This window comes from Aphelocoma coerulescens, chromosome 20, assembly GCF_041296385.1.
Source record: "Aphelocoma coerulescens isolate FSJ_1873_10779 chromosome 20, UR_Acoe_1.0, whole genome shotgun sequence".
NCBI lineage: Eukaryota > Metazoa > Chordata > Aves > Passeriformes > Corvidae > Aphelocoma > Aphelocoma coerulescens.
This window is the reverse complement of record NC_091033.1, coordinates 7,558,299-7,667,763: the sequence shown is the minus strand read 5'-3', so window position 1 is coordinate 7,667,763 and position 109,465 is coordinate 7,558,299. Positions and strand designations below refer to the sequence as shown.

Genomic DNA, 109,465 nt, shown 5'->3' with positions numbered 1-109,465 from the left:
GGAGCCGGCTGCTGGCACCGGGCGGGCAGGGCGCGAGGCGGGGCGCGGGCGGCGGGTGCGCGGCGGGGGCTGCATGTGCGGCGAGAGCCGCCTTCCTCCCCCTCGCTCCCTTCGCTCCCTGCCTGCCTCCCCTCCTTCCCCGCCAGCCCAGCCCAGCCCAGCCCAGCCCTGCCCAGCCCGGCCCGACCCGGCCCAGCCCAGCCCAGCCCAGCCCAGCCCAGCCCAGCCTCTGCTGGAGACTCTGAGAATGCAGCGCCGTGTCCGCGCCCCGGACCGGCCCCGGGGCCTCCCCTAGAGACCCGCCCTGGGGATCCCGCCTGGCTCCGGCCCGGGGCAGCGGCCCCGCAACCCCGCGGGCTGGCGCGGCCCCCGGCGGGGCGGCGAGGCTCTGCCCGCAGCTCGGGTCCGCTCCTCATCCTGCGGTGCCCCCGCCCCGGGCGCCCGCGTCGTCTCCGCCACCCCAGTGCCGTGCCGGCCGCCCCGGAGGCGGGAGCGGGGCGCGGACAGGGGCAGGGGCGCACCTGGCCACCCCCAGGTCAGGGCCAACTCTCCTGTGCCCGGTGCTGAGGACTAACTCAGTGCATGGAGCACAGGACTGAGCCGGGGTGCCAGGACATCAGACAGGTCAGGGACAGAGACCCCAGCCCATGCTTCCACTGCCTTTGAATGGTGCCAGACATGGATGGCCCAGTGGCATCATGGCAGGAGCTCTCTCAGGGGCTCTGGGCACTGCTGAGGCTGAGGCTGGGGCTGTCAGACCCCCTCCTGCTGTGCACCAGGGTGGCCATGACAGCTGGCATCCTCAGCACCCACCTCAGGTCTTCGGTGCCTTCTCCAGAGTCTTGCTCGAAGCATGGTGGGCACTGTCCTGGCCCAGCAGCATTTTAAGGGTGCAGGGGCAGAAGTGTCAACACAGCTTGTTGCCTGTAGTAGAGTCACACACCAGCAGCAGGATGTTGGGTGTACAGACCATTCCGGGCATGATCAGGACCAGTGGAAGGTAGAAGCAGGGAAGAAGCTCAAGGCTGGTGAGACTGCAATACTACTTGGGGACAGATAAATCTGCTTTTGCAAGTCAGGTTTTAGTCACAGCTCAGGCAAACAGACTCCAGTGGGACATTTTCCACTGCCCAGAGACTCACATCTTACCTGGAGATGTCCACAGCATTCTCTTTTGTTTGGCTTTGGAGTTTGGCCCTGAAAGGAACACAAGAGAACAGCAGAGGAGGGAATGCTGTTTTGCTCCTTTTGTACAGCACCTTGCGTACAAGGCAAACAAATCCTCTGCTTGGCCAGTTTAGGTCAAGAAACAGTAGTAACCTGGTAGCAGGTTATCCACAAACTACCCGGATTTGGTGCTTCCTGCACAGGCAGGTGGCCTGCAGGTGAGGGAGAGGTGGGTGGAAAGCAAAAGAGAGGTTGATAACCACAGCATGGATCCAGGAGGAGTGGCTCTTCCTTTCCAGGACCAAAAGACGAGCAGGACACAGATCCAGCAGCAGGCTCCAGCAGCTGTATTTCCCACCTTTGCACTGGCTGCCACAAGGCTTCCCACCATCCTACTACTATGTGACTCCCACCCTAAAAGGCAAGGGGGCCCTGAAGACATCCCAGGAAATGCTCCCTATCAGCCCCTTCAGACACAGAAGCATCTAGAAATGTCCTCAATCCCAGTGTGAGACTGAGAGACCTCCCAGCTGCAAGCACTGCTGCCAAAGTAGATCCCACTTGAGCCTGATGCTCTTGTAGGGAAAGGAGCAAAGCCTGGAGCACAGCTGCTCTACTGCTAACACAGTCTGCAAACAGAGACCGTGTGCTCAGTGCCAATCTAGCCCTAGGACAGCTGCGAGGCTCCTGAGCCGACAATGACACTGGCACTGGGAACACCAGATCCTTTCTCTGGGACAGCTAAGAGGCCACCTCTTACAGTGCAGGTGGAGTTGAGCCCACCTGGCTGAAAGCATCCTATAAGGTGGTGTGATACTGGGAGGAGATGGTCCCAGAACTTGTCTGCAGTCATGGTACCTTTTTCCAGCCTGTTTTTGCTAAGACCCTCTTATTCTGGAGACACAGATTTGTCTCTCCTACCATTGCCCTCTCCCCTGTGGCACAGCAGCTCCACGCCTGATCCAGTTGAAGAAGTCCCTGCTTATCACACATGGGTTGGATTAGATGACCTCTAAAGGTCCCTTCCAACCCAAACCATTCCATGAATCAATGATTCCATGCCCTCTTGGTGCTGCCATGCAGGTGCTGATAAGGCCAGGCCGCCTGTCCCAACCCAACCCCCGGACAAGCCCTGGAGGACACCGTAACACGGTGCTTTATGACAGTCCTTCCACGAGACCTGAAATCAGCAGTGCTCCAGAGTATGCCCAGGTCACACAGCAGCACGAGCCAGGAACCACCGCGGGGAAGGAATGGTGGAGGATGCAAAGCAGGAGAACTAAGGACCACCTGTGACATGATCACTCCTGTTGTGAGTGTGGCTCCCATGAGCAGCCTCCACAGCTGTGTCTCACAGCCTCTCACAGAAGCTGACATGTCATTTTCATGTCATGTCATGTCTTCTATTTGCAGTGACAGAAGGATAGATGGGTTTTCCTCTGACTTTGCTGCCATCCCCTTTATCTCCATGGGAATTTCGTCCTCATCTGGCTTCTCTTTTACTCTTATTCCCATCATTGCTTTACCCCAGCATTTAAATAGCTCTTTTGTATTTTTTAGCTCTCCTCTACCTGCAGCACTGTTCCCTTACTCTGATATACTCTCCCCATCTCACTGAGCTCCAGGCCCCTTTGCTTTGTTCTCTCCCTATCTCTCCCTTCCTTTCTGCTGGTGCCTTGTTCCTTTTCTTGTTGTGATTTGTCTTCTCTGCTCTGTCCCTTTCACTCATCTATTCTCCTTATCTCTTTTTGCTTCTTCCTCTTCCTTTTCCCAGTCTTTGCACTCCCCCCCTTCCTCTGTGTGCCTTTGTCTGTAAGGAGTTGAAAGTTAAAAGCTTTTCCAACTTGATCCTGAGCAGCTTTCCCTGGTGCTTTCATCTCCAAAACACATTTGTAAAACTGCTCAGACTGAAGAGCCATGACATGAACAACTGAAGAAATATCAGAAAGAAACAGGACTCCCAACATGGAATAGAAATCTTCCTTTTCCAAAAAAATATCTCTGTTTCACTAGTGCTGAGGTTTTCTCTCCACAGCTCCTTAAAACACAACATAAAACCCATTTACCAAAACATAAAACCCATTTACCAAGATTTCGTTTTCCTGGCCTCATCCTCCTTCCTGGAGATTTCAGGTCTGGCGGGGGGGGGGGGGGGTGGTAGACACAGCAGTGCCTGAGAGTTCCCCATCATCTGCCAAAAAGTAGCTGTGGCCAACCTGTTCTCCCTCCCCCATCTCTAGCAGGTCCTGCCAGGTGTGTCAGTGCTGTATCACAAACTGCTATCCAGAGGGAAGTGCTGGTCACACCAGGAAAGGTGCTCTGGCTCTTGTCCAGCCCTGCTCCTACTCTTCCTTCATGCAAAGATGTCAGGGACCTGGCAAACTCTCCCAGCTGATGTGTCACCAGCTCCTCTCAGCTGCCAAAAGGTGTCCTTTCCTAGCTCCTTCTTGTGTTCTGTGCAAGGTCCAGCAACGCTTGTTTTGGGTACAGCAGCTGCAGACCACTTCAGGGAAATTCAGGGAATTTATGCTTTTAAGCCACTTTGCTTGGTGCTTCTGATGCCATGATGATTTTTTGCCTTTTTCTTTTATACCCCTCTTATACCTTTTTACAACTTCTGTATTCTTAGTGCTTTTTGCCTACATTCTTGGGCTTGTTTGTCAGGCTAGGAGATATTACTGTATCCAGCAGCCATAGAGAGGAGAGGAGACGAGAGAGATCCAGCAGGCAGGAATTGTGCAGCAAGATTGATTTATTTAATTATTTTAAAAACTCTTTTATAGACTTTTTTCTTCACAGTCTAATTGGACAAAGGATCAGCCACCCCCTGGGGTAATTGGCTAGAATCCTAAAACATCCATTGTCAAAATATTTTTCTACTGTACCATAAACATAGTTCTACAAGGTCGCAGGTGTTCATAGTTTACAGAACTCTGCTACTATCTTTGTGAGAAAGAAAAGTATCTCACAGGCCTAGAAAGAAGCAGGAAAATTTCTTGCTAACAGCATTTTTGTATCCACAAGGAGACTCAACATTTTAGAAGCTTCGTAGGGAGGGGTGTGCCTCAGACCCCAAGGTCCTCTCCAGAACACATTTTGTAAACTGAGATAGAATCATCCAGGGGAAGGTTCCTTGGGGAGGGGGGCTCACTTGAGCCTCTCACTGGGGAATCTTTGATAGATCTGCTAATTAGTAAAACTTATAATAATATACCAGATCTTTTGGGGGGTGCATTGTGGTGTGCATGGAGGTGCATTCGACCTGGACGTGGTGCACCTAAGGATCCTTAAAATAAATACCAAGGTAAAATCCCTTTTTCCCTTCTAACCGTGTTTGACTCTTGATTTTAAGATCAGGAAAAGGCATCACTTCTGTGCAGCCTGTGCTTTGCAGGGCTCATGTGTGAGGGCAGGAGTATGGCCAATCTTACCTGTGACCAGTGGCAGGAAACTCCAGAGTTACCAGTACAGATCTGTGCTGTGTCACATGGAGCAAGCCCAAGTGCTGTCTGCTTACTTGGAAATTTGTTGCTGAGAAGCCCATGAATCTTGGCTATTCTCACAACTCTATGAGAGATTAATCTTGCTAAATCCTCCTACTCCTTCCCTATTGGAGAAACAGATTCAGCACAGGACAAGCTTTGTGACTCACCTCTCTGTTGGCAGAGCCATCTCCCATTAATCTAACTCCCTGTCTAATGTCCACATTTGGCAGGCAGGCAATCCATCTCCAGTCCAGCTCTGTCCAGGATCCAGCTCCCCTGTCAGTCAGAGCTTTCCTAATACTGGGTGCCCTGCAGGGCTTCTCCCTGGCAGGACAAGGGCAGTCTGCAGCCCACTGCCCAGGATGACAGCAGGGGACAGAATATGGGATGGATGGGCACTTGTTAGGCAAAGCACTCCCTGGCTGCAGTGGCTGCTGGGCTCAGCCCTTGTCCAGCAGAACTGTGTTCATTCCCTGACCACAACCCACCTCATCTCAGCAGAATCAAGAGAGATGCACACAGCTCAGTCCCAATAGCCTCGCTCTTCCTGGGGGTAGGATTCAGTCTGCTGCCCTCCAAAATTCACCCTGAAAGGGACTGAACACTGGATGTCAGGACTGGCAGAGAGGGTTTTGCTCACAGAGCTGCAGCTCAGGATGCCATGAAGCTGCATGGAAGCAATTCCCCCTGCCACACTCCCTGCAGAGGGTCCCTGGGAGGTCACATTTGCTCCCACTGTGCTTTTCAGCCACTGCTTGCCAGCTGCTTGTCCTTGTCTCACACTGCCTGTCTCCTGAGGGCTGCAACGTGGGATGCCCCGTTATGTGCCCAGATTGCCTCCTGCCTTTACCTGGATGCTGCTCTGGCACAGGTTTAGGATGGACCCCACAGGCAGGTTGTACCACATGACTTTTTTCATAGCCTATGGCTATGGGAGAGGTTCTGCACCCCTTAAAAGGTCCAGCACCATGATTCCTGCTTGAAATAGGGGCATTAGCTGAAGGCAGCAGTCCTGTGCTCACACAGGTCCTGCAGAGCTGGGGACGCTCTGTAGCCATACCATAGTGTGTCCACATGAAGATGGAGGTGACACAACATGGCCATGAGGGACACAGCCCAGCACTGCCCTGTTTGCTGGGCACACCTGAGCCAAACACCCCAAACTCTTGCCCAGAGCCATTTCTCACATGCCACCCTACTTAGTCAGCCAAATGACCCTGCCTTGCTGAGGATCTTCTGTGCTGCTGTGGGTCTTTTTCTGGGAACGTTCCCACTGCCCCACAGATTCAGGCATTGCCTGTCACCACAGCCTGGCAGCTCCCCCCCATCTTTATTCTCTCCAAGTACTGTGTCATTTGCAGACTCCACGGTGTCAGCCTTGTGATTAGATTCCAATGCCTTTATGAATAATTTGTTGCGCAATTATAAAGCAAATATTTAATTGAACTTTATGTAAAATTGCTTCTGCCTCTGAGCACTGAACCCCAGTTTTGGGATAGGGTGTTTCATGACCCCATCAGGCTCTGGGTGCCCTGTGATGAGGCAAGCAGAAAACTGCCAGGCCCCCTCCCCAGCAGCCTGTGCCTGCTTGCAACCTGCTGGGCCTGGCCCCTCAGCTGAGCCTGTGAGGGGACCACGAGGGGGTGGCTCCACAGCGGCCCCAGAGACTGCTGCAGATGCACCAGCTGCAGGATTGCGGTGAGCCTCCCTTCCCTTGGGAGCGTGCCCTCAGGCACAGGCAGGAGATGTGTCTCCCTCAGCTGAGCAGCAGAATGAACCAGCTGGAGCATTCCCACAGTGTGACCAGTGCAGTGCTGGAAGAGCTTAGCATGAAGGATGTCACTGTGAAAAATGTCTTTGTGACATGTGGATGGCAGTGAGGTTTCAGCACAAAGATAAGGACAGATGCAAAGACACTGGATTATCTTCTTTCCCGTCCTTTCCCTTCCAGGACAAGACTGGAGTACTCAGGTGGAAACCTGTACTTCAGCTGAGGAATTCCTCACTGGCCATGTCTCAACAGCATGGGGCACCAGTCTGAACTGATAACAGGAGCTTTAAGACCCGAGTGCCCATCCCAGGAGAGGCTGCTCAGCACATGCAAGGGCCAGCGGTCTGTGCAGGAACACTCTGTACCGTGACATCACCCACAGGCTCAGCTGGAAGTGGCTAAATAGGAAGGGTCTGGACACACCTCGGATTGGCCATGCCATTGCCTCTGCACAGGAAAACATCTATATCAGCAAAACCAACAGAACTGGACGAAATCCCAATTTACCATGGTCTGTAAAAGAGGCTGAAGTGCCTATTTCCAGTGAGGTGAATTTGAAATTGAAAGAGGAAAACGAGTGCATTGAAGAGATCAGAAGCTCCTTTCCAAGCGTGTATCTGGTGCAGGTAATTGCTAACTGACCTGGAGGGGCTCTTGAAATTGACCTAATGCAGCAGAATCTGCTGCTCAGAGTGGCTCCAGGGCTGGGGACAGCATGTGCTGGCACTGTCCCTGCCGTGCGCTGGCATGGGAGGACAGCTGGGCAGCGGAGGGGCTACAGCATGGGAAAGGGAAGGCCTAAGGCTCCCCCCACAAGTACCTCAGCCTGGCCAGAGCATGTCCAGCTGGAAGGGCCTGGTCAGCTGCTGGAAGCTGGACACTTGTCCTTGCACAGGGCAGGGCCGTTTGCAGTGATGGGGGACCCAAGGCTTGGAACCAGCCTGGAGTAGCTGTGCTGGCACACTGGGAAAGCAGGGATGGATGGGGAGTCTGGTCAGAACTTGGCAGCTGAGGCACTGGATCTGGACAAGGTGGGAACTGGAGTCCCCGGGAGGGTGCAGAATGCAGTGTGCCCTGCTGACACGAGGGTGTGGTTATTGGTTTCTCCTCAGAAGCCACAGTAGAGGATGTCAGTCCCGTGTGGGAGCCTGGGAGTGTTCCCTTCCCCAGCAGCACTCTCTTGCCTCTCATCTCAGCTTGGGCAGCCCTTTTGCTCAGCTCTTGCTTTTATGGCTACAGATGAAGCAGCACAGCTTACCTTTTGGCTCCCAGCCACATGTCCCTTGCTGACAGCACACCCCAGGACCAGGTCCATTAGCTTTTGCCCCTGGCAGCTTCCCTTGCTTCCCAGCCCTTGTTCCTTTTCACTCATAGGCGTTAAAGGTTCCTTTCAAGGTACACCTTTCTGCTTCCTCTGCAATCCAGACATTTCTTTAATAAATCACATCTGTACGCTCTGTGATGTCTATTTGGCTTTGAGCTTTCATCTCCACTGCTTGTTGTGCCCAGCGTGAAGTGCTGCCACTCTGCCTATAAAAATTGGTGGTTGGGGCAGTTATTTGTAGCAGTCATTCAAACATTTGCTTTACTGGTCCAGGCCCAGACTGAAGAAAGGCCAATGACAAGTGTTTGGCTCTGCTACTGGGCAGGCAGACAAATTGCCCCTGCTGTGGGACATGTTCACAAAGTGCCCTCCCTTCAGTGGCACAGGGACTTATTCCAAGCTGTTTGCTCCCAAGACTTACATCTAGACGCACAGCTCACCACCTAGGCATTGCAAGAGAGTGGATAACTGAAGCTATGTCCTAGATATGCAGAATTAAAAAGACAGGGCAAAGAAAATGAGGAAAGGCAGAGGCTGGGGCCATCAGGTCTGGGCTGCACCCAAGGATCTGAGCTAGATGGAAAGCTTAGGACCAGGGCTAACTGGCAGGAGGATCATCATACAGCCTCCCTTTGTCCTTCTCTCACTAGCCCACACACAGGCAGGCACACTCTCACACACACTCTTCTGCAGCCCTGAGGTCACCCAAGGGCAGAGAAAAATGGGGTTCAAAGCAATTACAATCTTCCTATAACAATGACAGGAGAACTGTGGTGCACTGAAAGTCACAGTCTGGCAGGAAAAAGCAGTGGAGAGGCTGTAAACTGGAAAACAGTTGTTTATTTCTGTTACTAGGGTGGTCTTTGAACTCACATCCCAGAAAGGAAGAGCAATGTGAGCACTTCTGGAGTACCAGCACGCTGAAGGATGTGCACTCTGGGCTGGGAAGACCTCCATAATGTGGCTGGGAGGGACAAGCAAAGCCCTCCTGCACCCAAGGGAGTTGGTTCAGTGCCTATGTCTAGGAGGTGCAGCATCAGCCCCAGCTCTGTTTATCTTTCATCACACCCTGTTCCCTCTGACTCAAATCCTGCTTGGCCACCACCCCTATTAGATTAACTGGCAATATACGTGCATATGCAGCCAGTTCCCTGGCTTCCTTCACCCATGGCAGTCCCACTGCACCGAGTTTAAAGTTACACTTCCCTTGTGCTATTTATTGTCCTGCTGTTGTGACTAGCAGGATTCTGTGAGTATATGACAGGGTTCTGCAGCTTTTCCAAAGTGCAACTGCAGGAATCTGAACCTCCCAAAGAGATGTTGTAAGTGCATCATGTGGAGCTCCTGTGCTCACTCAGTTACCAGGATCCAAAGAATGATCCTAACTTTCTAAAAATATTACTATTTCCAAACTGCAGACTTGTGTCTTCCCTACTATATTTCCAATGGTCCAGTACAGCTATTTTTAGAATAAATTCAAATACAGTCCATCACATCCCTTGAGCACATAACTAAGTAGTCACCTGTTTAGCTGCTGTATGCCTGCTTTTCATTTTGCCAGGCATAGTGTCCTACTAACCCACCTTGGAATTGTTGTTTTCCTGGACTTAGCTATGGCACAGTCATGGAATGGCATCTCTCAGCTGTTTTTACCACTTCAGAGTGTAAAGGCTATGAGATGCTCTTACTGGCCCAAAATCCTCCAGAGCCATGGCTATGGCTGCAGCTTTTATGAATACACATTCCGAATCACATTTTTGCAGGCTCTTACAAGGATATGGCTTAGGGCCACGTTTCTTGTAACTGTGAGTTTTCTGGGAAATACTCCTGCTTTCTGTAGCTGCTGCATATACGTTGCCAGTGATGATTTCTCCTCTGCAGTGGGTGTTCCTCTGGGTGGGCAGAGGAGCCTTCTTGCCCAGCAGACTTGTACTGTTGCAGCTTCTGGCTCTTGTGCATATGCTGGTCTTTCCTGGTGTGCTATAGCCATATGCAGAATTTCACAGATCAGTCTGTGTTCACAATTCTCACAGATCCTCAGCTCCAAGGTTTTACTGCAGGTCTTTAATTCTGTCACATATTGATCGACTGTTCCTGCTTGCTTGAAAAGGATTGGAAATGTTAAAATGATTCATTGTTTTGTGGGATACACAGTCGCATTTTGTTATGTTTCTCTTACACGTTCCTTTCCTCCTCCCACCAGCAGCACAGAGACCAGGGCTTTCGTGTTAGTGCTTCTTTCATCTGCACTAATTGCTAAGTGGATCTCAAACTGCCTGACAGTTTCCGTTCTCTACTGCATCCCAGCAGGGAAGGATTTAATGCTGGACCCTGTGATACGCTTGTTAGTTCTTCCAAGAGCTCCTAGAAACCACTAAAGTTCATATTTAAATTTTGTCAGAGCCACCTTGCAGAGAGAAGTGTATGTATGAGGAAAGATTGCCTTCATTGGGGCTGAACCAGCACTGATAAAAGTGACTTAGCTCTGAAGAGTGAATCGCAGGGAGTTAAAAATAATTTCTTAGAGTATCTTCCTGTGGCCCTTGTCCTGAGAATTAGCAACGAGCTTGGCATTCTGAAAGCTAGCCCAGAGCCCATCACTGGCAGCACAGCCCCTGGGTGTGGGAGGGAGTTCTCTGCTCCAGACCCTGTGCAGGTCAGTCAAGCAGAGGCGTGTGCTGTGCTCAGCAGAGCTGAAGGAGCCGGTCTGTCCTTCCTCTGCCAGCACCTGCAGACAATCGGCTGGTGACCCTCGAGGCACCCCCAGCAGCAGCCAGCCGAGCACCCAGCTCTCCAGCAGGGCACGTTTGCCCCTTGCCTTCCTCGCTGTGCTGCAGGGCTGCCAGGACACTCGTCCTGCTTTGGCAGTGACCCCTCCTGGCACTGCGTCCCTCCCACGGGCAGGGAGGTCAGTCCATGGCACACACAGTGACCCTCGTGCTGGTGCTGGGAGCTGCCTCGGGGCACAGCAGAAGCCTGGAAGGGCAGCTGGGTGAAAATGGGCCCTTTTCCCCTGTGGTGCCCTGGGACCCCCCATGCTCCAGGCTGCCAGGATCCGGATGGCCATGCCCAAGCAGGGCCATGCCATGTGCAGAATATGGCTCCTTAGGGAATCCTTGGAATTGCCTTTGGAGAAACAGCAGCAGACTGCACCTGGGGCAGGGATGAGGAGCAGGCTACACTTGCCATTTCCTTTTCTTAAACTTCAAACGTGCCATCAGACGTAAATTATTCACTTGTAATCCCTGGAGCTGGCAGCAGCTCAGAGAGGATCCAGCTCAGGTGATAAGGAGGAGGAAAGAAAAAAGAGGAACCCATTAAATTTAAAAACCTCTGAGAGTCACAAAATGAAAAAATATATTCAGGACAGGAGCCAGGCCAGGACAGGGAAGCTGGGGGCCTGACACTTACAGCTCTCTCAGTAGTGGGGTACCATGAAAGACAGGGCTTGGTGGTTCTGAGTGCTCAGCTCTGTTATCTCTTCTAACTCTTCATGGTCCTTTTTCCTGTGTCTGTGGTGAAGATGGAAAGAGAAAAGAGCAAGGAAACACATGCAAAGGGAGTAGAGCCATGCTGGAACGTCCAGCCCAGACTGAGAGCAGAACCCTGCTCTCCAAGGATACAGTCGGGGGATTCCCTCTCCACAGCCAGACCCCTAGCTCAATCTCCCCAGAGAAGGTGTTGAGGATCCCCAAAGTCAAGGTGTGGGAGCAGCTGTGTTACAGCGTCAGCAACACTCAGCAGCACTGTCCCCAGGGACATGACCAAAATGCCCAGAGCTGCCTTGGCTCCTGCAGCATACTTGGAAAGCTTGTTTACTTGCTCCTGATGCAGTTACCACGTTAACTGAAAACACAGAGCAGCTTCTGGCAAGGCATGGGCTGCAGAGAGCTGGAATGAAAAGCGTTTAAAATGTTTCGCTTCACCAGCCTGGCTGCCCCTGTGCCCACCAGCTTTGGTCTGCTCCTGCAGCAAGTGCTCCATCACCTCTGAAACAAACTGCATCCATCAGGGAGAAACACTCCCATCTCAGGCTTGGAAACGCGTCCTGGCACAGCTCCCCAGGAGCCAGCACCCCTCCCCATCTGCCAGGGACTGAGCAAGCTGCAGGCACTGGAGTGATTGCTGCTTTCCCTGTGCCGCTCCTGTTCCCAGGAGCGTCTGCAGGCGGTGGCACGGCTGCAGCCCAGCTCAGCCTCCCCAGTGCAGCCAGTCCAAGCCCCACACTTCTGCAAGAGGGTTTGTCTATGGGGTAGTGGACACCCACTTAGCTCAGCCCTTCCCAGAAGTTCAGGGGATAGCTTTGGGAGACACAGGGGACATGACAATGTCCTGGCTCAGCCTCAGTGGCTCTGCAGACACAGAGCTTGGCAACACCACAGGGGAGGTGTTCATTCTGAGCTCTATCCAGGCTGGTGGGCAGCTCTCCCTTCACCTCCACGTGCTGCCAGCGGCACATTGCAAATGGCTGTAGGGAGGACAAAGAGCATCAATGCTGACACAGACCATGTGTGCCAGCAGATCCCTGCCCCTGTGTTCAGTGCCCTGGCAGACCTCAGCAAGGCTGGGGGGACGACTCAGAGAGGACTGCCCCTCACAGCAGTCGAGTGAAATGGTGGCTTTAGAGTCTCAAGGATCTTGTGCATCCTCTTGTCGCTGCACACCAACTCTCCATCCTCAGTGCTCTGGACTCAGACCCAGACCCAGATCCAGACCCAGACTAAGCTTTGTGTCTCCAGCCTTTTGCAACACAGCTCAAGCTGCCCGAGCCGACTCAAACCTCAGGACTCCCTGTCAGCTCCCACCTGCGTGACTGAGGTGAGAGAAGGGGCTGCAGATGCTGCAGGGGCTGCACCAACCCGGACTGGAGGAGGCAGCCTGAGACCCTGCAAGGAGATCAGCTGCACCTCCTGCCTTGGCTGCACCTCCCGTGATGGCGATGGCTGCCGGCACCTGCAGGGAGCGTGGATCACTCCTCAGAAGAGCAGCCAGATGGGAAAGGTCTGTGTGAGTCTGATAACGGCTCCTGCTTGGCTCCCCTCCCTGGCAGGCCTGCACGGGGCACACAAGTGCCTGTGTCTGGCACTCCAGGAAAGGGGGGGCCACGTGCCCCAAGGCCAGGCTGGCATCTCTGCCCTTGAGAGCCCCCAGCACAGCTCCTCCCGCTGGAACATCCCCAGGGAGTTCAGAGCAAATGCTCACCCCCACGGTGAAGGGTAGGTGGGAAGTGCATCCCCTCGGTGTGCTCAGACGCTTGGCAGGCGCTGAGCCAAGGGTCCTCGTGCCTGCAGCAAGCACAGAGCTGGGGGCTGGGGCTCAGAGTGCAAAGCCAGCACCTCTTCCCTAACAGGGCTCAGGGAATTTGTCCCTGTCCCAAGATTCACTGAAGGGCACGCCCTTGCTGGCTCTGGACCGCCCAGGGCAGGGCAGGAGCCAAAGGCCAGGCAGGTGCTTTCCTGCACTTGGATGCCAACAGAGAAGCTGCGGATGTGAGGGGTAAAGCCAGGTAAGAGAAAAGAACAAGGCAGTGCTTGCGGCAGGAGTGCTGAAATCCACTATTAAACTACGCTCTAAACTTATTTTTAAAATTCTCTTTCCTCTGCAGATGGTGCAAACAAAGTGCCAAGTAATCTGCCCCCACTTTTCTGCACAGCAAACAAGAAGCCATCACTGCAGCAAACCAGGTGGAAGTGGGCACCTTCAGCAGCAGGCACCAGCCCCAGTTCATTCACCCTCTACCGAAGGCATCTCATCAAGCAAAGCAGCTCTACCCTGCTTCACCCATGGAACCAGCACAGCACCAGAGCAAGGCTGGGGTGCCAAGCAGGCTGGGGAAAGTAGGCGAGGATGGAGGATGTTTCCTGTGTGCAGAAGGGAGAGAAAGGCTTGGGAAGTCTCCTGATTCTCGGGGACCATGGAAACCACTGGCAACAGGACAAACAGCAGGGTCACTTCTAGTTCAGCAAAAGTTCACGCATGCTTCTGCATCACAGCTTGCTGCCTCAGTGCTGGCAATTCTTGGAATTTAGGTGGAGGATGAATGTGATGGCAATGATAAAACCTGGGCTTTTCAACCCATTTTCACACTCAGGGCCTGTGAGATGGGCTTGACTTGTTAGGTAGATGAAGAGACCACAATGATGGTACCAGGGAAGGAGGCAGAAATCAAGGCAGAGAGTGATGGCTGTGATCAGTCACATGACAATTAAAACAGAACTTGGCTTTTGCTCCTGCAAATCTCTCTGCACCCTTGTTTGTTATCAGCAAATCCAGAATCAGCCTCCATCCCCTGCAGGTGGGGAAGGAGGTGAGAGGGATCAGCAAAGCATTGCAAAATTGGTTCTATTTTTGCATGCACAGAAGGAACAAAGAACTGCCCATCACCTCTGTTTCCCCTTTACAGCAGGACTAGCACTGCCTGGGCCAGCAGTACCCAAACCCTTGGGTTGTACTGTCCTTGGCTGCAGAGGCAATACAGACCTTTCCTTGGGCATCCTGGCACTGTAGGGCCATGAATATCCCAGGGACATTCTGGAACCACTGGTTCCTTCCTGCTGGAACCGCCCATGTCTTCCTGGCTTTTCTGGGCCACAAGGCTGCAGCTCCTGGTCTGACTCCACAGCCATGGCTGCGCTCAGCTCCTGCTCTGCAGCACCTTGGAGGGCAAGAACAGCAGTTCCCTTCCCCAAGGATGGGTGCAGGGGTTACTTCTGCACCAGCCAGAGAGGCTGATGTTCCTGCCCAGGGCTGATGTCTCGGTGCTGCAGCAGCCCTGTGCTGACATCCAGACCCCAGCAGAGATGTGAAGAGCAGCTCCCCACAGACACTGCACCCCATGGGCCCCACTCTTCCCCAGTTCTTCATGGCCTGGGGCTGCACAGATCCCAGCAGCCCATCCTGCCCTGGCTGCTCGTCAGGAACAAAGCCCTCTCCCGAGCGGGCTGGGCTGCCTTGCCTGTGACTAAATATTCAGAGGCACTGTGCACTAGCCCTTTGATCAGCAATTTATCTCTCCATGCCACAAGTTTCCTGGAGCCTGGCGTTTCCGGCCCGTGCTCAGCTTAGGTCCCAGGAGCCTCAGAGACAGGTGTGAGGAATTAGCTACAGGGACTAATGCTCTGACAGGAACCAGCACCAAAAGCAGGGGACAGAGTGTAATGTTTATTACATTTGAAGCAAAGCAAACATGTGGCCTACTTATGTATCTAGAAAGAATTAATTGGGGAGCTCCACAAAGCAGCAGATTATAAATTAGAATAATTTTCACCAACTTCAGCCCATTCATCTTGTTTCACACCAGGCCTGTCAGCTCAGCCTGCTGCGGCCGAGTGCAGCCCCGGGCCCAGCTGCTGTCTGCTGGCACGGGAGGACTGTCAGCAGCCAGCCCCATGGGCACAGCCTGCCAAAACCCGTGGGAAGCGTGTGGGCTTGAGCCAAGGCACACACCTTGACTGAAAACAAGCTCAGAGCCTTAAGAATAGCTCCAGGGGTGCTGAGTGCCACCAGCTGCCATCTGCAGGGGTATTCAGAGTGCTCTGCTCCAGGGAGTGGCCCAGGGACAGCAGAGGTGCTGGGCACCCACCTTTTGCTCCTCCATCCCCCTTCACTTGCTGGCAGCTTGCAGAGTGGTGAGGGCCTGGCAGGGCTGTGCACACATCTCCTTACAGGTCCCACCCTGTTAGGATTCCAGGTTAGGAGTCAGGCTTTCCTGATGTGACATAAGGGACAAGCTCAGGCCAAGGTCAGGTGGAGAACCCTTTGCACAGCTTAGAGGTCACTCCCAGGGACATCACCCATGATGTGCAGGTGCCTACCAGAGCTGCTGGGAATGGAATGCTCTGCATGCCCAAGACACTGGGGGCCTTGGACTGGCACCTGAGGAGAGGTAACAACCCCTTTGCAGACAGATTCCTGTGCAAGGAGCAGCAGGAATCACAAACTGGCAAAGCAGCTCATGTCTGAGGTCCTCCAGCTCCCCAAAAACCAGGCCCCAGGAAGGGCCCCAAGGGGCCACGTCAAAAAATGACTCTGAGGCATTTCAGGGATTCTGTCCTGGAGAAAAAAATCACCCAGACTGTATCCCAGATGGCAAAATCTCACTGGCACCTCTGAAAGCAGTGGATGAGAATAACACTGATTTGGCCTATCCTTACAGATTCCATGGGGACAGCATGCAAAATACCATATGGATGCTGGGATCATTTTGCTCTAAAAGGTCACCTGCTGCCTTGCTGGAAGAAGTGTTAAAAGAGCCAGTGGAAGTGGCTGGGCAATGCCTGTAAAGGAGGATCCATCCCTGGAGATGCAGTTCAGGTCAGACCACTGCCACCATGATGTCAACTCTCCAGCCCTTCACAGTGACCAGAGGTGAACAGAACCAGAGGTGGGATCAGAGCCTCAGCACCCACTGGTGCAAATGAGAGCATTCCCAGCAATGTGTCTGCAGGACTCCAAGGCACAGACAGTCAAAATGTTTTCCACAGGGAGCAGCAATATCTGTCCCAAGAGTTCTCCTAGCCTGTGCTGTGTCTCCAGGGGGGCCAGGAATAACTGCCTTGAGCATGCAGGTGTAATGCTCCTCCTAACACTCTTCCAGACTCCAACAATTTTCAATTCAAAGAGACATGTGCTAGTTTGTACTTGGTCTTTTCCACAAAACTACCCAGAAGCAGGAGCTAGCATGCTGGCAAGGGCTTCAGAGATGTTTATAACAGTCTTGTCTCAGTTGACAGGACTTGAAAAGCTTCATCCCATGGCAGGGACTTTCATCAATCTGTTTTTAGCAGCTGAAACAACCTGCATTGCCACGGGAGCTGTCAGGCTCAGGAAGCCCACCAGAGTCCACTCTGGCAAGTGGGTGTGATCAGGGTGGGCAGAGCCCTGCAGGCACCCCAGCCCAGAGGCTGCATGACCCCCACACCAGGTCCCATCCAGCTGCCGTGTCCCTCCTGGCTCTGGCTGTGTGGAGAAGCCCAGGGCTTCCAGACAGGTTCCAGGTGAGCAGCACCTACCCCTTCACTGCTGCTCTGTCTCCTGCAATCCTCACTCCACACCCAGCCAGCTAATAATTGGTGTTAGAGTTTGTTCAAATGTCATTAATAATTAGAATAGAAACACTATTAGCAATGTTAATGTATTCCAAACCGTTCTGCACGTTGGCACCATGTGAAAGCAGCACTGGGGCTGAGACCAAGGCAGCAAAGCCAGGCCTGGGCATGGGCTGAGCCAAGCAGTGAACCAGCATTGTCCCTCCCTCAGCACTGCTCTCCCTGGTATGGCTGTCAGGAAAAGTTGGACTGAGAGAGATTTGTGTCTGTGTGTGTTTGGGAATCATGACCACAGAAAGGACCCAGCATGGGAATTCTAGGACAAGAGAGGGAAACAGAGAAAGGAGCTGAGGCAGAGGCATGGGGTAGCAACAAAACCAAGTGTAAAGTGGATGAATTATTTACTGCAATAAACAACTGTGAAGTCACTTACTCTGGCTCTGTGCATCCTAAATGGGGGCTGCAGCGTTTCTCACATCTCCCTAGTGTGCTGAGTGATTTTTTTGCAATTGGATGCATGAGGCTGGGGTAATCTTATAAGAGACTCCAGAAGATCAGTTTAGTATTGATCATGTGCTGAATTTAAAGGCTTTCCACATCCATCTGCTGCTGCTCCTCAGGTGACAGCCCAGCAGAGATCTGGGTGCTCACTGGGCCCCTGCACCCCAGAGCAGCCTCATTTGGCTGCAGCCTGTGGCTGGGCTGATGCCCAGCAGCACGTGGGGCCAGGGCATCACACCAGAGCTCAGTTCAGGAGGCAGCAGAGTCACAGGGCCACTCCCACTGAGCCTTTTGATAAAGTCCCTCAGAGGAGCAGTCTGCTGGTCAGCGGGGCCAGATGGTTGTGGGTTGCAGTGGATCATAGCTCAAGCCCAAAGGGCCCCATCACAGGGTGACTTCCAGGCCAGCAAGAGCCTGGAAGAACATCAATCCTGGGGAGACAAGGTGACAAGAACAGGGACACAGAGAGGCAGAGCACAAGGAGGAGTACACATGGAGTAGGAGCTCTGCCCGTGTCTCCTGGTGTGTGCTTTGGATCTGCAGGTCTTTCAGGAACATGACTACAAAGGGTGAGCTCAGACTCCAGAGACAATGGCCTGGCAGCAGGACAGTTGCTGCGACACACCCAGAAATGTGACAGGAAGAGGGAATTCAAGCATTATGGGACTCTCGGATATATTGCATCATGATGAGGTTTTAGTTTTTCTTTTACTAATATACATATTGCAACTCGTTATGGAGCCATGAAAGCTGTGAGCCATGTTTTCCAAATTACAACCTGCTTTACAATGCTAAAATATCAAGTGCTTTTTGCAAAACAAGAAGAGTTAAATATAGGAGAAATCTACTGATTTACTGAAATAGGAGATGTGCAGGGCATGAAAACAATGATTCCTCCAGGTCCATATTTACTCAAAAAAGACCTGTATTCAAATAACTCTTACAGTAAGTCACCGGCATACTCACAGAGGTTAAGTGGCTGAAAGTAAGGATACAATATAAAGAAGCCCTCTTTATCAGCAGAGAGAGCATATCAGGTGCTTCTTCAAAATTCCCAGGCAAAAATAAGAGTCCAAAAATCCATTTTGCAATGCTGTCAGCTGGAGTGAAGTGGGGCTGAGCCGTTGTCAGCTATGGGCAGCTCTGCAAAGTGCTGAGACTGTCTCATCACAACACTCTCATCACAGGGCAGGGCCCAGACAGGACCCCAGTGCACTGTACCTGATAGGTGCTTACATGCAGATCTTAATTCCAGACACTGATAAGGCATCCAATTCTTCTGCTGCTGCTGTTGTTGCTGCTGTTGCTTTGTTTTCAATAGCTGCAGTTAAACATTTAACCTTTACATTGATGGGATGACCTAAACATGTTTCTCCAGGCTGGTCGGCAGCAAGGCTGCCTCACAGTGAGCAGAGGGATGCCTTTTCCTTTCAGCCTGGCAAATCAATGTGCTGGGTGGCTGGCAGACTTGCAGGTGTCCCCTGCTCTGAACACATGGAAGGGCCTCAAAGGTAAGGTACAAGCATTTCTCCAGACTGCCAGGTCTAACAAAGAGGTGGGCATGAACCTCCGTCTTCTTGGCAAGCAGAATAACAGCTCACAATTTGGACACCATGTAGCTGTTCCAGCTAGGAGGCTGGCTCTGGCTGGTGCTGTCCCGTGCCTGTGGCTCTGCCAGCAGCTGAGGCACCTATTCATCATCCTGGCATTTCGGATGGCACAGAAAGAGTTACAGGAAGGAGCAGCACAGGAACTGTGAGTTAATATGGTCCCATGATTTTTACTACTCTCAGAATATTAAATTGATAGCCTGGTACCAAAGGCCAGAAGTGTCACCTCTCAACAAGATGAAATCTATGTAGCCTGTGGACAGGGGAAAGCCACAAGATTTATAAAGGCATCCATAAAATTAACATTTGAATGAGCATGTGGGAGAAGAGACCATGAGCTGCAGCAGCAGGTTTGCAAGTACCTGCCACCCCTGCATTCAGAGCCCAGCAGGTGCTGTTCACTGGGTGCACCCTCCTGCACCACTGCCTGACCAAGTGGGGCCTCAGAGGTGCTCCTTTGCCAGAAGGAGATTGCCAGGAAGCTTTTGGGATTTGAGATGGGCATTTTGGTAGTGCCATGGGGAATAAGTGGCAAGGGCAGGAACTGGCTACATCCTGCATCTCCTTGGGGGACCCTTCCCTGGTGCTCACAGTGGCTCAGACCCTCTCTTCACCCTCAGCTTCCTGCATGGCTCAGTGTGTGCTGTGGGGACTGTCAAGGCTCCATCCCACTGTCCAGGTGCCCAAGGGCTGTCCATCAGCACAGCAGAGACACTGGACACTCAGCATCCCAGCAGCTTTCAGGGTACACAGCTGCTCACACAGGGGTCCATTCAATGCTCTGCTACACTGCCTGTAGAACTGGGGGCTGGGCACCTCTGGGCCTCCACCCTTCCTCTGCACAGCAAGGAAAATACTCCAGTCCTACACAGAACTATAGCCACGGAGATGTTGGAGCACCTCCGCTCTGGAGACAGGCTGAGAGAGCTGGGGTTGTCCAGCCTGGGCAAGAGAAGTTTCTGGGGAGGTCTTAGAGCCCCTTCCAGTGCCTAAAGGGGCTCAAAGAGAGATGGAAAAGGACTTTGTACAAGGGTATGAAGTGACAGAATAAAGGGGAATGGCTTCCCAGTGACAGAGAGCAGGGTTAGATAGGATATTAGGAGGAAATTTTTCCCTGTGAGGGTGATAAGGCCCTGGAACAGGCTGCCCACAGAAGCTGTGACTACCCCATCCCTGGGAGTGTTCAAAGCCTGGTTGGACAGGGCAACCTGGTCTAGTAGAAGGTGTCCATGCCCATGACAGGGTGTTGGAACAAAATTGTCCTTAAGATCTTTTCCAACCCAAGCCATTTTAGGATTCTATGATTCTATGGCTCCACAGACCTGCTGTCATCCCATAGCAGAGCTTGGGGCCACACGCTCACCCGGACCAGCCGATGCTGCGTTGCCCAGCTCAGGTTTCTCCCCGTGGGCGCCGTGGTGCGTGTCACAAGGGTGTGAGTGCTCAGCCACGTGTGCCGGCTGCGGGCGCACACACCTGGCGCAATCGGAGCCATTACCACGCTGCCGGCGGCGTGACTGCCGTGCAATTAAAGGAATGAAATGTTTATACAGGAATAAATCTGTGTTAATGAGCTGGATCCTGCGCCTGGCGTGACAGGCTCTGAAACACAGCAAGGAACATGGGAGAAGGGAGAAGGTTCAAATGTGTGCTGCTCCCAGCCAGCAGCCAGGCCCGGGGAGGGAAGTGGGGAGGGAAAAGGAAGCGGGGAGGGAAAGGGAAGCAAAGCAGGGCAGGTGGCTGATGGAGCACAGGAGCCACTGGTTCTTTGATTTCCCTTTCTGGTTCCCTGACAAGGAGTCAGCAAGAGAGATCAATCCCATGTCAGGCTGGCTCAGGCTCAGGAGGTATTTGAGCTGTTTCCTTCCCTGGGAAGGGAATTGCACCTGGCTCAAAGGTTTAGGAAGAACAGAAGCAATTTGGATGGTGGGGACATGCTGCTTTGGGCCCTTCCACCTGGATGGCCTGTTCAAAACCTTTCCTGCTCAGTCCTTTCCTGAAGGCAGCAGCAGAAGCTATGCAGGAGGAAATCCCTGTGCAGGTCATCCTTGCTCTCCTCCATTCCTCAGAAACACTGCACTAATCCCGGTCGCCTGCCTACACGGGAAGCCACGGAGACACAGAATCCAATTAGCTTGAAATCCTGCTCTGGCTCCCGCACAGCATCTCCCTCTCACAGAGCCGTGGAGCTGCAGAGATAAACAGTGCATTAGGATTCCAGTGGGGTCTGGCAGGAAGGATGGCTTTGGAAGTGCAGCACCAGCCCGGGGAATGAGTGAGACACCCATGTACCTTTCCCAAACACCTCCTTCCACCTCTGCCTCACACCAGCTCTTCATCCTCACTCAGCCTGCAGCACCATTCCTTCAGCTGAGCCTGGCTGAGCAAGGTGGGAGCTGAGGGCTGAGGCCAGAGCTGGCTGGTCCCCAGGCTGCTGTACCCACCCCAGGGACTTCATCTTTGCTGTGGGAGGAATGAGTGGCCTCCAGAGCCTCCTGGGGGTGGCCAAGATGGCTTCAAGGCCAGTGCCAGGGCCCATCTCCTTACCAGGGCATCCCTGTGCTCAGAGATCCCTTGAGAACCAGCATGACAGATCACCCTTAGCTCCCTTGTCGCTCCCCCAGCAGGGAATGGCCCTGCATGGCTGGTTCTCCAGAATGATCCAGGGGACAAAGCAGGTCCCAGTCCCACAGAGACAGTAGGAAAAGGACTGAAACAGGCAATCCTCCCCTGGGGAAGCCAAGCACAGTCTTTAGCCAGGGCCAAGAAGAATGCAAAGGGTACCTGTTGCTGATTCTGTGCCAGACCCTGGCTGGTCCTGTGGCAAGGAACCTTCTGGGCCTGATGCTTCCACTGCCAAGCCTGCTGTACTCACATCCCTGCTTGCACCCACTGCAAATTACCTGCTTTGCATTTTGCAGCAGCAACTTAACAGTATTAATTCATTGTGTTCTGTCTTTAACAAACACCATTATCATATCACCAGCCAGGATTATGCAAATGCTGCAAAAGGAATTATTTCTCTCCCCAAAGTCACCTTGATTTATCAGTTTTAACCTAAAATGAAATAATAAGTTGCTTTGGATAAACTGTTAAACACATGACCACACATGACCAGGAGTCTGTGATGGCCCCACAGGGCGCCTGTGGCCAGCTGGTGACCCTTCACATCGACAGATGACAGGGGCAGCTCTCTACTGGTCCCCGCTGAGTGCAGGTGCACGTGGACCACGAGCTGGGGAAACAACCCCCTTGCAAAATACACCTGGGATAACTCCATGGGTCCATTCCCCAGGCACAGGGCCCTGGGGAGGACAGAGGCTGTGATAAAGTATAGAATCATAGAACCACTAAGGTTGGAAATAACCTCCAAGATCATCAAGTCCAACCTTTGACTAAAACCCACCTTATCAACCAAACCATATCCTAAGTGCCACATTGACTGACTTCCTGAATGCTTCCAGGGGTGGTGACTCCATGACTTCCCTGGGCAGCCCATTCCAGTGCATGTGGGGCTGGCAACAAGGAAATTTCCCAAAGTTGCATTAAGGATTGCCCTGTGGCTGCCACTGGTCTGCCCCATCCCTGTCCCTCCTTTCCAGACCACCGCTGCAGGTTATGTGTGACACGGGTCACACATAACAAACCAGTGTGTTCTCCCACACAGCTGTGGATGCTGCTAGGGATCAACAAGCAAACTGGATCCCACTCCAGAAATGAGCTCTGTAACAGAGCCCTCAAACAGTTTAATGCCTTTGGCCATAATTCCCTTTGCTGCAGAGATAAAGGCTCCCCACCCCTCTCATGCTGCTAGACCTGACCAGAGCTGTCCCTCAGCATATGAGGAGACACTTGTATGATTAAAGGTAACCTTTGTTCCATTATTTGTCAGCAATTTGAGCCAGTCCTTCAGCAGAGGGCAAGAACAGCACCCTAGCAAGAAGAGAGGACTTCTCTTTCTTGGAGCAGACAGCAAGACTCTGCAACCTGAGTACAGACTTTTCTTCCAAGAGGAGCCAGGCCCTTGATTAGTGCTTTGCCCTGACAGCCAGCATTACTTTAGGTGTTCCAGCTCAGTGCAGAGGGGCTATTCTGAGAGAGAGATTTGCTTCAGATTCCATTAACTATGGACTGTAGCTCCGTAAGAGTATAAAAAAAATTCCCAATTAGTTCTAAATAGTTTTTACTTTCAAACTCAATGTGTTCTGGCAGACAAAGAATCAAGGGCACCAACTGTGTGTTGGAGCAGCGTGATTGCAGGTTGGTGAATTGAAAAGCCATAGACAGGTGGATACTCAGCAGCTCTTGTGCCTATGGCTCACATTTAATTCTAACAGAGGATGGGAAATTCCTCAAAAAAACCATACTGTGACAGAGACAAGGATGAAATTAGGCACTGGCAACCTATGGTAAAATACAGCTCAGTAAAAGATAATTATCTCCAAACACTGGGAAAAAAACCTTTAAAGGAGTCCTTGCACTGTGCCTGGACATCCTTGCTGGCACACCTGGGTTGTGGCTTGCAGTTTGCACCATGAGAAAGGGATTGATCAGCTTTCAGCCTCACCCATTATGGGCCAGAGAAGCAGTGAGCCCCCGAGGTTTTGTGGGGACAGAGCTGGGGACAGCCTGGGTGGTGCCTGTGGTGTACAGAGACTGTGAGGAGGAACTGAAAGAGCCACCTTGGCCATCCCAGAACAGAACCTGAGTGTTGGTGGGAGAGATGCCTCCACCTGGCATAGCACAGACCAGGGCTCAGGCTGCCCATAGTCTTACAATCACACTCATTCCTGCTCTGATGTGTGCAACGTGGTCCCTCCTTGATCTCTTATAGCTCCCTCATCTTTGCCTCTCATCCATCCTGGCCCCAGCTCCTCATCACCAGCTCTTATTTCCAGCAGCACCTGATGTCTTCTGATCATTTTACACCTTGCTCACACTGTCCTAAACCAGGCTCTGCCAGGCCACCACTGCCTTTGCAAGGTTGGAGGGAAGCTTGGAAAGAGGGACTACATCCTCCTGGCCTTGAGAATCCAAAGGATGAATCTTCCCAGATGTAGCCAGTCCTGCCCACCTTGCAGCTGGGACAGTCCCTCTCCACAGACACAGACCCACTCAGAGGCAGCCCCCGCTCTGCTGAGGATGGGGACAAGGCAGGCCAGAAGCTGGGAAGGTGGGTGCAAAGCTGGAGCACAGGAGGGATGCAATGGCAGAGACCAAAACAGAGAAGGCAATTCAATTTTCAGAGGCTGTCCCACCAATTCAGCTCAGAGAGATGATAAGAAACCCATTTCCAGTGATAGGCACCCTAATCCCCAGCCATCCTGCATTTCCATTTTTGAGAGGCGCTGTTTCCAACAGGGAGGCATTTTCCCATCTAGGTTTGCTAGAAGGGACAGCAATGGATTAAATACCAATTTTTCCAGCACTGTTTAACTCCTTCTGTGCCTTTTCCTGCCACTTATGCAAGCGCTGGTTCGCAGGGCAGTGGAATGACTGCTGTGCTGTACCCTGGAGCAGGAGCACAGAGCTGGAGGCCTCTGCCCGGCTCTTCCCAGTGGCCTGCAGTATGAAGAGACAGGGAAGAGGAGAAGAACATGACATGCATCAGCAGTGCCGGCAGAGCAGCTTAGATCAGGAATTTATTATTGCTTAAGGCAGGACTCAGGCTCAACTGCAGCACAAGTCATGCAGCTAAGTTTACATCCAGTGTCAAAACCATTAGGCAGGTCTAAAGTGCTGCAAGACTGATTTAAAACCACATTTGGAGGAAAATAGGCACCTAGAGAAAAAAGGAAGCAAACTATGCAGTGATGGCCGTGCCTCTCACATGCCCCCGATCTTCACAGTTTAAGCATTGTGGTCCAGGTGAAGTCTCCAGGTTACTGGACAGTAGGAAGGCAACAGCAGCACAAATGCTGACTTCCACATCAACCAGGACTTCTTCTGTCACTGGGAAGCCACTAAGCCACAGCATTCCTTGGATGCCAGCACAGCCTTTCCCCATATGCCTGTAGCCAGACCCATATGCATTTGTACCAGCCATCCCAGTCCTCTTCCTTGTTCCACTGCCCTCACCCTGAGTTAAGTGTCTCCATTTATCCCCATTTTCTGAGATCAGGGCTCCTACCCACTACCTGAACCAGTCCTTCAGGGAGCTGATGGGCCCGATATTCACAGTCCTGCTTCTACAGCACAGCTTGTTACCCCGGCATCCCACACAGCAGCTCCCTCCCAGACATGATAAAACTCCCACCACAGGGTAGGAATAAAGCCTGAATGTTCTGACTTAGCCTCTCCAAACCCCTCCTTTGACCCCAGCTGTGAACTGAACGGTTTTTCTGGGAAGAGGAGCCCCAGACAGGTGTTGGCTCACAAGCTGATGAGGCCCCTGGTGCTGAGCTTGCAGGAGGGAGCACTGACTGTAGTCAGAGCTCTCCCACCATTCCACATGGCTCCAGCACCAACCACAATGTCCATTCATCAACCACTAAACAAATGGAAATTTAAGGGCTCATGGCTCTGTAACACAGAAAACAATTCCCTGGGCATTTTTATGGTGCTGTAATTTATTGGATCAGAAATGATGAATGGCAGCAGGAAGGGGCAGGGCCCAGCACAGAGGGGAGTGCTGATGCAGTGGAAGCCAAAGAGAGATGTGTAGCTGAGGGCAGGGAATGGGAAAGCCCCCAGGATTGCTGCTGCATGGGGCTGGGGGAATGCCACCATCTACAAAGACTAATTCCCTCCCACACGTTGAAACCCCACCATTCAGAGCAGGATTTGTGGTAGAGGCTTCTGTAAGAAACATCCACGTGAGGAAGAACAGAGTTGAGCTCTGTGCTCCTGACAGGCACAGCCTCAGGCCTCCCAGGCAGCCCTTGCTGGCAGCTTTGCAGAGTCAAGGCACAAGGAAGAAACGGGGAAAAAAAGCTTCATCCCTGGGGAAAGAGGAGCACCTGGTGGAAAAACAGAGCGTAAACGTGAGCACTACAGCTCCTCCCCCATGTAATCTCCCAGCTCTGGAGTCTGAGCTGCATTCAGCAGTAATTGAAACCAGGCTCTTTAACACAGGTGCCAATTACTGCCTATTAATGCGAGAAGCACTGATAGATACAGCAATTACCCAGCTCTGCAAGGCTGGAGAGCACAAAAGAAGATGAAGGGGCTACTTATGCCACTGTAGGTCTTGTAGGACAGCTCTCTGCCCCAGCAAATCTCTAGCAGTGTTAGCCTGGGCAGGTTCTTGCCCTCTGGATGCATCACCTGAGTGAACAACGTGCTCTTGCCTCAAAGAAGGGAACGATATCCTGGGGTGCCTTAGGTAAAGAACTGCCAGCAGGTCAAGGGAGGTGATTCCTGCCTTTATGCAGCACTGGTGAGGCCACACCTGGAGTGCTGTGACCAGAGCTGGGCTCAGCACTATAAGACACATGGACGTGCTAGAGACCAGCAAAGGGCCATAAAGATTATGAAGGGCCTGGGAGCCCCTCACATGTGGGGAAAGGTTGATAGAGCTGGGACTGTTCAGCCTGGAGAAGAGAAGACTCAGGGGGAAACTTGTCAATGTAGATAAATACCTGATGGGAGGGTGGAAAGAGAATGAAGCCAGGCTCTTTTCAGTGGTGCCCAGAGACACACGCAATGGGCACAAACTGAAACACAGAGGTTCTCTCTGAACACCAGGAACCACTTTTCCCCCCCCGAGGGTGACTGAGCCCTGGCACAGGGTGCTCAGAAAGGTGTGGAGTCTCCATCCTTGCAGATATTCAAAGCCATCTGGACACATTCCTGGGCAGCAGCTCTAGGTGGCCCTAGCTGAGCAGGGGCTTGGGCAAGATGACCAACATCCCTTCCAACCTCAATCATTCTGCAATGGTGATCTCCAGCCATTCAGAGTCTTTGTTTTCTGCCATTTCCCCACTTCACTTGCCCAACTGCCTTGCCTCCTCCTCTCTGCTCAAAGGCTCCCCCATTCTTTGCCTTCCTGGGGGCGATGTGGCAGTGAGGAAGGGGATTGATGCAGGCATACTGTGGCAATGATGGCAAGAGGACAATGGTAAGTGCAATTCCCAGAAAAATCCTGCAGACATCCAAGGCTGTGAACATCAAAATATGCATACTGCAACAATGAAAAAAGCCAGGAGAGCCTCAGTGCAGCAGCAGGGGTATCAGAGTCAGAGGCAATTATTTGCCACTGCAGAGATTGCAGATGAATGTGAGCCCTTTAAAGCCCCAGGCTGGCAGTAACCAGCATTCCTCCCATTTACACCCTGAGCTCCCCCTTCCCCACCTCACAAGGCACCAACCCCAAGCCACGTAATTAATACTACAGAGATGTTCAGCTGATATGAGAAACGAAGCACATCTTGAGGCAGCCCTACTGCTGTCAGCAGGCCCCATGTTGCTGCTCTGCCTTGCTACTCCTGTGTGTTTTGGAGACAGGCTTGCTTCCCCACACTAAGCCCACTGCTGTTACATACCTTGTTTGCTGGGCAGAGCACCAGAGGAGTGCAGAGGGGTCTGCAGGGACACTTTCTCCTTGCCCTCAGGATGTTTACAGTATTGAAATTTTAGCAGGAAGCCAAGCATCTGTTCTTCAAATAAAGAGGTCTCCCAGGGGGATGTGTGGGGAGGCAGAATCATCACACATGTAAACACCTGGTCTTACAGGCAAGAACAGAGTTTGCGGAAGGAGCGCAGCACCTCTGAGACTCGTTCAGCTTTGCTTCCGCTGCTTAATTAGTTCAAACACCATCAATATTCAGGGACAGCCCTCCCTTGCCAGGGTGGCTGTGTCGAGGTGGGTCTGGCGAGGACAGAGCAGCACGGACACACCCCTGAGCCCTCCCCAGCAAAAGAGCTCGTCTGCCTGTGCTACTGCAGCACATGTCCCTGGCACTGCACTGCTCCAGAGCCCTTCCAGGACATTCAGCCCTCACACACTTCCTTTGAGGAAGGGGGCAGAACCAAACTGTGCCACAAACGTTTGTCTGTACTGAAAGCTACTTTCCCTGTCCCCTAAAGCAGCCCCTGGCTTGGGGCTTGTCAGAAAATGGTCTGCACAAGCAGTGAGCTGCACCACTCCTCTCAGCTAGCCACAGGAACCACACTGTGGCACCAAGAGACCTCTTAAAGGCAGGAGGTAAGGCCTTGTGCCTGCACACACTGCTGGGTGTTCCCAGGGTTTCCCATCCCGAGCCCACTGCATCAATCCAAGTCTCAAACAGCTTCAGCAGCACCAAGAGGCCTTCACTACCATCCTGTCCATACTTCCATCCTCCCCCTCCCCAGTAGACTCCAGCCTTACTTCTTCATGCCTACAGTTTGTACTTCAACACTACCAAGACTGTACATTCTCATTTTTGTGCCAGTGCTGCACCACTCCTGTCTCCCTCTTCCAAGTCCTCCATCTTTACACCTTTTTCCATTTCCAGCATTTTCAATGCACAGTATGAGTTTTTCCTTATATGAAAGAGGGTGGGCAAAGGTTCTTTCTCCTTTCATTAAATATTAGTGCCCATTCAAGCAAGATGGACAGTGTTCTACAGATGAGCTGTGCTGCTGCTTTAACACTCTGCTGCACTGCCCTGCACATCAGCATAGTCCCACCCCTCCCCTCCCAAGCTTTCCCACAACTCGGCCCTGTTCCAAGAGCTCCAAGACAGAGCTGGAGTTCTAGGGCATCACCTCTGTCTTAAAAAGGAAACAAAGCTGGAAGCAACAGACTACATGGCTCTACAGGTCACAAGCACAATCAGATTTCATCTTCAAGCACCGTATCTGGTGTAAATTCTGGCCTGAGAATGAAGTTGCCTTTACCTTGGATTTACAGGGACCTGAAATCTCAGTCTGGGAGTCACACAGCAGCAGGATGCCTGAGGTTCAGTTGTAGGAGAGTGGAAAGTGAAATGAAAGAGCAGCTGTGATACTGTTGAACACAGATCACGTGCAGAAAGCACCACTGCCCCACATCAAGTACAGAGTATTTGGGGCTTGGAGCTCACAGCTATTGGCAGGGTAAACACAGTGAATCCTGCCAGAAGGATCACAAGTCCCAGCTATTGGAAAATCCAGCTAGGCACAGACCAAGTCATTCTCAGCTCCAGGCATTCTACTTGACACACAAAATCCCTTGGTCTGCCAGCCTGGTGTGGACGTGCTGGTTCAGTAGCTTTACATGAGGAAGCTGCACCACCTGCTGTCTGGTCTGAAGCCAGTTACCAGAACGTGATCAAAGATGAACACTAATAACAAAAGTTTTCTTCAGAACCAGTTTTTTACAGGACGTGCTCTTGATTAAAGTCATCAAGAAAGACTTCATATCTGAAAACGATGAAGCAAGATCAACAGACGGACTGTTTAGTCAAAATGGTTCAAGCTCTCAAACAGAATATGAGAAGTTCACTTTAATAGCCAGCTCCTGTCAGGATAAAGATTGTACTATTATCCCTTTGGGAAACTCTGTCAAGTTTTTTCCACTCCAAAAACTACAAAAGCTAGCACTGAACCAAACTTTGAAAGATGTGGAAATTCTGCCATGCAAAAAACCAGCCGCCTGCCCAACACCACTTGAGGCTTAGCAGCAACGAAAATGATATCTTTAACCCTGCTATTCCCCCTTCCTGGACTGCAGCACTACCTGATCCAATCAAATGGGGCAGAGATAAGATTCTTACAAAAAGCCACAATACTAAAAGTCTTCTTAGGATATAGTGCATGAAGACAGACCAGTCAGTAAGTTCTCTTGGCTGGCATAAATATGAGAGGCTGCAGGAACATCTCCCTAATTCTAGAGATCAGTGACAGCTGGGCTAGTGTTTTGTGTGCCAGGCCTTACGGGCATGCAGTAGCAAGGTCAGTGCAGGACTCAAAGGAATGGAGTTGAGAAGACAAATGACCTATGCTTGATGAAGCATAGGTACAGAATGTACAGACAAAAGCAAATCAGAAAAACACTTTATTTAAAAAGCAAAAAGTCCCCCCCCTCAAAACCCCACAGACTTTCCGATAAGCTTATTGCTCGTTAGATCTCCTGTGACACTGCTCATTCTCCTCTTGGCCTATAGCACCAGAAGTACTCTTGCATCCCCGTGTTCCCTCTGACCAACATCATCTGGAAATGTTCATCGTGTTCAGTTGGTCCCAAATACCAGCATTTAATTCTGCCCTTACTATGCACACAGAACATGGAGGGCACCAGGCACAAAGGCTCTTTCTCACTGGGACAACTCTATGGATTTGTACAGTCATGTGATCCCACCAGAATGGGAGCTCCTAATTTGCAGAAACATTAAAAAAAAGAGGGAAGGTGTATCTACCTTCTCCTTTGAAGTCAAAACCTAAACAGCAGTAAAATCATCCCTGAACCACTCAGCCTGCAGTCCAGACATGTCCATGTTCATTCTACAGCTCATGGTCTACACTCTCAGTAAACAGCCTTCAAGATCCCCTAATAGACTTTTTACAGCTTTTCCCTGTCTCATCACGCCATTGTACATCCACTGAACCAGGGCTTGTCTTCCAAGTTCCTGTGAAAGGGATATTGCCTGTTTCTTGTGCAGCATCTACAGATCCACACTGTAGCAAAACAGCAGAATTCTCTCACCAGGCCCTGGCTCTGCTCTGCGTGGTCAAAGAATCTTTTGGACCTTCCTCCTGGACAGCTGTCAGGCAGGTTTGGTAAGAACAGAGCAGGTGGCTTTGTGCTTCATGTTCAGTCAGTGCTGTTGTGGGGTTTCAACAACCTCTTCCTCTTCCTCACCATGTTCAGGGTGGTGCAGCAGCAGCTCCAGGTCAGGGTCAGAGCTGGCCTCTTTGTGTGGCTCCAGTGCTTTGTCACCTGCATGCAGACAGCCTGTTTAGTGACAAACTTGCTGGCGTTCCCACCAAACCTGGCGCTGTCAAAGAGCTGGAACCAGACACAGCTCGTAGTGAAGCAATGAGAAAGCCCACAAAGAAAGAGAAAGTGATTTAAAACAATCACCTTTGGAATTCATGGCTTTGAGAACAACGTGAAGGGAGATTCCCGACAGGCAGACAGCAAAGCCCAGCCAGTTCAAGAGACTGAGGCGGTCTCCCAGTAAATGTGTGGCGAGGAATAAAATGCAGATTTCCTGTGGAAACAAAAAACATGACAAGTGGCAAGGCAAGACCTGAGCAGATATGCATGAGACATTTTACAGCTGAAGCCTAGATCAAGATGTCAGGCTGCTAAATTTCTATCAGCATATTCTTTCATGCGCACAGAGTTCTAAAAACAGTTTCTAGAAACAAACAACCTGTCAAACTGGGATGTGGGATTTTAAGTCATCTGACTGCATAGCTCAGTTACAGAGGAATCTTGCAACTTCTGGATCAGAGCAATTTCACATATCACAGTTCAGCTCAAAAGTATGTGTGCTGGACCCCTCTGAGGAGGGGAGGATGTGCCAAACTAGCTTACAGAGATAGCTCACACCAGTGGTTTGGTCACATGCAGGTCTGATGCAAGAGCTTGCCCTTCTTAGCCCTCCTTTCTTCCACACCATCTGCTACTCATGAGGGCCATGTGTTTTAGTCTATCCCACATTCCAACAAACTCTGATCATTAATGGTATTTTTTATAGTACAGCCACTAGTCTCTGGCCCTTTGCTGTCAGGGACCAAGAGACTTCACTGCAGAGACTGCAAGGCAAAGCATCAAGCTCCTGTGCAAGGAGAACAAAAATAACAAGCAATGATTCCTAAGGATCTAAGGAAGCTCCCACCACATAAAGCCCAATAGGGATGACTCAGTACTTGCCTTCTAGTATTAGCACAGGAACCATGCCTTACCTTAAAAATGCCAGCAATGGAAAGGGTGAGGCTAGATGTTCTGGAAACCAAGAGGAACTCAGAAAAGCCTAGACCAAAGGCAAGAATTCCACCCAAGAACAGCTTCCCTACCAGAGAGAACAGCATTCCTGCTTCATGGAAACGGAAGAGCTTCTCTGATATGGACAAAGGCAGGCCTAGGAACAAGACAATGAGTAGCAGAATACCATTCCCACCTCCCAGGATTCCTCTCAACAAGATTGAGGGGGTAGGCTGCTCACATTCCAGTATCAGGAGGATGTGGAGCCAGTTCTTCACAGCCCTTATTCCACAAGTGTGGCAGGCAACTACTTCTATGCACTCTTTAAAGTCCTGCCAGCGTAAGATAAACCCAGGTCTCTAACTACTTTGCAGAGTTCATAGCTGTTCACTTATCTGAGTGAATTATCTCAAACAACAAACTGCTACACAATCTCCCAACCACTCCATAAAGCTATCCCTGCTTTCTCCAATTAACTCACGCACCCTCAAACACCGCAAAGAGTGGGAAGAGCCCCAGGAACATGAGCGGCTGCAGGTGAAACATGATATCAATGGGATTCTGGAGCCCTGAAAGAGGAGAATCAGTAACAGACCAGGTAGCAACAAGCCAGGGAATAACACAGCTCCCAGAGCCTTTATTAGCACCATTCCTAGACATACACCTTATTTGTGATGCCCACACCTGTGCTGCTGCAGACACCAAGCCACCTTCATTACCCATCAACAGATATCCCGTGCCCAAGGTTTCAAACACCTTCCCTCACATGAGATGTTTTGTTTCTGCAGCAAGGGCTATCACCTCTCCTTATTCCCCTCCCTGTTAGCAGCACCACCACCCCCTCCTAACACCCTGCATACCCAGTTCAGCCTTCTGCATCAGTATCTGCGTGAGAGTCCAGCGAATGCCCCCCAGGAAAGAGGCACAGAGCACCAGCACAAACCCCTGTGCGTTGAACTGTGTGGACTTGTAGGTGAACATGAAGAGTCCCCCAGCGATGAGCAGAACCACCAGCAGCAACGTCACTCTCTGCAGGAGAGCAAATACAACAGAGACAGGCACCTCCTTCCTTTCAGATTCACCCACATAATTGCATCATTCCTCTACTTACACGTTTCTTGCACATGCACTGCCTATTTTCCTGGGTCTGACCTCCCTCCCTAAAGGATTGTGTGGGACCCTTACCATTTCCTCCAGCTTGAAGAGCAGTGAAAAAAGCAGGATGAAGAGAATAGCAGAGGATTTGGTCATCGTGTAGCTGTATGGACCAAAATACACTGTCAGACTCCTTCAGTGTAGCTCTTTGCATCAAAGCATTATTAGGAATCAGATCACCCATTTCTACATTGCTATGAGCAAACTATCACAGACCCTGCATGCTGACCCCACCCATCAAACACCTATTCAAGAAACAGACCCTGGCAAAGCACTCTCCAAACCCCACCAGAGGCTCTCAGGGAACGTGGTGTTTGTACTCACAGGGAGACAGTGACGTACAGGAAACTCCAGTTACTCAGCCCAATATCCAAGGAAGTTGACAGAGCTAAAGAATCAATGAAGAAGTCCTGAAGTTAACTGTCTTCCATGACATTAAACAAGCCCACCACAAAACCCTCTTCATGGTCACGAACATAGACAACAGAGAAGAACCAGGGGAAAAAAAAAGCTTTCCTCAAGTTAACTCTTCAGAACCAACATAACTCATATTCTTAGCTCTTTATGTTTCTGTCCTGTTCCCTGTGAGTCAAGTTTGGCTCAGCATTGCTCTCACTCAACATGCATTACAAAAAAGCCAGAAATAACTCTTGCCCTCCCTGTGACTGAAAGTGATTGCAGTTTTGCATAAAATCTTTCTTGAGTGTATCAGAGCATGGTAAGTCTGAGGGCCACTGCAAGAAACCTGAAGAAGCAACAATTATCTGCACGCAGCCCTGCTCCTGATGTAGCTTTCTGTACAGTCTATTCTCCTTTCTAGATAAGTTTCCTACCACAGGAAACAGTGTTACTGATCCAAGGGCAGGCTATGCTGAAAGGTGAAATTACCGCAGATGTGGAGGAAGCATTTTTCAAGAAACCATGGGGCACGTTATATAAGGTATTGCACACCTTGCCAGAGATCATAGACCAGATGCTGTTCTGTGGGAGCCAATACAGCACACAGCCAAAGAACTGCAGAAGTAGTTACAGTTCCATGCTCCAAGTAGGAGCTTCACTTCTTGGCCTCAGGTACAGTTCTGTGTGCCATGAATGAGGAATTCTCTACCAGGCTCCAACCTGAGAAAGATGCTGAGTTAACATAAACATAAGCATGGCTTGATACCAGTGTTAGAGAGAAAATGTTACTTGCAGAGACAACTTATCACGGTACTGAAGAAGGTTCTCATTGTTTGTTCTCATGTGCCAGTGGCTCCTTCAGAAAGACACATTCTGTGTGGCCTCCCCCTATTCTCACACATCTTTGCAATGAGCAATGAAGGTAGTAGGTCTCAGGCTGAATCTTTAAGTTGCATCTACACCTGCCCTGCACCTGGTAGGGAAACACAGGGGCCAGAGCGATGGCTGCACCCCACGGCTCACCCCGTCCCAGTGAATTGGCTCTGAGCACCTCAGGCAGACAAATGGCTCTGGAAGCTGCCAGAGTGCCATGGGCACCCCCTGAGCAACCTCACAGAATCATAGAACATGCTGTGTTGGAATGGACCCACCAAGATCATTGAGCCCAACTCCTGGCCCTGCACAGGACACCCCAAGAATTCCACACTGTGCCTGAGAACGTTGTCCAAATACTTCTTGAACTGTTAGTTTTGGTGCTGTGACCACTGCCCTGGGGAGCCTGTTCCAGTGCTCAACTACCTTCTGGGTGAAAACCTTTTCCTAATATCCAACCTAAACCTCTCCTCTGATTCAGCTTCGTATGTTTACTTGGGTCCTCTCACTGGTCACGAGAGTGAAGAGATCAGTGCTTGCCCCTCTGCTTCCCCTCATAAGGATGTTGAAGACCACAAAGAGGTCTCCCGTCAGTCTCCACTTCTCCATACTGAACACACCAAGCGACCTGAGCCGCTCCTCATAAGGCTTCCCCTCCACTCTCATCACCATCCTCGTGGCTCTCCTCTGGATGCTCTCCAACACCTTAATGTCTTTCTTATATTGTTGTGCCCCAAGTTTATGGCCCGCTCCCGCTTCGCCGCCCCGGCCCCGTCCCCTCCCGGTCCCGGCCGTACCTGCGGGGGCGGCCCGGCGGAGGCAGTCGGCCCAGGACAGCGCTGCCCGCGGCCGCCCGGAGCGGCAGCGCGCCAGGGCGCGGGCGAGCGCCGCGAGAGCGAAGATGAGCAGCAGGTGCAGCAGCGTAACCAGCAGCGGGAACGGGAAGCTCTGCGGGACCGACAGCCGCTGTCACCGCCGCCGCCCTCCCGCCGCCGCCACCCCGCACCGCCCCGCCACCCCGCACCTTCATGAGCCACTTGTTGTAGAAGGTGATGCCGATGGAGAAGCCGTAGTAGAGCAGCACCAGCGGCGCCGCCAGCGCCGCCCGCCCCAGGGCCGCGCCGCCCGCCCCCGCCGCCATGCGCCCGGCACCGCGCCGGGGAGGGAGGAGCAGGAGGGACCGAGGATGGGGGCACGGGGAGATGCCGGTGAGGGGGCCGCGGCGGCGGGGCACGACAGAGCAGAGCAGGGCAGGGCGGGGGGGCCGCGATGCTGAGCGGGCCGTGGCGGCGGGGGAAGCGGGGCCGCCGGTGACGTCGCCCGGCGGGGCGGGGGAACGAGCGACGGTGCCTGAGCGGGGCGGGCGCGCAGCGGTGACGCTCCGCGCAGGGCGGAAAGAGGCGGAGGCGGCGGCGGCGAGGAGCGCTACTGGTTATTATTGGAACCGATACAAAAGGCGGGCGGCGCCGGGGCCCCCGCCCCGGGCCCGCGGCACGGCAGCAGGCGGCGGCCCCGGCCGCACGGCCCGAGCGGGCTCGGTGCAGGCGCCGGCGGCAGCGCGGGGCGCTCAGCCGTAGTGGTACACGAAGTCGTAGCTGCTCGGCTCCTTGGGGATCGGCGGCGGCGCTTCGGGGATCTGGATGTTCTCCAAGTCCAGGAGCCTCAGCTTCATTTCCATGCTCAGCAGCGTGTCCAGGTCGCTCTTGGTCAGCTCACTGGACATGTCCTTCCCCAAGAGAGCATTAAGCCCATCAATCCAGATACAGTACTGTGGAAAAGAAGGGGTAATTCACGACTCCAGGCATAAGTGATACCTTATGTTGAATCTTTTCCATCCATGCAAAAATCAGAGAACTTCATGACAGGAAACACTGGAGGGAGTTAATATGTCAGGAAAAAATCCCACCCCTAACCCCAAAACAGCTCCCACAGAGATTTCCAACAGAAGTTACAAGCCTAGAGGAAAGCGTGAACCCATGGCTCTAGTAGAGGGACAGGAGTTTCCACTGTGGCAAAACCAATGAAAAAAGTAAACCTTTTCCAGGCATCATAGGAAGAAAAAATGTAGCAGCCAGACTAGGGGAAATTAGTGTGGGATTTTTTTTTCTTTTTAAATGAAAAAGATAACTGAGGGAAAAAAAAATGATGGTTCATACTAAACATCACCAACATATGCTAAGAATGAACCTGGTGAGAGACATCCTGCTTGAGTCTCTAATGAGAAGCAACCAATCCTTAATCTCTGAAGTTAATTGCTATATATTCTACTGCTTAACCACTATGTTCCTTACCTCATATTTATTAGGTGCAATGAAGTTCAAGGTCTCATCGGGATCATATAATATGGAGAAGGCCAATTCTAACACTTCCTAAATGGAAAAGAATCTTTCATTCACCAACTCGACAAAACATGGCAGCACCTTCTGCCTGCCTCCCTGAGAGAGCTGCCTTGCTGCAGCTCAGCACACTTTCCCATATTGGTATTCTGAGCAATTCTGAAGAGACTACAGCACAATCACACCATGCTCACAAGCTCCTTGCAGTCACAAAGCAATACTAGGAAAGGGCCCAGATAGGAGATGGGGTTTGTACACAACACACCTGCAGCGGAGATCATTCACTCCTGTTGCTTGCTTTCAGTCTTAAACACTACAGCATTAGATACTAATGACAGCAAAAAGGGAGCACTTGCCTTATTCTGTTTCAGTGCACTTTTCTCCTTCATGTGTGGACAATCCTTCCCCGTGACAATGGCTTTGATGTCTGCAACTGGAACTAACAGTGAAAAAGTAAAACTCCCAAACAAGCAATCCTAACCAGGAAAAGACAGAATTTGTCTTGTCTTTGCAACTAGCTCCTTAGTGCAGTTTTCCAAAACACATTATCAGTAACACATCCCTGCAGCTGGCTGTTAAAAAAGAAATACCAAGCAATTCCAAGAATGGAAGAATTTGGGCAATGACCAGAAGGTGGTATCCCCTCAGCCAGGGCTTCGGCCATAGCTCTTTCATCTTTATCTAGGATTATACTCAGCCTCTAGACAGCAGAGCACAGAAGAGTGCACAACCTGTAATCAGGACTTACTTTTTTCTTGTAGAGATTCAAAGGTCACTTCCCCCTGGGCATTATCTTCCAGATCTCCATAATGTAGCACCTTGTGATTCAGAGCCAGGCGACAATACCAGAATCTTTCTGGAACACACACCAAGTACAGTAAGCTGAGCAAGATCATTCACATAAGGTCTCACAGCCACTACATTACAGCCTCTCCACCCAATCCACCTGCTCGCCCAGTTCCTCAGCACAGCTTCTTATTTGTGAGGGGTTGGCTGTATTCTTAGAAATACGCACCTGTGCCATCCCAAAATACTGGCTGATATGGACAGCCCAAGTAACCAGCTTTTCTTTCTGGCAACATTCATGCTGACAGATTAATTAATTAGATCTTATTTGCTACAGTTCTTCACATGAAAAAATACAGTGGACACTGTCACCTCACCTTGTCTTCTGCGATTTCCAATTTTTCTAAAGCTACTTCCCTCACAAAGCCTGTTCAGGCGCTGTTGCTTTATCAGCTCCAAGATCTCAGGCTGGATTTTCTCTCTCAGCTCCCTGGCAGTCAAATATTAAAGAGTAAGCAGAAAATGGAGATAATGGCAAGGATAGAAGGCAATTGTTTTTGTTAGGCACATACACAATAGGTGGAGACTGGAAGTCATCTTGGCTCATTCTCTCCGACTGGCGTAGCCGCAGAATCTCAGAATAGCTCAGGCTGCGCAGTTTGCTCTTGAACTGGTCCAAGGAGTTTGGTTTAGAGGGGAGAGCCCGTGTGATCTGTTCCCTAACGACCTGCATAACCTAAAGAGGTGGTACAGGAAGAAAATGAAGTCACGTTACTGCTGCTTAACGGCAGCAGAGAATCGGGGCACAGCTCAGTGGCAGCAAAGAACTGACATGGGATAATGGGCCAGGAGTATCCGTGTACTAATGACTTTGAAGATCCAGAAGAACCAAGAATGACCTCAGGTCATACCAAATAAAAGTTGAGTCATCCTCCTTTACAGCCCATATCAATCCCCTGTCACATCTTGTGCGTCTTGCTCTTTAACCAAATGTACAGGCTGAGTGAACATGTGCTGATCTACAAAAGATTTTACAAAAATATCTCTTCTCCACCCTGACCTTATTAAAATCTTCTGCTGTTGCCCTCATTTCTTTCCAGGTCTTGTTCAACAGCTGGATACAGATGGCAAACAGCTCCTCAAATGCACGGTCGTGGGTGAAAAACATGGGGTGATAGTCGTTCCGGCCTTCATTGGCTTCAGAAAGAAACAAACCACAACCATGTAAGCATACTGGACAAAAGATACTAGGAGTAACTAAAACCCACTACAGTGACAGACACCTGATAGTGTGCAACAGTACTTAGTCCAAGAGATTAAGACAGTTCAATACTTTGTCATCCCATAGATAGTTTATTGATGACAGCAACTATCCCCACACTTCACCATGCAAACCTCTGTGACTCATGCCCTTTTCATCCTGGTCCCCCAAAACACAGTATTTCTCACCTTTCCCTGGGGGAATTTCTTACAGTGGTTAATTTTCTCAGAACACTGTTCTGAGACTGTCAGAACAAATAAACTTTTCCCAAGTTCATGATGGTTTCAAGACTATTTTTTTTATGCAGCACCCTCCTGAAGCTCTGGGAAGTTGAAGCTTTCTGCTTGTATCAGTTTTTCAGGAGAACCACTGAACACACACCAACATTTCTTACTTTATTTCAATAGCGGTATTATCACTGGGACACCAACAGTGCCAACTCCAAGCTCCCCCTGTCCTTACATGGCAGAAGTGAGATCAAGGTACAAATGCTTATGAATATTGGTTTCTAGAAGCATCAGCCCAGCAACCTGTAAAGCTGGGTAATAAATGGTACTTACGGAGTTCCCCAACTTGTAGGATCTCACAGAGCATCCTGGTGAGCTCAATGGCACTGCGCCCAAAGGGACACTCATGTTTATCTTCTCGACTGCTGTTCTCCAGAACAATCTACAAGAACAGGATGCCACACACACTAAGAAGAGCTGCTGAGGTGTTGGCATCTCTAAAAAGCAGCAGCTTTACATACCCTGATATAGGTGTCCTGATGAAATTTGGCTAAGTAAAGCATGTTGTCCAATGCCAGCATCCCAGGAGGAGTCTGTGTAAAATCCATGGCTGGATTGATGTGATTCTGTGAAAAGAGTGTGTAGAAAGAATCCCAACAAATTAGCTCAAAGAAATTATGTGAGAACCTTTTCTGAATGAATTTTAAACCACCTGTCTATCAAGCACTCCCTCACTTCTATCCAAGAGACACCTGCTGACAGTGCTATCCAAACTTTCTAGAGGAGAGGTTGATTCCAAGTTCTTCATAGCATAGGTGCATTTCCTTACTATAGTAAGGAAATACCTCCAGAGAATGCCTAATGAACCCTGGCATTTAACCCATCAGCAAGTTCATAATGATCTTCCCCAGGAGTGTGAGTGTAACAATCTCTAAACTCAGATGCTGAAGTATGGTAAAGGAAACAGCTATTTCTGTTCCTTATTTCCCCACAACTCTGATGGAGGTTGCTTAGAGTGCCTTCCCAAGGTTTACAGTCACTCTTTAGATACATACAGTGAATCCCAGCATCTTGTAGTCCTTGGTGTACATGGCTTTGCGTTTCTCTGTTCCACCACCAGGGACCGTGTTGCTGTCAGACTCTGCATCAAATGCAATTCTTCTCAACTCAAATATGATGTCTCTCTGTGCCTGAAGGACAGAAGGCAGGGAAATGGTAACGTGATCAATCACTACAGCAGTATTTTCACATAACACAGTCCTGCATCTCTCTTCAGAGCTCACACAATGAACAGAGAGAGATGCCAAAGGTCATAAATACTATGCACAAAGAGGCAATCAATTTCAAAATGGCAAGTTTCAGTACAGTGGGTAATGCAAAATATTTCTATGCATTTTTCTTCAACTGTGAGTTTAGTTACAGGCAATTTCTAGGCATTCAGATAATGCTATGGCATTTCTCATTAAAGTCTGCAATACAGCTGAGTACTAGACACTTTAAAAATACCCAGTTTTCCTCCTATACTGCAAGGAAATGGATAAAATGATGTGCCTTCCATAGAGGTAAAGTAACTGGTTTGATAGCTGGCATCACACTGGTCAAGAAAGGAATATATGACTTTCAGTGCCCACTTACATCTCTGAGTCCCACAGCATGCAGTGGGATGGTCATGATCATACCCTAATCTCAAGGCTTACAATGTGAGGGGTGAGTTTGAACCTTTATGTACCATCTACTACTGCAAAGAGTGCTAGGGAGCTCAGGAATAAGGCCCCTTGTCTATTCCATTCTATCAGATCTTATTCAGCTCTAATAGTGACCTGATCATTGGGATCCATCTTGGTCATCATTCTCTCTTCCAGGAGATTAAAGGTCAGGACCTGTAGGACGTAGAGCTGATGTGCCATTTCTGTTTTAATGGGGCGGTTTCCTCTGATCACATGCTGCAAAATAAAGGAGAGGGTAGAAATTAAGAGAATGCAAATAAAAGCTGAGGTATTAGCCCTAGGCATATGCCAGACTGCATGTACATCTCTCTATATGAAGATTGAGTTGTTTAACCTCCATACTCCACCAGAAGCATAATTATAATGCTCTGTAAGAGCAGAAAGCAGCATCCTGATAACTCCCTTTTGAACAAGTTTTGCCTTTGAAAGAGTCCCTTTTCTGAAAGTGCCCTGAGGGCAGCAGAATTTACACTATGCATCAGTGAAACCTTCATTGAGAGGACATCAGGAAGCACTCCGTCATTCCAGACATACTTACATTTAGGATTATAGACCTCAGGTGCTTCTGGGCAAATGCATTAGCCATTTCCTGTTGTGGAATTTAAAGATGAAATAACATGAGTGAAATATAAACAGAAAGCCCATACCGTGTAGAAAGGAGAAAATGAAGGAAGCCTATGAATTGGAGACAGCACTGGCACACAACAAAGTGCTTTTCTACAGACTGTCAATTTACCATGGCAAATTACCACAACTCATAGATGGCTCCCCTACAGAACATCACTAGTGTGGAGAAAGGCACTAGCATAAAATCAAAGCACAGAAGCAAATTTAGCTTAATGTTGGACATCAAATGGTACTTCACTATTAGGAGATATACAGTGGGTTGTGCAGGAAAAATCTGCCATCTACAAGATCTTCCTCCAATTAGCATTTCACGGCTTCCTACACCAAGGCAAAACACCCAAGATAACAAGGACTATGGGATGCAGGTTTCAGGTCTCCTCCCTCTCAAAAACTCTCCCTCTGAAATTTATTTCCTTTGTCCATCTCTAAAGAGATGTTCAGAAGTCAGCTTAAGGACAATTTGCAGAAGCATTTCAGTTTACAAAAATACAGGCTAGTAATTTTCATGCTTAGAGGAAAGCTTCCAGTTTCCCTCTTGACTGCATGGCTTCCTTCTCTAAGTGAAGAGGGTTTCCCAAACATCAAGTCATGATGACAAACAGTCACAGCAGATGCAAGATGCCTTCAGTTCCAGCAGCAATTATACATGCACCTGCAAAAACCGAACCTGTGCTTTCCTTGGAAACTGTGAAGATGCACTGGCCAATGTAACAGTGACCTCACTACCCCTGCTAGGAGAATGGCACAAGTGCTAATGTCAAGTTGAATGTTACCATGAGTTTGCTGCTACAAGCAAACTCTTTTGGATAAGAAAAATCTGTTGGGCATTGTATCATCTGGAAGAAGTCCAAAAGAACTGACAGTCTGAGATCTCTTCACATTCCTGTGCAGTGCAGATTGAGAATTGGGAGCAGATGTGGAGTCTCAGACAATTGCACTCAATCAGCTGTACATTATGAGCAATCCAAGGCTTTTCAACTGCTCATATCAACATCACTCTTGACAGAGTAAGAAGTCTGGTAAAATGTGTGCATTAACCTTGTTCCAAGTCCCTGTTATGAGTTTTGATCCAGACAGAAACCTCCTAAACCAAGACAGTGACTGACAGCCAAGCCATAATGGCTGTGAGTTCAGCAGCACTCATGTTACAACCAAAGTGAGTCAGTGCTTGAGTGGAAGGTATCTAAGGAGCATCTAGACGAAGCAGGAGGTGCTTTCAGAGAGAACACACTGCCCTCTGAGTCATTATTTTCTACTACTATTTGTGAGATGTAGCACTGAGAATAGGACAAGGCTCTGTTGTTAGGATTTGCTCATGCGTGCGACACAAAGAATCCTTTCTCTGAAGGAATTGGTTTGTACATGGGATGGAGTTAACAGGTGACTGAAGCAGATAAGAAGTGGGAAGGACAAAGACAATTAAACAATTCTAAACAGCATAGAAAGAAGCATGAGTACACACACAGTCTAACCACTGCTAAGGGATCTCTAAGGCCCACTGTGCTGCTTGATGGTCACAGAACACAGAATGATTTATGCTGAAAGAAATGTCTTGAGATCATCTAGTCCAACTCCGCTGATTCAAGCAACACCAGACAGATCTGGTTGCCCAGGACTGTCCAGCCAGGTTTTTAATATCTCCATGGATGAAACTCCATAATCTCTCTGGGTAACATGTTCCAGTGTTTGACCACTCTCATATTTATGTTGTGTGGGTGTGCACGTGTTCATGTGGAATTTCCTGGGTTTTAAGCTTGCCCACTGCCTCCTGTCCTGTCAGTAGGCACAACTGAGAGAAGTCAGGCTCCCTCTTTTTTATTCCCTTCCATCGGATATTTAAACACATAAGACCTCCCTGAGCCTTCTCTTCTTGAGGCTAAGCAATCCCAAATCTCTCAGGCTCCATTAGTACAGAAGATACTCCAAGTCCCTTATCAACTTCATGACCCTCTGTGGTCGTTTGGATTGTGTTCAAGGGAGGGGAAAAAAAATGAAAGATCCCTTGGAATTTTGTTTGCTATGAAGTCTACTATCTTTGCTGAATTACCAACAGAGGAGTATAATTTTTCTTATTTTCATGTATTAAGCATATCCATTAAGTTTAGAAATTATGTAACATTTACTGAGATGGCAGTTTCCACTCTGAGGGCGCTGCATCCTCAAAAAAAGTGGAACATTCTCTGTGCCATGCAGAAAACCAAAAAACGTACCAGTATCTCAATACAGAAAGTTCCAAATCAACCTATTAACAAGAGTGATGACTTCCCTGGAGTTAGCACAGGGAAAAAAATATTCTTACACTACAATTCTCATAAGGGAGAAGTCAAATTAGGCAGAATTTATGCTCTATTCCCAAGTCAGCATCAAGTTTCGTGACTGCTCTTCACAGACAAACAGCTCTATCTTTAGAAGGATGCAGCTGGATATGAAACTGTCATTAACACAAGTGAGATTTGGGGTATAAACTCATGCTGCAATAAGTTTAAGGAGATTCAGATTGCTAAAGGACTGGTTCCAGTTGTACAATTGGTTCACCTGGTCAGTCTTGCAGTATCAGTTTCCTTTTATGACCATCTGTATGACCTCATGTGCACAATAAGTCATTCCGGGTTTCTCCTGCTACTGATTCTTCTCCCCTCCACAGTCTGAGTGCATCCCCAGGAGTCCTCCCACCCTTCTCCCTAGGTTCATCCACTCTCTGAGGCCTGTGGGCATCATCCCTGGGATACAAGGAGGCATAGCTAGAGAACAGCTAACATGCCTACAGTTCCCCTACATGACCAGCCCCCAGGCTTGAGTTACTTACAGTGATGGGCAGGTCTAGTGGGTTAAGCAGCTTGTCCTGCTGGCAGAAAGCAAAAAAAGGCACAAAGAGAAGCAGACAGGATTTAGCTTGGAGTCCAGGAATAAGGCACAAACAGGGCACTAGAGAAGAAAGACTTAACACAGCAAAGCTACACAATACACACATATGCACATCTTACAGGTAGCTGAGATCTTGGGAGTTTCCTCAGAGCAGGACAGTGTTTCATTTCTCACATTTGCCAGCAGGAATATCCCCCTATGACTTAAGAAAGGTCCCTTTTTGGGGGAGAAGGAGGTGGGGTGGTTTTTTTTTTAAGTACATACAGCCCCAAGGAGTCTACCCAGCCTACCTCTCCCATACATAATTAACTTAAAAAAACTTCCCATGCTGTCTGGAAGATTACTTTCTGTCTCTGAAGGCCTTTCAGAATCCTTTCTGAGCATCTCCTAAATATAGATGTGTGCTCCAGGACACATCATTAATGGGATGGTACTTTTTCTCCTCTGTTGCCATACTGAAACAGCCACTCAAGTTCTTGGCAAGGTCTGAGGTCTACCTTGCCCAGACAATATGATTTCTGAGGCATAAACAGCCAGGCAGCAACCATTATTCAGGTTTAAAGTCAAAAGGCAAGAACAAACCTGTCTCTTGTCCTCAGGTGCCTTCAGGAAGAGGGCATTGATCAAGGCAATGGCATATGTCTGAATCTCTTGGTTTGAGCTGCAGAACAAAAAAGGGAGGCTTTGTAAGGCAACAGGCAGTACAGAGTATTACAGCTTGGTGCTTTACCTGCACCATGAGAACACTGATTACAGCTGTCTTGCATTTTCAACAGACAAGCAGGACTCCTGTAAGCTATGCTCATGATGCCCAACTCTTCAAAAGGCTTGCAAAAACCTGAGAGAAGTTCGTGACTGACAGCTCCATTATCCGGGAGACAGAGCAGACTGCAGCCCAGTACTGCCAGTTTGTTTCCAATGCTGAAACTATCTCTGTAAAACCTGGTTATAGTACAGTCTGCCACATGGATACAGCCTGAAACTTGTATGGAGCAAGTAATTTTTCTCCCCTATGCCAATGGAAGCCACCAAAAGCAAATGGACCTAAGGGGAAAGAATGCTTCACTGAAGAATTTCTTCAGGTAAAGGGTGCTTAGCCCCATCCTAGGTCACACACAGCATGTGGTTTCAACTGCCATGTTCAAAACAGCACAAAACTAGGCTTCTAAATGCCAATGATATTATCCTGCCCTCATCCTGATATTCTATCAAATCCAGGTTTGTTTCTTGCAATACTCTAACTCTTTCTGGTAGTACACCTTGGCTGGACACCAGGCGCCTGCCAAGCCACTCTATCCCTCCCCTCTTCAGCAGGACAAGGCAGGGGAGAAAACAGGATGGGAAAAACTCAAAAAAGGCAGCTTAATAAAGCATAAGCAAAGGCTGTGCATGAAAGCAAAGGAAAACAAAAGATTTGTTCTCTACTTCCCATTAGCAGGTGATGTCCAGCCACTTCCTGGGAAGCAGGGCTTCAGTACAGACAGCAGTTGCTTTGGAAGACAAATGTCACAGTAACAAATGCCCCTCATCCCTCCTTTCTCTTAGCTTTTATTGCTGAGCAGATGTCATAAGGTCAGTTTGGGTCAGCTGCCCTGGCTATGCCCCCTCCCAAGATCTTGCCCACCCTCCAGGGTACTGGATGAGGGGAGGAAACATTGGAGAGACAGTTCTGATGCTGGAGCACTGCTCAGCAGCAGCCAAAACACTGGGGGTTTTATCAACACATTTTCAGCTCTCAGGGCACAGTACAGCAGTGTGAGGGCTGTTCTGGGGAAGTGAACATCTCAGACAGACCCAGTCCACTCTTGCATCAACCTCTTCTGATGAACAGAAGCCCAGTATATCACCTAAACGAATTTTTGTGCATGAATATACCTCTTTTAAAAATATTTTTTTGTTTAACTATACATGTAGAAATAAACTTTTCATAAAAGATCTAAACCCAATACTTCTTTTAGCTTAAATACCTATTTTCCTCACTTGGACATATCTCTGGATATGTCTCTCTCTCTCATATTCTTTCTTCTATTGCTCCCTTCCAATCTTTTTCATTTTGGTCAATCTGCTGTACTTCAAACATGCAAATCTCCATGCATCATCCTAGGTTTTCCTTGGGCCTCTGAGCTGCACAGGTCTCTGAAGTCTGTCATTCACTTTTGCTCTCCTTTTCAGGGTTGTTGCTCTTTTCACCACACTGCTTGCTTTTTGACAAAGTAGAACAATTTTTAGGTTAGTTTGTCCTCTTCTAACTCATCTCCTTTGGACTTGTTTCCATGGTCATGTTCTTCCAGAACATATCCTCTGTTATGAACTGTTCCCTCCTGATGGTCTTGCCAAGAAAACCACCAGCAAATCCTGACTCACCCTCCACTTCCCTTTTCAAAATATTCCCTGCATAGATGCTTTCTTAAGTGACCAAATGTGTTCTGGAAGCACTTAAGCACACAAGTTTGTGTCTTGAACAAAGATAATTTGCTTAGAAAAACTGCACAAGTGTGTTCAATGTTGGGACCAAATCTGTGTTTGACTAAATCCAAAATAATAAAGCTGAAAGAACATATACTCTTTTCAGAACAAAGCTGCTGGACTGTTCAGGAGAACTTGTTCAGCTTTTCTGTTAACCAAATTCAAATGTATAAACATTCCAAGCACACAGTGACATTGATGCAATACTTTGTTTGCACTATAATTTTGTTAACCTACTGTTCACTGATTAAGGAGTGAAAAGTACAAATAGTGCTTTTCCACATGTTCAGAATTAAAAGGCTTGAAAACCCAACCTACTCAAACTCTAACAACTACATACTGTTTTTTTATATGGAAGAGTAGAACTGACCCAGACAAACAGCCCTAAGAGACAGATATTAATTTGCCAGTTTGTTTGGAAAGAGAGGAAGGAGATGAAGCGAATTTTTATTCCCTTCAAGCAAGAAAAGCAATTGTTTTCTGCCTCAGTATGCAGGACAAAACCCAGAAGATGAAGAGCTCTTAGCTTCTAGTGGAGACAATTTAAAGAGGGGTAAAAGTGAGAGACAGCTGGATGCAAAACCTTTGGGAAGTTTAGTGAAATGCAGGTTTGGTCCTAGCACTGAACACACTTGGGCAGTTATTTTAAGCTAAATGTCTTTGTTCAAGACTCATGTGCCCAAGTGCTTCCAGAACACAGAACATATTTTTATAGGATCTCACTTTTTAAAAAAAATCCATTAGAAATCTTAAAGGTCAAGTAAGTTGTCATATTGGTAATGCTTAAAAAATATCATTTTTAAGTGTTTCAAATGTAAAGTGATGTATTTTAAAATAAACAAGTAGTCAAAAAATGGGTGTAAATCACACCATTGCTGGGTGAACACTCACACTTGCAGGTGAGAAATGAGCTGCCCCACAGTGATCTCCTCTGCAATCTTCTGGTACAGAGTCTGGCTGTTGAGCACCATGCTCTCCAGGATGGCCAGGGACCGCTGCAGGATGGACACATCCACCATGGGCTGACTCACATACCCTGCAATCTAAAAACACAGGAACCAGCAGGTCAGCTGATGCCCATCCAGGATGCCCTGTGGTGAGTGAGACAGGGCTCAGAAAGGGGAGTGCACTGTGCTCTCAGAGAGTACTTGGCTTCCCAGAGTCTTTTGCTCGTCCTGAAAGAAGCATTAAAGCATGAAAAGAAATAATATCCACTCACCCCCTCCACCCAAACTCACCTGTTTGATGAAGGTTATTGAGACCATGTCCCAGGAGACAATACCGTGGTCCATGAGCTCCAAGAAGGCAGTCAGGGTGAAAGCCAACATCTCACTGTAACTGAGAAATTGAAGAATTCAGTTACAAGAGATCTGCTGGCAAGAAAAAAAAGCCTGCTCAAGCTAGATAAGCTGGGTAAGAGAAAAATGTCACCACGTTCTCCTAATAAAACAGTTTGGCACCTGGGGGAGCAATAAAGTGTATACATTCATGCAGATAATTTTACTGCTTTGTGGAAAGGGATTTTATTTATTTTATTTATTATATATTTAATATATTTATTAAATATAAAATTTATTTTATTCAAGTATTTATATTTATTTATGGAAAGGAGAGCAGAGCTAGGGTAGAGATACCAGCAAAGTCACATTCAGTAGCTGCAGTCAGCAAGTCTAAGACAGACGAAAAAAGTTATTTTTTCGTGGTTACAAGCACAAATTAAAATTAGCAGCAGTAAGTGCCTAGTCCTGCCACCAGAGACTCACAACCACCTGGATCAGTACTTGGCTAGTCAAAGGAACAAACATGTTTTCATATCAGAAGAAAAACTAAGGAAAGTTAATTGTCCTTCTCTAAATATTGGGACCTGACTTGAAATAAAATGAAAGCACAGCATGAATTATGGAAAATTTAATACATAACCACAAGACAGAACGATAAAAGAGACTGAAGGAAAGATTGCAAAAAATGCCAAAAACACCTTAGTTGCTAATATGCAAGAAAAGCTATAAATGTTATGACAATAAGTTATCAAGACTTTAAAAGCACTTTCAATGAAACATAACAACTACAGCAGGAAATATAAGTGAATTATTTGCATCATAGTTCACTGTGAACGTGCTTGAGGAAACTTCCAGATCAGATTGTGACTGTCTCCTCTGCTGCCTTATGAGGTTTAGCAAATGACTAGAAAGACCTTGTCTCCACAGATCAACATTTGCTATAAGGCTGGCTGCTTAACGCCACTTCAGCAAGCAAAATGAGCCCCTTATTCGAGGCCTTCTTCCAGAGTCCTGGAATAAAGGAAACTTACTGGGATAGAAGCTTGGTCCCACTCTCCACAAGCCGTGTCAGCACTGTAATCCCTTCCATGTTGATGAACTCTGTGGCAAAGGTGACGTCTGCTGAAAGTTTCGCCAGTTCCTTCATGGCATCCAGCCGGGCTTCCATGCTGTGCGACTGGATCCTCTCCATCAGCTGGCGAGCTGCCCTAGACTGCCAGGAAAGAGGGATGGTGCCAGTTACACACCAGTCACCTGCAGTCTGAGTCCTGCCAGCATCAGCATTCTGTCAGAAGCCCATGGGTGGGCAGGGAGAGCAGAGCCAGGATAGAGATACCAGCAAAGTCACATTCAGTAGCTGCAGTCAGCAAGTCTAAGACAGACTAAAAAAAGGCTTCTCTCAGCAACAGTTACAGCCAAGCAGGAGGTAAAATGCTATTTTACATGTTAGAGCAAATGCCTGTTTTTCTCCTCGCTGAGGTGAGTGGAGGTGGGTATAGAAATGTGGAGCAACACCATTAAAGAAATACAGTATTAATAAAAAGTCTCATAGATTCAAAGAGAAGCACGAGCATATTTTGTGTATCCACAAGACATTCTGTAAGATTTCTCAGACACAGATCAATAATATCCTCTTAATTCCCTCTTGTCCAAGTACCTTCTCCCAGTTCTACTCACCCTCAGCTCTATGCCATGACACTTGCACAAAAAAAAGCTTAAGAGTTTAAATAAAAAGAAAACTGCAAAAGATGACCTTTGAGGTCACAAGAGAAAGAATTCAACAGGAACAACCTCCTCTTGATCAAATTTGTCGTTATATTAATTTTTTGCATTCAGTCACTGGAACTGCTGCTTTCTGACTGACCATGCCAAGTGCACTCATACTGAGAATGCATTTGTCAGGTGTTTCACAACATCCTACTCTGGGAGGTGCATTAAAACTGTAGACTGGATTTATTTACAGAAAGTCCTATAAAAGGGCAGAGTATCCAAAGGAAAGACACACACCACAGCCAGGATGGAAAACAAGGAGTGCGTGCCTCACTGTGTGGAATGGCCCACAACAAAGGCAACCCCCCTGCAATTTGGGGAGAAGGAGAAAGAAAAGCCAAGAGGCAAGAAACAGCCTGTCATCCATGGAGAGTTACTGAGAAAGAGGGAGGTGAGGAAGCGTTTACCGGGGAGACTGCCAGCTGTAGGATAGTTCCATTCTTGATGTCACAGCGAGTCTGAAAGAAAACACAAACTTAAACTGTGAAAAAGTGGGGGGGGGAAAGAACCCAACCGGATCTACGGCACCCATCTGTATGCACAAGTAAAGAGGCTCCTATGCCACACAACCCTACTGAGGGTACCACACCTACAGGCATGCAAGGGGAGCAGTGCAAAGCTCCTCAGCTGAATGGCACCATTTGAGTCTGAGTCTCTCTGAGAGCAGAGATGCTGCTCCTCAAGGATTAGTGCCAGCATTGTTCTATGACTCTAGTCCAAGCCATTCTGCACTCTCACCTAGGACATCAACAAACTGCTGCCTCTCACACTGACCTGCTCTGTGATGTACAGCTGAGGACCATCAGCATAACGCAGCGTGTAATACTCAGGGTTTGGCAACGACCACCTGGCAGAGGAAGAAGAAGGATACATTAAGCTTCTTCCTCCTCTTTCTTCCAGCTCTCAATTAGGAAATGGAGCTTGATCCCAGGAAGGTGCAAAAGAACTTTCAAGCAAAGCTTTAGCAAGGGAAATTAGGTCTCCCAAAGAGGAGAGAAAACCTCTCTTGAGGAGAATGTGGGACTTCAGCCTACTCTAAACTCCATGGAACATCTGAACAGGCCTACACTTCAAGAACTGCAGGATGGGCCAATCCTCAGAGCCACTGACCCTAGGGCATGAAAATGCATACACTTAGAACTGGAATAAAAAGGAAGGCCCCCATTTTCAAGGATCTCCTTTTTTCAAAGGAGATCCTTTTCTTCCCAATTTAAACCCCAGCCCATCCATGGCCAAAACTGGCAGCAGGCAGCACAGACTGTGCTAGCAGCACATTAACAAGCAGCAGACTTCCACAGTAACCCAGCAAGATGTGTCAGCAGGACAGACTTTCTCCACAAGGGTTCCCAGAGAACTACTCACCCATCACAGACCTCCTTGATGATGGATGCAAGAGGCCTTTTCTAGAACAGAAAGAGAGTCCTCAGTAGTCGTGTTCCTCTCAACCAGAAAGGAATACTGCCCATTTCTATGCTTCCCACATTCCAGTATCAACGCTGGGGTGCCTTTCCTCCCCCACCTGGTTACCATGTCTCACCTGATCTATTTCCAGCAGCTGGGCATTGGCACCTGGCCACTCAACAGCCACTTTCACAATGTCTGAAGGTGGTGGCATTGCTCCAGACTCCTCCAGGTGCCTTTACAGCAGCATACACCTCCACACCTGTTAAGAGAAAGGACAGTGAGCATCTTCTCTGAAAGCTATTTCACTTGCTACATTGGATCTAACACCGAGCTTCAAAACACCTAAGATGAGCCTTACGGTTTCCTGGGCCTGACAGGGACAAAACATCCAGTATTACCAGAGATCAAGGCCTCACAGAAACAGCATGTTGTGAAATTGTATGCCCAACCTCATCACCCAAGAAATACTTCTGAGAACTTGCTGGGGCACTCACAAGGAGGAGGATCACTGATCAGCAAAGCCCCATCTGCCACCCACTGTCTGTACTAGCAGCTCCATTTGCAGCTACTAAAGCAGCAGCTCCCTAGGCTCAGCTGCTGTCTGTGAGTGAGAGCAGGAACAGACTGCCCAGGTTGCCTCCCTCCCATGGGCTGGTGTTTACTGGATGCCCCATCCAAATATCTCAGATAACTTGATCCACTCAGGATACCTGAACAGGCTTTTAGGCAAAGCAGCAGCAGCAGCTAGCTTTATCCTATACCCTTCCTGTAACATCATAAATCCAAAACATGAGCATCCATCACAGAAAATAAGGTAACCCAGCATTTCCTCTAGAAGTCTACTTTTCACTCCTTTATCTGCCTTTCAGAGCATAAGCTTGTGTTCAGGGTTTGGCCCCAGTCAGTAGTCAGTCGTTTGTGCCCAGAAAATTGGACTGCATGACTTCCTGCACTCCTATGACAGCCAGATTTGGTCCACTCTACCACTCCACCCCTTGGGAAGTATCTGGCCAGCCAGATATAGGATTTCATGATATTCTGGAAAGTCTACCCCAACTCACAGAGATGGCTACACATCAGTACTCCTGGCCTTCTCTTTTTGTTTGAGCACCAATCACAAAAATGGTTTACATTTTCTTAAAACTCATAAAATGGCTTTAAGACTAAACACATCTCATGCAGAAAAGTGCCAGTCAAGTTAGGTTCAAAACAACATCTCCAACCTTTCAGATAAGCAGCACACATTAGCTGGCCTTGGAAAAGCAGCAGACTTGGGGCACAAATGAGGGTAACTACCAATATACAACCAGTACTCCCCAAAGAGCCCAATTTGTATAACACCCCCAGACCTGCAGGATATACAGATTTCTATGTATTAAATCTAGAAACAGACAGGCAGTTCCCAAATGGTGTGTGATTTCCACTCACTGTTCTCCAGCAATTAAAGGCTATGATGGCCTAAACCTGAAATCCTGAGAATGTTAGTCCTGTGCAAAAGCACACACACAACGTCCCCAGTAACCAGCCTGTAATAACTGAACAGGTAATTACCTCTCCCACGAGTGAGCCAATTCTCAACCACAAAATATCTAAATCCATTCAGTGTTCAAGGCACAGCAAATACACAGTGAAGAGACAAGGCTCAAAGATCACTCCCTGAGTATTAAGAACTGAATTTGCAACTTTTAAAACTAATTTACCATGAGTAATTTTGCATGACTAATTAGCATCTAATTACCACTTCTCCCTTCAGCCTCTTGCAGTACAGTCATAGTCTTTTATTTGTATTGCAAGTGGCAAGTTGCTACTGAAAAGTACAAGGAAATACAGCACCTTATATGCCAGAACAAAGACATCCAGATTACTAGAGGTAGAAGCATTTACAAATCTCTAACTTGTCTTTTCTCACACAAAGAGCAGGCCTCGTTCAGAGAGGGGAAGTGCCCATTAAAACAAAAGCACTGATATGAGGGGAGATCCTGCAGAAATCATAGAACAGTTAGGTTGGAAAATACCCTTTATATCATGAAGTCCAACTACAAATATAACACTGCCAAGTCCACCACAAAACCACATCCCTAAGAACCATATAAATGAAACAGGAGGTTCATGAAACAGGAGTTTCATCCCCAAAAAAGTACTGCAGAGGCACACAGCACCTAAAGGTCATGCACTCTACCTGCAGCTCCCCTGATATCCTCACCACCAAAACCAGGGACCAACAAAGTTGTATTGCCCTTTGATAGCTCCGAAAAAAAAAAAAAAGGTCTCAGCTGCATACAAACTCAAAGTAACTCACCATGATATTTAAGACTTATTTCTGCCCCAAATTTCTTCCATAAATGAGCACCCACTCATGACTTCATGACTGGCAACCATGTTCCCTATTCCAATCAATATTCAAGGCACAGCAAATACACAATGAAAGAAACAGAGCTTCAAGACTGATTTTTTTTTTTTTTTTTGCACAGCAGCACCACAGAGCAGACACCACAGAGATCTCTATCAAGGCAGAGATTTGAACACCAAAGTGACTGGGCTAAAGGAGAACCCAGAGAAGTAGGAATTAAAAATTTAAAAAGGCAGGAAACTTTTTAGAACAGTCTTGGGCAGTTTGAAGGACCAACACAGATCAATGGTCCAGCAGAAGCAGCTTTCCAGAAGAGGACAAGGAAGACTGGACTACAAATACAAAGGGTACTTCAGGTCAGCCTCTTAACATGAAGTTGTCTGCCAAAAGCACGCTTTGAAAAGATTTCACTGCATGTCTGCAGACAAGAGGGGTGTCAAGATGTTTGGTTCTATAATGGATATTTTGCAGTGCAACAGTCATAGAGCTGATAAAATTACTTCAGAAGCTCTTGTGAAGAAGCACAGACCATGATGTTGCATAACTGTGATTATCAGTCAGTCACTTATGTGCATGCTCTCACAGCACATTCTTCTCAACAGCATGTAAACAGTTTCTCACAGTTTTGTAAAGGGAGACAGAAGCAAAGCTAAAATCCATCAAAAATTAATTCAGTCTGCTTCTCCAGAGTGAGATCTGTCATACAAAGCAGTGGTGCAGGGGTAGCTGCAGGGCAAGGAAAAATCAGCAAAGCCACTAAAACCACACTATTCAAAAGACTTCTGGGAAGCTCCAAGCTAAAACAACTAGAGTATTTTAAGCAGAATTTCCCTATTCACAAACTCAATCTTCTTTTCATCACAGATAGAGAACAAAGTGTGCTGCACACAGAATGAAAATGAGGAGGATGAAAGAACATTCCCTGAAAAAGAAAAGCTGCCTGGTAGAATCCCCCAGTCAACAAGCAAATAGCTGCAGCTTCTGAAACCTGTAGATGCAACAAAACACCCTCGGCAGTCCTCAGCAAGTCCCCAGATGGTACCAACTGGCCAAGCTAAAGTTGGAAGTGACGTTGGCAGAGGGACTAACGGGACAGGTGGGCAGAGAAGACACATCCCTTGGCCAAGCAGCATGAAAGGGTAGGAGACAACAGAGCCCAACCCGAGGGCTATGCAATTTTCAATGTTACCTCACTGAACAAGTGATGAGAAACGTCCCTCTCTAGATAAACCAGAGAACCAAATGGCTCAGATTCCCTGCCTCTGGAATCCTACATTCCTCCAAAGGCCTTCCATGGCTGCACTTCGGCTGTAAAGCACCACGTCTATGGACCCTGGTCATGCACATTTCGACACAGTACAGCAGAGACCATCGCTTGGCAAAGACAGAAACTGATAGCAACAGGCAAAAAGAGAACTGCTTTATTATTTTTACTCAGTCTAGTGACTTGAAAGCCGACAGCCAGGCGGCAACCCCTGAAGCTTGGCCCAAAAAGCAGTTCAAGGCATTAAACAATAATTTTTTTGCTAAGCACTGCCCGTGCTGTGCCTCGGCTCTCGAGGGAGCAGCGGCCTCGCCCTTCTCGGGGGCTGCTCGGCCTGGGCGCGGCCCCGGGGGCAGCAGGGGCGGTGCGTCGGGAGCGCGGCACAACCGGAGCTGCGGCGGCGGAGCGGGGCCGGGGGCGGGAGGACGAGCCAGGCCGGAGCCGGGGCCGCCGGCAAGGAGGGCGGTGGGCGCGGCGCCGCAGCGGGCCCGGGAAGGCAGCAGACCCGAGGCGCTCCACCGACGGCTGCGGCCCCCAATCCCTCTCCTTTCCCCTATCCCTGTCCACGCCCTCGCCCACCGCCCGCGCTCACCCGGCCCCACCGCGGCCGCTCCGCGTTCCCGCGGCCCTGCCGAGGCGCTGCCGGCGCTGGCACCGCCCCTGGGCGCGTCATGCGCCCGCCGCTGCCATGGAGACCGCGGGGACCATGGAGACCCGACCCGCCGGCCCCGCCACCCCAGCGCACCCCCCTCGGCAGCCGAGTTAATGCCGCTAACCGAGCGTCCCTCGTCCCTGCGCCCCTCCTCGCCTCCGGGGCCGCCGCGGCGGGGCTCACGTCAGTTCCCCGTGCCCACGGTGCCCCGCCTCCGGGAGCGGCTGCGAGCGCCAGGGGCCGGGTGTGCAGGGGCTCATGCAGGGCAGCCGCTCCGCCGCTCGGGCTGGCGCGGGGCTCTGCAGCGGCACCGCGGCCGCGCTCGGCTCCCTCCGCCCCAACAGCGAGCGTGGGGCACGGGGCACAGAGCTCTGCGCAGCCCCCGCCCCCAGCCCCAGCCGCCCCGGCCCGCCCCGGGAAGCGCGTCCGCGGCGCGCCGGAACGGGCGGGGCCCGCGCAGCGCGGGCGGAAATCGCCGCGGCCGCGCGTAGCAGCTTCCGCCGGGGCCGGAGGGGTGGAGGGAGCGAGGCAGCGCGGCGGGAGCGGCGGGAGCAGCAGCAGTAGCGGCGGCGGGGGGAGCACAGAAAGCCGCAACCATGGTGAGTCGGGCGGGTCCGTGGGGCCCGCGGTGTGGGAGCCCGCGGTGCAGCGAGCCCCATCCGGGCCGGCCCGCGGGTAACGCGGCGCTCTCTTGCAGACGGTGGGGAAGAGCAGCAAGATGCTGCAGCACATCGACTACCGCATGCGGTGCATCCTGCAGGATGGGCGCGTCTTCATCGGCACGTTCAAGGCCTTCGATAAGCACATGAACCTCATCCTCTGTGACTGCGACGAGTTCCGCAAGATCAAGTGAGCGGTGCGGGGTGCCCCCAGCCCGGCTCCCCAGAGAGGGGGGCCTCGGGGCGAGAGCCGGGACAGCGATGGGGCATCGTGTGCTGCCGGCTCCTGCAGAAACAGTCATGGGTGTAGTCTCGTTTGTCAAATCCCCAAACTACCGAGGCTTAAGAGGCCCTTTATTTAAGTTCTTTTCTAATAACCAACATACGTGGTGCTAGTTGTAGGAGTTTAGATTTTTCTATGTACTTAGTTTGAGGCATATAAAAATGTGCTCCTCTCTGGAGAAGCAGCCTAATCGTATATTTTGTTGTAAGCTCAAAGAGCAGCATTCATTCATTCATTCTGTTTTTTTCTTATGCTCCACAATGTTTTTTCTCACCAGACCTAAAAATTCAAAACAGCCAGAGCGGGAAGAGAAACGAGTCCTTGGTCTTGTGTTGCTTCGAGGGGAAAACCTGGTGTCCATGACAGTTGAAGGACCACCTCCAAAAGATGTAAGAATGAGCACAGAACTAAGGAAAAGGGGAAGGGAAATCTAATGAATTTTCTTCTTTTCAGGGGAATGCTACTGTTGTATTGTAGTAGACTTCCAGATGCTGTTGTGACTAGGTCCAACAAACTTCACTGCAGGAATCTCTGATTCCTTTATGGGCTTGGACATTTAACTGGAAAAAGGACAGGTGTGGGCATCTCCAGGATATGAGGACTTGTGATAAATCTTTCTTTTGGGGGGCTCTGTTTTCAGACTGGAATTGCCCGGGTACCCCTTGCTGGAGCTGCTGGAGGACCTGGCGTTGGGAGAGCAGCAGGGAGGGGAGTACCAGCTGGTGCTCCCATGCCACAGGCTCCAGCAGGATTAGCTGGCCCTGTCAGAGGAGTGGGAGGACCATCCCAACAGGTGAGATACTATGTGGCTTTTATTTTTTGGCACCAGTGAGATGCAAGAAATTGGTGTAGTGGAAGAATTATAATCTTAGTTTCTGTTACCAGAAAGTTTGAGCGTAGTGAGGCTTTTTCTGGGACTAGATCTCCCTAGGTACTGGCCTATATGACAGAAGAAGAGGCTTGAAAAGTGCAGATTCTCACATGTAATTCAAGTGGTGTCCATTGATTTGTGTTATAGGTTGTAGCATTATTTAGTAAGTTAAGAGAAGACATGTAATTTTTTGAAGGGGAATTTCAGTGTTATTTTTTAGTTATTACTATAAAGCAGGTGCTGTTTTTCTGAGCCTGTTTATTTTGTCTACAGGTGATGACACCCCAGGGTCGTGGAACAGTTGCAGCTGCTGCTGCAGCAGCCACTGCCAGCATAGCAGGAGCCCCAACTCAATACACACCAGGGCGTGGGGGTCCTCCCCCACCCATGAGCAGAGGAGCCCCTCCTCCGGGTAGGAATTACTCTGCAGAGCTCATGTTTTGTTGCAAAATTGGTGATAAAGTGGTAATTACCTGAGTCTGTTGAAAATCTGGTGTTATGGAAGATACCCTGATACCCAACTAGTGCTTGAATATTCAGCTGGATTTACGTGCTTGTTTTTTCTCTGGCTTAAGGAATGATGGGACCTCCTCCAGGCATGAGACCACCAATGGGCCCACCCATGGGAATGCCACCTGGCCGAGGTGCTCCAATGGGAATGCCGCCCCCAGGCATGAGACCACCACCCCCAGGAATGAGAGGTGAGCAGAGGTTATCCCAACTGCCTAGGAGCTCTAAGAAGCCATAATACAATGTTTGAAGGGTGATGCATTCAACTCTCTCCCTAGCTCGTCATAAATGCTTTGGTGCCAAAAAGGGGTGCTATAGCTACTTTGAGCATGGGGAAAATGTATTTTTTGTTTAGTCTTGCTGCTGCTTTTCTCTTCAACTCTTTCCTTTATTCTCAGGACCCCCTCCACCTGGCATGCGCCCCCCGAGGCCGTGAGAATTCTGTAACGTACCTCTGAACTGGGAGAAGACCAAGGAAGGGGATACTGAGCAGTACCACCTGTCTAACCTTTCTAATGTATATTTTATATCTACTGCTGGTAATGTCTGCCCTTTTTAATAAAGTTGGAAAACCTAGTATTTGGAGTCACTGTTGTGCTGGTCTGTTTATGTCAGGAGTGTAGGCATTACTTTTTAATGCTGCACTTGGGTCATCCCAGAAAAGCAGGTTTGAAGAAAAATGCTTAATTTGTATGGACAGCTCAGAAATTAACAGTTGGCCTGTGTTCCTTATTAAGGTATAGCAATGAAATTGAGCAAGGCTGATGGGAAAAAAAACCCACGTAGGGAGAGCAGAGATGGGAAAAAATTAAAGAAACCATCTTTGTGAGAGGTAGTTTGGAAAACCTTTTTTCCTATTACAGAAATAGGTTATGGACCACAAAAATCCTTTTCAGCTCTATTAATTATTTGAGATCACATAAGTATATGAACAAAGCATTGTCCAGTTTTTGCCCCAAAGACCACTCGACTTACACAAACTAGAAACACAATGTATGTGCCACCTTTTAGTTGTTCCAGCTCTCCATAAAAGAGAGTAAAACCTCTTAAAAGAAAAATAATCCTTTATTGCATGGGCTGCTACAGATGTTTTCAATCTTCAACCAGGCATTGACAAACATCCCAAAGTTATTCCAGAATCTGAAGAAAAACTTCAATTTTACTGAAGTTATCTCCTTGCAGTACAAAAAAACTGAGGGCCTGTACAGTGTGTCTGAAATTACCTGTTTGGTAATTGCCAACAGTTCTTACTTTCTCTTGTACCTGAAAGAGAAGATAATTGAAATGACATTCCATCAGCCCAGCTCTCAATGACAGATGAGGAGCAGCACGGAGCATTTTCTAGGCAAAATGGTCTCCCAAGTAGGAGCCTAGGACTGTGCTGTTAAAGGCACTATCCTCGATTACCCTCTGCATCAGACCTGCCATAAGTGGGTACTGCAGAACCAACAAACCTTTTAGCAAGGGCCTTTAAACAAACACAAGAGGAGGAAGAAGAAGAAAGCAGAGAAAAAGCCCCAAAACTTGAACAAGAAAGTAAAGGGAACTATACCTGGACTTGGATTTGAAGTTTCCTCCTTTCCTGCGCTGGGCAATACCCAGGCGTTTTCGATCTTCAAATGATGGGCTTTTGAGAGAGAGGGGAGGGAGGAGAGGTCAGACAAGTCACAGAATTATAGCAGTAGGACATGTACTTCTCAAAAGAACCCTGCCTACTTTTTTTCCCCACTATCAAAGTATCCCTGAGGAAGTAGAGAGATGCAAGCAAATTCTCATCTACTACAGTCTGCACTAACGTAGACCGGCTAAGACCTTACCCAGCACGGTACTGCTTCAGAGCCTTCCTGCTTGTGTTGGTCAGCTCTTCGTCAAACACAGACAGTTTCTTCTTCTTCTTGGGACCTAACAAACAATAGTCAGAACATCTGTTGTAAATGGAAGGCCACAGCATCATCACGGTACTCTTGAACACAACAATTAGCCTAAACATGAGGCAAATGACTCCAAACATAGACCCTTGGCCAGCACTTGTGGCCATTCCTTCAAAGATCAGTGCTCCCCTCTGTACAAACATAACTATTTAACTATTTCTAGCAAAGTAAGTGACATAAAGTAAGTTAGCTGTAAAACAAAAGTCTCTACCTGCTGGTGCTGCTGCTGGTTCCTCTTCTGGCAAGGCTCTGGCTCTCTTTGCTCGGCGATTCCTCTTTGCCAGCCGCTCAGCATACATTTGAGATTTCAAGATTTCAAACTGTGATCTTTCCTCAGGCTGAAAGGTGTTAAAATACAAGTTTCAGTGATGTGAAGCTTTGCTAAGGGAAAACTATGATAGTCCACCCAGGGTCCCTCTTGTCCACAAATGAACTCACTGTCATTTGGGCTTTTTTCTGTGTGTCCTGTACAAATTTCTTCCTTTTCTTTTTCCCTCGTAATGCTAGGTCAAATTCCTGCAGGGCTTTAGCCACTGGAAAGAGAAAGAAAAACAGAATAAAGAACCTTTTAAAGCACAGAGCAGAGGCCAGCTGCAGCTATAGAATTTAACATGGCAACAGTGTCATGACTCACATTTCTCTTTCTTCCTCTCCTCACGGGTCTGGAACCAGCTCCGCTCCACACCCTCACTCCCAGTCTCTTTTTTTCCTGTCTCCAGCTGCTTCTTTGCCTTGTTGATCTGTGATAATTCAGGCAAGATGTGAGCTCATGGTGGCTAAAAAATACTCCTCTCTCAACAGTTCCCAAGCAGGAACTGAGAGATTCTTTTCCTGTTCTAAAGTAAGCAAGTTAAGTACACTTAGGGTCACCTCAGAATGGACTGTGTCACACCAGATACTAAAAAAGATGCTTACCTGGGCCTCTGACTGCTGCATCTCACGTTCCTCACGCTCCAAGCACAGAACTGCATAGATATCTTTCTCTAGATTCTCAATCTTCTCCCGAAATTTCAATATGACATCTGAAAACAATACCATGTGAACGTCAGAGGCAGCTCATGCAAAGTTCATCTTGTTTTTCAGCACCTTTTAGTGTCCCTCTGTACCATGATATTCCCTGTGTACTCTCTCCAGCTCTTTACCTCAGTGAAGCACATACCTTGGGGGAGGATTCTGGCTTTCACTGCTGTTTTAGCAGTCTTGACAATCTCCTTCAGCATCTTGCGCTCTTCCTCCCCCACAAGTGAAACTGAACGACCAGCCTTGCCTGCCCTGGCTGTCCGACCCACACGGTGGACATAGTGTTTGATGGTGTTAGGCATGGTAAAATTGATTACCTGTGACAGAAACAGTGTTAATAGGGAAACAACATGAAAGGCCTCATTAAAAAGCCCAGTATTTCAAATACTCACTGTTTTAACACCTTCAATATCAAGTCCACGTGCAGCCACATCTGTAGCTACCAGGATATCAATCTGCTCATCCTTAAAGCGCCTGAGCAGAGAAAGCAAATGCATTAGCAGTGAATGCAGCTATCTACTTCCGCCCTAAAACTTCCAGCTTGGAATTTCTTTTCAGGCTAGGCTTTCCAACTAAGCCTGCTAATACCTGAGAGATTCCAGCCGCTGTGTCTGAGAGAGGTTCCCATGAAGCTCCCCAACCCGCAGGCCCATCAGTCCGAGCAGGATGTGCATGCGGTGAGCTTGCTTCTTGGTCTGGGTGAAAAGCATCACGTGATCTTGGAACGTTCGTGTCAGCAGAGCTAAAAGAAAGTCTTCTCAGAAGCCTGCTCCAAAGTCACTCACTGATTCCAGCTTGCCTTGGCTTATCACTGACCTGTTACAATGGCCTCCCGGTCCCCCTCTCGGTTGGGTCTGATCCGGATAAATTCCTGCCGCAGGAAAGGCGCAACATCTGTGTTGCTGTTCACAAAAATTCGGACAGGATTTTTCAGGGAAACGGAAGCCAAATCTTTCACCTACAGAAACAGGTTAAGAAAAAAAAGTCCACATGATTTCTGGTAACAGACCTGACAAACTCCTATTCAACTTCCTGCCTCAATATGCTTCTCAGCAGCTTGTCTTACCTCCTCAGTCATTGTGGCAGAGAAAAGCATTGTCTGACGGTGGTGGGAACACAACCTGATTATTTCCTTCATCTGTTCCTCAAAGTATTCATCCAGCATCCTACACGGGAGAAAAACGGCAAGGTAAGGCAGCTTCACCTGGGCCTAGCCAAGAAACATTACATAAGGCTGGACAAGGACAGCCTGATAGCCTGGGGAAAGGAAGGTAGAAAACTGCCATGTTTTTCACTGCTGTCCTGCTTACCCTACCTGTCTGCTTCATCCAAAATCAGCACCTCAACACTGCTCAGGTGGAAAGAAGGGCAGTTGTGGAGATGATCAATCAGTCGCCCAGGAGTGGCAATAAGAATGTCTGGCCCCGAGCGCAGAGCAGCTTCCTGAGTCTTCACATCCAAGCCACCTGAAAGAGAGGGAACACAGACTGCTGACCCTCCGAGTACACTGCAGCAGAGTACATGGATGCATATTGTCTAAGGAATGGGAAGCACCTCAGATTAAACAACATCCAAAACCAGAAATGACCCCATATTTTCTTTCTCAAAAACCAGTAAACAAAAACAGCACAACATTGGAAAGCAAGATTTTAAACCACAACTTGTCTACTAGAAGCATAATAACCATACAGCCTCCAGTTTTACAACACAGAACTCCCAGTTCCGTATAGTGGTTTACAGTGAGCTGTACAGTTCACATAAATTACTTAACGCTCACCTACTGCCAGGCAAGTTGTGACATTGCTGAACTGTGCCAGCTGTTTTGTGACAGAGTGCACCTGAATACCCAGTTCTCGTGTTGGCACCAGAACCAGTACACGTGTTATTGGAGCTTGACGAGGTTTGTAAATCAGGCGCTCAAGGACAGGCAAGATGAAGGCAGCTGTTTTACCTGAAAGAAAAAATTAAGAAGGGTTACCAATTATTGTGAATAGCTAATTCTCTGTTTCTAGAGTGCCCTGTTCAACCCCCTACCTGTCCCAGTGGCAGCACAAGCACAAATATCCTTTCCAAGAAGACCCACTGGGATACAAGCCTTCTGAATTGGGGTTGGTTGCTTGAAGCCAAGAGCTGTGATTGCCTACAAAGGAGAGAGAGCAATTAAACTCTGTCTCTGGTATGGCCACACCACGAGTACTGAGTCCAGCTCCTGAGTACAAAAGACATGGACATACTGGAGAGAGACCAACAAAGGGCTATGAAGATTATGAAGGGCTTGGGAGCACCTCACATATGGGGAAAGGCTGACAGAGCTGGGACTGTTCAGCCTGGAGAAGGCTCAGGGGCAAACTTGTCAATGTTAATAAATACCTGATAGGAGGGTGGAAAGAGGATAGAGACAGATGCAATGGGCACAAACTGAAACACAGTAATATATGTGTTTAGGTTCCTACTAAACACCAGGAACTGCTTTGTCACCTCAATGGTGACCAAGCACCAGCACAGGGGGCCCAGAGAGGTTGCAGTCTCCATTCTTGGAGATATTCAAAGCCATCTGGACACATTCCTGGGCAGCAGCTCTAGGGGGCCCTGTTTGAGCAGGGGTTGGACAAGATGACCTTCAAGGTCCCTTCCAACCTTAACCATGCTGTGACAAGTCTCACTCAAAATGGTGTCGATACATTCAATCTTTGACACAATCAAAGAACAGTTTCCATTAATTTGTAATAACAGCTCCTAAAGGACTATCGCACTAGCTTCCAAATTATTTCCTTGTCAGAGAGGTTGCAAATAAAGAGAAAATTGACTGTTCTAATTGGTGGTAGGGAGGCTGTTCAACATTTTTCAGAGTAACATGTAATAAATCAACCAGGTAAATACCTTTAGCAAAGGTCGTGAAAGATTCATGTCCTGGAATGACAAGTTATCATCATATTGAGAGGCATCTTCAAAAAAGCTCTCTGGTTCCTAGAAACAGGAATAACAACAAAACTGGAACAACACAGGCAGCAACACAACTTGTTATCAAAGGGCTCTGGGCTGGTTTTTGAGCTACAATTTGTTAACCAAAGCGAATTCCTCCACAAGAAATGCTGGAGAAATTTGACTAGTTTTTAACACTTACCACTTCTCCCTTTTTTGATCTTCTCTTTTCCTTCACTTTGACCTTGTCTGCAGAGAAAGAGAAATGTGACAGGAATTAACAAGCACAGCTAAACCCATAACAAGATGCTGTGAACTGTCTTAACCTTGTAACCTCATTCTTTTTGCTCTCAACTGAGATATTGAGGGAGAAACCTCAGAAACAAGTAGAGGCATGTAATGGAGTAAAACTGCCAAGTAAATATCCTTCTTCAGGGATGAGTTCTGTTATGGCTACCATTCAAAATAAGCTTGATTAAAATCAGAAGGAATGTTGCAGAAGGCAAACAAAATATAAAAGATTCTTGCCCACTCTCAGCAGGGCTTCACTACAGACTCTTCTTCAGTGAGCCAACACTGTGTCAGATTCTCGACCATCTCTGTGTGTACTGCTGATACCTGCTTTTGCGAAGATACTTTCATCATCCAGTGAATACTCAGACTCCACATCTTCTTCATCCCTACTGCAATCCTCACACTCCTTCTTTTTGATTTGATCATCTTCAGCCTCCGCATCTTCATCTTTCACTTTTGCTTGTTTAGCTTCCTTTTCCTAAAAAAAAAAATTATGAAAATGTTTTAAAAAGAAAGGATGAAAAAGAAACGTCAATCCTTCGTGAGCCTGTGTTTGTTATTATGAGCCCATTCACAAAACCATGATTTTGTATAACTTTAATAATTAATAATTCTGCAACCTTATCCATTCAGCAACACATCACATGTGGCAGCAAACCCAGCTGAAGTGATGAGCTGCAGCCACAGCACTGTGGCTGAGGGAATGGCCAAACACATACCAGTCTTTTCAGCAATGTGAAAGACCCTGACCTGGAGCTTCCTTTTCTGTCTCACTTTCTCAATCTTCTCATCCAGCGTCGTAGCTGCTTTCTAGGCAGAAAATCACAACAGGGAAGCTGTAAGAGGAGCGCAGGAGAGCAGTGCGTGCTGTGGCCTCTGGCGCCGCAGCTCCATTCCGGCCTCAGGCCTCACCTTGCCGCGGAGCTGCCGCAGCGCCGCCGTCCAGGCGTCCTCCCCGCCGGCCTCCGCCTCTCCGAACACGAACTCGGCGCTGAAGACCCCGCGGGAGGGTCCCCGCCGCCTGGGGCCCGGCGGCCGGCGCAGCTCCTGCGGTAACAACCCGTGAGCAAGGACCGCGGCCCGGCCCCGCCGCACCGCCCCGACCCGCGGCTCCCGCGGCGGCCCGGCCCCACCTCCTCATCCTCGGAGTCGCCAGATTCGGAATCCACGGGCACCACGTCCCCATCGGCGATGGTGCCCACCAGGCCGAGGCTCTCCAGCGTGGCCATGGCTGTGACCCGGAACCCCGCGGGCCACGCGTGCGCTGGGCAGGGCCGGGGGCCGGGCCGGGGGCCGGGCCGAGCTGGGGGCCGGGCCCGGGTGGGTGGGCAGAGCCGCGTCTGTCCCCGCCCCGTAATGCCGGGAAAGGTAACCGAAAGCAGCCGTGCCAGGGCCGGATAGGTAGTGGCTGGGTGTGTTTCTCATCCTTTGCGCTTCCCTACTCCTCTTCGCTTTCCCTTCCCGTGGAAGCCGGAGAGAGAAGGAGAAGCTGCCTTTCGGGTGCGCTGCCGGCCGGCGACGAGGGGCGGGGGCTCTGCCCACTGGGCGGGACTTGCGGGGAACTGGAAAGTGAAACTTTGCGGGGAACTGAAAGGGGAGGCGCTGCTGGGTGTCGGGGCAGAGCCGGCGGCTCCCGGGCTGTGCGGGGAGCGCAGCGCAGCATCGCCCGTGTTCGGCGGCAGGAGCGCCACGGCCCCCAGCACACAGAGCTGCCCTCGCCCCGGAGAGCTGGAACAGACCCGGAGCAATCCCCGGCAGGGCGATGGAGGGTCCTGGGCAGGAGCCTCACACCCGGCACCCCCGAAGTGGAGCGAGAGGTGAGGGTCCCCCGGGGAATGCAGGACAGGAGGGCTGGGGGTGGTGCTGGTACAGAGGGATCCGTTATTCCCCTGCCTGTGTACAGCGAAATTTTCTCTAAAGGCTGAGTTTCAACACTTCTTTATTTGCCCTTGGAGTCTATTTGGGGCCGTGATGCGGTGATGTGTTGCAGCAGCCTTTTGCTATTTGTTCCTGCTAGCAGAAAATGCTTCCCTGAGCGTCCTGTCGAGAGGCTGATGAAGACTCTGCGGGCTGTGCTTCCGGCTGCTCCGAGAGGCGGGACTTTGCCCAGAAGTTCTATCTTTTCAGTGTGCTCTATGCAGCCAGTTCAAGTCAGCTGTGGCGTCCTCTGTCACCATTTCACTAATGACTCACTCCCGAGGAAATGCTGTCCTGTGCAGAAAACTATCTTTCACCTTCTTACTTCTGCTTTCAGTTCTGTGGAGAAAGGTTTTGTTTTTTGGTGTCTTCGTAGCTCAAGGGAACTCTAAGCATGGCACTGTCTTTTAACAGTTAGAAAAAGGGGTACACATTTGAAAATCTGTGTAGAAATATAACATTTTTTAAAATTTGATGTCAAATTATCAAAATATTCTGACTATCAGGTCAATTTGCTTGTTCATCTTTGTTGAGAGGCATGTTGATGTGGTTGATTTATAATTAACCATTTTCTTTTCTTTTTTTAAGGGCATGCACTTCATTTGGACACTGGATTTATAGGAAGAGGCAGAAACAGAACAAATAAAGTACCAGGCCAGGCACCTCAGTTAGGGGAAAGCCTCCAAGACAGTAATGATACTCTTCTACTTGGGCAAAAAGAAGAGAGATCTGGCCGTTGGATTTTGAAGGCTCCTCAGTCAAGTAAGAATGAACCAAGAAGCCAAGGTAAACAGGCCAACAGTGGAGCCACAGCTACTGAACAGGAGAACGAGGGAAGGACAATGAGGTATCAAAGTGGACAAACACATGAGAGGGGCAGAGGACCCTGGAATGAGCAAGAAAATTCATTTAGGGGAAGGAGGTGTCAGCTTGGACAAGCCCGTGAGAGGACCAGAGGACCCTGGAATGAGCAAGAAAATGGAGGCAGGGGAAGGAAGTATCAAGGTGGACAAGCTAAGGGAGGAGCTAGAGGGGGAAGGCTGAGGAGTTTGTGGGAAAGTGAAGGTAGTAGAAGGAGGATGCAACCTCGGGAGAATCCTCATTTCTACCAGAATGCTACCCCAGGTGGTGCACACCACGGTGAGCAGCCTCGGCAAGCCAGAAGGATTGGCTATAAATTCCTTGAAAGTCTACTCGAGAAAGACCCCTCAAACGTTGTTGCCACACTTGCTTCCAGTTCCGGGTTGAAGGAACTTCTTTCCCAAACAACTATGAACCACAATTTCGTTCAGCTCATTTGCCAGGTGCTTCGAAAAGCATGCAGTTCCCAAATGGATAGACAGAGTGTCCAACACATTCTTGGGGTTGTGAAGGAGTCCAACTTCCTCAAGATCTGTCTGCCACAGTACGTGTCTGACATGGTGATAGAAGTAGTTCCTGCTGTACGCCATAAGTACCCTGAGCATATCAGCAACATAATTTTACTTCTTCAGCACCTGATAAGTACTTTCCCAGCCAGCTCTGTGCAGAAAGTTTCCATTCTCTTGACACTCTTGCCAGCATCCATAAATGCCCTGAGAGTTTCTGGTGTGGACATCACAGAAGAGACAGAGAAGAATCTCAATAAAGTCCAGATGCTTATGCAGCATCTGCAGGAGAAGAGACGTGAAGGCACACTGAGGGCTGATAACTGTACATTTATGCAGCCTCAAGATGGGCAAGAAGAAAGCTATCGTATCATGAGCATTTATCCAACATACGATGAGATACACGGTAATGAAAAACCTGTTCTACGTCCCAATTTTGTTTCTGGAAGATATGAAAGCACCAGCGTTTATCTTGACACCCACTTCCGACTTTTGAGAGAAGACTTTGTAAGGCCTTTAAGGGAAGGTATCATGGAGGTTTTGCAGAGCCTCCAGGACAGAAATTTGAGAAAGAAAAAATTTGATGATGTCAGGATCTATTTTGATGCACGGATTATTGCTCCATGTTGTGCCTCAACTGGTATCGTTTACAAGGTCCAGTTTGACACAAAACCATTGAGGTCTGTACAATGGCAGAATTCTAAACGATTGCTATATGGATCCCTAGTCTGCATGTCCCAAGATCACTTTGAAACATTCCTTTTTGCCACTGTTTCTAATCGTAATGCTGAAGAACTTGTCAATGGAATTGTGGAGCTGTGTTTTGATGCAGAGAGCCAGGTGCTGCTGGCAGAGGTTCAACCCTCAGACTCTTTCCTCATGGTAGAGACAACTGCCTACTTTGAGGCCTATCGGCATGTGTTAGAAGGGTTGCAGAAAATGCAGGAAAAAGATATCCCGTTCCAGAAGTACATTGTGGAATGTGATGCACAGGTGAAGGAGCCGGCATACCTGACAGAGGATACTGCCTACAACCTTGCACCCTTGATGAAGACTTCATGTAAAGAGAAGTGCCCTGATAGCTTGAAAAGTGTCTACATTCTAGATCCCGATCAATGGCTTTCAATGGAAGCCTTGAGATTAGATGAATCTCAGATGCAGGCACTGAATCTTGCACTCACCAAGGAGCTGGCTATTATCCAAGGACCTCCTGGCACTGGTGAGAAATATTTGCTTAAAGACTTTGTAACTTAAGAAGTTCTCATTGATTCCCCCAGCTAGGGAGATTAAGTTCAGAGAAAACCAGCTGTACTGTCGCCAAAGCTTTAGTCCTGTGGCTAATTGATGTTTGAGTGGCCCACTTAGTGTGAGCTGTGGAGACAGTTAATATTCTCAAATACCCACATCTGATCTTTGCCCACCTAGATCCAAGCAGACACCAACTGCACTGTTGGCAGTGCTTGTATATTGGGGTGAAGAAGTTTTCAATCACTTTTGACAACATGGTCCCTCTTGCTGTGCAGCACTCTCCTACTTGTCTTCATGGCATGTTAGAGCATTTGGAGCATTCAGCCATGAACCATTGTGTGAATAAAGTATTACAAGATGAATTGTAATTGTTTTAAATGGTACCTGAACTCAACAAGCACCACTACTTGCATTCCACTAGTATGTGGATGTTTCACGTGCAGCCAAATGCATCATGTATGATGCCAGTATCAGAGTGGGCTGGGGGATTCAGTGGGAGAGAAAACCCTGTGTCCAGGTCTGTTGTATTATCCAAAAACTAGCATTCTTGCAGACTGTGGCCTTGCTCAACTACAGGCCAGGAAGTCAGTGTCATGCTACTTTGTCTACATTTTGTAAGCTAGTTACCCCTGGGGTCAGTTCTCTTGGTACAGACCAGATTGGCAGCCTGGAAAGAAGTCTTGTATCTTGTTTTTGATGAATTCTATGTTTCAAGGCACTCATAGAGGGTGGATTACCCTTTTCTGATTTTGAGCTTGTTTTGCAGGGAAGACTTACGTGGGTTTGAAGATTGTTCAGGCTCTCTTGACTAATGAGCACGTGTGGCAAAGCGCTTACCAGAAGCGTCCCATCCTTATAGTCTGCTATACTAACCATGCACTGGATCAGTTCTTGGAAGGTAAGAGTACCTGCAAGCTGGATGGTTTGGGTTGGAAGGACCTTAAAGATCATCTAGTTCCAACTCACCTGCCATGGACAGGGGCACCTTCCACTAGACCAGGTTGCTCCAAGCTCTGTCTTGCCTGGCCTTGAGCACTTCAAGGGATAATGCATCCACAAATTCTCTGGGCAACCTGTTATTAAGACCTGTAATTAAAAACTATACTATAACTCTTAGTCTGCTCATCGTATGGCATGATAACCTGCATTTTGGTTTGAATATTTCTAGTGACTCTAGCCCCATTGATATAGATTTAAAAAACTTCACTCAGAGCAAACCATTGTGGTATACGCAGTCAAAGGGTGTTTCTCCTACCTCTTGTCGTACTGCTGAAAACTGAGCTTGGCCCTTTATTTCTAATATTTCTCTTTCATTCACAGGAATACTCTCATTTCAAAGAGATGGGATAGTGCGTATTGGGGGCAGGAGTAGCAGTGCAGTCCTGCACAAATTCACCTTGAAGGAGCTGAGGAAGCTTACCTACAGATCCGACTTCCCAGATTACCTCCCCAGAGACTATGAAAATGTATGTGCAGACCTCCCTGGAGATGCTGGGACTGGGTTGCCTGTGCGTTGGAGGAGATGATAAACCTCCCCCACACCTGGCCTTGTTTTATGCTGAATTTGGCTTCTTAATTCTTCTGTCAGTTTTTTGTTCTGCTGTTAGTGAACTTTGTTTCTCTGTGACACTACCTCCCTTCTCTTTGTTATGAGTAGATAATGAGTGAGATGAAAGAGATTGAGCAGCAGCTCCTTGAAGGAGCGAAGCAGTTGGAGTACACAACCTACACAGTTCTGCCTGAGGACTACTTGAAACCGCATATGGCACCCCAGCACTGGGCCAGCCTGGTAACGGCTCTGGTAAGAGAGGTCTCTAAGTCAAGCAGTCCCAATGCATGCTTACTATCCTTTCTGCTGATGGGTCTGAGGTTCCCCCAGCACACATCTTTTTAGCATCAATAGCATCATTTGGTTACTGGGCAAGTAAGGGAGTGAACAGGAAGCTGTGCCAAATGACAGTAGTCTAGACAGGCAGGGCAAGCGGGGGCTTTGAATGTTGCTCCTTTAAACCGCAGAGATTCTAAGTGATCTTTAGCAGCATAAAAATGCAAGTACCCAAATGAAAGCCTCTTAAATGGAAGGGGAGGAGGGGTGCCCTTTCTGAAGATCAGGGCTGCTTTGACTTTCTAGCTCTGGAGGGTCTCTTGGGGAGACTTGTCCTTGTTGCCGCTACTGTAAGGTGCTGCTTTGGCATCATCCTAAGACTCTGAAGTGCAATAGGCCTGGCTCATTTGACTTTCCCTGTATTAGGAGGACACTGAGTTATACTACATTGGTTCACGACACTCATTGATTCTGGAGTGGCTGGGAGTTGGTGTATCTGCTTTAATCCAGAATGCTGAAGAGGATATATGGGATGAAAATCCAGGTAAAACAAAAAAACCAAACACTGAAAAGACACCCACCCCACACACATCCTCTATGAGTGTGTTTACCTAGGCAGTATATGTGTGCCAGAAAAGAGACACTGCTACTTAACAAGCACAGAATGATGTGTGATACTGGGAGGGAGTGGAAAGAAGATTAACCCTACTGTCCACATAGTGATCTGACTGCTGCACTGATGGAGTGGCTGTGGCTTACTACATGTGACTGGTGACTCTCACAGGTGGTCAGCAGGAAAGAGAGGGAGAGGGGGAAGATGAAGTAGAAGAGGAGCTTTTGGAGATCCCAGAGATGGCTGACCTGATTGAAGCTGAGAGAGTGATTGAGGATGAAAAGACAGCAAACCCTTGGAGAAGGAAGGAGGAAGATGACAGAGCTGTTCATGGACTAGCCAGTGCCATGTTGGCTATGAACCTGGACCAGGAAGAAGGAACAGCTCAACCACTACAGGAGACCATGCAGTGGGAGGTAACTGCATGCATTAGTGTGACTATGTAAAGAATAACATGGGGATGCTAATACAAAAGAATCTTTGTGCTGTAACTGCTTATTGGGGAGCTTTTTTTTTTTTTTTTTGCAGGTAACTCCTGGTCAGAGGAGGAAAATAAAGCAGAAGATAAAGGCTGAGCTCCGTAAAACAAACACAATGACAGAGTTAGAGGCCAATGCTATTCAGGATGTGTGGCAACTTGACCTGAGCTCCCGCTGGAGGCTTTACAGGTGACAAAGCTATTTTGCAGGGCCTGTCAGGCAAGTGTTTCCTAGGATTGTTCCAGTTTGCAAACTGTGTCAAGCCATCATGTTTCTGCCTGTATCTGTTCAGCTCCTTGTTTGAACATGCTTGTTCTTACCTTCCTTGTACTGCATGGGAAGCAATGTCATCCCCTGCATTTGTACATGTTCAGGAGTAAGTGCAGATGGTAATAATCTGTTGCCCAAAAGACACGGGGGAAGTTTTGAACTGAATCCAGTCAGAACTTGTGGATCACCATCCTGTTTTCCTTGCAGTGTGTGATAATGGCACTTTCTTCCCAGGCTTTGGCTGAAGACTTACCAGGGTTTTATTCGAGAGAACATTCTGGAGCATGAACAGCAGTATCAGGCAGCAGCAGAAAGACTGAAAGAACTGAAGCTGGAGCAAGATCTCTGCATTCTTAATGAGGCCAGAATTGTGGGGATGACAACTACAGGTGTGGAGGAGTTGGGAAGCAAACCAGTATTGTATTGCTTCCAGTCATGTTTAAAGAACGTTTTTGCTGAAAGATTACTATCATGTGCTGCTTCACAGCCTGGGCCAGGCTCTGCATTAGTCTGGAGCCTTTTTAATCTCTGACTCCCTTTGCAAACAGGGCTGTTGTGAGAATTGTTAATTAGTGGCGTGAGCAGCTTCTGTGCCCTTTTGCACTTCCCCCGTCCCAAGCAGCATTCTTCTGACAGACCTGCACCACTTGTGCCTTAGTAAGGCACAGCTAATATCTACTGCTATTCCCACAGCACCTTCTGGAGATGGTAGTGTCAAGGTCATTGTGTCATTTCCCTTTGGAGAGAAAATTTAGGCTTATTTATGTGTGTAGAACAATGTATTGAGTGTATCTTTTGTCTGAAGAGAGCATTGACAAAGGACCAAGGTAGGCATAGGACTAATCCCTACCTGCCTTCCTTAACAACTCTTCATACAGAAGCCACCCCTGGTATAGTGCTATTTTAAAATTCAAAAAGCTGAATGTTGAAGTGGGGAATCTTGGGAAGAATTCCAGTCTTTTCTGAGACAGAGCCTACTCCTCTCTGTGAAAACTCTTGTCTTATTGCTTGAATGTAGTTATACCCTAAGGCTTATCTTCTGTCCTTGCTCAGGTGCCGCCAAGTACCGACGGATCTTGCAGTACGTAAGGCCACAAATTGTCATTGTAGAAGAGGCAGCAGAGGTGCTTGAGGCTCACACCATTACTACTCTGAGTAAAGATTGCCAGCACCTCATCCTCATTGGAGATCACCAGCAGGTAACTTTCATTACTAATGTCTCTATCTGCTGTGCTAATGAACAAGAACCATATAACCAAACACCATGTGGGAAAATTGCCAAGGCTTGTTTCTCCCCAGCTTCCACAGATACCACAGGTCCTGTCTCCTGTAGTTTTAGAGTACAGCTCCTGTGGGACTGGTGTTTTAGTTTAACTGATACAATTTTACATGTGCTTTGATTGTGACTGTATCTAGCTTTGATATTTAGCACTTTTGCAAGAATCCAGTCTCTGGGCTTTCAGTGGGGGACCAGTCACAGAAGATGGGAGTGAAAATCCTACTAACACATAGGAAAAATGCTAAAACATGGACCTCCTATCCCTTGTCTTTCAGTTGCAGCCTAGTGCAAATGTATATGACCTGGCCAAGAACTTCAACCTTGAAGTCTCTCTCTTTGAACGTCTGATCAAAGTGGATTTCCCCTTTGTCTGTCTGAAGTACCAAGTAAGGAAGAGCTATAAAAAACTCCATGGCATTTGTATTTAGGTTGTTTTAAGTTTGCAATACACTTGTTTATATTTCTACTGTAAGAGCAGCCTAAAAGAAAAGAATATACTATCTAACTTCTGAGAAGAGTGGTAGGAGCTGTCAAACTGACACAGACAGAGTTCCAGTGTATTTTCAGCTATTTAGTGATATTGTCCACAGCACTGTGGTTCTCATGTTTTCGTGTGAGGAACATGGTTTATTGTGGCAACTGAAGCTTCCAGAACTTAGCAGAGTGAGACAGCACAATTCTTCTCAGGCTGCTTCCTGCTAAATTGCTATAATCCTCTATCTTGGTGACCGGAGAAGTTAATTCTACCACCAGCAGTCCTGTATTAAAGGCACCTGGAAGAGCTCATTTAGTAGTTAGGGTGAAGTGCTGGCTTTTGTTATCTATAAGTGTGCTTAGATTTGCACTGAAGCCAGCATTCTTGTACAACAACCTTACCAAGTGATTTTCTTGAAGATACTCTGCTACTACCACTCCTGTAGTTGGTGGTGTCAGCAATGGGGTGGGGGAGAGCAGGGATTGGGAAGTGCTCCCTTCTTATCTCTTACTGAAAAGTCATCCTTGTCTTGTATTCAGCCACAGTCTGTACAGTGGAGCAACAGAATATTGACAGGGAAATATGGTGCTCCTTCCTCAAGACTGATAAAACTATTTTGTGTTTCAGCACCGCATGCGCCCTGAAATTGCCCAGCTTATCAGTCCTCATATATACCAGAAACTGGAGAACCATCCCTCTGTCCTGGAATATGAGAATATAAAAGTGAGTTCTGCTTTTGTCCCCTGTTACTGGCTAAATGAGTTTCTGTAAAATACAGTGTTCAAGGATTTCAAACTCTTAGGTCAAATTCAGTTATTGAAATTTATACCTGAATCAAGGAATTGTGTGATATAGAATTAGGTGAGCAATCTGTAGTTCTTCTGGCATTGGTGATGGTGGACACTGGAAATGGATCCAATACCAATGACTTTAAAAGAACAGTAAGAAATGGAAAGAGGAACAAATGAATTGTAGGAGTTTGAAAGCTAGGAAGAAATCTTAAATGAAAGACTTAAAGCATAATACGTGAAACTCCAACATAAGATAGGTGACTGAATTACTGGAGCCCTTTTTCCTTGGGTTCTCTATTTGGGCATTTTGCCAATAAACAACATATGCAAAGAAAATCTATGCAGCTTACAAGTATAAAGTAATCACTTATTATCTACCATGCACAATAAACAGCCAGAGTTTAGTAAGTTTGTAGAATGCTTGCCTTGGGTATCAGTCAGAAGCATCAGTCTTTGCTTCTTCCTTAATGGTACTGAGTTTCCATCTTAACACTCACTCCCTCTTTTCTGATTTGTATTTCCTCACCGTAATCAGGACTTCATGTATCGCTCTGTTGATGCTTTTCTTACATCTTTGAACTATTAACAATCATCTCTCTGTCTGTCATTTTCCCTTGCATATCTTGCATAGTCCTTTTCTGCAGACTCGCTCACAGCTCTCTCACAGTTCACAACTGAACTGTTTTCCCAGAAGTCTGAGCCAAGGTTACACTTTTACAGTGATGGCCTTGGATCTCTGAAACACAAGCCACTGAATACCTGGGAGAAAGACTGGAGGCAGTTACAGAAATAGGATTACAGTAGCCTAACCTATGTAAATCTGTCTTCATAAAAAACCAGTACTAATTAGTTAAAAGTTCTTTAACTGGATGAGGTAAGCATACTGGAAACTATAGCAGAATGCTGCAGTTAGACAAGAGAAAATTAATAGGGAAGATTTAATTATTAGAATAAGCTATCTGAAAAAGTGGCAGGTCCTTTTTGGTATCTTGAAATCCAGATCAAGTCTTTGTAGAAGATGATTTAGTTAAATAAATTGGAAACTCAAATAAACCCCCTCCAAATTCCAACCAACCAAAACCCCAACAAACAAGAAAAATACCACCCAAAACACACGACTTGGGAGACCACCAAATTTTATCCCATTTCTCCTACAAGAATCTATTCTAGAGAACCTTGTGGTTCCATCTGGTCTTAAAACAAACTTGAGATACTAAAAGGCATCAAAATTTAATCTTCTCAGCTAGTATAATAACCAACGTAGGTTCTACTCCACTGGACACTGTGCCACCATGGACACCTTGGAAAACCAGAGATCTGTGTTTGATCTACAAAAACTGTTCTTTCCTGTTAACATCAGTCTCTGTGTTTTGGCAGGCAGAACAATAATTTCTTATGGGTAGAATAATTCCAGTTAATAGGCAAAAAAAAAAAAAAGAGTCCCTGCTAACTCAAGACAAATAGAATTTTTGAACAGGTGAGCAGTCACCATGAGCTGGTGACTACTGGAGTCATAGCATTCCTATTTTTTTCTGGTGAAAAAGAAATCTTCCTCGCTGCTTTGTTTTAATTGCAGCAACAGAGGAGGCATGTCTTAGGCAACTGCTAAGCCCTCTGCACTGGTAACTTAATATCTTTTTCCCACAAGGCCAAAACAAGAAATTTTTCACACTATGAATATGCTTTGAGAAATGTTACTAACACTTCATGTTCTCTTTTGTAATAACCTGGAAAGGTACAATAGAAACATCTCTGGAAAGATAGGGAATAAAATCACCCACACGAACTGATTTCATAATAGGATACTGAAATGTTACCAATAATCTGAAATGGGAATTTGATTAATAACCTATGGAAATTTAAGAGGAAGTCACCTAAGTACACAGTAACTGCATACTGTAGCCATCTGTTTAAAAGTCCTCCTGTGAATGGATAATCAGAGGCATAGAAACAGGCTGGGCAACAGAAACTAGAATTCTCTTTCTGACATCCTTCCTCTTGTTTCAGGGTGTCTCAACTAACATCTTCTTTGTGGAACATAAGGTTCCTGAGCAAGAGATCCAGGAAGGGAAAAGCCACCAGAACCCACATGAGGCCCACTTTGTAGTGGAACTGTGCAGATACTTCTTGTGTCAGGGCTACGAACCTTCTCAGATCACCATTCTCACTACTTATACTGGACAGCTCTTCTGTCTGCGTAAGCTCATGCCAGTGAAGATCTTTGAAGGTGTGAAGGTTCATGTAGTAGATAAGTACCAGGGAGAGGAGAATGATATTATTCTGCTGTCACTGGTGCGGAGCAACAAAGAGGAGAGACCTGGCTTCTTGCAGATCCCTAATCGGATATGTGTGGCTCTATCCAGAGCTAGGAAAGGGCTCTATTGTATTGGAAACATGAGAATGCTTGGCAAGGTTCCTCTCTGGAACAAGATCATTCAAACCCTTGGGGAGAATGGTCACATTGGCCAGTCGTTGGAGCTTTGCTGTCAAAACCACCCTGAAACCAAGACACAGGTATCTACAGGTGAAGACTTCAACAGAGTCCCAGAGGGAGGCTGTAGTCGTCCCTGTGAGTTTAGGTTGAGTTGTGGACATGTTTGCACAAGGGCATGTCACCCCTATGACCCGGAGCACAAAGAGTACCAGTGCCTGAAGCCTTGTCAAAAGGTGCTTTGTGCAGATGGGCACCGCTGCCCAAAGTCATGTTATGAGCCTTGTGAAAAATGTATGGTGAAGGTAGAGAAAACTATTTCTAAGTGTGGCCACACGCAGATGGTGCCATGCCATATTCCAGAGAGGGAATTTAAGTGCCTAGAACCTTGCCAGAAGAAATTAAACTGTGGACACACATGCAGGAATTCCTGCGGGCAGAAATGCACAGTGTCATGTACTGAACAGGTTACAGCCAGACTGAAATGTGGCCACAAGCAGAAAGTTGCATGCTGGATCACTACGATGGGACAGGAGGAGGCTGTGAAATGTGAGAGTAAGTGTTCTGTCACACTGGCATGTGGTCATGTATGTTCAGGTTCCTGTCATACTTGCTTTGGAGGAAGATTTCATAAGGCATGTAACAGCCCATGCACGCGTGTCTTGATCTGCTCCCACAAGTGTCAAGAGCCTTGTACTACAGAATGTCCTCCTTGTCAGAAGGCATGTCAGAACTATTGTATTCACAGTAAGTGCAAAAAGAAATGTTGGGAAAGCTGTGTTCCTTGTGCTGAGCCATGTGAGTGGCAGTGCCAGCACTACCAGTGTACCAACCTTTGCTCTGAGCCATGCAACAGGCCTCGCTGCAACGTTCCCTGTGCTAAGACTCTGCCTTGTGGTCATCCCTGTGTTGGACTGTGTGGAGAGCCCTGCCCAAAGAAGTGCCTTGTTTGTGACCACGAGGAACTCACTGAGATCTTTTTTGGCTTTGAGGATGACCCAGATGCTCGATTTGTACAGCTTGAAGACTGTGGCCATGTCTTTGAGTCACAAGGCCTTGACCATTATATGGATGAAGATGATGATGGCGTCAAGCTGAAGGTATGCCCTATGTGTCAGACACCCATCAGAAAAAATTTGAGATATGGCATCAGTGTGAAAAGGCAGGTGGAGGAGATAGAACGGGTGAAACAGAAAATCCAAGGCCCAGCACAGGAAATTGAGTCTAACAGACAGAGACTGCGGGCTGCGCTGATGCAGAATGGTGTTCTGAGGAGTAATCTATACTCTAAGTACACCATGTTGGAAGATAAACTAAAAGCTTCTGTTCTCTCCACAACGAGTATCAGTCTAATTGAGAACCTGCTTAATTTCTACAAACGTGTAGCAGACCTAACTCATTCTATGAACAAAATTGATGAGAATGAAAGGAAGGGGCTGAAAAAGAGGCTGGATGAAGTCCAGGAATGGCTGGATAAGCAACGCATCGGTTTTACAGGACAGGAGCTTGCTGACCTGCAGTCTGAGATCCAGAGACTGACTTATTTGCTGAGCCTCTTGGCAAGATGCAAAGCCAGTAGGACGATACCCACAGGCATTGCAGTAGAGATTTACAGAGCACGTGAGATCCTGGAAGGGACAAAGAAATTCACAGAGAAGGATGAGGCTGCAGTGAAGGCTCACCTGAAGAAGATTGAAGCTGGCTTGCCCATGTCAGGGCTGGGGATTTCTGAAGCTGAGCGGGTGCAGATTGTCAGTGCTATTGGCTGTCCTCGTGGCCACTGGTTCAAGTGCAAAAATGGACATATCTATGTAATTGGGGAGTGTGGGGGGGCAATGCAGAGGAGTACCTGCCCTGAATGCCATGAAGTCATCGGCGGCACGAACCACACTCTGGAGAGCAGCAACAGCCTGGCCTCGGAGATGGATGGGGCAACCCACGCGGCCTGGTCCGATGTAGCCAACAACATGCTCAACTTCGAGGACCTCCGCCGGCTGATGTAGAGGAGTGTGAGCATCGCTTCTTATCACAGAGACGCACACAGGGGCACAGCCCCACCGCTTTCCCCGTTTGCTTCCTCACTAATAAAAGTGTGTATCGCTGCCAACCGGCCTGTGTTGTCTCTATGGGGCGGGGCTCTCCGTGGGGCTCTCCTGTTTCCGTGGGGCTGTGTTGTCTCTGGGCGGCTGTGCCGTCTTTGTGGGGCGGGGCTGTGAGGGCTGGGCGGGACGGGGCTGTGAGGGGGTGGGTGGGGCGGGGCTGCGGGGCGAGGCGGGGCTGCGGGGCTGTGAGGAGGGCGGGGCGGGGCTGCGGGGCTGTGAGGAGGGCGGGGCGGGGCTGCGGGGCTGTGAGGAGGGCGGGGCGGGGCTGCGGGGCTGTGAGGAGGGCGGGGCGGGGCTGCGGGGCTGTGAGGAGGGCGGGGCGGGGCTGCGGGGCTGTGAGGAGGGCGGGGCGGGGCTGCGGGGCTGTGAGGAGGGCGGGGCGGGGCGGGGCTGCGGGGCTGCGGGGCGGGGCTGTGAGGAGGGCTGGGCTGGACTGGGCGGGGCGGGGCGGGGCTGCGGGGCCGTTCCAGCCGCTCCCGGAGCGGACGTGACGCGCGGGCCGCTCCGGGGCCGCCCCGCAGCGATGGAGGCGCGGGAGCCGCTGCGGGACGTGCGCGGGGCGCTGCGGGCGGTGCTGGCGCGGCTGCGAGGTGCGGGCCGGGGCCGGGAGGGGGCCGGGCCGGGCTGGGCCGGCTCCGCGCGGGCTGAGCTCTGTCTGTGCCGTTGCAGAGGGAGAGCCGGGCGAGGGCCGAGAGCCGTTCGAGCTGCCGCGCTTCTGGGACGCGCTAGGTACGGGCGGGGAGCGGCCGGGCAGGGCCGGGGCCGGGTACCCGCGGGGCAGGGTTGCTGTCCCCGGCGGGTCTCCAGCTGTGGGACGTGCCCTCCATCACGGAGTCACGGAATTCTTCAAGGTTGGAAGAGACTTCTGTGATCGTCGAGTCCAACCGTTAACCCAGCGCTACCTCTGTAACCCCGAAACCACATCGGTGCCAGATCCCGCCTCCTAAACATCCCCAGGGCTGGTGACTCCACCATCTCCCAGGCCAACCTACTGCAGTGCCTGACCACCCTAACTCTGGTAGCCAAACACTCCCAGGTGTGGCGAAGCAGCGGCTGATATTGAGCTGTTGATACAAAATTTATAAAGGTCTGTGTTAAAGCCTCCTGGCACGTCCTGGTGAAGGGGTCATGAACCAGGATGCAGACTGGGGTTCTGGTTATCACTACCAGCCACGTGAAAAAAAAAAATAGAGAAAAAGCAGACACAGGACACAAGCAATATGCATGGCAAAAATGCACCAGGAAATTTTTCTTTGTAGTGGGATTTGGTTATGTGTTTGTATGGCTTGGATGTAATGGTAAGCAAGTAGTAGCATCAGAGCTGTTGCTCAAGCTGCTCTGTTCTGTTATCTTTTACCTGAGTTACTTTCTCTTCTTTTGCTCCCATTGGATTTTTTTTTTAGGTCAGACATTCCAAGTAACATCACAGGAAGCTACAAAGCTGAGTCTGGCATTCTCAAGGCCTCCACTACCTTCTTCAGAGGTGAGAGAAAGCCTCGACAGACTATGAAATTGCAGTGTGTGTGACAAACTTCAGGTATTTCTTGGTTCACTTGACTAAATGGGCTGCATATTATAGAGTGTATTAACATAATCCAAGAACTGCCCAGAGAACTAATTTCTGTAAGACAGACATACTAAATAGAAGTATTCTTATATTCTTTAACAGCTACAGCTGGTTGCTGATAGAGACAGAATATTGGTGAATACAGACCTTAGGTCTAATAAAGAATATGCTACATTTTTGCTATTAACTGAGAGAAGTTTATCATGCAGGTGTTTGGAGGAGAGAGAAAAAAAAAGACCTCCAGTTCAGACTAATGATCCAAGTTCCTTTTTCCTCTCTGATGTATGACCACCCCACCAGGGAGTGTTTTGTTACTAAATCATGAGGCAGGTTAAATGCATACAGCTTGCTTACTATGCCTTCTTCTCATGCTGTATTTGTTTCTCAAGCAGACTGATTGTTGCTATTCTTCCCTTTTCTCAAAGCAGTCTGAAAGCCAGTGATTGCTTGTGAGGCTTTCTAAATGTGGTGCAGCTGTGTGCTACTCATGGGTGATCCTTTTGCCTCTCCATTTTCAGGATTGCCAGAAGCTGAGTGAGGACGTCCAAAATGCTGTTCTTGCAGTTGCCACAGTGTACTACTGGCTCCCCAAGAGCCAAGGTGAGACAGTGACAGCAAAGTAGTCACCACTATGTAGGATGGTGGTTCTTTCACCACTACTGTATAGAGAAACGCAGTATTTCAGAGCCTAATAAGAGGTCTGGTATCAGCGAGTTTTAATTAGACTGTTATCCCATTATCAACTATTCTGTAGACTTTGAACATGTTTATGAGTGAACTACTTGTCTGTCTGCTGCTGCAGATTTCCATCTGTGGGAGAGTGATAATGCAGGAAGTTGTGTAGTTGATTGAACATTGGAATTTATGAGGTGTTGAAATCCTTGTCCAGAGTTCTTTTGGAACTGGGAAGCATTTTGCCTTCTTCAGAGTACTTGTGACTTCATTTATACAGTGTATCCACACAAGCAGAGCAGTCTGTGTGTTCATCTTCAGCAGTTGCTTTCTATCAGTGTGACTTTGTGACAACTTTCTTGCTCTTTCTCAATTTCAACCAGGTACTACTCTTCGGAAGATGGTTCGAGATGCTACCACTGAAGTAGTGGAAGGGATGATCCAACTCACAGACACAATTCTCAATGCCCCAGTGGAGAGGTTGTAATTTTCAATCACATGGTTCTGTGATTTTGTGATAATTTTTGGGAAAGAAGGGAAGAAAAAGTTACAAGTGTCCTTGTTAGGAAGCAGCAAGGGCTTTACACAGACGTGGCATACTAGTGACAAGCTGGTTGGTGACATCTTTGCAGCAGAGCTTTTCCTAGTGTGAATCATCTTTGGTGCAGAAAATTAAGTCTAGCACGGTGGTGTTATTGACTAACTTTGGGAGTTTTATTTTATTTCAGCTTGTCTCAGGAACAGCTGATATCAACTGGAGGTGTGTGGGAGGCCTGTGAGCAAGTGTCTAAGCTGCCACGAGGTGAGTGTTGTAAATGCAGAGCAACAGAACTAGGACATGTTGTCTTGGAATATCAACAGCTTTTGCAAGGGCATTCCAGCTGGTACAATGAAGGCCGAATGACTCAAAAACTTGACTGATTTTGAAATGTATGAGCTTGGTAACTAGGTCAGATTCTTTGCATGACAACAGTGCAGCTCTGAGCTCTGCAAAAAGTTTGATCCTACAGTGATGCAAACCTAGGTGAAGGTTGTTGCGAACTGATCAGAAACGGTGGGGTGTCACAGTTTTCATCCTTTTGCTTTTGCAGATAACCAGGCAGCAGTTGTGTCGGCTCTGGCTGCATGTCTAGGTGTGGTCAAGGATGCTGTGGAAGAGATGGAACATGTAAGGAAGCCCCTAAACCTTAGAGGAATCTGCAGTGGTGGGTTCATAGACTCAGAATATTCTGGATTGGAAGGGATACACAAGGATCATCGAGTCCAACTCCTGGCCCTGCACAGGACAACCCCAACAATCCCACCATGTGCCTGAGAGTGTTGTCCAAATGCTCCTTGAACTCTGGCAGGTTTGGGGCTGTGACCACTTCTCTGGGGAGCCTGTTTAGTGCCCACCTACCCTCTATGGTGGTTCAGTGATGGAACACAGGAATTATTTTACATACAGGCTTTAATATAAATTTGTTCTGACATGACCTAGATTATTGTTTTATGCATATATTTTAACAAGTTTTTATTCTCAAGACTGGTTTACTTTGTATAAGATTTCCATAAAGCCATGTCCTGCACTGGGGAGTGGGGAGGCAATTTGGGGTCATGTAAGAATGGCAGTATTCACCAGGTTCTTGATGTTTGCACTGTTAAAGTGGTGGATTAGTTTTTCTTAATCCAGTCATTTTAGGATTAAACAACTGAGATTCCACCATGAATTATTTATAGGATGTCTAGATTATGTTTTCCCTTTCCTCCTGGGTATTGCTGGAATTGATGTTAGCTCTGGGTTTTCAGTGCCTCTGTGTTCTCAGGCACTGGTGGAGGGGCAGGATCCCTATGGGGACATCATGGAAGATGAAGAGCTGGGCTTTCGGGGCAACAGAGACACGTATTGGTCGGAGGCTGACCGGCAGCTGCTCAGCTCCTGCATGGGATTAATGAAGGCTTCTAAAGCTTGCCTGAAGAAGGTCTTGGCTGCAGTGAAGGCCCATGGCAAAGCTGAATCGCCAGAGCAGATTGCTCAACTGGATGACCTGGCAGACATTGCTAATGAGATCAGTCCAAGGTAAGCAGGGCTCTTCCCATGCTGCTTGTCCCACTAGAGCAGTCCAGGTCTCTCTTGAGGTCTTGAGTGAGGAGTAGGAACAACCTTTATGATACTGGAGCTGTGAGTGGGTGGTGGACACAGGCATGGTGGGAAGAGTATTACAGCATAAACTCTTGAGAGTTGTGTAGGTCAGGAGAGGAACATACACTGCAGTTTGGGGTGGAGCTGTGACCATGTCTCACTCCGCAGTGAGAGGGACACACAGGTGACTGAAAAGTAGGAAGCATCCCATAGGTACAACTGATATCTCACTGTTGCTCCTGACTTGCATTCAGGGTGGGTGCAGGCTTCAGCCAGGATCTGTGAGTTGTGAACATTTCTTCCATTACTCCCCTCTTTTCTGACTAGTGTTGATGAGCTGGCACTGAGCATGTACCCCCCTGTGAACCCCTTGGCTGTGCGACTTAATGTGAGTATCTGCAGTACTGATAGCTCAGTACCTGACTGTCTGCATGTGGGACAGTGGCCTGGCTGTAAGGAACGGGAAGAAATCAGATTGGAGGGGTTATGGGACTGTCACGGAGAGGTGGGTGTTAGTGACTGCCTCAGTTATAATTTCTTTGGGATGAAGAGTGCCCTTTGTTCTTGCACACTTAACTTCCTTCAGGTGGAAACACATTCTTCATCTGTACCTCTTCAGGGAAGAGCTTGGCAACACGAGGCTTTAGCTCTGAACTATAATGCATAGAGATTTCCAGTGATAGAACCTCAGGAAAGCAAGGTCTGTGGCTGCCTGTGTACTGCAGATGTACTTTTTTCCATGGGTAATGCAGACTTGCTCAAATAAATTTATCTATGAAACTAAACACTCACTAAGAGTTTATTTAACCTCTGAAACAAGCTGCTCAGAGAAGCAGTGGAGTCTACATCTTTGGCAACACTCAAAACTTGACTGGGCAATGCTCTGGCAACCTGGCTGAATTTTGAGACATCTCTTGCATCATAAATTAAGTACAAATCTCCTTGTATCTGAAATTTTTTTTATTCTTAATTCTGGTTTCATGCCTTTGTCCAGTGGCTTGATGTTTTTGGAATAAAAAAGAATTACTTAATATCAAATTGCATTAAAGCCAGTCACTTGTAACTTTGTACTCTAATATCAGTTACCAATTTATAATAGGTTTACCTTTTTTTAAAAAAAAGCATTTTAATGTATACTTTAAAAACAGGTGGGGTTTTTTTACCTGTCACAGCCAGCAGTAGATTGGGAGACACTTCCAGCATGGCAGTGATGGATAACTCCATTCTGCATCAGGATCCGTGGCAGTTTTATTCATTCATGGCTCTTGGGCATTCCTATATTCCTTTGATTTCCAGTACTGTTCAGACCCTACTTTTCCTCAAACTTGGCTTACCTTATTTCCCTTTTGTTTCTTTCTAGGCTGCTAAGTTGGCCTCAGTATTAAAGAAAGTCTTAGAAATTGCAAAGTGAGTATGAGCTACAGTTCTATAAGTGTGTGTTCCCTGCTGTGAAGGTTGATACCTTTCTGCCTCATGGCAGAGATGACCTATTTCTAGACAGTAGATGCTGGCATTTGGAACAATGATGATGCTATCTACCCACAAAGGGATGGGAGTAAGAAAAGGATGCTAGAGGTGATAGTGGTTCCCTTGTTTTGGGTTTGGGACTACAGACATGGGGTGTGGGTTTTTCCTTGCTCAAAGCCCTCTGGGGCTGGGGCAGCCATCTTTTAATGCTGTGTTTATTCAGCACTTCACAATCCCTACGTGTTGTGTGGATGCATAGGTATAACACACCCAGGAGGCTTCCCTAATGAATTTCCTCACTTTTGCAGGACAAGCCATGTATGTCCACCATCAGAGGAAGGCTGGGTGCAGTTTCTAACTGGTGCAGTAGATCACAACATGAACAAAGTCAAGAGCTTCACACAGGGCCAACTTTAGCTCTTCTGTGCCTATGTGTGCTGCTGCCACTGGCTATGGCATCTGCATTTCCAGCGAACTTTGCTGTTCTTCAGCTGCTTGGAGAATGATGAGAACAATGTAGGAGAGAACTTTACTGCTGCTTGGAAAAACTTCCCCAGGAAGCTGCCCTTTTGCCGTTGCAGAAGGTGTCATTTTGCTTGGATTCTTGGGATGATGCAGTGCTGCATCTTAATGTGCCCTGTTCTTCAGACATTACAACTACTGTGGGGTTCAGAGAAAAATAAAATATTGCTAGATTTACATTAGTTGCTTTATCTGTCTTCAGAAGGCAAAGGATATACAGAATGAAAGGGCCTTGCTTCTTTTGCAAGCAGACCAATGAATAATTATAAAATGTGCTGCACTGCTGCTGTTTCCTGTCTAACCTTAGAGAGCAGTGAACGGGCTTTCTCTTTATGTCCTCAGAAAGCAGCAGAAAATACTGTTTACTGCCTTACCAAGTCAAGGATCACTAGGGGGAGAAGAGTATATCCCTAGAGACATGCTACATCTGTCATCACTTTAAAGTTCCAGGATATCCTTTACTTTGTCACAGGTAGGGCAAAAGACTAAGCCCTGGTGGGCTCAGCACAAATGTGGTGAGAAATGCAACATCTGCTGGACCATTCAGTCCATCTTTGTCACAGTGAGGTTCAACTTCTAAAACTGGAGAGTGGACATAGTGGCAGATGGGAGAGAGCTGAGTTTGTGCAAATAATCAAAATCAGACATGGTTTTAAATATAACTTTTATTAAACTGTTAACATCTATGCTTGTCTAAGATCAGGGCACAGATCATGACCACTCTTTTGTAAGCAGAACTGCAGGACCTGTTCAGAGTTGGGCTTCAGGCAGCAGCAATGTTGGTAGTTCTGTAGCTCTTCAGGTTCTGGAGCTGGAGGCAGGTAAGACATGCAGTGAGTCTTCTGGGCCCTGCTCGGGTGGGGGTGAATGGGATCTGCAGCTCTTGAGTGCTTTTAGCTTGCACAGAGCCCAACCTGAAAGGAGAGAAGGGATTATACAGGAATCACATCTCTTTTGCTTTTAGTTTCCTGGGTCTAGGATATGCATTTGCTAGACAGGAATGTGGTGCCAAAAAAAAGGAAAAAAAAAAGTTCTTGGATCAGTCAGTTTGCACTTACTTGTAATTCCTTTGTCTGTAAATGAGCCCCCGCCCTGTGACTGCTATCACACACTGCTCCAGGGGTTCCATGAGGGGGTTCTGGAGGCTGATCTTTGCTGTGCTTGGCTCATACTGTACCATGTTTTCTGGGAACTGTTGAAAGAAGGAAATGAGCTGAAACTGAGAAGAAAAGATACTCTTCTATGATTAAAAGGAGATGTATAATTTTTCGGTGCCTGAGCTACCATTTGCCCGAAGAGACAAAGTCCAGCTTAATTTCTTCTGCTCTGGTTTCTCAGAGAGCCCCTGAACCCAGCAGAATTGTTTTGCTGCTTATGACTATGAAAGCTGTTTTCTCCCTACTGCAGTGGCAGAATGACAGCCCAATCTTACTTCAATGGTGAGAGGGGAATCACAAATGCTGATGTCTTCCTGTGCCAGGTACATGTAGAAGGAGTCCTCATCTCTCAGCACAGCAGTCAGCCTGAGCAGATGGTTCTCTCCCAGCTCTTTTCCAAACCATGTGTAAGGCACAGAGACCTGCAGGTTGTTGACTGGAATAGAGTGGTGAAACAACAGATGATGAGTGCAGTCTGGTCTTTTCCTGCATGACACCTAGGAGTGTTTAGTGCCCAAAATTATACTAAAAGCTGCAGCATTTAAATGCTTAAGCGACCCCAAGTGGATTTGCAGATTGAAAATCTCTAAGGTGATATTGCCAAAGTGTTTTATTTCACAGAATGGGTGAGGTTGGGACGGAGAATAGTGGACCATCTGGTCCAACCTCCCTGCCCAAGCAGGGTCATCCCAGGGCACATGGCACAGGATTGTGACCAGTCAGTTCTGGAATATCTCCAATTAGGGAGACTCCACAATCTCTCTGGGAAATCACCTAGAACCAACTATTCAGCCAACCTTTTGTAAACCAATGTCTAAGAGCCTTTTTCTGAAATGAGAGCACTAGAGGACTTTTCTAGCCATGCACCCAGCAGAGTCCTTACCTGAATTACTTTGGAGGTTAAAATGAAACTCTTCCTTCCAAAGCTGGGCAATGGGCACACCATTATAATGCAGAGCCTGGATCCCAACTACCAGGTGAGCAGCCTTTTCACCACCACTGTGGTTAAACACTTCAATGGAAAGTGTAATGTCTTGTCCCAGTTGCAAAGAACTATTCGACTGGAGGTGGATGAAAAGGTTAACTGGCTCTTCAAGAGCAGTAGGAATGGAGATAAACTGTGTGGTGGTGCTGCTGGTGGTTGTGTCAAGTTCCTTCATATTTCTGTAGGCTTTGTCAAGTACTTTTTTTTCCTGGAGAGAACCTGTCACAAAAATAAAGGAAGCACATACTTTAGTATTCTTTCCTGTTTACTAGTGAGAAGCAGCAGGAGAATGGCATGATTTCTCCTGGTAGTACTGGAGATAACTGTTTCTAAGAGCATAGAGATCCATTTGTGCTTCTGGCTGGATCGGTTTGACAGCTTCAGCTGACAGGATATGCATTGGATGTACCTGACAGATTCTACTTGGGAATAGTTGTCATAGTTTTTAAAACACCTTGGTGGTAACATCTCTCAGAGTAGAGGAGGCAGCTGCTTTTTGTTGATGTAGCTAAGGCACAATTCCATGTTCCTGTGTGCAGAGAAGTTGCAGTTGTCTCCTGCAGCCATGGAGCCAACAAGCCACAGGTTAAGATGGGGTGGTAGGGTTGGGCCAGGGAAGCAGCACTCAGATTCTGAAAAGGGGAGCTACTTGTTGAGGGAGAGGTTTAGGCAGTATCTGAGAGCACAAGGGTCGTTTTCAGAAAGCTGGAGTCTGAAATATATCTATCTATATTACAGAGGTAATGGGAGGCAGATGTACACAGTGCAGAAATAACAGAAATCAGAAAAGGTTTTCCAGACATGAAAGTGCCTGGTGGAGAAACACCTGGCCTTCAGGAGACCTTAATGCCATTAAGCAGGATGAAGTTTGGCTGATGACCTCTGCTTTGGCTTTTTAGGCAGGAGAATTATGTGTTCTTGTGCCACTGAAGAAGGGGAAGCAGTGACAAGTGGATGACCCCGGTGCTGTGGTTTGGCTCTGCTCTAGTCTTTTACTCCTCACTTGTAACAGTGGCAAGGAATGTGCTCAGCCCTGTGCCTGCCCCATACCTTCAGGGTACTTGTAGTTGTGTGTGATGTCCTCACAGCGTTCACTGCCAACACTCTTGGTGCTGATGTTGTTACCGGTGTATTTTGTGCCACCAAAAGCTGGCTTGAGGGTGTCATCTGCTTTGTGTATCCAGATCTGACACTTGGCATTGATGGCAGCAAAGAAGTAGCAGACATCATAATCAACTTGTGTGTCCCCTTCCTTGATGGCATGAACAGGGGCTGGCCCACAGAAGGATGGACCTGAAGAGAAAATGTGGCCCAGTTACGATTCAGATGCTTTCCCTACTAAACCAGTCCCTAGATTAGACCCATACTGGTGAAGTATCTAGTTTAGGAGGACATTAGGAAGCAGTGATAGAGCTCTTAGAGCTATACAAGCTGCACAAACCAAACAGATAAATAAAGATTTTGTGCCAAAAGTCAACAGGATGAGTGAGTTCCTGTCCTTTCCTGTCCATTGGAAGATGGGAAAAGGAGGAGTATTGAACTACTTTATTTGCCCCCTGCTTCACTTTCCCCTGCTCTTGCTCAAGCCCATCTCTGATACCTTACCTTTGCTTTTTTCCTGGCAGGTGGCATCCAGTGCCTGCCACCCACTGTACTCTGGTAGCAAGTCTGTCCGAGCCATCCAGCATTCATTCCAAACATGGAAGGTCCTGCAAGAGACAACAGCATGAGCTTATACCAAGGGACTGAGCCCTGAGGTACAGTAAAGCTTTTGCCAAACCACAGCCAGTTAATGCTCCTTTGAAAGAGCTCAGTGCATGCTGAGAAGAGCAGAGGTCTGTGTGGAGAAACAAGTGGAGTTTCTCCAGCTGGACTGGGCTATCATTCTTCCTTTGTGGGCCCTAGAAAGAGGGCACTCTTGAGTTTGAGTTGCAGCAGTTTATCAAGAACAGGCCTTATAGACAGGATCTCTGCTGAGCTGTCTCCTATCACCTCCCTTTAGCTGTTTTACCTCTTTCCTGTCCCCCGTGTTTCATTTCCCACATCCAAGTATTGTCTCAAATTCTTGCTTGGGCCCTGCCATGTATTCTTCTTACCAGACATGAGCAGTATTGTCCTGTGTAAGCAGTGTCCCATCTTCATCATAATACTCATCCACACTCAGGCTGCTCTTGGTGTTGTGAGCCCACGTAAAGCCAGTGACCACCCTGGTAGGAATTCCCAAGCACCTCAGAACTGTGCAGAAAAAAGAGCTGTGAATCAGTTGTGCATCCTGCCTTAAGGGTGCCTTGGCTGATAGATGTAGAGCCTCTTCTGGTGCTAGGCCTGTTAGGAATGGCACCAGGCCTGCTGTTTGGACTTTGCAAGAGGCATTGCTCCCTCAGGAAATAGGATCTCATAGATGCATTCAGTGAATGGAGGTACTGATACTCTTATCTCAAAGGCAGTGATGCTGAGTGTTGAGGAGGAAACTAAGGATTTGCCTCTCACCTAAACATTAAAGGTTATGCTACTGGGATCTGTGTTAATCCAGGAATTTGGGCATATGCTAGAGGTCCTCTTTTGCTCAACACAAAAGTCTTTGAAGCGGCACTGTACCTGAACACAGGACTGCAGCAAACACCCAGCACTGCCCATAGCAGACAGGCTGGAATTTTGATGCAATCCACTGCCGGAGGATGGGGCTGCTTCCCAGCCATGTGGAAGGGGGTATCCCATTAGAGTGTTGCCCAGGCTCGCATTCTGTCAGGCATCTAAACTCATTGCAGTTCAGCTGCAGAGAAGGAGAGAAAGATGTATTCAGGAATTCCCTCTCTTTGGTAGGTCCACCCGATCCTGTTTGTGGAAGCTACTCCCAAAGCAGAGGAAACCAAGAGGACTTTTTTTGTGCAAAGAATGAAGGTCATGGCTGAGCAGAACAGGTGCAGCAGTCTCCTCTGGGATATATTCAGTAAGTGCACTTTCACTGCTAAGAACCTCCTGCAGCACTACTTATGTGCTGAGGGAGTGTCAGGACAGGCTGGAGATGGGCAGGAGGTGTTGTTTGGAACAGGCTTCCTCTTTGGTCAGTGGTTTGGCCTGGCCTGGGGTTGAGAAGGTGCCCCCTGCTTGGGTCAGGGCTGCTCTCTGCCTTACCATGGCAGCAACTGCTCGGCAGACATGGACAGGGTTCTTGCGCTGGGCAGGATCCTTTTCTCTTTGAAAGTGTTCCCCTAGAGCCAGCAGTATGAAGCAGATGTCAACCATATCCTCCTCAAACTGAAACAAGAACACATAGTTTCACGAAATTCTCCATGAACTTCTGTTCCCTTGAGTCCCTACAAGGGTTTGTGACTGTGCAGAATTTTTCTCCCTTTCTGCCGATAGTTTTAGGTAAGTGGGCTGTGAAGGAGAGATTAGGAGGGGGAGCTGAGGACAGACCTCCAGCTTTATTGAAGCTGGGAAGTGCATCAGCATGATACTGTGTCCCATGACTGAGGGAAACTGATGCTTTTCTGGAGCACTCTCTAGGTTGGCACAGAGGTACTTTTATGATCTGCTGGCACTGAAGTTGAATAGAATCCCATTCTAATCATTGGCTGTGTCAGATGGCCTTGGACAAACAGAAATATCTACTTGTTCTCACTTTACCTATTATATAGAGACAGTACTATTGAGCTCTGTTAAATGCTTTTATACCTGTTGATGAAAGGAAGGCACACAAAGCTCAGATACAGATCAATGAATTTCTTTATAGAGGACAGTCTGAGAAGGAAGCTAAAATTACATGTAGTGGGTTATGGGACTTCAAACACAGGTCCCTGTTCTGCTGCACAGTCTTAGACAAAGGTAGTGGGTGCAGAGAACATGGAGATGGATAGAACTCTTTCATCAGAGCATCCTGTACACACAAGATGAATGCACCCTTCCTCTGCTGGTGGCTGAAGAGAGCACAGACATATTGGACCTCTTGCTTACCTGACTGAAGTCCCAGGGTTGGGCTAGGACTGTATTTTCAGTCCCCTGGTAGATGATGCCATCTTGGTTTAAAATGTACTCCTGCCGCTGTGCCTCATTAGCCAAGAACACCTCATCATCTAGAATAGTGGAAAAAAAAGCATCAGGAAGAAAGCATTCCTGGTCTCAGATGCACTTGCATCTCTCTTACATCAGCAGATTCCACTGCATTTTGGCAGTCCCTGGCATTCTGCCCCAAAAAATACCACAGATAAGAAAGAAGAATTTCATTGTCATCTCTGTTTCCTTTTTCAAAAAAGGTCCTCCAGATCCAGGCTGTTGCACTAGCTGGCTCTTCTACTCTCCTGGCTGGTAACTTCTCTAATACTAAAAACCTCTGTTATAGGAAACACTTCATCAAACATTTTTCCCTTAGCAGAAGGACAGGGCTCTGGCAGTGGAGTACTCCAGGGAAGGGACAGAAGTGCTGAGGCTGGAAACTTTGAGCTTTATGAGCCCCTGCCTCTCCTGAGGTGCTGTGAGGAGCAGGGCAGGAGTGGCAGGGAGCACTGGGTGAGTCAGCCCCAGCCTCCCTCCATGGAGGCAGTGCCAGAGCTCCGAAGTTTTTTTTGAGAAGTGACTGATCCCAGCCTGCCTTTCTTTTTCTGACCACCTACCTCGGCACCAGGGATTAAAGAGAAGGGTGAAGTTGCCCAGGAAATGGGAGGATTTGGAGGCACGTAAAAGCAGAGTGTACTGGCCAATGGGGGCATTGGCAGGTGTGTTCACACACAGGGTCCAGAAATTCGGGTCCTGTTCCTCCACTGCTGCACTCCACTGCTTCTGGTCTCCCAGGCTGGAGATGGGAAATTCAGTCTGGATTTCATCTGCTTTGTAACGATGTGATCCTGCAGCCAAAGAAATTTGGTTGTGTTTATTCCAAACATTGTGTTTATTTCTCACATGTGCAGACTGCAGGGATCTTGTCTATCTCTGGAGCCATAGCTGTCCTTGTGAGAGGGTCTTGACCCTTTAGCAGCTTAATGCCTACTAAACCTTCCTAAGGTCAGTATTGCACTCAGGCTTCCATGTTTGAAAGTGAGATGTGCTTTCCACAGATTTGTAGAAAGCAGGAATGGCTAGAATGGTGCAGACCTGCTGTTCCTGGAATTTAGTGTCCTGCAACAAAAGTCACAGCCAAGTGCTCACAATATGGTAAAATAAGCTGGGGCTGAAAGCTGCTGCCCTTCTCAGGGGTCTCACTAGAAAACACTTTGTAACAGAAAAATCTGTAGCAGGCCAGCTAAGTTTGAACATTCCTAACCCAGGAGAGATCCTGTGAGTACTCTTGAAAATCATGGAATAGTGAACCTGTATTGGTTATTGTGCTGCAGTGTCTCTTCTGGAAGGGATCTGGTTGTGACCCTGCAGCAGCATGAGACTTTACTTTGCCTTAGATAAACAGTTCACTGGCCTCACATTAAATTTGGGCACCCCTGCCCAGCTCTGGAGATGGCTTTTGCCCCCAGCTCTGTTCTTCAGGTGGGGGGAGGAGCAGAGCTCTGGTAGGTTTGGTAATGGCATTACCTGTCTGTACGATGAGGAAGGTCCTCTTCATCTGCTGCAGATAGTTGTGTATTGGAGCTGAGAAGCTCACAGTGATGGTGAATGGCTGTCCCCGCCTCACTATGAGCCTTTCAGTGCTGATTTCTTCTGTGTGGTGGTTTTTGTTGTTCTCTGGGATCATGAAATCACATTTTTTCTTGCTTAGACCTGTAGTGTGAGAAGATACAGAATGAGTTTGGGGCTGTGAGCTGTCTGCAGTCGGGCTCTGAGCCACATTTTGGGACACAGAAATAGCTGGTCAAGTGTTTCTCCACTCAGACATTCTCCCCTTGTCTTTGAGACTTTCTATCCAGTAATGGTAGGGGCCTTCACTCTGAGCTTTGTTCTGCTGGTGTTGAGCTACCTTTGCTTACCCCTGACATCATTTGGTGCACTGGTGCACTGGTGCCCTGCTCCAGGGGCTCAAACACTTGGTCATCTCTCTGTTTCAGTTGTGTAGTCTGGCTTAATTCCTCCTGCCCCCCCATTCCCTATGCTGAGGATTCACTTACCTTTGCTTCCAAATCTCACCTGTCTGCCTTAGCTGCTTCTCGCTACTTCTCACACTCCTCTCAGACATCCATACCAGCTTTTGATTGCTGTGCCTTTTTGTGCAGTGTGCTGTGCCAGCTGAGCTCCTTAAACCTTTAGAGCACTTGGCTCCTGCCCTGTCAGCTCAGCTTTTCACAGGCCTCATGAGCACTGTCTTGGAGCAAGAACAGGTGTTTCTTCCTGACACACAGCTGGCAAATGCTCGGAACTAACAAAAGTGATTTTTGCTTACCTTGGCCCATGGCTGGTTCTGGGTACCATGAAAGTCTTCAGCTTCTGCTTGCTCTGCTGGGCAGTGGCTCCTTCCTCCAGCTGTCCTAAGAACTGTACTCTTGCAAAGTTGTTTGCTTGATTTCTTTGTACAGGGTGGGACATGGTGTTGCCACCTCTCCAGCTTATCTGGTGTGCAGATGTTGAGGACCCTTTTATCTCTCAGACCACACTGAAGACACGCTACAAGACGAGGTGAAATTACACAGCGGGATGTGAAGCATTTAGAGACAGCCAGTGACAATTCCTTCAAGAAGCTGTGCACTGGGGACCCCAGAGCAGGAAATGTAAATCTTAATATTATATTATAATATTATAATATATTATATATATATATATTATATTATATATATTATATATATTATATAATATATTATATAATATATATTATATAATATATTATATAATATATTTTATATATATATTATATAATATATATATTATATATATTATAATATTATAATATGGCTCTAAACAATGCACAGAATGCACTTAAAATGTAAGTGTTGGAGAGCTGCTCTCCAACATTGACCCCAAGCTGCTTAGATCCTAAACCCTTCAAGGAGTTAAAAAAAATAGTACATCCATTGCTCTTATGCCTAATTCAGAAAAGTGAAACCACTTCAAAATAAGAAAATGTGTTGAAAGAAACAACTAGATTTGTGTAGCCTAATGCAGATTATTTAAAAATGTTGTGCTGGAGACTTGGACTAAATACATTCTTAAAGTTGCTGTAATATAAAAAGAGCGTCACTGGATTGATGATAATTGGTCAAAAGTCAGGAAATAAGATATCAGAAATGAACAGCTTTCACTGTGGAGTGAGTCATCAATAGTTTTGCAGAAACCTATGATCTCCCACAGACTCAAGAATAATTTGAGAAGTTGATTACATAATTATAGTCCTGTGAGTTTGGTGTTTTTTTAGTATTTCCATATTAAACTTCACAATTGTTTGCTTATATGCATCATTTAAGCTAAATACAAACTCTCTCGAGTTTCAGGTTTTTACAGCATAGCCTTAATTGCATAGATTTGCTTTCACAGAATAATTTCAGAGTGGTTGAGGTTGGAAGGTACCTCAGAGGTCATCTTGTCCAAGCTCCTGCTCAAGCAGGGTCACCAAAAGCTACTGCTCATCTCTTGTAGTGCTGAGCCCAGCTCTGGGCACAGCAGTGTGGCCTCACCAGTGCTGCATAAAGGCAGGAATCACCTCCCTTGACCTGCTGGCAGTTCTTTACCTAAGGCACCCCAGGATATCGTTCCCTTCTTTGAGGCAAGGGCACAGTGCTGCCTTTCGTGAGCTTTGACTGCTCTGACTTTTATTAGGAAGCCTGGAGGTCACCAGATTTGCAGAAACTGGGGACACTAAGAATAAGAACATCGAGGAAATCTTCCAAAAAATTCTGTGTTTACTGTCAGCATACATTTTTCGGTGTTAATTATATGTTATTTTTGTATATGTCTTGAACTTGTTTCTTACATAACAAGCCAAACACAGTATGTGATTGCTGATTTGTGCTCTTTCAACCTATGCAGATTGTAAACTGATTGTGCTCAAACTTCTGACTTTCCTTGCATGATCAGTGTTCTTAAATGCAGCTTTGCAGTATATGTCTGAGTTTTGAACCTCTTAATCAGAGTGATTTAGATACAAGGAGGTATTTATGCCATCAGCACTGCCTTGTAATGACTGTGTATACACACAGTACCATCTCTTGGTCAAATTGGCAACTGCAAGTAAGATTTCCTGCATAGGATGCACTTCAACTGTGAACAGAGACCTACTTACTGTCCCTTTGTGTCTTTCATGACACTGAAATGGGCTAAAAAAGCCCATGGAGAAGGTTAACACACAAAAGAGACTTCTGCATGTAATACTCAAGTGCTGGTACTGGCATTCCATCTGGTGAGAATGGGGCCCCTGTCCCCAGGCTGTGCCTACATCCAGGGCTGCCCTGTTCCAGGTGCAGAATCCAGCACTTGCCTTAGTTAAACTTAGTTGTTTTTGTCACTTCTGTATCCACTGCATCCCTGACATGCTCCTAGAAATCTTAAGGAAAAGTAATCCATCCATAAGATCCTTGGAAGTGTCCATCCTGCCTGGATATTATTTTATTATCTTCAAAGTGTGTAGGGGTACTTGTTGTTACAGGTCCAAACATAAATCCCTAAAAACTTTATTACCTTTCAAAATAGAAGCTTAAACTGTTTTGTGAGCATCTTTAATAATTGGGTCTCTTTCTGAGTGTAGTGATCAAAAATTATATACACCCAAGTTTCCCTTGTATTGTGTCTACATTTCCAGCTCTGGCGTGGAATATCCATGAATTAGATAAGAATTTTCCTTTTGAGGGGAATTTCTTGTTGCTTTAGAGCAATAAGAAATGCTTATGCTGTGCATGGGGTTTTGTCTTTTATAGCAAGCAGTGCCTTCCACATTCAGTACAGGAGAGTGACAGACCAAGAGGTAAAGCAGTGAGGCTTTGGTGGCAGAACAAAGTGATTTGAAATGACCAACTTTGGCTATTTCTGGTTGCTTTTTTTTTTTAATCTGACTCAAGAAGCTTGATTGATGGGGACGAAAAATTCACCACCCTGGAGGCTGATTTCAGGGTCTTTCAAGACCAATTCATGGTATGAATATGTCATATCAGAGAGTGCTCACTGGATTTTTTTTGGAGTGATCAGACTGGAATGAGGGCTGGCTGGGTCAGCCTCTTGGGCATGCTCACATTTAAACTGCATATTTATAAAGAAAAATACTGACAATTAGCCATATTTTACTCCACCAACTCCCATTGACTTCTGACCAAGGGCTGTGTAAAGATTGTAGGTTTGACAAAAGCAATTTAAATCCTTCCTCGGGCACTTACATGTTTTTCTCTGTAACATTCATTAGTGTAATTGGACAGTTGTCTCACTTCTCATGCAGGAAGAATGTGTTTCTCCTGCATGGCACTGGCCAGATCTGCATTTTCACACTCAAACTGAGCTGGGTGTGGTTGCTGAGGGCAGATGAAAATGCTGACACTGTGAAAACCCGACGAGTGTTGCAAAGCTTGGAACTTGGCATAGGCTCTACAGCGCTGGTTCCCCTTTGAACTGCAGGCTTCCTTTACAGGTAGTTAATTAGGATGAGGTCATTCCAAGCTTGTGTGACAAACACTGTCTTAAACAATTGCCTGGATTGTATTTGAGAAGGAATACTGAAGGAATTTGAATGTTTTGGCTTACTGTGTGTCAAATGTAATGCCAGTCTGCATTCTTGCAAGATTTAATGAGATTTTCTGAAATACCATCACTACCTCAAGGCCTTTTCTGAGGCTAGTGAAGGAGTGTATACCCTGACTCTCCAAGATCCTGCAAGACTTAATTGATAGGTACAAAGCTACCTGTTCCCCTCTCCTTTGCCTGGAGAAATCTGAATTCCTGTGTGTATGTGTGTGTGTCCTTTTCAACCTTCATTCCAGTCTCTCTGGGCTGACTAGTTTTACCAAGCTTCTACATCCACTGTAAGTATATGTGTGGGTGGCAAAATACTGTAATTGATGTAATAAAATAGGACTTTACATGTTTTGAAGATTTTGTTGGCTTTAAATCAAAGAAATATTTAAATGAGTCCTCAGTTTAATCTGTGTCATAGGGTCAGTTTGTATGCATGGGACATTCTTTCTGGGGGAAGTTGGTCCTGCATTGCTGGACAGTACTGAGTGTCAGGAGGAAAAAGTCAAATTGTCTCTTAGGAGCATTCAGATCTTTGCTATATTGGCTTGTTAACTTTGCAAGGAGTGAATGGACAATTAGGGATTTAGATATGGGTGGCACAATGCCTCCCTCATGAATGATGATCTACTTTAAGCAGCTTTGTGGTATGAGGATGAGTGACTGTTAATTGTGAATTTTCAAATGTCTTTCTGATGCCCTTCTTTTTCTGCTTTTGTACTTTTTGTAGCTTCTCATTTTTCCAGTCATCAGAAGAGAGTTCTGTTGTAACACTGCCGTATCTTATTGCTGTATTTCCTTCTAGCTATAAGATTAACTGATACATTTAATTCTAGAATTTAATTATGCCAGCTACTTGGATAGTACTTTGTCTATTACTGAATAAAACATATTTAGTGGATATAAGCCTGGAGAAGAGAAGGTTTCAGGGACACCTTATAGCCCCTTCCTGTGCTTAAAAGGGACTTACAAGGAGGCTGGAGAAGGACTTTTCGCAAGGGTATAGGGAGATTGGACAAGGGGCACTGGCCTTAAGCTGAAGGGAGGGTAGGTTTAGATTGGATATTAGGAAGAAATTCTTCCCTGAGAGGGTGGTGAGTCCCTGGCACAGGGTGCCCAGAGAAGCTGTGGCTGCCCCAACCCTGGCAGTGTCCAAGGTCAGGTTGGACGGGGCTTGGAGGAACCTGGGATAGTGGAAGGTGCCCCTGCCCACGGCAGGGAGCTGAAACAAGATGAGCTCTAAGATTCCTTCCAACTCAAACTATTTTATTATTCTGTGATAATTAAATTACATTATAAAACCAGTGATTTTAAATTATGTTCCTTGGAAATCCAGCTGCTATTATTGCTACAGGCTCTAATGCTGAAAACCATCACACTTGATCCTCTCCTTCAAGTTAAATTATATAATGATTTCCACTAGTAATTGTATGTGTGAAGGCCCATAAAACAGGCTAGGGAATGAGAAAGGTGACACTGTCTTTACAGTGCAGAGTGTAGTACCTTTTTATTAGTTTCCGTTCATATTACATCACTTTATTTTGGCTGAGTAATCTGCATTTCTGTGCTTGCAGTCATAATAATGCATGAACACTGCTCCAGCCTCATAAACAGGCAAAACTGAACTGTTGTACAGGTTATATCACTGAGCAGGAGCCACATCAAGCATCACAAATCCCTTAATGTCTGAAAAGTGGGTGCAAACCAAGTCCACCTGAAGCTGCCTGGTGCCACTCCTGTAGGGAATGATTTCAAATTGCACTGTTGAGGTCTCCATAGGGGCCATTCTTTCCACACTAAAAGAGAGAATGCATTTGTAAGTTAAAGCAGCTGAAAAATTCTTGCAATATATTCGTCTCTGAGTACCCAAATTTAAGACTGTATGCCATCACTCCCTGAGCATTCTGTAACTCAGATCTTGGCAAAAGAGGTGTAAAAAACTCCATCTTCTGTGTGGAGAGTACTGACATTGTGGCATTTGGTCCAAGGTTGGTGCAAATGAAAGTCATGAGGTTGACAGAATCTTTTTAGAAAAATCCAGTGGTACTCCAGATTTCCCACCAGAGTGGATGAGTTACCAGCCAGAAGCATTTACGTACTGGATTCGGAGTTGCTCTTTGAGCAGGCCACTGCCTTCAGCTCTCAGCACACAGTCTGTCACCACATCAGACAGAGGGTTGGTAAATGTGACCTCCACATTGACAGGCCTGTGTACCACAGCTGGACCAAGGACCTACAGAGAGAAAACATTCTGCTCAGCCACACCATTAGTCTCATGTCTTCCTAATGCTTTTCTCCTTTCATTCCCGTTGCAAACCACTTACCCTTTTAGGATCACCTGGACAGGGAGGAGCCAGGAATTAGTTCACGTACGTATTTTTGGGCAACAGAGTTCAGCCTTGAATGAGACATCCAGTGTGGCTAAGAATCAGCAAACTGCTGTAGAATCTACCATTTAGTCCCTTTCTTAACTAGGTCAGTTTGTGGTTTCAGGTATAACACCGTATGTGATGCTCATCCGAGTGAGAACAGAATGAGAATACAAATATTAACTTGGCATATATGGCTAACTACAATTAGCTTTAACTAGGCTAAATGAAAGGTTTAGGACTGGAGAGCATGGGAGGTTGTGAGACAGAGGTGAATTGTGGTGTCTCAGGGAAAAGCATGCAAATTAGTAAATAAACATATTCATTACCTTATTTTGGCTGAGATAATGTGGAACTGGTATATCTGGTACATCTTTGTAAATAATGTGATATTCGTTAACGTAATCGAGAGATCCATCAGCCCAATTACATTTCTCTATTACTGTCTCCATGTTTATAGAGAAGTTTCAATCAACAGAAACATAAATGCTTCTTAAAACTTAATCACCGAATTGGAGTAATATAACCCAGGTGCCTGCCCTACATAAACTGACTCTGTTTTTTGCATAACACAGCACAGAGGCTTTTTACAAAGTCCCACTAGAACTTGGTATTCAGAAATTGCCAGACCTGCATAAATTCACACTTTTTACTCCTCTGTGTGACCTTGCTTTTCTTGTATGCTACTGACAGACTGGTTCAGGACAGCTAATCTAGTCTGGAGGCCCTGAAAGACTCTGCACATTACCATATTCCCTCTATGTTATTTACAGTAAGATAAGCAGATAGCATTTGATCCCATGTGCAATACAGCATTTAAATGTGCTGTCCAAAACCAGTTCAGCTCGTTTATGTGGATGTGATGGGCCATGCAAAGCCAGGACTGTCCCTGGACAAACAGAGTGCAGGATCTTTCCTCTAGACTAAGAACTGCTTTTTATTCATTGTAAACATTTGTCAAAAGTCAGTCAAAAGTTAAAAAAAAAAGCCTTCAGTTCTAATTAATCACTTGGGAAGTGTTGCAGAAGGTGAAAAGTGACACTTATCCTGATACAGTTAAAGAACTTTCTTTGAATATTGGTAATAGAGAGACTTACAGCCTCAGGCATTATCAGCTGGTCAGTGAAGATGTCTTTGGTAAAAACAGTCTTCCTAAATAAACTGGAAGATATTGATCAGACTTTTCTAACAAAAGGGGAGGTCTAAATATGGATGAGATGTCTTTATCTGTCTGTATTATTCTGCCTGTCCCTCCTTAGGTAAACTTACCTTGTAGCTGTTGTAACACTGAGAACTTTATCAGTGCCACGTTAACAAGCACTGGCAAGAATAACCCAGCACAGCTATGCCATGGAAAGATTTGCTTTTCTTTAGTGTAGTTCATTTCATTTCATTTCATTTGTTGTTGTCCATTTTGTTGGCCTATTACTACAGCAACAAGATCCAATCACCCTCAGACATGATTTCACTTCCCATGCTCCTTCCCATGAGGAATAGACAGAGTAGGGATTCTAGTTGCTTCTTCTCAGCACATCTCTCAAGGGTCACAGAGGGGACTAGCTTTTACCTTTATGGTGAGGAAAGGATCCTGCAGTACAATATCCTTCTCAACTAGAAGCGAGGCTCCCTGTTTCATTTGGCACACAGCAGTCACTAGGATCTTCCTGTCATCCATCAGAGAGTTTTTGTACTGGGAATAGGGGATCTTGAAAGAAATCTCTTTCACTGGAATGGAAATGAAAACAAAATTTCCCTCTCTTCTTTTTTTCTGAGTACCAGCTATCTGTAAGATACCTGTGTTTTAAGGAGCAATACTCCTATCACCCTGGGGCTGCACATTTGTGTGTGTTGACACCAATAGACAGGAATGATGCTTATGGTATTTACATAAAACACTAAATGATGAGGTACAGTTTGGTACCTGGACAGATCTGAGGATGGATATATGTGACAATCCCTGCTGGTGTTTTTCTCATTTGTCTGAAACTGGGCATTTACTGCTCCTTTCTTGCAAAGAGGGCAGAAGTGAGAAGGTTGGGTTGGTTTAAATGCCCTTGCAGATGCAGCTGTTCAGCCTGTGCCTTGCACAATCAGAGTCTCTGTGCCAGTGAGGAAGGCAGTGGAACTCAGCATACTGAGAAAAGGGTTCTTCCACTGGAGCTGTGGAATGAGTTCTAACACATTACGTATTTGCTTGAGAGGGTAGTTCTATTCATCTGTGCTACGTCTCATTTTTCAGCACTGTCCCTGTAAAAGCAGGGCAGAGACCACTCTCTGCAGGTGGCACAGCTCTTCCTGCAGCTGGTGGTTGCTGTTGTGCTTCTGTGAAAGTCATAGGCTTGTCTTTCCCCCTTTAGTCTTTGTGCTTTGCTTATGGACAGCTGGCAGCTCACTAATCTCCAGAGTATGTCTCTTAGTTGTTCTCTCTTAGCAAAATAGATCATAATGTAGCACCAATAATGGCTGTGCTGGGTCAGACAAAAAGTCACCCTGCTCAGTCTCCTTTTTGCCAGTGCTCAAAAGCAAATGCCTAAGACAGGGCAAATATGTGTGTTTCTTTTCCCCTGAATAGCCTTGACCTCCAGCTGTTTGCAGGTCATACACTTCTTGAGCCATTCTTTATTTCCATGTGATCTGAGCACAACCCAAAACTATGTCTCATTCAGTAATAAAAGTTGTAATAAAATTAAAATTACCTTCTTCAGATCCAAGTTTAATAGACCTATGCAACTGCAAAATTTCTGCCTTGGGTTTTCTGGTGTAGAGAATGGCTGAAGCCTTAAGTTTAACCTTTATGGTCTTAAAATCTGAGATCAAGTTTCTGAGTGTCAAGGTAAGGAGGATGTCTTGGCCAATTGCAGGAGATGCATCAAGGAGCAGTTTCCCTGAGATACTGGGGGTTTGTGCAGGCTGTGCCCTTGAAAATCCTCTTCTGGATCTTGGAATTTTGGTTCTTTTTCCAGGTCTTCTCACACCAAGCAGCTTCAGTGCTTTCTTGTATACCTGTCTTTCTTTCAAGGATCCTGCTTGGAAAGATACCATGGTCAGAGATGTCATGCATGTACTGGATATAGTGCAGTGGAGCCATGGTTGATCTCAGCAATTTAGGGAAGCAAGAAGTGCAAAGATACTCAAGAGGAGAAAGTAAGGTCTAACCTTAATGTGAATTTTTGCACAAAAGCAAATAAATGTATGTGGCCATGAAGGCTGGAAAGTAAAACCAGCCCATCAGCTCCAGGTGGCTGTTCATGGGCACCTCTGAGAAGCTGTGAGCAGTAGAAAGGTAATTCTTGGGAGAGCTCAGTTCTGTGTCAGCTGGGGCAGTTGCCATCTCCTGAAACTGAGAAGGGTGAAAAAACCCTTTTGCAGAAATTCTCCCCAAACAGCTCTCCAGAATGGCTGTTGTTTCAATTGAATCAGTATCAGCAGATAAGGAGCTCTAAGAAAATTCACAATTACTTGGCTCTAGAAGAAGTAAAGAAATTGAGTCAGTGCTCAGTCCAACAAAGACCTACATTCTTTTCACACCTGATCATCAGTGGCAAAACTATTTTAATAAAGAATTTACCTTCTGGATATTTGTAATTAGCAGTGACATCCACACGGGAGTTGGTGCCCACTGCTTTGGTGCTGATAAATTTTCCAATCTTCCTGGTATTAGAATAAATTCTCTCTTTTCTTTTCTTGCTATAGCGAATCCAAGTAACGCAGTCAGCATTCACTGCTGCAAACACAAATGGGCTGTCGTAATCCAGGTTCACATCCCCTTCTTTAATGGCTCTGGTGGAGGCAGGACCACACTGATAGATGCCTGTATGAGACAGGGAGAAGTTGAACAACATAAATCCTCATGCTGACAGCAGGAGGGAGAGGCACTCACTGCAAAGACACATTTGGGAGAAGTAAAACAACATAAATCCTCATGCTGAGAGCAGGAGGGAGAGGCAGCCACTCCAAAGACATTTGGGTCAAGTGCACTGTTTTCATGTCTGTGTAAGACGGTAACAGCATGTCCAGAGATTCCACATGCACTTTCTATCAAAAGGTGGGGCTGCAGAGGAGGTTGTGAGGGAGAGCTAAAGCTTCTGATGATGTGTGCTGTGAGCAATGTTCTCACCCTCCAAAGGCTGCAAGGCTGCATGCAAAGCTGTCAGGTGAAAGGAGAGGAGAGGATGTGAGGGATGTGAGCCGAGTCAGAAGTGCAGTCAGATTTGAGATGGGAATCAACAGTGCTGTGTGTGCATTGAGAAGAACCAGGGAACTAAATTTGTTAAAAACCTGGTGGTGGGGAATGGGACTATGTGATGTTAGGACCTAAGACAAGCAAGGGTGAGATCAGTGAACTTAAGATGTGCTGGCTTTTGTGGAGGCAGAGAATTGAAATTCAAAAAGGAAGAATTGCTATGCTGGTCAGCAATCCAGAGGCTGACAGAAAAGCTCCCTACCGGAGATTGATGTGGGTATTGCTTTTCTTGTGCACCCAAATTAATGCTACATCTACAGGGAATATATAGAATTATCCTGAAATTTCCCTGGCAATCTTTAGGAGTAACAATATCTACAGGTTTTTTATATTTACAGCAGTGTTACCTTTGCTTTTTTCCTGGGGTGTTGCATCCAGAACCTGCCATCCATCATAAAAAGAGCCGAGATCTCTTCTAACAAACCAGCTTTCATTCCAGACATGGAAATTCCTGTAAAGGAGGTAGAATGCTGAATATCTGATTCATACAATGCAAGAAATAATCCTAACTGTGAATTATAACTCCTCTGGAGAGAGCAGCTGGTGTACTCCTTACATGAATACCTCTTTCCCCTTTTTTCCAGCTTTTTGTGTTATACCTCTGAGAAATGTTGGGATGTTATGAAAAAGAAATGTTAGAAGGAAAATACTTCATTTCAGAGTCAATAATTCAATCCTGGACATTCCAGAACAAAAAGCCAAAGGTCTGGTGTGGAGTTTTGTATCACTGGGAGCATGAGGTGGGGTGGTTTTTCAGGAACATGATTCTAGATATTTTAATTAGTGGGGAATATAATGGAAGAAATATTTAAAAAATTGTATATTTACCACACACTGTCTTCACTCAAGTGCAGAGTGTTTCCAGACATGTCAATGTACTTATCAACACTCAGATTTAGATTCTTGTCGTGGGCAGAGTTGAAGTTTGTAATAACACGAGTAGGTATTCCCAAGCATCTCAGTACTGCAATATAGAATACCATAAAAGTTCTGTAAACCTATTTTACAGTCATTTAGAAAGTGTTTTTCTTGGTCAAACAGTCGAATGTATGTTTTCAGTGGTGAAACAAGCCCTTAGAAATTTCCCTCCAGATATGGGATGTCACAGTCATTGTGCAAAATTCCTTAGAAATTACTTCCACTCACATGACATTCTTAGCTGTCATGTGCTTTTTAATAAGAGTTAGATTCACATATTTATTTTAATCTTTGATTTTTCATCCTGTTCTTTCTCCCATTTTCTCTCTGTTTGTTCCTCTGTTACTTGCTACTTTTTCCTCTTGCTGAGATAGACCTCTCAATTTTCCTGTTTATTTTCCTCAGAGAGACTCTTGTGTCTCAGAGCAGCTCTGACTGGACACTGCTAGGATGAAATGTTTTTCCTGGCTTGCAGCTCCCTTTATGGGTCCTCAGAACAGTGACTTGCTCTTGTGTCACCAGCAGGTGAGACACAGTAGTAGAAAACTGGCACTGTGAGGAGATGGACTTAAAAGAGTGCTGGTTTTCTTTGTATCCTAGCTTTGAAACAGGAGACCTTGCTCTTTTCACCAGCCCAGCCTTGGAAACCCCTTTGGTTTTTGTTTGATTACTCACAAAGCTGGTGTGCATTATTACAACCTGTAAACTGAAGAGAGAGGTTAACCCTTCATACATGGAGAGCAGAGGTTCTTCACTCTCCCTGTCAAAGCTGAAACAGCTTCAACAGTATTGTCACAAAGTTCAGACTGTAGAACTGGTGGTGAGCTGCCTCTGTGGTGTCATTTCCATCCCTCCCTGTGTACCTGTGCACGTGACTCCTGCAAAGACCCAGCACTGGCCGTAGCGGACTGGTCTGTACCTGGCCCGGTACCACTTCCGAAGGATGGTCACGCTCCCGCTCCATCGCAGGGGGTTTGTTCCTGAGCGGTACTTCCCACTCCACTTCCCTTCCACTACTCCTTTTTCATCATTGCTGTTAACCTGGAAGAGTCCTTCTCATGAGAGAATTAAGCATTTACAGGAAAAGAGAGAGGGAAATAGTTCGAAGTGACCCTGTGGGTACGACTGTTCTCATTGACTGGGTGGTGGGACAGAGTATTTGAATCTTAGAATTTTGCCTGCTCAAGGGCCACAACTGGATCAAACCCAGAGCAGACTGTAGAATCTGATGATTCAAAACTGCCTTGTTTCCAGTACAAGTGGTCCCAAATGTACTGACTGACACCTGTTTACATTTTCTCTGTTTCATCTATTGATCTCATTCCTTGTATGTTATTACATTGTTGGACTGTGCATTCAGTGCTGCTTCACATTCTCAAGTGATTTATATGGAAGCCTTGAGAAACCCATCTTTTCTCTGAAAATGTGCAGATAATACTTATAGCTTGCCCAAACTTGTTAGATTTGGTTGCATATATTTGTGCACATCCATTGTAGAGCCCTGTTTTAAGTGTCGTGTGTGGTGATACAGAAAGCAGTAAGTTCTTTTAAAATTTTTTTTTCTTAAGTATTTGTACTTACAGTAATTTTGTACATCTGAGAAGAGTTGTTTATGTTGAATCTGAGAATGCCTAAATTGAGTGCTGTCTAAAAGTCTGGAAGGTATCACAGCTATAAAGGAGGAATCTCAGCTAAGGAATGTTGTGAGGCATGTATTATTTATAAAATGGCAAACTTTTCAGGTGCTTAGTTGTGCCTTTATGTGTTTGTGAGGATGGGTGTGTGCTGAGAAGCTGTAACTATTTGTTGCAGGAAATGCATAAAAGCCTCACTGAACAAATATCCCTTAAGTGAAGAATGCTAAATTCAGACATTAAATGCAGCCGAAACAGCACTGGTTTTCCAAAATATTTCGTGCTTCTTTTGGTGTTTGAAAAACTTAGCAAGTGATTTCAGAATAGACAAAGGCTTTCCAAATTAGTGAAAAGATCTAATGGACTGAAAATCTGTTAGGAAAATACATCTGAGTTTCAATGTCCCTCAGAAGTTCTTGGAAACATTCCTTCAATCATGAGCAAACTCTTGGGAAGAAGAATAAATATCCATTTTACCTATTTTGTAGCTATTTTTTGCTTGGCCACACCTATAAAACATTGAGGAATTCATACTCAGGCGTGAGTGTGAGTTGGGGTTTTGCTGGTAGGTGCATTTCCATCTGTAAGTGCTGGATCACTTTACCATGGCACTGATAACCCTGCTGACATAGACAGGGCTGTTCCGGTTGGAGACATCCACAGCTGGGTCCTCGCGGTGGTTCAGGCTCCGATCCAGTATAGCCAGAGAGATGTCAAGGATGTCCTCTTCAAACTGGAATCAAAACAAGCAAGGTATCAGAGGCTAATTTCATAAGTAAACCCAAAGATAAGCTCTCCACCTATTTTCTTTCCCCTAGCATGATGGAACATGCTGCGAATAGAGGTATTTTCTGTACTGTTAAAGAAAATTGGGCCAAGAAGAAAACATAACCATTAGGCTGCCAACTGTCCTTAGTATTTTAAAGATGTCTGTGAGCACAGTGTGGGGCCGTGGCCACTGGCATTCACGAGGGCATTACATGGCCTGGTGGCACAGACAAGACCAGTGCAGGTCGGGCTTGGCAGGGGTCACACCCTCCCACATCCTGCCGTGCCCCTTCAGGTACCTGTCTGTTATGAAAGCTTTATTCTCGTGGGCTGCCTCCACCTCATATCAGGTGATCTGAACTGAAAGAAACCCACAGAAATAATTATTGTGGATTAGTGTCACCAAGATGCTGCTTGGGCCCAGAGAATGCCCCAGTGCTTGGCTGGATGGATGTGGCCAGGTGAGGATGGCCCTTGACCTCTGCAACAGAAAGGAACTCTGGCCTTGTTTCATGTATTAGTGTAAAAGCAGCCACAGGATCAGGAGAACCAATAGAAATGCTGTCTGCAAATGCTGGTGCAGTTGGGGGGCAGGAAGTGGCCAGGAATGGTTGTGGCTGGCCTGGGGAGTTGCAGGATGGCTGTGTGACTGTTTGCAGCAGTTACACTTGGAGGGCCAACCTGGTTTTCAAAAATTCTAACATGAGTTGTTTCAGTTGAGTACATTTGGGGTATCCTTTTAGTGTCTTCTGCCCCATTACTGAACAGATTGCTTAAATATTTACATGTATTGGCTTTGCAATACCCAGTGGCTTTCTTTGCTTTCTACAAGGGTCAAAAAAACAAGTGCAGTTTTACCAGTTTGTGTAACAGGCAACAGAAAACTAAAATTATGCTTTGTTTGTTTAATTTCTGTATTAGCACATGCCAGACAGGGAAAATGATCTTGATGCTGCTGTCTGTAATATATTGATAAGTAAGATACATATCTGCAAGAAAATCTGAAGTGAGCAAGGAATATTGAGCTCTTACACTATGAGATAATGGGGTTTTCCCCTCAAGAGCCTATTTACCCACTGCTCTGATTCTGAAAGTTCTGGAAGAGGTGGTGCTGTTTACCTGTCCATAGTTCCAAGCTTCTTGTTGGATATCTTTCTCCAGTCCCTGAAATATGATTCCACTGTCGTTCAGAACATACTCCTGCCGCTCCTTTTCATCAGCCATGTAGACATCATCATCTACAAGCAGAATGAGACATGATGGCTGGAAGGAAATTGTTTTGCTGTAACTGAAAATCTCAAACAGAGGGCAGTTCTGGGGAACAGGTGAGACTGCCCATGCATTCAGGCTTAGGACTCCCTGCTACACATCTGTAATCATCCAGAGAGTGAGTAAAATAGGCATGAAATTCCTTTCAGGGGAACTGACTGTGTTCCTGTCCCCTCACTAAGCTCAGTATGTGTCTCCCTGGTGCACGTTACTTGTTTTACAACTGAATGCAAGAACCAGAGGAAAAAAATTCTAGGATGAATATTTGGACTATTTACTGCCTTTGATTTCTTATCCTACAAGCAAGAGTCTGGGTCTTTGATGCCTTGCAGCACTGAAGAAGGGACAAAAACTTGATCCTTGATGTTGAGCAACAAACCAGCTTTCCGTAGCTGTGACTGTCAAGTACAGACTTCACTGTGACACCCAGGCTGAGACAATGAGTTATTTGAAGGATGTGATATATCAGAGCATACCTGGACACCAGGGATTGAAGAGTAGCACAAACTGGCCCAGGACTTTGGAAGAGACCTTGTTCCCAGCCAGGACCTGGAGTTTGAGTTTGTATCGCCCAATGACAGCGTCGGCTGGGCTGAGGATGGTGAAGTTCAGGCAGCGAGGTTCACTGGGCTCTTGGGTTGCACTCCAGCCACTGGCACCCTCCTCAGAAAGGGTAAATATGGCCTTGGTCTGCTGGGATGGAGATGGTCCTGCCAGAGAGAATGGATGAGCTGGGGATGGTGGTTTATGAGAGGTAGAGGTGAATTATATTCAGGGACCAGAATGAAGATAATGTGAAGTATTGCAGGGATGTCCTTAGGAGCAGAGATACAGCCTTAGTTTTGGAATGAGGGTGGCTGCTGCCTTTCTTTTAATTATTACCCTGTCTCTTGCCTTAAGGTATAGCTCAAACCTTAAAATGGAGACTCCTAAGCCTAAAAGGACAATGAATCCTGAGTGAAACAGGACAAAGCTTAATGTTTCAAGAATGGGCCATGTAGACCTGTAAGGCACAAGTATTTTGGAGCTGGAAGAACCTGGATATGAGATGAGTGCCATGGGGTGATTACCTGTGCTTGCAATAAAGGTGAAGTTGTCCCAAGATTGCACTGTTGTTTTGAGGTTCAGAGAGATGTTGAAGGGCTGCCCTCTCCTCAAGATTACTTCTGTGCTGCTGTAATCAGAGGTGTGATGTGCAGCTTTATTTAGCTTGGATTGCCAGTTGACTTTTCCTATTTTTAGGGCTAGAAAGACACAAGACATGTTAATCAAAACCATTTTCCTTCAGACTTGCACACCTTTTCTTTGTGTCTAATGTACTAATTTTATTATATTTATATATAGCTGCCATTATGTGCTATAGGAAAAAAGAAAAATCCACTGTTATTAAAAAATGAAAAAAAAGCCAGGGAGTTAGACGAACAACTAAACTACTTTTTCTGTCAGTTTCTTTCAGAAAGAGAAAAAACATTCAAAAATATGAAATTCAGAGAGTTCATCTTTGAGTTAAACAAAAAATCAAAATCTTTTGTGTGTAGATAAGGCTTTGTTAAAGTCTGAAGAGACTGTTCTGTTCCTCATGTTCCTGCTCTTTTTCTGTGGTGATATCTAGTTCCCATAGTGTTTTACAGATTTACAGAAAGAAGTATTAAAACTCTCATTAGGAAGTGCAAGGCTGATTCTGGAAACACTGCCTGACAGTGAAGGTTGGTATC

General features: G+C 47.3%; 8 protein-coding genes across 14 annotated transcripts; 3 read left to right on the top strand and 5 right to left on the bottom strand.

Moving 5' to 3' along the window:
* Positions 1-29,847: 29,847 nt before the first annotated feature.
* SLC35C2 (solute carrier family 35 member C2) lies at positions 29,848-35,500 on the bottom strand. Of its 2 annotated transcripts, none has more exons than XM_069034519.1 (9): positions 35,192-35,500; positions 34,965-35,115; positions 33,220-33,283; positions 32,926-32,998; positions 32,601-32,769; positions 32,226-32,309; positions 31,722-31,897; positions 30,892-31,021; positions 29,848-30,747 (listed from the first exon to the last, which is right to left on the bottom strand). In XM_069034519.1, the coding sequence occupies exons 1-9, from the start codon at positions 35,306-35,308 to the stop codon at positions 30,626-30,628; spliced, it is 1,086 nt and encodes a 361-aa protein (XP_068890620.1). In that variant the 5' UTR covers positions 35,309-35,500; the 3' UTR covers positions 29,848-30,625. The 2 variants fall into 2 exon arrangements, with proteins under 2 accessions (XP_068890620.1, XP_068890621.1); XM_069034520.1 differs by having other exon boundaries at positions 31,833-31,897.
* A 147-nt stretch (positions 35,501-35,647) lies between these two features.
* Positions 35,648-55,589, bottom strand: ELMO2 (engulfment and cell motility 2). 2 transcript variants are annotated; one of them, XM_069034517.1, is made up of 22 exons: positions 55,307-55,589; positions 51,050-51,175; positions 50,875-50,915; positions 50,287-50,359; positions 49,920-49,970; positions 48,774-48,955; positions 47,701-47,800; positions 47,354-47,505; positions 44,579-44,657; positions 43,938-43,973; positions 41,043-41,093; positions 40,598-40,720; positions 39,833-39,967; positions 39,299-39,403; positions 39,111-39,219; positions 38,350-38,486; positions 37,862-38,025; positions 37,667-37,779; positions 37,252-37,359; positions 36,856-36,942; positions 36,459-36,532; positions 35,648-35,935 (listed from the first exon to the last, which is right to left on the bottom strand). In XM_069034517.1, exons 2-22 carry the CDS (start codon positions 51,125-51,127, stop codon positions 35,735-35,737), a joined length of 2,199 nt encoding a protein of 732 aa, XP_068890618.1. In that variant the 5' UTR covers positions 51,128-51,175; positions 55,307-55,589; the 3' UTR covers positions 35,648-35,734. The 2 variants fall into 2 exon arrangements, with proteins under 2 accessions (XP_068890618.1, XP_068890619.1); XM_069034518.1 differs by lacking the exon at positions 43,938-43,973.
* Positions 55,590-55,662: 73 nt separating this feature from the next.
* Positions 55,663-58,081, top strand: SNRPB (small nuclear ribonucleoprotein polypeptides B and B1). Its single transcript, XM_069034521.1, has 7 exons — positions 55,663-55,781; positions 55,880-56,031; positions 56,402-56,513; positions 56,765-56,917; positions 57,269-57,407; positions 57,571-57,696; positions 57,904-58,081. Exons 1-7 carry the CDS (start codon positions 55,779-55,781, stop codon positions 57,939-57,941), a joined length of 723 nt encoding a protein of 240 aa, XP_068890622.1. The 5' UTR covers positions 55,663-55,778; the 3' UTR covers positions 57,942-58,081.
* Positions 58,082-58,551: 470 nt separating this feature from the next.
* Positions 58,552-64,946, bottom strand: DDX27 (DEAD-box helicase 27). Of its 2 annotated transcripts, XM_069033864.1 has the most exons (22): positions 64,806-64,946; positions 64,585-64,719; positions 64,423-64,482; positions 63,997-64,150; positions 63,581-63,627; positions 63,337-63,423; positions 62,491-62,596; positions 62,234-62,407; positions 61,772-61,922; positions 61,523-61,622; positions 61,273-61,414; positions 61,045-61,198; positions 60,849-60,930; positions 60,596-60,773; positions 60,352-60,458; positions 60,071-60,176; positions 59,875-59,969; positions 59,648-59,774; positions 59,323-59,407; positions 59,058-59,132; positions 58,729-58,768; positions 58,552-58,645 (listed from the first exon to the last, which is right to left on the bottom strand). In XM_069033864.1, the coding sequence occupies exons 1-21, from the start codon at positions 64,899-64,901 to the stop codon at positions 58,753-58,755; spliced, it is 2,277 nt and encodes a 758-aa protein (XP_068889965.1). In that variant the 5' UTR covers positions 64,902-64,946; the 3' UTR covers positions 58,552-58,645; positions 58,729-58,752. The 2 variants fall into 2 exon arrangements, with proteins under 2 accessions (XP_068889965.1, XP_068889964.1); XM_069033863.1 differs by having other exon boundaries at positions 58,552-58,768.
* A 314-nt stretch (positions 64,947-65,260) lies between these two features.
* On the top strand, positions 65,261-78,468 carry ZNFX1 (zinc finger NFX1-type containing 1). The gene is made up of 13 exons (XM_069033862.1): positions 65,261-65,489; positions 66,178-68,175; positions 68,971-69,102; positions 69,525-69,670; positions 69,862-70,005; positions 70,456-70,573; positions 70,814-71,058; positions 71,171-71,310; positions 71,626-71,780; positions 72,445-72,590; positions 72,946-73,056; positions 73,773-73,868; positions 75,944-78,468. The coding sequence occupies exons 1-13, from the start codon at positions 65,435-65,437 to the stop codon at positions 78,368-78,370; spliced, it is 5,913 nt and encodes a 1,970-aa protein (XP_068889963.1). The 5' UTR covers positions 65,261-65,434; the 3' UTR covers positions 78,371-78,468.
* Positions 78,469-78,923: 455 nt separating this feature from the next.
* CCNDBP1 (cyclin D1 binding protein 1) lies at positions 78,924-84,996 on the top strand. 4 transcript variants are annotated; one of them, XM_069034485.1, is made up of 11 exons: positions 78,924-79,059; positions 79,139-79,198; positions 79,873-79,952; positions 80,555-80,636; positions 81,092-81,188; positions 81,437-81,510; positions 81,800-81,913; positions 82,497-82,767; positions 83,158-83,218; positions 84,191-84,237; positions 84,606-84,996. In XM_069034485.1, the coding sequence occupies exons 1-11, from the start codon at positions 78,993-78,995 to the stop codon at positions 84,712-84,714; spliced, it is 1,062 nt and encodes a 353-aa protein (XP_068890586.1). In that variant the 5' UTR covers positions 78,924-78,992; the 3' UTR covers positions 84,715-84,996. The 4 variants fall into 4 exon arrangements, with proteins under 4 accessions (XP_068890586.1, XP_068890588.1, XP_068890585.1 ...); XM_069034487.1 differs by having other exon boundaries at positions 78,926-79,059; positions 81,800-81,876; positions 82,514-82,767; XM_069034484.1 differs by lacking the exons at positions 78,924-79,059; positions 79,139-79,198 and adding an exon at positions 79,572-79,767.
* Positions 84,997-85,469: 473 nt separating this feature from the next.
* EPB42 (erythrocyte membrane protein band 4.2) lies at positions 85,470-93,542 on the bottom strand. Its single transcript, XM_069034480.1, has 13 exons — positions 93,287-93,542; positions 92,485-92,670; positions 91,575-91,805; positions 90,919-91,037; positions 90,097-90,219; positions 89,560-89,734; positions 89,058-89,196; positions 88,567-88,670; positions 88,012-88,254; positions 86,860-87,180; positions 86,252-86,412; positions 85,878-86,011; positions 85,470-85,733 (listed from the first exon to the last, which is right to left on the bottom strand). The coding sequence occupies exons 1-13, from the start codon at positions 93,294-93,296 to the stop codon at positions 85,583-85,585; spliced, it is 2,097 nt and encodes a 698-aa protein (XP_068890581.1). The 5' UTR covers positions 93,297-93,542; the 3' UTR covers positions 85,470-85,582.
* Positions 93,543-98,191: 4,649 nt separating this feature from the next.
* LOC138121217 (protein-glutamine gamma-glutamyltransferase 6-like) lies at positions 98,192-109,013 on the bottom strand. Its single transcript, XM_069034483.1, has 12 exons — positions 108,821-109,013; positions 108,227-108,460; positions 107,601-107,719; positions 106,318-106,446; positions 104,943-105,120; positions 103,990-104,125; positions 103,509-103,612; positions 102,487-102,729; positions 101,615-101,941; positions 100,486-100,643; positions 98,649-98,782; positions 98,192-98,345 (listed from the first exon to the last, which is right to left on the bottom strand). Exons 1-12 carry the CDS (start codon positions 109,011-109,013, stop codon positions 98,192-98,194), a joined length of 2,109 nt encoding a protein of 702 aa, XP_068890584.1.
* Between the last annotated feature and the right edge of the window lie 452 nt (positions 109,014-109,465).

Bases quoted from the DNA above. Each gene is read 5' to 3' on its own strand.
- SLC35C2 (XM_069034519.1), bottom strand. From the start codon at position 35,308: ATGGCGGCGGGGGCGGGCGGCGCGGCCCTGGGGCGGGCGGCGCTGGCG. The intron at 32,770-32,925 runs GTAAGGGTCCCA...GCTCTCCTGCAG, and splicing joins TCTTCAAGCTGGAGGAAATG to AGAGTGACGTTGCTGCTGGT. The intron at 32,310-32,600 runs GTATGCAGGGTG...CTCCTCTTTCAG, and splicing joins GATGCAGAAGGCTGAACTGG to GGCTCCAGAATCCCATTGAT.
- LOC138121217 (XM_069034483.1), bottom strand. From the start codon at position 109,013: ATGTCTTGTGTCTTTCTAGCCCTAAAAATAGGAAAAGTCAACTGGCAA. The intron at 106,447-107,600 runs GTAAACAGCACC...TTTTGATTCCAG, and splicing joins AAGCTTGGAACTATGGACAG to TTTGAAGAGGACATCCTTGA. The intron at 105,121-106,317 runs GTAAAGTGATCC...GGACTCTTCCAG, and splicing joins GCAGGGTTATCAGTGCCATG to GTTAACAGCAATGATGAAAA.
- CCNDBP1 (XM_069034484.1), top strand. From the start codon at position 79,608: ATGCAGACTGGGGTTCTGGTTATCACTACCAGCCACGTGAAAAAAAAA. The intron at 80,637-81,091 runs GTGAGACAGTGA...AATTTCAACCAG, and splicing joins CTGGCTCCCCAAGAGCCAAG to GTACTACTCTTCGGAAGATG. The intron at 81,511-81,799 runs GTGAGTGTTGTA...TTGCTTTTGCAG, and splicing joins AGTGTCTAAGCTGCCACGAG to ATAACCAGGCAGCAGTTGTG.
- SNRPB (XM_069034521.1), top strand. The intron at 56,514-56,764 runs GTAAGAATGAGC...CTCTGTTTTCAG, and splicing joins AAGGACCACCTCCAAAAGAT to ACTGGAATTGCCCGGGTACC. The intron at 57,408-57,570 runs GTAGGAATTACT...CTCTGGCTTAAG, and splicing joins CAGAGGAGCCCCTCCTCCGG to GAATGATGGGACCTCCTCCA.
- ELMO2 (XM_069034517.1), bottom strand. From the start codon at position 51,127: ATGCCACCACCTTCAGACATTGTGAAAGTGGCTGTTGAGTGGCCAGGT. The intron at 43,974-44,578 runs GTTTGTTCTTGC...TTCTGCCAGCAG, and splicing joins CACCTGAGGACAAGAGACAG to GACAAGCTGCTTAACCCACT. The intron at 37,360-37,666 runs GTGAGGTGACAG...TGTGTGTTCCAG, and splicing joins TGGAAATCGCAGAAGACAAG to AAAGATTCTGGTATTGTCGC.
- DDX27 (XM_069033863.1), bottom strand. From the start codon at position 64,901: ATGGCCACGCTGGAGAGCCTCGGCCTGGTGGGCACCATCGCCGATGGG. The intron at 60,774-60,848 runs GTGAGTATTTGA...TTTCTGTCACAG, and splicing joins ATATTGAAGGTGTTAAAACA to GTAATCAATTTTACCATGCC. The intron at 60,459-60,595 runs GTATGTGCTTCA...TATTGTTTTCAG, and splicing joins AGCCAGAATCCTCCCCCAAG to ATGTCATATTGAAATTTCGG.
- ZNFX1 (XM_069033862.1), top strand. From the start codon at position 65,435: ATGGAGGGTCCTGGGCAGGAGCCTCACACCCGGCACCCCCGAAGTGGA. The intron at 68,176-68,970 runs GTGAGAAATATT...CTTGTTTTGCAG, and splicing joins CCAAGGACCTCCTGGCACTG to GGAAGACTTACGTGGGTTTG. The intron at 71,311-71,625 runs GTGACAAAGCTA...CTTTCTTCCCAG, and splicing joins TCCCGCTGGAGGCTTTACAG to GCTTTGGCTGAAGACTTACC.
- EPB42 (XM_069034480.1), bottom strand. The intron at 89,197-89,559 runs GTACAGTGCCGC...TTTTCTGCACAG, and splicing joins TGCTGCAGTCCTGTGTTCAG to TTCTGAGGTGCTTGGGAATT. The intron at 88,671-89,057 runs GTAAGAAGAATA...TGTCTCTTGCAG, and splicing joins GACAATACTGCTCATGTCTG to GACCTTCCATGTTTGGAATG.